This window comes from Phalacrocorax aristotelis, chromosome 1, assembly GCF_949628215.1.
Source record: "Phalacrocorax aristotelis chromosome 1, bGulAri2.1, whole genome shotgun sequence".
Taxonomy (NCBI): Eukaryota; Metazoa; Chordata; class Aves; order Suliformes; family Phalacrocoracidae; genus Phalacrocorax; species Phalacrocorax aristotelis.
The window spans coordinates 153,614,387-153,758,565 of record NC_134276.1 but is presented as its reverse complement, the minus strand read 5'-3'; the positions used below and the strand labels follow the sequence as shown (position 1 = coordinate 153,758,565).

Sequence of the window (144,179 nt, the reverse complement as noted above, 5' to 3'; positions counted from 1 at the left end):
ACAACATTGACTTGTTTATAATTAAACTAGTTTAAGGCAACAGGGAGAGGTTTATCATTGTAATTTTTTTAATATAAATGTTAACTAGAACTTCCTAACAGCTATTTTTCTTATTTTTATAGTTTATATGGTTGGCAGGTACATGATGACATCTGTGTAATATAAACATACAATATCACTTTTATATGATTCAATGTAAACCTTGTACAGTGGCTTATATGTAAATTTTCTAGACAACTTTGAAAGCACATTCTAATTGCTGAGGATCAGTAATAACAGATTGCCAAAGTGGTCTGAATTTAAAAACAGCACAGATTATAGCAATTTATAGTGTACCTGCCACTTGTACCTGTCATGAATAAAAATGTAAGACTTCTGTCACTAGTCTCTCCTGGGACATGCAAAGGTAGTTCTGTGTTAGCTACAGAGGAACATGTTGCAGCAGAGTCAGAGAAGGAAAGTGTTTGGTGTCCTTGTGACCACCTACTCACAGTGTGTGATGTGGTAAATAAACATTGTAGCTCACACAACTGAAACTTTGCAAGGGAAGCCAATGTCTTTTTTTAGTTCTGTTTTGGTTTGTTTTGCTTTTTTGTTTTGTTTTGGTTTGGTTTTTAATTCCAGTACCCAGTTAAAATTTTAAAAGCTTCTATGGATCCTAGAGCCGATTACAAATCCATTGTCCTAAAATTTTGAAGCAAAACAGGTGAATAAGCTTAAAGGATTGTGAATTATTCATGTTTACCCAAACAGCTCTCATAAATACCTATCGTTAAAAAGACATAAGACACCTTGGTTCTTCTGGGTCATACTACCTTTTCCCAGGTACCTCTGTTTGATGACGGAAAGTTCTCTTATGTTCCAGGAATTTTTTTCAACTTCATAATGCTCTAAGGTCTCCTAAGCCTTCCCAACTCTTTCTTTTCTTTCCTAATCTTCTCTTGCTTTGGGATGTACAGCATATTTGAACAGTGCAAGTCAGAATGAGAAGAATCCTTACGGAAGGAGTTAAGTTTTTTGGCAAGAAGGACCTCCCCATGTTTGTGTGAACAAAGATGTCTACTCCTACTTTACAAGGACGGACCTGGCTGCAGCTGGACCTAGTTATTGCAGAGGCTTAGGAAAGAAAGGGCAAAATTTACTGCTGCCACTTCTGAAAACATGTAGAGCACTCTAAAAAGATGTATTGTAGAGATGACAGATACTTCCTCTTTTCTACAACTTTTCCCATTCATGTCTGCAAACACTTCTTGTATCATGGAGTGGCAACACCAGTGTACAGCAAAGAATCAAACTACTGAAGCCCTGATGGAGTCATTCTAGGACTTTATGGAAGACAGCTCAAGCCACTAGCTGGAGAAAATATCAGACCCTTCACATATTAAGGTCATAGTTACTTTTTTACCTGTTTTCACCTAACTGGTGAAAGCTCTTGCAGAAGAATAGAATCTGACTTTCCTCCTCAATCAGATTCTTACTCTTATTAAGTCTGTGTGATGCTAGGAAGTACTTGGGGAATGTGATTTGCTATGCAGATCCAAATACATAGTTGCTTTCTCATTGCAAAGAATAACATTTACTGCCATGAAATAAGTCATGTTTGCAACTCAGGAAAATGCAAAAGAAAATATTTCCAGTGACTTGGACCTTTTTCTTGTGTTATTGGCCTCAATGCCCAGTGATACCAGCTTGTACCAGTGGAGGACAGCATCAGTTTGTGGTGAATATCAGTTATATTTCTATGCAACTGGTACTTCACCATTCTGTTACCCTCTGTGTACATATTTATGCCAGTGAAGATGAGTGCAAAATGTTTTCCAAACTGGTTATATCCTCTCCTGTTCAGTGAAAAGATGACACAGGTTACATACTCATAGTAAATCTAAATCACTGCCTTTAAAGTTAACTTTTGAATTCTTAATTTATTCAAGCTGGCAAGAAATCAATCCTTAATAACTTTTCATTTATTTTTCCCAAACCTCATATTTCTCCTTTTATCTAAATCTCCAGTTTGGCTTCCTGATAAATAGTAAGTAAGTTATGAGAAATAAGTTAAAGCATAATGTTTTTCATGTACAGTATATCTGAAAAAGGTACTCATAATCTCTTGGGTTATATATTTTAGAATCTCAATTTAAATGCAGATTTCTAAGTCCCCAGTTAAGCATCCATGAGGGATGTCTCTGACTTGATTAAAATACCAATAGTGAAAACATTTTGGATTTAACATTTTCTTCCACAGAGTGAACATAGTTAATAAGGAGTCCCAAAGAGGATAAAGTTTAATGGATATTTTTTTTCAGGGAATTTTCAGGTAATGAAGTAATTCTCCAAGTAGGCTTATTTCAATATAACAGAATTCCAATGTACTTACAGAGGAGTTCATACATTTCAGCTAATGCCCAAGTAAATTTTTCCTTTTGTCATTTAAATTTTTATTTACCTGCACCATAACTCTTAACCAACATGAGTTCCTGCTGGAGTTGAAAAGCCCCAAATTGCAATTTGCCATTTTGCACCTTGACTATGTTTCACACAGCCCCGGAGCTAAATAAGGTGTTCATATTGACTAAGTTGAGACCTCTTATTTACCTTGCTAAGTATTAATGCTAGTCTTTAGAGGCTTACTCTACAATCAGTTGGGTATTGTAGCCTCTTTCAGAGCAGGAACCAACTTCAGGAAGCTTAGGCCAGCCAGTCAGGTAACTTAGCTGGATAAGAAGGGTTCCTCTGACGCATAAGACAGGATCTTCTAGGCATGCCTTTGCTGCATTGAATGCATGTATATATTCCAAATGAAATCAAATGACTCACAAAAGGCAAGTAAGTGCTTAACTATTTGCAGATTTGGGGTTTGGGATTGTTAAAAAATCCCCAAAAAATGTTTAATAGGAACTGGAGTTGAATACAGCTTCATTTCAGAAACCTGTATAACAGTTATGAGATCCCAAAGAAAGACTCTACAGCAAGACTGAAAATTTATCGCTGTTAATTCTTGTTTTAGCATTTGTATTACTCTCTAAAATCACCTTGAAATCGAATGCCTTTCATACAGTGGATTGCCTGAGCTGATCTACAGAGTATGGAAAGAAGCCAAGCTAATGCAGATTTTATTTCTTTTTAATCTTTAAGGCCTAATGAAGGGACACACTGAAAATAACAAAAATCGGTCTTTTAGCACATATTTCTCTTGCAGCTGTTATAAGTGGGCTGATGAGAAGCAGAGGGGTTTTGCATGATTACCTGAGCATGTCAGAAGCTATACAGATGTGTCTTGGAATAGGAAGGCTTCCTTCCCTTTCCATTTTTCTGTGCTCAGTCTCAGATTAGCCCACTGAAGGACTGTTGCCATTATACAGTACAGGAACAAGGAGCAGCAGTGATGGACCCAGACCACTGTGCAAAGCCAATTATTCAGACAACATTAATTTGCTCTTGGCCGCAGAGAAATGAATTTAAGGCAAGATAGGAGAAATGACTGCTGACAGACATGGATGCATAACAACACATAAGGAAATATCACTCAGCATGATGATCAAAAGTGAAGGCATGTCAGCAGCCAAACGTTCCTCTAGTCTTCCTGAGGCCAGGGGTATTTCAGTGAAGAAGCTGAGGGAGATAATGAGACACTCTGAGATGCTTAGAAAGAGCTCCTCTTGAATTTGATGTTTGGCTCTACTAGTCCTCTTAACATATTGTGTTTGCTCAGTGCAGGGTTTTGTGGTTTTTTTTTGTTGGATTTGTTGGGGTTTTTTGTATCTTAAGTGGATGTTGTTTAAATGTTATTGGTTTTAGAAAGAATGCAACCCCTCCAACACCGTTACTTTACTTCAAACACAGTTCCAGGGAACTCCAGATCATAGTAATGAATATGGCATGCAGTCTCATCTTAGTCCTTTTGAGAATGAGTCATGTATCCATCCTGGACTCTACCTTGAACGACTCGTCAGCAATGGAAGCCCTTATTGACATTAATCGTAGGATCCCCAGGCCATCCTTCCTCTGTCTCTCACTGTCATTAACTTTATTTCTGCCCATCTGGGGCAGCTCTCTAATACATCTAACCTCTTGCATCTGCAGTAATGGAATAATTTTTTTATTTTTTTAACCCCACTGATGATGATGGTGACCAGTAAAGTCATACATGTCACAGCCCTCAGGGCCACATCCAGCCATCCTATTTCAGTTCATATTTTCCTACTTCTGAAATATTTCTTGATATAGCATGCACTTTTTTCAGAAGTGTTCTGGAATTTGTTTATTTCCTTCTCATACGGTGATTTACTTCTCTGTACAACTGTCAGGCTTATTCTTTCATGTGTCCACGTTATTTAATTGCTAGGCTTGTTAGAAGTATTCTTCCTTGTAATCTCTGGTCCATTTCTCAAAATTGCTTTCAACGTCCAGATTGAACCTGATATTGTTGCAATAGTTTGCCTAAAAAAATAAAAATAATAACCTCTAGCTTTCTCCTACGCATCAGCTCCTGGCACAAAACTAAGAACTAAACTAAAAAAAATTTGTCTTTCTTAACTTCTAACTTTACCTAAACCCCACTCACAAATGTCTCAGAGTTCAGCCTTAGTATTATACTACCTGAGAGTAATATACTGTTACAAGGATGGCTTGTGTGGGAAGCAACATCAGCCTTGTTTAATCATGTTTGCTGTAGTGTGGTCTAGTCCCCAGGAGGTGCCAAGCACATCTAGATTCCACTGAAGTCACCGACAAATGCAGGTGCCCTGCAGTTACTCTGATTTTTAGGATCCGATTCTGCTGTAGCATTAGTGCTTCCTTTCCCTGAGACTGGGAAAAGGATGTTTGCAAATCCTGCCCTAAGATTTCATGCCTACTCAGGTGTTTGCCTGTGATTTTTCATTCCTGTTATTGTTAATTTTTTCTCTCCCTATTTTCCAACTTCATCTGAAACATGTGATGATTTTAATTGAAATCACCAGGTACAGAGGATTTGGATGATTAGAAAGTTTTCATGATGCAGTACCTTAGTCTTCTTCAAAAACAGCAGTTGGGGCTCCATGTAACTATGAAATTGTGAAAAACAAAGGACAAAGGAGGAGTTTAATCACACTGCAAAAAATTATTTTATAGTGCAGCATGTTATGTTTAAACTGTAATAATACAAATGTATAAAAATGAAAATTTTTCTCCCTCAGATGTGTCAATTCTATTAGACTTTCTTTATCAATAATTGTGGGTTGTTTGGGGAGGGAGAAGGGGAATGTTTTTATTCTGAGACTAACAAGAGTCTCCACCTTATTCTTAGCCCAGAAGCTCCATGGGAACCAGTTGACATACACTGTTGTGTGGCTTATGTTTCTGTAGACATAGACACTCAGAAAGAGTAAATCTGACCAGATCATGCTCCGAACTCTTTGAAAGTCCTTTTTGTACTGCTTCAGGGTGGAAGGCTGGATAGTAGAATGAATTCTCCCGATGCTGGGGGGAAAAATTCAGCAATATTGAATCAATACTGCTTACAGGTCTTTCAGCTGAGTGCCACTCATCTTGCTAAATATTTTGAGTGGTCAGCAAGACCATGTAAACAACCATCGCTACTTACAGAAAAGGGAGAAAAATAACTCACAACACCTCAACTCCTTTTTCACATCCAGTCTTCAAATCACTCAATACTTTTGAGCAATTTTTTAAGTTTCATCTCTGCTTTTACGAGACTAAGGGATGATCCTCTTTTCAACTACAAGCATTCAAGCTTTTCTATCTGCCTAAGGTCCACTGAAGTCCTGTTGACTGAAATAAGCTCTACATGGCTTAAAGAATCGGCTGAGAAGGTAGACCTTTCTGCTTTTCTTTATTGTGACTTTCCTCATATTTTCTATTTCTGTAGCACTCAAGTTCTAACACAAACTAGAAGATGTGTATGTCTCTTCTGTGTAGTTTCTGGTATTCCAACGGTACTTTACTCTGTCCTGTCACTTGAGCTACTGAAGCTTGCTGTCAAGAGCAAAGAGGAAACCTATGGCAAACACTGTGTTCCCAGAAGCCTTCTGGATTTTCCAGACAGCCTGCCAAGCACAGCAGCTTGTGTAAACTGACTTTATACTGGATTCTAACTGCAATAAAATCTTCAAGTTTCAAAACTCCCTGGAAAGTAAGACTGTAACACTTCTCTGGAATGCTCCTTTCTAAGACTTAAAACAAAAGCCAAGACCTTCATATAATCACAAAAGCCATCTTCATTTTCAGTAAGTCACAAGCCCATCATTTGACATTGCCTCAGAAAACACTGAAAGTATGGGTCCTAACAGTGCAAAAAAGGGGACCACAAATGTACTAAAGAAATATTTACTTATTAGAAAAACTCCTGGAGTATGGATACCTTTGCTACCTTAATCATACACATTTTTTAATCATTCAGGCTGTAACACAAGATTTTACCTTCTGGTGCCTCTTATATCAGTCGCTCCGTCATTGTGCAATGATTAGGTGACCCAGATGGAATTCAGGAGAGCTAGTATTATTTTGTCCCTGTTACTTGCATGGTCTCTGAGCAACCTATTGACTTTTACATGCAAAAGGATGCAAGCATCTGAATTTGGCATAATTGCTTCTGTTAGTAATTCTTTCCAACATAAGGATTTTTCAAAGCCTCCTCAGCTGCCACCTAAATCAGGAATTATCTAAATTTTTATGCTTTTTACCAGAAAACATCTGAGGTATCTGAAAAGCTTTTTATATTCTAGATGCTTATTGCTTTTCCCTTGGTTTTTGAAGCAGTCAAGTGCCCAAAATCATAGCCGTGCCCAGAGCCCGGCTGCCGGCACACACAAACAGCAGATGGCATTAGGGAGGTATGCTTTCCTTCTCAACAGCCTCCTTTCCCCCTTCCTTGGAATGTAAGGGATTGCTCTGCTGCTCCTAGAAAGGGGTCTGATCTGATATGTAAATAGTCTACATGTTTCAGGCCTGATGGGCTGAAATAGGTGACCTGAGATAGGTCCTTACTGCATTTGAAGATGTTCCAGATGGAAGAGTATTTGAGAATTTGCTGGCATTTGAAAGCAAGCCAATGACCCTGTAGCCTGTGAAGAGATCCTCAAGAGTATCATAGAACCATCATGGTTGGAAAAGATATCTAGAGGTCATCAGGTCCAACTGTCAGCACAGCACCACCATGCCTCCTAAACCATGTCCCAAAGTGCCATGTCTACACATTTTTTGAACACGCCCAGGGATGGTGACTCCACCACCTCTCTGGGCAGCCTGTTCCAATGCCTGACCACTCTTTCAGTAAATAATTTTTCCTAATATCCAACCTAAACCTCTCCTGGTGCCACTCAAGGCCATTTCCTCTCATCCTATCACTAGTGATTTGGGAGAAAAGACCAACACCCACCTCGCTACAACCTCTTTTCAGGTCATTATAAAGAGTGATAAGGTCTCCCCTCAGCCTTCCCTTCTCCAGACTGAACAACCCCAGTTCCCTCAGGCACTCCTCATCAGACTTGTTCTCACCAGTTTTGTTGCCCTTCTCTGGACATGCTCCAGCAACTCAAAGCCCTTCTTGCACTAAGGGGCCCAAAACTGAACACAATATTCAAGGTGTGGCCTCACCAGTGCTGAGTACAGGGGCACGACCACTTCCCTGCTCCTGCTGGCCACACTATTTCTGATACAAGCCAGGATGCTGTTGGCCGCCTTGGCCACCTGGGCACACTGCTGGCTCATGTTCAGCCAGCTGTTGACCAACATCCCAGGTCCTTCTTCGCCAGGCAGCTTTCCAGCCACTCTTCCCGAAGCCTGTAGCTTTGCATGGGGTTGTTGTGACCCAAGTGTAAGACCCAGAACTTGGCCTTGGTAAACCTCAGACAGTTAACCTTGGCTCATTGATCCAGCCTGTCCAGACCCCTCTGCAGAGCCTTCCTACCCTCAAGCAGATCAACTCTCCTGCCCGTTTTGGTGTCATCTGCAAACTTACTGAGGGTGCACCCAGTCCCCTCATCCAGGCAATTGGTAAAGATATTAAACAAGACTGGCCCCAACACTGAGCCCTGGGGAACACGGATTGTGACTGGCTGCCAACTGGGTTTAGCTCCGTTCACCACAATTCTCTGGGCTCAGCCATCCAGCCAGTTTTTTACCCAACAAAGAGCACACCTGTCTAAGCCATGAGCTTCCAGCTTCTCTAGGAGGATGCTGTGGGAGACACTGTCAAAGGCTTTGCTCAAGTCCAGCTAGACAACATCCACAGCCTTTCCCTCATCCCTAGGTGGGTCACCAGGTCATAGAAGGAGATCAGGTTGGTCAGGCAGGACCTGCCTTTTATGAAGCCATGCTGGCTGGGCCTGACCCCCTGGCTGTCCTGCACTTGCCTGGTGAGTGCACTCAAGACAAACCGCTCCATAATCTTCTCCAGTACCGAGGTCAGGCTGACAGGCCTGTAGGTCCTTGGATCCTCCTTCCAGCCCTTCTTGTAGATGGATGTCACATTGGCAAGCCTCCAGTTGCCTGGGACCTCCCCTGTTAACCAGGACTGCTGATGAATGATGGAGAGTGGCTTGGTGAGCTCCACTGCCAGCTCCCTCAGTGCTCTCAGGTGGATCCAATCCAGCCCTATGGACTTGTGAGTGTCCAGGTGGCTCAGCAGGTCATAAACAGCTTCTTCCTGGATTATTGCAGGGTTTATTCTGCTCCCTGTCCCTGCCTTCCAGCTCAGGGGGCTGAATACCCTGGGGACAACTGGTCTGACTATTTAAGACTGAGGTAAAGAAAGCACAAGACAGCTGTGCGAAGTGATCCTGTGAAAGCATTGAGGCATTACTCAGTAGAATGCTAATGTTCTAATAGTCAAAAAGGCAAGCATCATTAAATTGAATTGACTTGGATTTGTTTTGGAATAAAAAAGAAAAATCACTGAAACTACTTGGATGGCTGGGGAGTTTGCCAGGAACTGAGAGGCCTTGGTTTCAGTCCATTTTCCAGTATGTCCCTAATTAAATGAAATATTGTTACATCAAGGACTGTTCCAGAAATGCTAGACCATTTTGACTCACTTCCACAGAGTTGTCCTGTCTTGTTTTCCAAAACCCTGGAGAAGAGATAGGACTTCCATGGGAAGCTGCAGTTTTTCTGCATTGCAACACATGCTATAACTTCGATAATAAGAGTATCTACTTGGAGTGGCTACTATGCATAGAACAGTTGAGGTTGGAAGGGATCTACTGAGATCAGCCAGTCTAACCCCACTGCTCAAGCAGTATCACCTACAGCATGCTGTCTGGGGTCATGTCCAGTCAGATTTTTCATATCTCCACAGGTGAGATTCCACTTCCTTTCTGGGCAGCCTGTTCCAGTGTTTGACCACCCTCATGGTAAAAACACATTTGCTTGTGTTCAGACTGAATTTCCTGATTTTTAATTTGTGTCCATTGTCTCTTGTCCTGTCACCAGGCACTACAGAGAAGAGTCTGGCTGCCTCATCTTCATTCCCTCCCATCCAATATTTATACACACTGATAAGATCCCCCCCTGAACCTTCTCCTCTCCAGGTTATAGCTAGGTTAATGCTGAGCTACTAGGGAAAAATCTGTTTCTGGTTGTGCTTCATTTTCTGTGGGGTCTGGGCACTCCTCTGAATCCTAGAAAAAACTCCTTAAATGTTTGATAAGCAGGCTTAAAGAAAACTACTAGCCTCAGTGGTTTTTCTTAGCCTATGAAACTCTCCAAGCATATTGCTGGCACTTTGAATCTTGTTCTTTGTCAGCTCTTCTTTGAGACAAACCTGCAACTGAAATGCCATATAGAGTCTAATAAACCTCTGAGTGTGTGTATCCTTATTTATATACTCATGATCATCCTAATAGCAAAAGGTACATAATTTCATTTTTTTAAAAATGTAATTATATTTTCTAAGTATTCCATGAACTAAACAAAACCCAAAAGATGTTTGATATAAATATTTTAGCTGTCTCTACATGAGTGAGAAATCAGAAATAGCAAGAAGTGCTGAAAGAAGGATATTCTGTTTTATTTTAAGCATCAATATATACTGGAGCACATATACACAACAGATGGCAGATAGCTAGAAATACAGCAAAGAAAATGTACTGTCAAGTTTGCTGAATTTGTGGCAAAATCTATCACAGTAAACACAGAATTTGATCCCCCAGTGTAGATGGGAATTGGTGTCACCCATACATACAGTGTCATGGTCCACTGGATCGCCTATCGCGTCATCCAGAACCACCAATGTGCTCTCACTGACTTCAGTTAGCTCTGGGAACGAACAATTTTGTTGAGCACACTGGAAGTGAAATAATCACAAAATCATCTGCAATTGGTGAAAGAGAGAACAGGAGAACCTGTTCAAAAAGTAAAAAGGGATTGCAATAGCTTTGTCCATACTGGGCACCTTTGCTACTGGAAAGCTGGAAAAAAGTTCATCAACTATAGTAAACTGACTTCCACTCTCAGTTATTGAATACAATTTTGAAGTAGTTGGACTGGAGCCGTGCTTTTGTTATCCGTGTGTCTGATACCAGAATCTCGCCAATTTTGTTTACAGCTTGCCAGCAATTGTGGTGTCTGTTAGAGGTGCGGTATGGTACTTTTGCTCATTGAGTCAGTAAAATACACGGTTTAATGTTTTTACTCTCCAGGTTTCTTATATGGTCTGAGACACTGAAAATGAGTACTTAGTTGAAGTCAGGGCTATATTTATTCCTCAGCAAAACTGTGATTGAATTCCATTACAATTATAAACTCTGTGCCAGTGTGGGTGTAACTCGTGAGACCTTCATTGTGTTTGAGGGTGTAGTCTCTAGGAACTGACATTGAAAAGGCTAAGTAAGAACAGAGTGAATAGAAGGGCAGGTAACAGGGATAAAAAGGATGACTGAGTGGAACTATATTTTATTTTTTAACCAGCAGGAAAAACTGCAAATGATGCAGCTGTGCTGTGAAGTAAACACAAGCTGGGGAGCAGTAGAGAAGGAAATAAAATGGACATGTATCAAAATATTTTGTTTGCATAAAAAAGAAGCTTTTGTTGTTTTCTCCTGGTGTCAAGCCTTTCATGTAGAACATCTATGTATTTCATTTTCAAACTTTTTTTTGGACTGAAAAACCCCAAATATTCCGACAGCACCAAACCAAAAAAATTACATTACTAGAGTGTATATTTCGGAGGAGGTTCCAATTTAAATGTCAGCAAAACTGACAGCTTTTAAACACATTTCAACAGCAAACAAAGAAGAAAATCAGTTCCAGTATACCCACTAGCTATAGAAGGTAAACACAAAAAAATCCTACCAATCTATAGTTTAGCGTAAGTCTTCATCTGTGAAGGATATTTATTAACACCCAGGTGTTTAGAACAAGAACAAAGAAACTAAAAACATCAGAAGCTTTTCTAGTTTTTGGCAAGGTGAAAAAAGATTATATACAAGTGCTCTCGAGTTTTATGTTTAAATTCTTAAAACTGAGCTGAAAGTGTTGTTACATGTGTTCTCCAAGAGGCAATAATATGATTTGCTGCTCAGTTATGTCTTCCCATTACGCACCCTGCCTGGTAGCTATAGTTCACAAGAGCCTGTAGACTTGTGGAAATACGATCCAGATTTTTGAAGACGTTTCCACATCTAACACTCATGGAATTGGAATGAGGCACCTAAAAGCCTTTGAAATGCATTATGTACCCTTTCACGCATACAGAGCCCAGACTTGCATTATAAGCCAGTGCTCCATTATGGCTAGATTATGTTAAAGTTTTGCCTATGAAAAAGCCTCACATACATCAACATAATCCTATAGCAATCCTCAAAAATGCAAGCATCGAACTTTTTATATGTTAGAAACATCTCATATTGATCTAGATAAGGTGGGAGGAGTGTCAGAGCAACAAGACACCTGCCTCTGCATAGATTTCTCCAAGGATTTGTAGACTAGAATCCAAGGAATTGGATTTCCAACTGTATTGCTTTCCCTTCTTACAAATCCCGCCTGCACAGAAAGTGGAAGATTTGTGTCTTACCTCCTGAAAGCAAGAGCAAAGCTCCCCATCCTTTAAATAGGCTGGCAGGTTTTGTTTTTTCTCTCCAGGACACAGACACAGGCAACCCAGGGCTGTGTGAATGTGGGGCCAGCAGGAAGATCCCCAAAGGTTGATCCTCCTTCCTGTCATTGAGCAACCTTGACCTTTGTAAATGCTAACTAACAGGGAAAACTTTAATAGCAATAATTCAAAGGCTGTTCTGGAATAGGATGATAATTATAAAATTATATAGGTAAATGGAAAAGCACTGCTTTTCCCCTTCTCAGCACCCCCTTCTTAGCCTTCACTCCCTGGCAGCACTCAACACAATGCCTGAAAACCCCTTCAAAACAAAGGATTTCCCAGTAAGATCGTGGCCCAGTGTTAGCAGTGAACATCACCATCAAATAAGTTGTTCATATAGGTAAAAAGTTAGGTTACAGGAGAAATGGAGTTTGGTGTGGCCCCTGGGGCAAAGGGAACCAGTGTAGGTCCCCAGCTGCCAGTGCTGCAGCCAAGGATGGAGCAGTGGCTTCGCTCTTTGCTTGCCAAGATGCTTAATCACTCTTACCAAGGCATGGCTGTCAACAGGAGGTTAAAACCACAGTGAGTCTTTAATATAACAATGAGTAGGTTAACACTCATGTAACACTGTTAAAGAAGGAGAAAGTGCTGTTGTGTTTTTCAATACCCAAGTCTGACTGGTTCGAAGTAAAACTTTGTGGGGAATTGGATTTCAGCCCAGACCTCACAAAGTTCTGGTTATTTTCTTACTTCAGCAGAAGAGAAGGAGGAACCCAGTTTGATGCCATGGTTAACAGCAAACTTGTGGTCTTTGTTTCCTTCCATAGGCTGGCCTATACATGCCATATTCTGTGTATTGCTTCCCTGCACCCACATCCTTTTGGATGATCCTTTACACTCTTACTGCCCTGCCTTTTCTCCCCTTTTTTTTCCATCCCATTTCTTTGCCTCCTATCCCCATCCCTAGGTACCACATGCTAACTGCTCTATTGCTGCCCTCTGATATACACTTGTCTCTTCTCCCGCATGGCCAAGAAACTGTCTGCACTGACTGACTAATACAGGAGTGCTTCACTCACTGCTCCTCATCACAAGAGCTGTCAGAGTGTGAAAAATACATACAAGTCAAATAGGGAGAGCAAGAAAATAATTCAGCTGAATGTCTGTTCTGCTTTTCTTTAGTTATAGCAAAGCATGAATTATTTCAGCCCCTGTTCTCAGCAAGGCCCAGGTGTATGGAAAGGCATGGTATTCTGAAAAAAATCCAGCATTAGGAAAGGATGAGACACATCCATAAGTCATGACTGTAATTAAATCATAGTTCAAGCTGAATCTGTATTCAAGGGCTTTTGTAGAATCTGGGGCTGAGACATAGTGGTGGATGCATTAAATATGTGCTTTGGTATAAACTCTTCATAGAGACAAAATCTTCTTTTCATTAAGTGTAGCTAATTAAAGTACACAGCAGATTTCAAGCTGTAGAGTTTATCTCATTTGCTGCACTGAGGCAAAAACAACCAAAGCCTTGTTGCACTAAGACTGTATGGCAATGTAAAGATCCCAGGTTAGCTGCTGCAACATATTTTCAGACATATTCATAATTTGATGTCTGTGCGTACCTAATAGGGGTCAGGTTTGGAAGGAAATGGGAGTATGTCAGAGTGGAGGACAGGAAAAAGGCATAGTCTGTTTCTCTGTAAGGGGCAGACAGTCAGTATTAAACAAAGGGGAAATCAATTCTGTTACAAAATGGCTTGTGACATTTCCTTTTCCTGTGGGAAATGAAGAAGTGATAAATGGTGTAGTACTGGTAAAAACTGTTTCACGTACTAAACCATATATCATTTCCCCAGAGAATCAGACTTTTCTCTTTTCTCTTAATCTGATGTTACAACAAAAATTTTTTTGGCAACATCTAGAAAGAGAGAATGAGAAAAGCATTGGCAGAAAGTAAGCACAAGGCTCCAAACCCACATATAACCTTTCTCCTACCTTTTCAAATTGTCCCGATATTGGGGACATTTTAAACTTGCTGCTATCAGGATATTAGGATATGGAAATGGGAGGTAAGCAGTAGTAAGACTTCTAACGAATGGTGGCCTAGGACTTTTGGGAAGAGCCTTGCTTTATTGCCCTCTACTGGTGCTCCATTGGCAATAGCTTGAGAAGTGCTCTACAGCAGCAGCTGTGACCTGAGAAAGCTGTGAAGGGAAAGAAGAGCATATGGGGCTTAAAAGGTATTGTTGCCAGCTCCCCATTCTTTCCCACATTCCTTACTGTGCCCAATGGCAACCTACATTTGTCCTTGTGCAATTTGTCCCTTGACTCAGCCCGCAAATATTTCCCCAGTAGCAGAAAAGACTAAGGTGGGGACTGTGTGCAGCCTGGGGAGGTTGTCAAGAACAGGTGGTGAAAAGCTCCAAGGAGATGACCATGCTCTGAAAGTGCTAAAGATGCTCACTTCAGCCCTGCCTTAAATGAAGTAGTGACTGAGGTGTTTAATCCCTCCACCCCAGTGCAGATGTGTAAGATGTGCATAATAAATGCTGCTCGACTTGCTGAGATGTTACACAGCCAAATCCATGATGGAATTTAAAGACCTAAGTTAATGGAGTGAGGGTGTCATAAAAATGTCCCAAACAAATGAATAATTCTGTTTACATTGGAGGAAGAGAGGGAAGGGCTCAAAGTATCCCACCAGGCCACAAACTACAAAAAGTAAAAACTGAATTAGTATTAGGTCCAGTCACTGAATAAGCAATTCTTTTCTTTTTCAGGATTTCCCATGGAAACAAATCTTACTGCAAGTACCAAAATTGATAAAGCCTAGTTTCTTCTGGATTTATGTCTCCTGTTTGGTCGACTTTTTAACTGAATTACAACAACATGTAATTTTATCTCCATATACAACTGGATTATGAAGCTGAGGTAACCCGTTTTCCCTTGCCAACTGTCCTCCAGCAAAGCAGGAGCAAAAGAAACTGTCTCTTTTTTCTACTCAAGCATCTCAAGTATTAGGCTAAAGTAATCTGTTTCCCCTACATTATCTCTCACTACCTGCTTGTATATGAGCAGTAACAGCCAAGGGAATGGAAACTTATCCAGGACAAAGTTACAAGTGTTTATAACTAAATGTTTCTTATCCTCTACTGCCTATTCTTCAGCAAATCTACCAGAACAGAATTGCTTTTGAAACCTCTATATCTGGAAACTGATTGAAATTCCCCACTGGATATGGAAGCTTTTAGAAGGTGGTATCACACCCTGGTAGAGTGATTTCCTAAGCGTTGTTTCCATTGAAATTAGCATAAAAATAGCAAGTGATTACATAAGAAGGCACAAAGTAATAATGCATGTACACAAAGAAAATTAAAAACTTAAATCAGGGGTTTTTTTGCTTTTGAGTCTTTGAAGTCTCTGCGACCTTAATATTTAGTTAACATAATTTTGAATATCTCTTTTTCTCTGTAAATATATTTAGAATATATAATCATATTTTGTTTAAGTATGTATACTCATTATATACTCATATATATACACAAGGCAAGGCAGTCATTTATTTCTTTACACACATGCAGTTATACACCACTGGATTATAGTATTTGATTTTATAATTACTTATGCAGCTGGACTAATCATTCTTGAAAAACTATTAATTCCCAGATATGATCTACACTATTTCTTCAGGAAATACTGCAGTGCAAAAAAAGAGGCTTAAGCTGTACTGCTGTTGCCTGCTTCAGCAGAAGGCCTGTTAATTGCAAACTGGGGATTCCACTATTCATACTTCAATAATTGTCATATCACTGGGAAAGTAAGTAATAAATTGTCTTCGTAAAAGCAGATTAAGTGGCAATTGTTCATCTTTACATATAGAAAAGATATTTGCCTGACATGAAGTAGTGTTATTGCAGTTAAAAGGCCTTCTGCACAAAGCTTATTTTTTTTTAGCCTGTGAAGAAAACACAAGTAGGTGACTATAATGATCAGCATTCATTATTTAAGTGGTTTAGGTGCAAGCTGAACATTTCAGACATTTACAAAAATACAACTGTCTGTGTCCCAAGAATATACAATTATCAGTCTTAACTGAAATTGATGAAAAGGCTCTGATAGGTATTGGACCGGGATGCATGAGCAGGAAAGAGCAGAACTGGGCTTGAAGTTGCATGCAGGTGTCACAATACGCAGCACTGATTTAGAATGTAAAAGCAGAACTGGACAAAAGCAGGATTTTTCACTGCTGAGTAACCTGGACTGTCTTCTTCCCTGCTTAGCTGGCCATTAGCTGACCATTGAAATTATCTGACCATTGAAATGGTCAAACAAAATATTCTTTCCTAATGTTTGAAACAAAAGCCAAGAAAACAAAGTGATAAAATCACAAAACTGTCAGGAGAGCTTACATGTAGATGTCTAAATTTAGGCACTTTTTGCTACTTGTATAACAGTGTAGGTAGAACCCTATGCACCACTGAAGTCCCATTCAAGTTCTTTTTTAACAGCTTCAGTGTCATTAACACACAGAGGCATTTTGCTTAACTTTTCCTCCAGATAAATTTTCTCAGTAGTGTTGTAGGGTGAACTTACTCATTAAGTAGTCAGCAGTCTTCTATCTCTGTGAAATGTTTGTATTCTTTTTGGGGTTCAGGCATAGGAAAGGGGAGAAAGATTAAAAAAATAAACATAATGGACCAAATTTCTACAGGCTACCTACTGAATGCAATGCAGAGTTTGTCCTGATGACTTGTAATTACTTGTAATATTTCCAATAAGAAGGTTAATTCAAAATTTTAGGTTTTATTATAATTTTAGTACATAATAGAAAAAATATTGCGTAAGTCAGAACAGTGCTTACAATTGTAAATGACAACTTTCAAAATCTTATAGTGGATCAGTGAGTATTAAATTATTTTTTTTTATTTATGGTAGACTTGTTCTATTTTTTGATGATGTGCATCCAGATTGATGCTAGAATAAGATTATTTAGCTAAAATAACAAAACTAGTAAATTTTAAGAGCCATTTTCTTCAGTACAATGTAGTTCTGGCTGCACTGCAGGTTTCAGGGACAAACACAAACCTGTAAACCAGACAAGTTCCAAACTGGGAGGATAGGCAGGTATCTCAAAGTCTCTGCCATCTCTCTTTCCACTTGTGCTTCTAAGTGAGAAGCGCTGACAGACTTCTTCAGTACACTTTCTTACAGCTTTTCTCCAGTATAGACATTGGTTATCCAAAGTCACAAGTTTATTTTTAGGCTTCAGTTGAACTCACCTTTTCTATTTAACCAAACATGTGATGGGACTTTGGCTTGTATTTAAAGTAAAACATATGTTTGTTTTGTCCAAATGTATTGTTTAAGAAAGACTATTAAATCCTAGGAAAATGAAAGACCTTTTATTCATTCAACAGACATTAGATTAAGACCCTGGAGACCAGATACAGAGACGTGTTTAGGCATGAAGAGGGGAAGGGAATACAAAAAATATAGCACCCGTAATTTTCACGGGCCTAGGCCTTTAAAGTCTGACTTAATATCTGCTCCAAAACAAAATTCACCGAACTGAATATCTTGAATCGCTGTTAAATCAACATTTCAGGGATATTTGTTATGCGTTTTAAGATTACTTGCACGTAAATCAAAGGTGATAAGGCTGAATGTTAAACTCATTCTTTACCTCATTTTCACAGTTTTTTACTGTTTTCTTCTGAACGTAATGTAAAAGTATATTTAACAAATCAGACACATCCATCTTCCATTATTGTATTTAAAGCTTTTTATTGCAGCTACTAGAATAAAGAGTTAAAATGAGTTTCTGGCTACCCTTTTTCATTACACTTTTATTAGAAATTACCACTGTGTGCACAGTTATTTATACACGTCTGTCTTTCCTGCCATAGAAATTGTACTCAAGAACATATTGTCCCCGAGAAAGAAGAAGAAAAATTCTGCAGATTAATACATGGCAGCATTTCTGATGCTGAAGCTAAAGGGATGCTGCTTAGTTGATTAGGCCACAAAATTGATTTACCTTTAAAGATGTTTCATATTATAGCTCTTTACTTCCAGACTCCCAAACGTGGTTCTTTTGAAAATCAGTCTTCATTGGCAAATGTTTATGACAAGGCAATAACAAATGGGGCAGGGAACAGCTCCAAGGGGTATGCTTACTGCTGTCTTCTCAGAACACCCAAAGGCACTCTTAAGACCTGCTTCGTTGTCTTTGCTGACAGTAAAATTGCAAGCCCAAATCCCTACTGCAGTTGAAAAACATCTTCCAGAGCACACAGGACCCATTTTTAAAGCCATGATAGTTGGTTTAGTGAAGCTTGTGGAAACATAAAATCCTGCCAACCATTCCTGGTCAGGCCACCCACGAAGTAACCATTTGCATGGGAAGGTATTGGAGGCTCCTGGAACCTGTTTTTAAAAATCGGGTAGATTTAGCCAAACAATATATGAGGGCCAATAAGAGCAGAAAAGATATTCAAAGGCATGAGTGACAACTGTATATCTCCTTCCCATTTACTTTCTTTAGAAATTAGGCATGTAAATGACATCTGAGGCTTTGAAAAGCTCCACCTGCTAATTTTAAAGCACAGGATGGTAGCATGTTGTAATAAATTAGAAAGCATGTCATTCTGAACAAAAGACATCTTGGATTGCTAATCTGCTGCAGGTTCATCAAAGAAAAATGTCATTAAAAATGCATTCATTAAGTTAGTGCATGTATTTAATTCGTTTGTGCTGTAAAAGCTGTGGTGGTTTCTGCTGATTTTTTAAAAAATCAGAAATACATTCTCTAAAATCAGAGAAAAAGTATTAGGACAATTCATGTGCATAAAGGGGCATAATTTACAGCTGCTATGTGAGACATCTGGGCATTTTAAAGAGTTGCTACAACAGGCTATTGCATTTTAGGGCACAGCAAAGATTTTCCCCATGATCACAGACTTGCTTACCTTACTTCTTTATCCCCGTAAAGCAGGGGTGACTTATGCTAACCATTGTAAAGTCATCTGTGAGGGTTAGCATATTACATCAACATGTGTTCTCTCTGCATAACCTGATGTGTGCTGGGAGAATTAGAAGACAGCATGATGGATTAGGCCCACCTATTGTAAGAACTGGATTACGTGTGCTCGTGGAAACTTTCAAATGAAGCTAAAATGGCAGTTGGGATTCTGCTTATCTTGACACTTACAAACCTGTACTTCACTTGTTTTAAAAATGAAAGCAGCTGTAAAAGTCGAAGTTCTACACATAGCACTGTTGAAGGCAAATATTAAGCTCAAAGAATAATAGAGTTGAGAGTACAAACTGGAACATGGCTCTTAACTCGAACATGTTGTGCTTAGTTTTCAGATTATACGTCAGGAGAATTAGTGTGACATTACACAGACATGATTTTATTTCTTTAGCTCCATTGAAAGAAGGGAGGATAAGTGTAGTTGCTTTGGGGCCGAATTTTCTAGCAGTTAACTCAAATTGCTGAGGCCATGTTTTTTAAGCCTTGCACAAAAGCATGGTCCTGAAAAGACATGGCGTATGGGCCTTCCCACCTGCTCTTGCATTTCTGCAGCCAGTAAGAAAATGCAGGTTTTGTATGCACCCTGGGAACAACACCTTTCTTTCTGATGGAGTGCTGTATGTTGTTTTGAGATTTGGAAATAATTTGGAAAGGCACTTATAACAAGACAAAGGGCATTATTTTATTGCTGTTTAAAACTTTTGTTTGCCCACATCTTGAGTCCTGTGTGAGGTTCTGGTCCCCAAAACTCAATAAGGATGTACAGAGTTAGTGAAGGTACAGACGAAGGAAGCTAGGATGATTATGGTGATGGAGCAGCTACTTTATAAGACAACACTGAGAAGTCTGGAAGTAATCAGTTTGGAGAAGAACAGGATGATGGAAGATAAGACAAAGGTTTACAAAATAATCAAAGCGGTGGATAAAGTGAATGAAGAACTGTTTATTCACCATACCACAATACAGGAGCTAGAGCATACCTAGCGAAACTGTTAGGATATCAATTTCAAATGCATAAAAGAATGTAATTCTTAACACAGAGGGCAATGAACCTCTGGAATTTATCTTCAAAGGAAGTTGTGGATATAGATAGCTTACCAGCAGGTTCAAAAATGGTTAGACACGGTCATGGACAACAGGTCCATAAGCCGATACCTCTGACAACCCTAGTACCGTAATCCTGGATGTGTGGAGTATAACGGGAATGTACTGAAGAAAGTATCAAGACTAACACAGACTCTCCAAACACCTCCTAGTGCAGCTGTCTGAGACATGACACTGGGCTTGATGAACCATCAGTCTGACTCAGTAGGACATTTCTCATGTCCTTATAGTCTCACATATGGAACTTCTGGGTAATAATATAGAACTACTTATATGCAGTCATAGCATAAATATTGCAGGTTACAGTAGGAATATTGCCCAGGTGATCAGTCACTGTATACTTACAGTGTAGTATCACTGTGCCTTACAGGAACTTACTGACTAAAAACTGATCTGGGGTTTTGGGAATGCGTGCAGAAAAGCTACCAACATATCTAGAGGAAACAGGAGACACACAGCGCACTCTCCAGAGAGAATGTGGCAGGCAGGCTGTTAGCTTCAAGCATCCTAGCTCCAACAGACAGCAATCGCTCTCCTAACAAAGTCAGCAGGCTGCAGATCAAAAGAACTGTAAGATGTTTAAAGCACTTCTGAAGAAGGGAAGGAAGGTCAATTACCAGAATTGCCACCAGGCAGAGTTTGTGGAGGGAGCCTAAGGATATTCAGCCTTCTTGGATCCAGGAAATGCTAAGATTTATGAAAAAGAGCAAGTATACACACACTTAGGTTTTACTGGTTTTGTGACACAATTTTCTTGAAAACATTTTATTCTGAGTAAATATTATATGGCTTTTAGAAAAGAGCTTGATCAATGTACAAGTTATTATTGTTGCCTAAGGTGTACGACGAGTGCCAGGATCTCTGCTTGCTGATAAGCTCCCAGCATGTACTGAGGAGTGAAGGTTAGGTCTGGTCTGAGGGTAGGAGATAAACATGATCCCATGCAGTGAGAAACCAGAGGCAATAGGGTGGGGAAGGTTGTGCCCTTCCTGAATTAAAGGTAGCTAAGGGTGCTTTTCAGCTGGCACTGCTGAAAACAGCCACGCTTCGAATATAAGGACCAATGTGTGCTACTAAGTAATTAACCTTAGCCACAACACTACTATTTAAAGAACTGGCTTGTGCTGGAAATAGCTTCTACCCATGAGGACAGCAGACAACGTAGGTATGACAGCGGACATGGCAAAGGAATAGACACCCATTTTACACACGGAGAAGACAAATATGGGATGATAAAAGACTTGTCTATAATAGCACAGGTGTCTCAGCCAGAACTGGGGACTGAGCCCTAGACTTCTGAATCCTTACTTGAACCCTCAAGCCCAGGACCTCTTTCCTATTAACAGTGATACTGTCATATTAGGCAGGCACATACCCAGCTGGACAAGTTAATACGTTGTGTCAGAATGATGCTATATAATCAATCAGCTGCAAGTGAGCATCTGGCATAATAATGTTCTTGCTTTCCTTTCCTTCTGCTCCTTTTCTTATTTCCCTAGCTGGTGCTTTCTTCCTTTTGTAGAAAAGCTTCATCATTCTATCTCCAAGGATTAGCTGACACAGAAAACTATAACAGGAGCTTGCAAGCTCTATGATGGAGTATTTTTTACACAAAAAGCTTGTAATAAGCTAGCATCTTTCCATGCCTTCCTCAGCTGTCACACGTATGCAGCCCTTTTATGTTACCACAAGAACTGAAAAAATGAGTGAAATAAAAATATCCACTGATGTTCATTCATAGTTTTAATGAAATTTGCTTCAGTAATATTTGCGTCTCTTCTTAGTTTTGTCTTACAGAAGGATTTTAGTCAGCCAGTTTACTAGCATCAATGACTGGGGGCGGGGTGGCAGGGAAGAGAGAGACTGACAGACAGGAAAGATATTTTCAAAGAAGGACAATTAAATATAACCTACCAGGCAGGTGGATAGGATTCCCAGAAACTCAAATCAGCCTTCTCTCAACAATTGTCTCACGCACCCCCCCGGTAATTTTCCTACACACATAATTCCTCTTCATAATTTTTTCATGTTTTCCTCTTATATATACACACCAATATCCACATTTAGTCTATTGAGTTTTAAAAGGTAGGGGATGGAGGAGGAATTTTGGGGGAGAAATCCCAAATATCTAGGTCCCTACTGACTGTCCCCATCACATTCAGAATGAGATAAAGGAGGCAAAAGAGCATCCCAAAGAGTCAGAAAACACAAAAATGTCTGACTTACATGTCCAATTACAACGCAGTCTGTATTTAAAGTGTTTTTGTCAACCACAAGCTTGAAAGAGGAAAATTCAAAAATGCATTCATCAAACTGAAAAAAATGGGTACATGTAAGGAAGCTACAATTTGCTCATGGATATTTCATGATCTAAGAAAGATGCCAAACTCATCAGATAAATTGTTTGCTGTGAATTATTCACTTGGGTCTAAATTGCTACTCTTTCAGGCAAATACAATGGAAACCTATGACTCCTTGTCATCAGATTTGTGCTTCAGGAGCTGCATCACATTCACTGTTCTTAGTAAAAAGGGCTTTGTATGACAGTTAAAAATATAACAGTAAAAAAAAGGTTTTGTTACCTTTTCCTCCTGTTTTAAAATTGCCTCCTCCATATTCATATTATAAATTTACCTTTCACATACAGACCCTGATTCAGCAGAAGATTTCAACTTGCTTGCCTGTACTTAAGCAAAGCTGAAGAAAGATCTTAAAATAATGGAAGAAAGAATATATGGTTAAGGATATGCTTATTTTTCCCTGCTAATTCCCTGCTAAACTGGCACTTTGACATGTTTTCAAGCTGGTCTGAACTTTACATTCCAAGGGCAAATATTTTTCTCAGTTAATCTAAGCACAGCCAACGTCTGACAAAGGCCCCGTTATTGCCGCTGTTTAAACTGCAGCAACTTATCAGTCCACTAGAGCACAGTCCTTTCTCCTTGCATATAAATATCTGGTATTGTGTAGAGAAATGGTCGAGTAGCCTTCAAAGAAATATTGTAGGCAAGCAAAACAAAAGATTAGAGAAAATAATCATTCTACTGGAAAGAAAATGTAGAGAAGCAGTAAAAAAATTATATTAAATGCTACAATACATTCACTTGAAAAACTTAGGTCCAAGATTTGAACCTTCTTCTCAGTTTGGCCCATCCAGAAACAAATGTCTCATTGTCTTCCGTTTAAGAAGTCTGGCTTCCTCTGTTGCTTGTTATATATGAATACACCCACACAAGGCAGGTTTTTTTTCACCTCGCAGCTCACTCTATTATGATGAATAATGAACGTATATTTCATTGCCACATCTTTGCCAATCTCCTTCAGCGTTTTTGAAAAGGGATTATTTAAGTTGCAGCGTGCTTAGAATGGTACTTATATTTTTATTTTGTCCTGCTTCAGTCCTTTGTCTTGGGATGGATAATTCAAACATAAAGCAGGTACCATAAAATAGGCTACAGCGCTATAAATCTGCACAAATAACTGTGATTAATATAAATAGAGGTTTTCACCAGTGATTGTAAAAGGGCTGTTGGTGAAAAGGGGGGAAGAAAAAGAGACACAAGAAACCGTAGTGAAGAATTAATTGTGCTGACAAAAGCTGCAAAATATATATATAAAAATGTTAATTATCTGCATAAAACAAATGGTGGGTCAATGATAAAGAATGACATTTGCAATAGTGAAAAACAGGACAGTCCTTTCTTAACAGGTAGCAAGATCATAGTGTGCCTTTGGCTGAAACAAAAGTACAGAAAGTGCCCAAAACTATTGCTTTTTTGGACTGTTTCCCCAGGTAAGTATCTTACTTCTTCCAGCCTTCTATCTCCCGACAGGGAGTAGGCTGCAGGAGTAACAGTGCTTAGGGAGCAAGAGTGCTCTCATAAATAAATTGATAGGTGCAAACCTCTGCATACATCAAGATGTAACTAGGGTCATATCATGCATATGGAATCTTCTCAGGCTGTTTCATCCCAAGTTCCATGAAGGACTACCATTGATATATGGGCCTTCAGTTCTGGTCATACAGCGTGAGTCTGCAGCTGCTGGAGTCAACGGGAAAGTCCTCACTAGGTAGGGTGAGGAAGAATCCCATGGAGAGACTGTCCTTTAGCTGGCTTGCTCAGTGCTGGTGCTGCAAGAACTTGTCACCTCTAGTGTGAGCCCTCTGTGGTAGCTGGTTCTCTAACAAATATAAATATGGAGACTGAAAAACCTTCACTGAATCACTATAATATCAGGTGCAACAAATTCTGCTCCTGAGGTAATAATCCAGTATAAAGGAACATTTCTTACCTAAATAAAAAGGATTACTATTTTTTAAACCCCTGAAATATAACATGTAATAAGCAAATCTGGACACACGTAAGTTTATCTTTTGTTTGAGAAATTCAGCTCAAGGTAAACCTAAATGTCATGGATCACTTCAAATTTAAGAAATGAATGAATTAGGGTGGTTTCTAAAGGTTTGAAGAAGGGGTTTAAATGAGTGACCTCCACATGGCAGTGAAGAAAGTACCAGACTACTTTAATGATTATCTGCGCAGAGTAAAGTGAAACAGTTCCTGCCTCTCCCATGTCCTCTCGCATATATCCATATAGTGAAAAAGAGAGCTATCAATACCTCAGAGCACAAAAGTATTGCTTCAGAAAGTTACCAAATAACATTTCAGCATAGCATTTAATGGTCATTTAGAGAAGCTACCTTAAAACTAGATAACCTTTAAAATCCATTTATCAAAGTAGTTACATTTCTCATTTCAAGGCAAGCAGCAGATAATAAATATAGATCAAAGGAAGCTAGTTAGTATATAAAACATTGTAATAAATGAAAAATTTATTCACAAAATAGCATTATATATTTTATAGCCTCTTCACAGCTCTTATTTATAAACTGAGCTTTGTTTTCTATGCTGAACTTTAAGAGCTATCATGTCACAGAGATATAACCCTTGGGGGAAAATTCCCCACAAATTAAAGACCTATAGAGACTAGAGACGGTTCCAACCACAGTCCAGAAGTGAGATATGAATCATTTCAGATTCTGAGGACATGTAAAATGAGATCCCAGTTTGGAAGTACAAACAAATGCTTTTGTTAAGCAAATTCACGCTGGAAACCAGGTTCAGTAAATCCCTTCAGCCATTCTGCTGCTGAGCACACACAGACCTTTCAGATTTCTTTTTCTGAGGCACGAGAGAGCGCTGCCTCTTCGCATCAGGCAAGAGGCATGTTTTGCACTTCAGGTCGTGTGGCTGGGAAAAGCCACAGCTCTGGGCTGTGGCTGCAGTTTGTGCTACTTAGCAGGACAGTGTTACATGCCAGGTCCAACGGGTAACCAGCTCCTTGGCAGCAACAGGGTGTCTCTGTTTCTTCTCCATTTTATGACCTTAGCCCATGACCTCATAGGCCTCTCCTTCACAGTTGGCCTTGATAGAGGTATCGGGTTGATATATCAAAGACAAGTCTTGTCCATATGGGAGACATAAGACCTTGCTGTGGGGAAGACTGAAGGAGGAGCCAGGTGAACAAAGCTCATGCTGAGTGGCTGGGACTTGACAGGTGTGTAGATGTACTTATCACAAAATAAACGGTGGTGTCGATAACGCCTCACACCCACCCTGCATGCCAATCCTTTGCAATCCACAAGAAGTGGCAGTGACAACACAAGGTGTTATTTTCATCTTCCCCAGCTAGTTTTAGCAAATCAGGTCCCTTCATGCACAACAGTCCTCTTTTTGAACCTGAGAGCAAATATGTGCTTTTCTAGAGAGTAGAAGTCTGCCTTTTAACAAAAATTTGCCCATTATTGTGGATTTCATAATGTAACTTGTCACTGCTGGCAATTTGATCTCCTTCTATTCCCATGAACGTTCAGTAAGAACTGAAATGTTACCTTGAAATTGTGGAAACTGAAAGAGGGATGTTGCATTCCCTAACAGCTTGGAGATGTTCAACTGCCAAATTTACACACAGCTTATTTGATAACCTAACATTATTTTAATAGACTTTTTAAAATGTCAGATGTCACTTTTTCACTTATTTTTTGAGGATAATTAATGCCTTGGACATGAGTATATTACAGAGGAAATGTTAAATATTCTATCCATTCAAAAGATTATGCCTGAAGTTTTTTAGAGTTTATTTGTAATCCATGGATTGAAATCCTAGCTTCTGATCTGTAAATAACAAATATTAAAACTGTATACAAAACTGCATGAAACTTCTATAGCTTGTCAGATCTAAAGGGCTTAAAGCAAATGCATCATTTCTACAGATGCCAACACTGTCTCCTGCATCTGAAAGGCTCAGTCAGGAAAACATGTTTTAGACAGAGTTTATATAGAAAATATTAATAAAGCAAAGCCAGGCAGCAGGAGAAAATATGCCTTTAGATGTGAAGTAAATGGAAATTTGCCAGGAGAAAAACAGGGAAATAAATTAGAAAACTCTGGGGTTAGTTACTCAGTCTTTGTGCTACTAGCAAAACTCTGCATAAAGCATGTTAATTTGTCTGTGGTCCCTGCAGAGGGATGCAAGTTGGAAAAGAAGGTATGGCACGAAGAGGTTCAGCCTGCTTTTTTCCCGCTTTCTGTAGCAATCCTGACTAAGAAACTGTGGCACATTTAGGAGTCAGTGATCCACATGACGGCTAAGCTGAACAGGCACAAGCCTGTGCTGTGCTTCACATCCAGCACGGCCCTTAGGCCTGCGTTGTGCTGCACAAGTGCCTTGGCTGCAGGATAACCTTGGCCAGATCATTGCAACCAAGGAACCTGCAGGAGACCCCACTTGCCTGGCCTTGCCTTTATCTAGAAGTTCAGCAAGAAGTTCTCATGAGAACATCATGTAGGACCAGAGTTGTTTTCTTGTAAGGAAATTACACATCAGCTCGAATGACCAAAACGGAGACCTTCACTCCACAGACAGGATCTGTTCCATGGTGGAGCACACCATGGGAAAATCTATCCAGGCTCCATCTGATGCTACACAAACTTAGCGTGCCTGAAATCTGAAGGGACATAAGGTTTACTTGGCATCTATATTCTGTTTTATTAAAGCATTTATTTTATTAAGCCATTTTCTGTTTGGTCTTTCCTACTGAGGTCCAGGCAGGACCCTGCACAGTCCCTCTCTCCCCTCACCTCCCCACCTCACCCCAGTGCAGAACAGCTTCTAGCTGAACACTAATATATATAATCTCATTAAATATAATCTCATCAAAAAGGTACAAAATCACTATGCTACACACCCAAAATATCTCCAAGCATTCCTCCCAGTGTTGGCTCCTCCAAAATTAAAACTTTAAGATTACATCAAGGGTGGGTGTATGAGCTAACCACCGCCTCCATCCATTCTGACAGGACTCTCTCTCTTCGAAGAAGGTACAGGCAGTTTACTGACAGGTTAGCAGCACAAACCTTCCATCTGCATTCTATTACACGTGATGCGCTGACATCTCTAAATTAACTCTTTGTGTTTCCTTCAATTGGAATCAATCCATTAAGGCCAGCAGTGAAAAATATATGACTCCCAAATAAAGCGCCCAGTATATTTTAGATATAAAATGAATCATGGGCAGGGAGTAACATGTTTCATTTGAAGTTCACTAGTAAAATAAGGACTCATTTCAAAACATCAGTGCAGATTAAATCCAGTACAATCTACAATACCATCAAGCCTAACGGTTTGGATACCCATCTCTGCTAGCAAGGCTAAAACTGAATTTATACTTTCCCTGTATCTAATTCTTTTTCTCAGAGGAAGTGTGAATGACGGTTTTAATTACAGGTGCCTGTCCATCATCCCAATTCCTCTCAATTTTGCTAAACTTTAGCCACTGGTTAATAATGGTAAAGTGGACAATAATTAGTCTGGTACATCCTAATTTAGAAGTGCTCGACCTTGCAATCTTAATCTACTTTTATTAATGATGATCTTGAGCAGGCAAAGCTTATTTATCTTGGTCAAAACTCTGCACAGATACTCTATGCTTAAACTACATAATTTCCTGATTCAGAAAATCTTGACAGAATATGTTTAAAATTACTAGCTATGAATGTAAATAATATCAAACCCACCAATGGATTACAGAAGTTCCTTACCTTTAATCTCATGATTAGTCATAGAATCACAGAATCACAGAACCACAGAATGGCAGGGGTTGGAAGGGACCTCTGGGGATCATCTTGTCCAACCCCCCTGCTTGAGCAGGGACACCCAGAGCAGGGGGCACAGGAACGCGTCCAGCTGGGTTTTGAATGTCTCCTGGGAAGGAGACTCCACAGCCTCCCTGTTCCACTGCTCTGTCACCCTCACAGGAAAGAAGTTTCTTCTCATATTGAGGTGGAACTTCTGTGTTCCAACTTGTGCACATTGCACAATCCACTAATACTGTTTATTAAATATTTTAAATTCAGATTCTATTCTTGATATTCTGTAATGCTGAGTTGAAATACTAGTTAGTGCTGTTATTTTTATGTCAGATGATCACAGAGTAAAATTCCCCTAACCATAAGCAAATGGAACAGTCACTTGCTGATGGTATTATGGAATATTACACAGGACTTTCAGTTCTGCTCCAAAACTGCAGTTTACTAAGTTAATGCTTCATATACCATAGCTGGTTCATTGACCACACAAGGTACAATAACCGGAAATTAAATTTAAAATTTAATCTATTAAAGCAGTAGTTAGGTACAACAGTGACAGGCTCCAAAGAAAAGAAAAAAAAAATCTGTTTACTGCTACTCAGAGTACATTCCCACACTGTCTCCTATTTGCTCTTGCCACTTGCAGAGAAAACCTTATTTCCCTCTCAGGTGTGCAGACATTGGTGCACTGAGATTTTATATCATTACTCAGTCTGGTGGGTCTTTTAACCAGAAACCCCTTCTCAGATACAGGAAGGCTTCTCCTACCAATTTTAGTATCTGTAATACAGACAGGAAACATTAATATCAGGCAAAAAAAAAAAATCTGTAATGTCAACATTTTGACACAGAAATACTTATGTTAAAATCATTAGCAAGAGAAATTGGCATATGCACTGACATTAAACATTCTAAAGCCACATTCATTTTCTAGGAGAAAAGCTATATATAGCGGATCATTTTTTAGAAGTAAAAGTACATTTAACAGCAAGATTGTCTTTCTATTAGCATAGTAAATGTAGCTAAAAAGATTCTGGATGGAAAACTGCAGCAGCATCTGGGAATTTGGTGGGGTGGATCTGCTGAGATACAAGTCACTGGAACAGTAGTGTGAATACATGCCCATTCGTTTATCAGGTACCTGTTGGTTGTTTCCACATCTGTTCTGGTGATTATGAATTATTAACACTTCATCTATAGTTGGTTATAGCAATTCTTAAGTAATCAGACAGGTATGAAATATTTAAGTGTATAGAATAGGAACATGACTAATGCACAAAGGAAAAACAGGGTTTGGGACATCAGACTGATCTTGCAGCCACTGAAAAAGGATTACAGCATATAGAAATTTGCATGCAGATTCAACACACAGAAACATGTACACACACATACATATTTGCATAACCTACATGTACATGCATGCATATAGGCATGCTTCATAATTACCTGCAAAGAGTCAAGATATCTAACCACAGTGATGTCTTAATTTGATTTTACATGCATTAGAGATAACCTTTGAGTATATAGGCAACAGTGTATGATGAATAGATACAGAACAATGCACTGAAAGTAGGCACATCCTTACATAGATCCAGAAGATGTCATTGCTGCTTTATAATAGCAGGTCAGGATATGTCATGGTTTTAGCTGGTTTATCCATGACAGGATAGCATCTCTTATGTGCCCTGCCTCTTTACCACTGGTAGATCAAGTCCACCTGAATTAATGAAAAACTTATTCATGACCTCAAAGCACTTTATAAAGATGGCTAGGTATTATTTCAACTCACAGATGTGTAGAAGATATGCCTAACCTCTTGCAGCGAGCTTAAAGTCTTTAACCACATGCAACTAATTATGCCGTCTTTCATGCAACAACCCTAACTGAGATCTGGTCCTGAAATCGCATTTAGTTTCTCTTTGCGTTGCGCTCTCTTAAACCTGAGGTAGTCTTAAATCTGTGCTCACCTCTTTCCTGACTGCCAAACGTAAGAAGTGAACTTAGTCACTCCATACGCAGGAGGAGACTCTACTTAAGAAGATAACCACTAGAGGTCAGGCAGGATATAATTCATGGCCAGAAAGAGGTGGGAGATTTTTCTAAGACTGCCGTTAAAAAGAGAAATGAGTGACCAGAGTGACACTTACATAAGAAGATTTAAATATTCTCTACTTTTCATGCCAGAAAGCAAAATTTTTCTCTGGAAAACTGACATATTCAAGGTAGATCACATGCAGTGGTATGAAGGTAATGGTGAGGAAATAGTTTGATTAGATAGAAAACAGGTGTGCAGTTAAATATGGACATTCCACAGAAACAGAAGCTGGTCACAGTAATCATCTCACTCAGCAAGCGTTCAAGTCTACCCAAAGCTTACTTATTTACTGGATCTTCATTTGCTGCCTAAAGCAGTTTTTCCACATCACTTTCGTTATATAAAGGTATGTGTGGGAAGAAGAATATGAAGTAGAAAACCACTATAATCCTCTATTTTTCTTGGCTGAATGAGAAATGCAGTCCCAACCTTGGAATACATGCAGGATATCATACTGAAATATTCAAAATAGTTCAGCAGCTACTTCCCAGAATCACCCACTCAGTTGTCACCGTTTCGGTGAGCTCCTCAGGGACATCTATTCCTTCAGTAGAAATAGATGAGTTAAGCTCAGTGGGTGCACAGATGACCACTTCTTGTCACAAAACCAGTAGCACAGCTCAGTGGGAGAGCCATTCTGCAGCTGCCAGGGCCTCCTTTGCCTCACAGGCTTTTCCTGTCCACAAAAGTGCTACTTCTGATCAAAATGCCTCTCCCATGCAATATACATGTTCATATTCCCTTGCAGTCTATATAGGGCTATAAGCTCAAAGGTTAGGTAACAGTTTATACTTCACAGAGTATGTTTTAGGGAACTTACTCAAATAATCATGTTTCTTTTTCTAGTATATCACTTCATTACCTGGTACACTCATCACCCTGCCTGATTGGCAGCTGAGTGCTCTGAGGGCACTTCTATATATCTTGGAAGCTCATTTTCTTGGAAGCATTTAAAATAATTCCACCAACACTGACAGTAAGGTAGGCTCTGTTATCCAAGAAAAGGCTACAGTGGTTTTTGTTAGCTTACTAACTTGCAAATAGCTATGTTTGATCAGATACCGTACCCAGAGTGAACAGAAGAAATGATCAAAAATTTGGCAACATTTACTAAGCTTCACATCTAACTGTATCTCCTACATTCCTAATTTGGTATAGATCTGTAAATCTATACTGAGACATACCTGTCTCTGATAGCTCTATCAAAACCAGCACATCCACCAGGAATATAATTTTATTCAGGTTAGCCAAAATCTGTATAGGTACTTGCTATATACTGGACTGTGAGATAGCTAAGTATTTAAGTCCTTAGTGGTATTAGGCAAAAAGATATGCAGTAAATTTAGACCTAATTGCCATAATACCAAAGGAAATAAAAAAGGAAGACGTGCATAATATGCATTACTATTTAAATGAGAATCTGCTAATCTTTTAATACTTGTTGATTTCTGATTAAACTTTTACTCCTACAATAGCTGATGTTATCTTTAACAGATAATAGAAAATAAGTCCTGCATCTTCTGTGCAGCTGCTTCAATGTCAGAACTGGCCTCACACAAATTGAGGAAAACTGGGAACTGGAAACCCTTCTGTTCTAGATTCCTATCTGAACAGATAAACAAAAATTAATGTCTAATTGCTACCTGTAATGGTGCAAACTTGTGGCTCATACTGACCTGCCTATTTATAGTAAGCAATGATACTGATTGATACCTATTCTGATCACTATGAATAGGGACTACAGAAGTAAACTGAAAGGTGGTACAAAAGTCTGTTCTGGTTCCTGTGTTTCTATACATTTTATACATGTGACATTGCTGTTTTAATAAGTCTATATCATATGCATAGACAAATACCCATGTACCCTTCAGTTTCCTTAGATTCCTCCAAAAAATAAAAACAGAGAGGGCCAAGCACTCATCAGTTTCCATGGAGAGAAACAAGAAAGTACAAAGACACATGAAAATTCACCTTTTGTCTCTTGTTTTCATTTCCACCTCCACTGCAAAGCCTTGAATTTCACATTGCATAGCAGTTAGAAAATGGAGAGTAACACCTGGTGGATGGAGAGAGAAATAAATATCACAGCTCTGTGCACAGGACAGTACAAGTTTTATTATTAGCATGCACGCAATGTAACCTACAATCACATTTCAAATGGGAATTATGAGAAAACGCTCCAGGTACTCAAACAATGCTATTAGTGATTCTGCAAGTTAGTAAAAACCATATCAGAAACAGAGGACAGATATGGAATGACGCATACACAGTATGTGGTCAGTATGTGTCAATTTATCCAGAGAGGCTGCATTGACACGCCGCTTCTGTATCCCATCCCCTCTGGCAGAAAGAGAGTATGTATCTTCACAACAGTGACAGAGCTCCTGCGCATACTGACTGAATGGGGCGAAGCACAGATAGCAAGCGCCTATGCAAACTCATGGTGGATGAGCACAAAGCTTTATAAATAGATATAGCTGCAAAAAATACTCTGGATATAGGGCTCTCCCTCTCCTTTTCTGTGTTATTTGAGACCTTTCAACCTTATGAATCTGCTACAAAATTAACCAGAGGTGTTTATTAGAACATGCAGTATTAATTAAAAGTACAAATAAACTGTATGTGGCAGAATAAGGAGGGGCTGCGATACAAAGTCTTTTCCATTACCAAGGGTAGTGCAGACACTTTGTAAGGCACTGCATAGCTGGTTCCACTGCTCCAGCAAAGCATCTCTGGGGATGAGAAAGAGCAATGCAGAAGTTTATGTGTATAGGGTACATGGGTAATGGAAGAGTTAGTCTGATAACAGTACTGATGGCTGTATGCTATGTCACTGTACCTATCACCACAAACATTAGCAGCTATGTTTCTGAGGAGTGACATACACAGGACATAAAGACATAATCTGACAGAACACACTGAGCATTACGTAGCTGTCCTGTTGAGACTACTGTAAGGGTCCTGCAGTATTCCCACGCACTATGTCTGAATGCTGCATGTTACAGGTTTGCAAGGGCCTTCAGTAACTGAACTGTTTTCAGCTGGTTTTAGGATGTCATTTATTCCTCCCACGCCCTGCTGAGACCATGGAGAATACTGCAAACATATACGTTGGGAAGATGGAAGGGGCAGCATTGCAACACAACACTGCTCCAGATTGTCCTGTACTGGAGATACTCACCAAATCAAGAGCAAAATGGTTCTTCATCTGTACAACCCATGTAACAAGAAGAGATATGCACCCACTCAAGGAAGCTATTCCCTTTTGCAAAAGAAGGAGAACTTAACCCAAACTGTTATATAAATAGATTATGGTAAGAGCATTATCACAGTTCTGCCTCTGCTAATGTGAAGGGACAGTCCGTGTATTAAATAGCAAAGAGAAAAGAGAAAAATATGGAAAGAAAGAAAGAAAACACTAATGAAAAGGACAAAGCTAAAACCAAAAGTTGTTGCTTTAAACTAAGGAAAATGTTGCTGATTAAAACTGAACACCAAGTCACATTGGTATCTGAAAAACACTGAAAAGTGATCTTAAGCACAGCACTTTTAGTTGATATCTCCTGTACATATTTTTCCAAGAAAGACACAACTGGAGACACAATCGGATTATAAATGATGTAAGAATATGGATAATTATTGTGAGAGAAGAATATTGTTATTAGCATAGAAAACCAAACTTTTTCAGTGCTGTCCCAGGAACAAGTATCCGCAGTGCAGCTAAGGCCTTTCTTACATCTGTTTCCAAACATATTTATTCTTTGACACAGTCTGCAAAAGCAGGATATGTTCCATTTTTGTGATGAAATATGTCTTTCATCAAAGTATCTTAATTCTTTTTTTTGTTTTTTTTTTTTTTTCATTCTGCTCCAAAGACAAGTAGTTACAAACATAATTGATTCCTCACAATTACCTGTCCTGTATCTTGGCCTATGGCTGTCAGGAACAACGCCATCAACCATATATTTATAATAGTTTTTCACTGATGTAGCACCCTTCGTCTGAGATTCTCAAGGCTCTTCACAATTGTAGAAAAGTACGGATGGGAAAATGAAGACATAGGAAGTGATGGTTTGGACAACAGTGTCTCCCTGTGGCACTGTGACTGTTACTGTTATTGCTTGCTGTTTGTTAAACATCACTAGTGAAAACTTCAAAACCCAAGAAAGAAAAAGGAAGTGATTGTCCTTGCCCTTTGGTTCATAAGCAGAGACTCAGTTTATTAAACACATTACAATATACAAAATATTCCTCAAAATGTTAAGAGTGTTTAAGTCAGCACAAGTATATATAACGGGATGAATTTTGCTATGTTATATTGAAGGTCTTCAGTTTATCCTCTGATGCTCACAGGACAATCAGTGTACCAGCAAACAAACTGCATAAATCCTGGTCTAAAATGGTACCTCTCAGGGTGGAACCAAAGGTCCAGATTTTATTATGGTACTGAATGGAACAGTAACATATATGGTTCATCAGTGTTTTCAAACATTCAACCAATAAATTCCCTGTGTACAGTCTGCATGGTTAATCTGGACATTCTAAACTTGAACACTGTGGTTTTGATTAAAGAAGATTTATTCCATACTTTGCAATTGCAAGCTATGTACTTCCTAGAACAATTACAGCTGACAGAAAACACACAGACTATATACACTGTAAAACCTCTGTATAGTACTCAGGCAGTTGCTCTTGCGTCTACTGCTCACAGCTAGGTCCTTAGATACTGTTTCATAAAACATTCCAAGGGCAGAAATACAGCGTATTTCAGCTTTTTTATGTGGGTGATATAAATGCTCATGTTTAAGTTGCATTTCACAACTTCGGATGCTGAACTAAGGTTGTTCATTTTGTGATTTGGGCTGAAAGTGGAGGGTTACAGACAGTGCTTAAAGCACTAAAAAAATGATGATACTGTTCCAAAATGAATGAGATTTGGAAGCCAGCAGCCAATGTCTCACCTAGTTGCAAAATCTTGCCCCTATGAAAAAAGGGGGTCCCAGGAAATTCTCAGCTTAATGATGGTAAGGAAACCCCAACACATGCTAAGTATGCAGCCTGTGAGTGGAAAATTGCAGATCTAACAAGCAAAAGCTCCAGAAGCAGCTTTCTCTGCTGTGCAGAAGCTGAAAGGGTTCAGCAGCATCTTTGTAGGTTTTTCAGACAGAGCTGTTTTGTACTAAAAGCAGACCTATGATTGTTCTCCAAATAAAAAACTGGAGAATGGCACACAGCTGTCTGCTATCTCAAGGCACTGATCCGGGTGGAAATATAAATGGCACCAAAGAAATGTTTAAGTGTAAATTGCTTTATTCTGGCTTACCTTGGAACTTTTAAACATTGTTTTGTTTGTTCTACTTCTGGTATTACCCAATCTCTCCAGTTGTTCATTCACCCAAGGTATAAGTTATACCGATTTACACTCACTTTTCAAACTGTAACCTTCACACGGATGCCTTGTCTGAATTAGGACAAAAATGCATGAGAAGATGCAATTTATATTTTTTTTCTCAATGGCTGTCCTTTCTCAAAAAGGCAGAATTTTGCTATCTGCAATTCTTGCCTATAGAGCCAAGCAATTTCACTTTTCTAACTTTTCCTAAAATCCTAGAATTTCACCTACAGTTTTAGAATTTAGAATAATATCCATGCAGCAGAGCAAGTTCATAATGACTTACTTTCATTTAACTGGAAAACCACATTGGTTTCACTTTTAGCAGTCACTTGTTTATTGCTTTAACAACGAGTACTGTGGGAAAAATGATGTTGCTTATGTTTCCTCTTTGTTAGTATCAGTCCCTAATGCACCCAACCCTCATTTGCTTACTAGCAAAAGATTTCACCTTTGTCAGCACTGCAAAGCCCATACTGTTGTGAAAAAGCAAACTGCAAACTATTCAGACACTTGCACCATCAGCAAAGCTTTGGGCTAAGTTCTCCTGATTGTGATGCTCAGCTATACTGAACAGTCCCTTGCTTTGGAACAGAGGCTGTGTCGCCACTCATGCCAGCACGAGCTCCCCGGTGTTTAACCCATCACTGCAACAGTTCGCTTGAAGGCAATTTCAGCCTTCAAAGGAATAATCGGTACAAGTGATTGATACTTTCTAGTCATCACTTGTGAGGCTGCAGATTGAGTACTGCTTCCAGTTTTGGGCTTCCCAGAGAACAAAAGGCATTGACATACTGGAATGAGTTCATCAGAAGATGACCAAGATGATAACCTGACTTAAGCACGTGACAAATGACAAAAAGCTGAAAGGTATTGGCTTGTTCAGCCCTGAGATGACAAGATTAAGGTGGAGGAAGGGGGATCCTACTGCTCTCTTCAACTACCTCATGAGAATATAGAGAGAAGACAGAGCTAAACTGTTCTTGAAGTGGTAGGTATAGGATAAGAGGTAACAATTATGAAGTTTACAACAGGGAAGTTTTGATTAGATATAAGGATTTTTTGTTTGGTTGGTTTGTGAAAGCAGTCAAACATTGGAACAAGTTGCCAGGAAAAGTTGTGGTTTCATCATACTTTGAGATATTCAGAACTTGACTAGGAAAGGCCCTGAGCAACCTCATCTAGGTTAGCCCTGCTTTGAGCAGGGATTAGATCAGATGACCTCCAGAAGTTCCTTCCAACCTAAATTTTTCTGTGCTCCTATGATTTGATTTCAACTTAGAGAAATAACTGAGATGATCAAGATATAATTTCTTGAACTTCTGTTTCATATGAACAGCTCCTGAAAAGAGAAATAAGGCTATAGAAAAAAAGTTATCTTCTCCTGTGTGAAGGCACAAAGATATTAGTTTGGTTTAGTCATGGAGACAGTAATAATGACTTATACCCATACTCTTGTAAATAAAAGAAGGCACAGTACTTAAATGTGAAACAAACAAAGAAAACTATGAAAACCTACTGGTACCTACAAATGATACTGAAAGAGAAAGGCCTACAGCCAAAAGGAGATTTGTACTCTGTGGTAATAAATAAGCCCAGCCTGGTTATTTGTGGGTCAAACCTCCAAACCATTATTCACCTTCTGGTCTTGCTGAGAGTATTTGTCAACACTGGCACACTCCTTGCTTCAGTTTTCAGAGCCAGCCCCTTGTTTAGCAATTGCTAAACCGACTGCTAGATTGTGTTTACTAAATAGTGTCTGAGGAAAAGGCAGTTCCGCTCCATGGGAAGGTGCATTTCCACAGAATGACGCCCTTCCTCGTTACCAAAGGCTGGCACCCAAGTTACTGCATTACTTTCCAAGGTCCAGCCTCACTGCGGTTCATGAATGGTACCAAAGAACTGGAGCTGCATGTCTGACTTTGCTTCCCCTGCTATTTCAAGTACCACAACGAATACATTCAACCTATGTTGGGTTTCCCTGTCTGCAAGCCTTGCTGGACCTCAGGAAAGAAAAAGTAACTCTTACTTCCTTTTCCTTTCCACTCCCTCTTCCTTCAGACCTTTTGTATCACAGACGGACAAACCAAAGTCTGGTTCTCTATATATATACATACTTACTTTCCAAATATTTACAGAGATTTCCTAAAGGTTAGGAAGAAATTTATTTGCAGTAATGTCAGCAACTACTAAACTGTTTCACCAAAGATTCACACGGCTGAAAGAACTCAGGGAGACAGGAGTCTCTTGTATCCTGTACAACAAGGTTTGAGGTGCATGGACCAAAACCCAAACATTTTTGGCTAAGATGAAGTAAAACTGTTGCTGGATTCAAAAAGTAAGGGGAAGATGTTAGTGTTTCTTCTCTGGTAATCTCCACAGCAGAAAAACTGCAACAAACAGTATAAATATGACCAACAAATAAACACAAAGCTAATCAATAGTCCTATTTTCACCTGTCATTCCTAGATCTTTTGTGTCAGTTCTATAACTATATCTAGTCTGTTATTTGTTAACTTTATTATTTTCTCCTCAATAGAATGTGTTCTATATAATGATATTTTATATTTCTGCTTGCCCATTGTTGTTGAACTAACAGCTGTTGTGTATGAATTGTTTGGCATTACACAAACAGAATGTAGTAGATATGAGATCAAGCACACATTTTTAAATAAAACCTGAAAGGGTACCAGTATGCATTCAAGACTCTTTTCTTGGGTTTTTATGTTGTTCTTTGTTTTTTTTTTAATTTGGATAACTAAATTAACCGGATTGCCTAGTATTCTAGACTATTTGTGTACTGCATTTATGATTTATACAAGCATATGCACTATATAATAGTAATATATAACTGAACACAACAATGAATTATGATTTCTTTGTTGAAACAGATAACAGCAGCAGCATCTTTGCATATAAACTACATTTATATGCAAAAGTACATGGGCAAATATATGAAGATATATGCCCCAAAATAATGATGTTTATATTCCGTGAATGAGATTCAGTTACGGAAGTGAAGCTCTGGTCAGCAGAGCAGGATGAGTCTATGGAACAGTTCAGCAGTTATGCAGTATTCAAAAGAGGGCTTAAACAGTAGGCAGAAAGAATAATTTCATCTCAATGGGAATAACTGGGCTAGGGATGGCACAGCTCGTCAGTCTAGCAGTCTTCCCACACCTTAACTCATTATCACTTCCTGTCTCCTCCAGACATTCAATCCATCTCATGCTTCTTCTCAAATTTTCTGGAGGATGCAGAATAGAAATAAGCAGTTTTTAATCAGAAAATGAAGCACAGATTCATAGAAAACATACAAAGATATGCTACGCTGATGGGGATAATGTTCGTTCTTGCTTGTAATATATTTGGCTTGTAACTCTATTGAAACACAAATGGCACTTTGTTTAGGTGTCTCCTTTATGCTATAACTCTTCTGGAACATGACTCGCATGCTGTGTTGAAACTTCTGTTGATGGGACTAAAATACTATCCTGAAGTAGGGAATGTCATCAAGTAAATGCTTATACTTGAGAAGACAACGTAAACTCTATGGCAAACAGTTATGACTCTCTCTCAGCGATGAACTAATTCTCCAACCAGTGAACTTGCAGCCAGCCCAGAGCTTTGGCTAGTATGGTTGAAGACAGTACAAAGAAGGGATTCTTTCCACAAACGGAAAGTGATTCCACTACTGCTTACAAGACAGATGAGGTAAGTAGAAAGATGTGTAAAAGCAGTTCCTAGTTTAAGGATTATAATCAAACCCTCCAACTTTGGTGAGTCTACCCATTGCTCATCCTGACTAGCTTGATACCACCCCCTTCCCCTTTCCAATCTAGTTTAAAGCCCTGTCAATCAGCACTTCTAGCTCCTGAGCAAAAACCCTTTTCCCCTGCTGAGAAAGTTGTACACCGTCAGATCTCAGCAGACCTGGTGTTGAGTATACCATCCCGTGACCAAAAAAGCCGAAATTCCGCCAATGACACCAGCCTCGGAGCCACGTGTTGATCAGCTGGACCTGCCTGTTCCATTCAGAATTCTTCCCTCCTACCAAGAGAGTCAAGGAAAATACTACCTGAGCACCTGATCCTTCAACCCCAAGGCTCTGAAAAAGGCTCTGAAATCCCTTTTGACAGCCTTTTGGCTTCTCCTTGCTACCTCTTCTCTGCCGACATGGAGAACCAATAGCAGGTAATAGTCTGAGGACCTTACCAGACCAGGGATTCTCCTAGCGACATCCCTTACCCTGGCCTCAGGGAGGCAGCAGACCTCCCTGTGGGCTGGGTCCCGTCAGCATATTGGACTCAGGTCTCTCAGACTTTCTATGTTTAGTACTGCGCTTCTTTTCAAATAACTGTAACTTCATTGTGCATTCAAAAGAAAAAAAATTCTGTTTAAGAAATTCCTTTGCTAAACACGTGTTCACTGCATTTCTTTCACTTTTTTTTTTTTTCCTGGATTAATATGTCTTAAGAACCAAAGCTCTTACACGCACAGACTTTTAGGGATTGGAACTGAACTTGGAAACAGTAAAAGGGAAAGAAAGCGGGCTAAGGCAGTGCATGCACCTTTTAAGGCATATATGACAGCATCCCACAGTTAGAAAACGGTATCAGGTATGGGTTTTTATTTCTGGATGCATGCCCAAGAGATCCAGTATTAGTCACCAAGTAGCCAAAAGCCATTTAGAATTTGGGCCCTGAAAGTAACTGATAAGTGTACCTCTAGAAAAGGCATGTATCGGGTAGAAGGGAAGAAACATCTGACTAAATCATGTACTTTAGGTAACAGAACTTGTAGAGAAAGAGGGACGTGTGAAAATATTTCTGCTTCAGTGATGAGATAGGATCATAAACTCAGGATTATCTAGTTTTCCTAAAAGAAGAAATTGTATTTAGCTTATTTCAAAAAATCCAAATTTGCTTACCTTTTCTGCAGACTGCAAAATTAAGCACTGAAAAATTTGCATTCATGCACGTACTGTGAGCATTTACAAAACAATGCAAGGATGCTTGACAATTTGTCTTTCAGTTTTTTGTTTTCCTTTTCTTTAATGATATTAGGAAATGGAATTAGGAAAGTAGGAAATTTAGGAAATAATTAGGAAAAGGACAAAGTCACGTGTTCCAAAACTTCAGTTTATAAGTGAAATCAGTAATTAATCCAACTTGAACGGGTATAGATTTTTTTCCGTGCAAGTAACATGCTAGCTATTTCAATGGAATACCATTCAATCCCTGACAAGAATCTGCAAAGCCGTACATATTTAACATTTCTGTGGTTCAGGAATACAAAGAAAACACAGAAAAATCACGAGCTGTATGGCACCACCAACTCCCCTCCCTTACCAATTTTCTTTGGCCGCACGGTGGAGTGCCCCCTCCTCCTCATTAATAAGAGCACTGCTGCCCTTAAACAGCATCTGTACATTTTCATACTGTTGCCAGACCGGGTACAGTCACAGCAGAGCAGCCTTAGCTCCAGGGGGGTTCAGGACGATGCTTGCCAGCGGGGGTTAGGCAGAGCGGCTGCCTCTTGGCAGCCAAGCGTGATTCACACACCAGGCTGCACGTTCCATACGCAAAACGCGGTTTCAAAAACCAGATGCAACCACCAAGCGCCAACTGATTAATTGTCTCATATTTCCTTTCATGTCTCCCCGCTCATGTTTTGGAAGCATTATGATAATTATCCACAGCACGTTCAGTGCCTCGGGTTTTGAAGAACAGCTATTTAGCCACTTAGTTCCTCAGTGGGAACGGATGCTTAAACACGTAGTTCCCCAGCCGGTTTGGAGGCAGGAGCCCAGCGCGGCCTTGCTGCGCCCCCGGCAACACCCCGGGCAGAGACCCACCGACCCACCCCCCCGCCCGCGGCGTCCCGTACACAGGGTGAGGTAAGCGTGGGGGGTGCCCGGGGCCGAGTTTCACCGGGCCCCACTCCTCGCCCGCGGCGGGCTCAACGGCCCCACCGGCGACCCGGCGAGACGCTCGGCGCCATGGCAACCCCCGGGCAACCGGGGGCGGGACCGCCGGCGGGGCGAGGCCGCGGGAACTTAGAGCGCATGCGCCGCGCAGCTCCGCGGTATCTGCGGAAACGGAGGGACGCTGACGGTGGGCGCATGCGCGGAGCGGGTTCGGCGGCAGTCGGTGGGCTGCGCATGCGCATAAGCCCCGCGTCCTCCGGCCCCCCCCCCCCCCCCCTCCGCGCGGGTGTTTCGTTGGGGTGGGTAGGGGACCGCGGGGGACGGGGGAGGGGAGCCGAATGGCAACCGGAAGCGGAAGCGCTGTGCGCAAGTAAACCGTTTTTCCCCTCAGTCAGGCGGGTTCTGCTGTGCTTCCCTCTGCACGCGTGCCCGGCCTCGCTCCGCGGCGCCGAGCCTTAGCCGCCCTAACTGCCACCGAGCCGCTGCCCCGCCCAACCGCCCGCCGGCAGCGAGGGAGCGAACGGGAGAGCGGCCGCCAGCCGGGCCAGGGGCTCCCGCCCTCTGCGCCGCCGCCCTCGGCCCGTGGAGGTGCTGCCGGCCCCTCGCCGCCCCGCCCGCCTGTCCGTCCGTCCGCGTCTCTGCTAGGCGGCCGCGATGTCTGACAAGGAATTTATGTGGGCCCTCAAAAATGGAGACTTGGATGAGGTGAAGGACTACGTGGCCAAGGTAGGAGGCGGCCGCGAGGGCCTGGGGTGGGTGAGGCGGCGCTGTGGGCTGAGGAGGGAGGGATGCGCTTGGAGCCTTTGGGACCCCCCGTTCGGGGGTCGGCCGGGGAGGGCTGGAGGGTGGCAGGAGCCGCCACCCGCCCGGGGACAGAGTCTTCGGGAACTTCCCGCAACGGTGAGCGTCCGGGCGATAGGGCGCCCTTCCCCTCCCCGTCGCGGCCCTCCCGTTCTTGTGCGTCTCCCTTCCCTCACCCGGCGCTCCGCTCCCCTCCTGCCCCCCCGCCGGCCCCCGTGTATGCTGCTGAAGTTGTTACATGGCAGTACGTGAAACTTTCTGGGTTGACAGCCAATATCCTAGTCCCGCCTCGCTGATCTTATGTGTATATTCATATGTGTGGCCTCGGTTTGGTTATCCTTCCTCTCTGTGCCTCAGGGCTCGTCCTTAATAGGGTGATGCTAAGCTACCGGGTGTGTTGAGGCTTAATTCATTAACCTTCTGTGAAGCGTTTTGATATCTGGTTAGGGTGAGTGCTAAAAAAAAACTAGTAGATGCCTGTGTAATGGGTGAGAAGTCTTGAGGTACGTTGTATTTGGAGGGTGTCTGCCTTCATTTGCCTTCAGTTGTCAGTGAGGTTTGTGGGAAAAGTGCAGGTATGTAAGGTCAAGATTCTGCTTCGGTGAACCCCTGGTGTTCAGGAATAGTGTCTAGAAACTGTTATATCCGAGCAGAAGTTTATGTGTAATTTAGCTATAATTACTTAGATCTCTGAACAAGTTAATGATTGTCTTTGGGAGCTTGACACATGCTGACATATCTTGCTGTGATGACTTAAGTTCTTCCTATTCCAGTTGTCAACTTTGGTTGAAAGTTACCCGAACTTGTAGCGCTCTTGGCAAAAAGAAATGTGCGCAAGTATTTCCAGCTGCTTAAGAGCAAAGTCCAACAGCTTAGCTTGAATAGTCTTCTCTGATAGTTTCAGCTAAGCTGTTGGACTTTGCATCAAGGCGGCTGTGCACCCACATGCTCTGCTCAGTCTGTAAAGTGTTAGAGGTAGTAACTGGGAATACTGTAGTTATCCCACTTTAGCTGTTTGTTAAGGTTTGTGTACCTATGTCTACGTAATGAAGCTGGATACTACATCGATGTGTCTTATTTCTTCTCAGCTTTGGGAGCCTCCAAAGTGTTTCAGCAGCAGACTTGGGTTCTTGCTACAGCCCTTACAGGAATTCCATATATATCCAGAGAACTCACTGCACACTCGTGATTAATGGATCCTTGCATATCTCTTGCTGAGGCAAAAACTTGGGCAGTAACCATCTTGAGTCAGTTTTTATCTATGAGATCACTGCAGTACTAATTACAAAGTTTTTCTTTTATATTCCCACTTTTTGTGAGTGGCACTGCGCTCATGTAGCAAATTCATTTATGTGATCACTCTTCATCTGCTTCAGCGCAAAGTCAAATGCTTAGTTCCATCTGCTACAGAAAGAGGCTTGAGCCAGCCTGGATGGTGCTATAGTAGAGAGGCTGAAGGGCATCACCTAACTGTACTAATGAGGTAAAGATCCTTAAAAGAGAGATACTGTCAGTGGTTAGATTACTACAGTAAAAGAAGCCTACAATCCTTGAACCAGCTTACATTTTAGATCTGCTTCTAATGTAGAAGGTAAATAAACTACAGGAATTTTCTGCTTATTTGTGACCTAATCTTGTTCATTCTTTCCCCGCACTTGTAAATATGCTTTCTGTCGTCTGCCGTTAAGCATCCTGCTTGCCAGTAACACAAGAAGTCGAATGTTTTCTTCTCAGTCCATTATGTTTTCTTGATGGACTTATGTTTCTGAAGTTTTCTTGGCTACTAAACTCTTAGCCTGGTTTCCTGTGGAACCAGAACTTCTATGAGCAAGTTTAGACTGACCACCTTCCTTCCTAATTGTTAATTTTTTGGCTAATTTTTGGTAAGTTTTACAGCCTACAGGTAGATACTCTTAGGTTTTGTGAAACTAAATGAAGTAGAGGCACGTACCTTTGTGGAAGAAAAGAGTACAAGAATGAGCTTATGTTTTACCGCATGACAGGAAACGTGCACGGAGGCAAGAGAACTCTAAATCCTCCCACTGTAGGAGAAGCCTTAGTTGGAACTTCATTCTTGTTTTCTAAATTAATGAAATATGTGAGGGGAAAACATGCTTTGATAGTTACAGTTCTCAGAAAAGTATCTTTTCCATGCTGCATGTTCTTTTGACTGTCTTATCAGTTAAGTGGCTTCTGCTCCCTGCTGCTTTCCTGTTCTAAGTATGATTTAATGTTCAGGAATTTTACTTAGATAAACTTTGCAGTAGTAGAAGTTTCCTCTCCCTGCAGTGTGGGAGGCAGTCTTATATGTCTTACATTCTGCATCTTCATAAAATTCTTTCTTGTCTGTCTGTCTTAAACTTGATTTCCAACTTCTCATTTGTTTTGTTTCTTGTTCTAGTCTTCTTTCCTCATTAGTTGATTGGAAAAAAAATATACAGCTTTTAACTATAATCTTGCTGTTTTGCTGCCAATTACAATAGAAAGGGTTTGACCCCTGATTTTGTTTCATATCTGAATGGCAGAGCTTGAAATATGAACTAGATGACCCTGGGCACTTTAAAAAAAATAGTAGTATAAATGGATATCATCAGTGAGGCTGTAAGAGTTGAACTTGGATAATCAGTCACGGCTTTTCTTCACTTGTGTGTAATAAGCTGTGGAGATTCTGTCTTTGGAGTTATTAGTATATCTTTTTTTATCTCAAATTTGGTTAGTAGGTACCAAGAGGAAGGTAGCTTAATGGCTCTCAGACTTTAAGTTTCACCTGCTGTTTGAATCAAAGTATAACGTGAAAACCTTTCTTTTTGATGACATGGTTTATCCTCTTTAAGTAGAGAAAGTTTCTGCCACTTAAACAGTTCTTGGGCAAAGAAAGGATACAGAGGCAGAAGGAAGAGCCTCCATTTGCATTTTATATTTCTATGTATTATCCTAAAGTTAACTTCTTCAGAAAGAATCTTTCACAGAAACAGTAGTTCTGAGGGGTGGCAATGAAAGACAAATGCCAATGAGACTGCCTTGTTGCTTAGCAAAATAGATCTTAGCACTGACAGTCTGTGCATTTGAAAGACATTGCTGACATCTACTTGATAAAAATACGAAAGCTTATTTGTATAGTTGGAGTAGTCCTGTAAGACTTATTTCTTTTTTTGTAAGAAACATTAGTCTCTACATTTCTCGACGTCTAATCGTGTCAACTTTTTCTTCATGGTAAATGTTAATTTCTGCTGAAGTACTGCAGTTAGTGTGTTATGCCAGCAGTTAAGTATGGTGCCATCTATTTTTATGATGACTAGATTAAAAAGTAGCTCTTACTGTTTGCTTTTCTTGATGTCTTCCTTTTGAATATAGCCAACATATGTTGGCTTCAGAAGTGTCTTTGCAGGAATTGAAGGGATTGAAGGAATTCTGCACTCTTCCCACATACATCCACTCAAATTTTTAAAATTCCCCAAGAAAGCAGAAGCTTTCATGGGAACAGATGAATCAAATATGCAGTTAAATGGGTGAGGAGGACCCACGCAGATTAGAAATTTGCTTCCCTCAAGGGAGGGAATGGGGGTTAATACGTACTAGTTAGGAGAGCAGGGTATATTAGGCCTGCAGACCTTCCTAACAAGAATCGTGCTTGCTCTTTTTCCTTTTAATCCTTCTTCCCCAGTGGCATGAAATAAGCTGTACAGTTGCTTGAAAAGACTTCTCTATCAACATGTACATGTAATGTTTCCAATCAGCAGTAGATTTCTCAGGCTAAGTAGAAATCCTGTTCAGTCACTAGGCACAAAGTTTTTTGGCAAGATAAACTTGGATTTGTGAGAAAGAGGTTACAATAAACATTTGTTCTAAAGTAACTTAATCTCCCATAGCTTAACTGAGAATTCATCACTTCATGAGCTGCTGTAATCCCCTACATCGTTGCTTCCTAAACGTACTGTTGCTTACAGTTATGTTTGGTAAATCAACTATCCTAACATAATAAGAAGATGGATAGTCAACCAAACTGGAAGCACCAAATTTTTACTGGTGAGAGGACTGTGAGGTTGAAGTGATGGTAAGCTGTGAAAAACAAACAGTTTCAGAAAGTATGTACATGCTGTTCTTGCTAGGTAGGCATTTCTGGTGTGGAGTTTTGTTTTTTAAATAACAAAACAAACCAAATCCCTAGAGGACCTTCCATAACTCAGGTAGAAAACAGGAACTACTAATTCAGCCTTAACAAAATTGTGCTACTACAAACAGTCTTGTAGTTCTTCTGAATATAATGATATTTGAATACACGTCCTGAGAAATGCGGAAAACTTGACTACTGCAAAACTAACTGGAGAGACTAAACCAAAGGCATCGTTTAGAAATATATTTTTAAAAAGAGATTGCAGTCAGGGATCTAGTTAAGGTCTAAGTGTTGTGAAAAAGAAGAGACTTAAACACATCCACGGGAAGAATGATTAGAAAGGAAAAATAAACAGCTTTTTCCTTTTGAGGGGTAACCTCTCTGCTTTTGAGTGTTCATTGAAATGCCTTCCACCCCTTCAGGAACAAACTAAATGAATATGAACACTTGAATGGTAATTACATATGGGTGGATTACTTGAGTTACAGGTTAACCATACCATGGATACATTGAAATTCACTTTGTCTCACTATGTTGAATGCTGAAGTGCACTTCATTATTATGGCTACAGTGATACCTGGATTGGCTCTGGTTTGCAAACCGTTTTCAAGCTCTTACCTGACAGGGAGCCTGAAATCCTTGCTGGGTTACAGTGCAGTGTAAGTATACCTCAGTAGTTTCTCCAGGAGCATATCAGGGCTAGCAATGACCTGGGAACTGCTGGACTGAGCTTATCCCCTTTGGAACCTCTTGGTTATCTCTGTATTTTAACTCCTCAGTGTTCTGCCAATACTTGTACTATGTGGGTTTTTTCTTTATCTTGAGTATTCTAGGCCTTCTGTTGCTTTCCTCTTGATTACTGTTGAGCATGCTGTAGTGTGATCGCTAAAGAGAGTTTTGGTTTACTGTTTAGTTCTACTTAAACTTGTTCAAATTTACAAAATGTAAATAACATGATGAGCTAAACCTTTCTTTTATGAAACAAGACAGTTGCTTGCTACTTTTAGCTTTTAGCAGGTTCCATATTTGTGAGTTACTCTTAACTAAAATGCCATGGATATACTAGAAAAAAACTTTCAGAAGAATGCAGCATGGCAGCTACTTTTTAAGAATGGGTTCAATAAGATGTATGAGGTTGATGAAAAACACCTTTTTGGGATGGTTGATTAATTTCCCCAGTGTGATCTGAAAGAGTCTGAGGAAATGTGGCAAAAAATTGCTCACAAATATTTATAGTTTGTGCATCAGTTCTTTAGTAGTTTATAGGAAGAGGTCGGGTAACAAACCCACCAGTAAATGTGGCATTGTGGTGGAATGTGTGACTCGCTGCCTGAATGAACATCACAGAATTCTCAAATGTGTCCTTTTTGGGAAGGTAACTGATTCTGAAGCCATTTTCATCCGAAATGTAAATGGAGTTAATGATAATACTGATCATGAATCTGGAACTGCTAAATGCAGTAGTATCTTTCTGAGATGTTGATGTTAGGCCTATGATTGGTTTTTTTTTCATTCAGTTGGCTTCTGGGCTCTGCAACTCATGGTGGCTTTAAGAGATTGCCTAAGTATGTGACTCATTTGACTTTTTTAATGCTGAAATAAAACATTAAGTACTTATTTGTTTCTGTTTAGGCTGTTCTTATTATGCTGACTTGTCCTGTGTCTAACTGGTGTTTGCTGCAAAAAGTAGAGTGATCAAAATCAGATTTTACTAAGACATTGAATTTAAATTTTTGTTGCTGGAAGTTTTACTAATGTATTTCATTCCCTAAATCGAAAGCAAATTTTCTCTGCTGTGAAGATACCGTGTTTTGTCTGAGTTTGTGGTCTTTAGCATATGCATTACTAAGTATGATGATACAAAGTTAGGAACAGGTTATGAATAACAGAGGGCTCACTGAGGTGAGGAAAATATTTACTCCTAGTACTGCTCTGTTTCTTCCCACCCTTTCTTATTCTGCCCTCAGTTTTCCCTCTTGTATCAGTTCTGTCTTTATTAAATTCTTGTTTTTCAAGCCTAGCTCTTGCCTTTCAATTCAGTTTGTATTTTAACAGGAGGGCCTATAGGTGATGAGCCAAGCTTTCTAAAAGTCCAAGAGAACAGTTCTGCTGTGGTTTGTATTCTGCCTCCATTTGGAATAATATGTGGAAAGTTGTGTTAGCTGTGAACCTTATGCATTGAATGTTGACTTGGGTACCATGGAGTTGGTGACTCGTGCAGGCCACAAGTAAAAAACTGAATGAATGGATCTCACAGCAGTGTCAAAACACGTAAATAAATAAATACCTAATTTGCACACTTCCAAAGTTGAAGGTTTGTATTAAGTTATTCTGAACTCTTCTTTCTCCCCTAGCAAAAGCCCCACCTTTAATGTTGTATTTACCAGCCAGTGCAATTCTGTAGAAAGGGGCAGTTGTTACTTGTGTAGACAGATCTATTACTGGGACAAAAATATTAGCTGGAATTAATAAGTGCCAACAACTGACCAGTTGATTATACAGTTGTTTTTCGCACAAGCCGCAGTTTCAGCAGTTTTGAACAATTACATGTATTTCTGCTTTAGCTCGTTATGAGGGGGGTAGATACAAATCAGCACAGCTCATATTAAAAAGGCTTAGAGATATTTATTGGATGCTGGATATCCTGTTGGCTCTTTTTATTGCAAATGATGCTAAAGCCTGTGTTGATTGATACCACCAATGGCAAATTCTGCAATCACATGCCAGATATGGGAGGGAAACTATTGTTTCCTCCTAAATTTTTAAGGGACTAGTATCTGTTGTGCTCTCTAGGCAGTGAAGATCTGTAGCTCTCTGACCTGGAAAGCAATCAATATTAATAAGTCATATTGAACAAGCTACAGTTCTTGTCTCAGTTCTCAGTTTGGCTGGAATGTACTTGTGTGTGTTTTGAGAGTGTTTTGGTGGCTTTTTTTTAATAAAGAGGACACAAATAACTTGATGTTATCCTGAAAGCAGTTGAAATCCTGATAAAGAGAATAGGAAGGAGAAAAGAAATATGGTCTTGTAAACTCATAATGCATATGCACATGCATATGGCTTTGATGTAGCTTAAAGGGCTTGGGTTTTAGTGCTTTTTAGCACTTTGCCCATTTTTGTGGTCTCTCTTGGTCTTTTGTATGCAGTGTAATTCTGTAGTTCAGTACAGACATATACTATGCCAATGGTTGTGTTTCTCCAAATAAAGAATTTTTGTAACTTTCTTCCCGCAACAAGAATTAGAGTATGGTCTAGATTTTTGTCTTTGCTTATATATATTTCTGTCTTCATCACCGATTACAGGCCAAAAGGGAAGTGGTGAAGTCATTTTACTTACCCTTCAGCTACACTTTGAAAATCAAATAGAGTAATTGTATGCAGTGGCTAATAAACTGAACAGACCAAAACATCACTACAAAGGTATTCTGGAGATATGCCTGTCATACTTCAGCCAAAGTTCAAAGGATATTCTAAAGTGTCTCTAATTATGGAGTCACTTTATAAAACAGAATTATGCGCTCAAAGTTTCTTATGAGCTAAGATCAAGTCTTGATAATTATTGTTGAATGACTGACACTTTCTTTCTGCAAACTACAGTTATTTACGAACTTGCTTTTTAACACACTTGTGGCCTATAAATTAGTGATTAGTTTTAAGGAGGAAAGATGAGCTGGAAGGCCATTTGAGACAAAAGATAGAGAGCTGTCCATAAACACTTACCATCAACATATCTCTTCTAAACTGGCTTGTTAATGATGCTATGAATGCAAATACCATAGGCAATAAATGTTTAAAAAGGGTTTTTGTTTGTTCAAAAACACTTCCGGTACTTGATTCAGGTAATGCAATTGAGAGCAAGTGTCAAGTCATTATGTAAAAAAAGATGGATCAGGATAGTTCCTGTGAGGTGAAATCTGCATTTCTATGTATGTCCTGTATACAAACTTTGCAGGATCCTTTGTATTCAGGTGAGGCATTTGGGAGAATCTTTATTTCTTGGATCGCTAACTTCCCAATAACTTCAGTAATAGTATTAACTCTTCCTTGACTAAAGGGGTGATTATTTAGCAGGGTTTAAAAAACTTGAATTTGGCCTGTAATAAAGCATTAGTTATCTGTTACTTAAATTAATCTTGGAGATTGAAATTAAATGTATTTACTGTTGAGTTACTAAGTCTGTTTCTTTAATTAGACTATAACATGAAATGCAGTCTTCAGTTCTTGTGACAAGTTAGTAGGCTGTATTTACTAAAACATTTTCAACAGTAATTCCTGGTGTAATCTGGAGGAAATAGTGTAACTTTTGTAGATGGATTATTTAAATGCAATATCAATATTGCTAAGTTTTGATGGAAGATTTACAGTGAAGCTGAATACTCCAAGTGTATATAATTGGTTTACACAGCATTCTGTGGATGTTAATGAGTATGTTTTACAAGTATATGCTGCTTTCTAAGCAGCATTTATCTTATTGATTTAAAAATAGCTTTTCTGATCAAGTTTTTTACTTCCATGTTTTGTTTTTGCATGATTCCAATCATTAACTGCTTCAGCATGTCAACAGAAACCTGCATTAAGGCACAAAACTCTTAGAACTCATTAATACCCACTCTACTCAGCGCTTGTCAGGCGACACCAAGTACTGTGTACAGTTCTGGTCCCCACTGTACAAAAAGGATGTGGACAGGCTGGAAGGGGTCCAGAGAAGGGCCACCAAGATGATCAAAGGACTGGGAAGCCTGCCATATGAGGATAGGCTGGGAGAGCTGGGTTTGTTCAGCCTTGAGAAAAGGAGGCTCAGAGGGGATCTCATCACCATGTACCAGTACTTAAGGGGTAGTTACAAAGAAGTCGGAGACTTCCTTTTTACATGGAGTCACATGGAGTGGACAAGGGGGAATGGACACATATTGCTTTTGGGGAGATTCCGATTGGACACCAGAGGGAAATTTTTCACACTGAGGACAGTCAACCATTGGAATAGTCTCCCCAGGGAAGTGGTTGATTTGGCCACGTTGGACACCTTAGAGTTGTCTGGACTGTGTGCTGTGCCATCTTGTCTAGACTGTGCTCTTCCTAGAAAGGTTGGATTAGATGATCCCTGAGGTCCCTTCCAACCTGTGGTTCTGTGAAGACTGGTTTTGATATTTCATATCTTTTTTTATGCATTGCTGTGAGAAGAAAATGTAAACTCAACGTGCACAGGAAAATAATGCCTGTTAATCTTATATGAAAACCTATTCAGAAGATAAGCTTCATTGCTTTGGGTTTGACAGAACACTTGATCTTGCCTTGGACATATCCTTTGTTTAGATTCTAGAAAAGTCAGTCATGCTATTGATGCTAAGCCCCAATTATAATATTTCAATTCAATATTTTTCAAATTATAGCAGTAATTTTTGGAAGATATCATTATCTTCCTGCTTATCCTCTCATATCTTCATGATGGGGTACAACCTTAACTTTGAGAACTCATAACTGTGGGGAGTTTATTATTGTTAGTTTTTAGATCATGCATAGAAGTCAAAATATCAAGCTGGCATCTGTTGAAACCGAAACCCAATAGCTGGCATCTACTCTTCTCCTAGAAGTAAAACAGTTGCTTCCTGTGCATTCTTTGGGCAAGGAGTACTGAGGATTTTAATGCACATGTTGATGTTGAGGTTCCTACAGTTACTGTAAAAGCTTTAATTCAGAGCTACCAACTAATTGCAGGTTGGATGGTAATGGCTTTTATTCTTTGCTCAGCTGGTTAACTCTTGGAGCAATGATCTAATGATGGAAATAGCCTGAATCCTATTACTGAACATTTGGATTGCTTTTTCCTTGAACTTAAAATTTTCTCTAATACAAACTTAGTGGCACCAAGGAAGTAAAGCATGCTACGGTGTTTTTTATCTGCCCAAACTTGTGTTCAGAATTCCACGAGTAGATGATCTGACATGTTAAGCTTGAGTTATTGTGAAAGTATATGGACAGGTATTTTGTAGATTTTTCAGTTTTGCTAGTGTCAATCTGTTGCCAGTCTGCTGATGGTATAGTACTGAATTACTGAGACCTCATCTGATTTCTGGTTTAAGGATGGTTCATGTCTGCTGTTTAACAAGCATCTGGCACCCACATGAGCTGGAATATTTTCTGCTTAGTAGACCCTTAGAATGGGTATCATCCAAATCAGATCAAAATACAGCAGTGTTAAAACATGGACTTTGGCCAATCACTTCTAGAGGAAAACCCTTTCAGGCCAGTTCAGTGTTGCCTGTGAAAATGGACACTGTGCTGTGTTCAATGGAAACAGTACTTAACACATCTCTTTAGACTGAACATGAGTTTTATGTCCAGTTAAGGAATACAGTCATTACATCTGGCTGTGATTCCTTAAGAATTAGTGGTTTAATGGTTTTATTTTAGATTGTGTCCCATCTCTGATAGACAAGCTGTGGTACTATAACTAATTTCAAATTCTATCAGCTCTTCAAAGCAGAGGTAGCTTAGAAAGTGCATCTGATCATTGGCTGTTTCAGTTCATGATATAGAATATTTAGCACAACAACATTCATCAATTAAAGTAGTACTCTCTGTCCAGAGTTTCTTGATAGACATAATAATACTTCTGTCTGCAACAGCCTATTCTGTCAGAACTAGTTGCAGCCATTACTCTGAGCTGCTGCCTAAGAGGTGAGTGCTTTTGGACAAAACTTTAAACAGACATTTGTAATGGCAAGATAAAGCTGCCAAACTGATCCCTTCATTCCTGTTTCATCGCTTGCTAAAGCAAATAGCAAATAATGCAAATTTCCACTACTTCTCCCTCAAGTCTGAGACAGTTAAATTAAGGGGGGTGGGGAGAAAAACTGTTTTCAGTAATGCACATATGCGATACATCTCTCTGAAAATGGGATTGTAGCACAAGTTTCTAGAAGCTGTAGCTAGGAAACAGTATTCATTACTGTTCTACAGAACAACTCATGTATCAGGTTTATTTGTCTCTAAAAATGCTGATACAACTGAAGCACAGATGGTTCAGTAGTTCAGTTCATTTAGCAGTTGTTTCTGGAACTGTATTCTTTTGACTGACACAAAGGACTCTGGATTGCATTTGATTATGGTGGATAAGCTAGATACTTGTTTACCATTAACAAATAAAACCTGAAAAGTATGCTTGTTAAGTACCTTTCTGTTGACTTAAGCCAAAGTAAGTGTAGGGGTGCTTATAAAAGCTTCTCGGTGTACTTTAAATACCGTATCAAGACAGGCAAAATCCAGCATCAGGTTCATAATTTGTTCTCTTAACCTGTGTAGACCAAGTATTGGTGTTATCATTAGCAGTAGAGACTTCTATCAAAGTGGAGAATTGCAAAGTAGATACACATTTTAAACATACATGGGCATCTACATCCATCTGCTCTGGTTGTAGAACTTGCTGCAAAATGCCAGCTGGAAAGACTCACACTATTGTCAGAACAGATACCTCTTTTTGATAAACCAGTGAGGGTCTTTTAGTGGGAAAGTTATATTGAAATTCTGTGAGTAGCCTTTTTTCCAGCTTTTAAATACCGAAGTTCAGATGGATGTGGCAAGCAAAACTAATAGAGACTAGATGTAGAGCCAGAACAGCAACGAGAACTTGCTACTGATGTCTGCAGCCTCTTCCACAGAGATTTAACTTTCCATATTCAAGAAAGTCCCTTCTCAACACCTTGATTTTGCTTTTTGATCATTGGACATTTTTGTTGTTTCTGCGTCTTTCAGTAAGATGCGATAAGAGGAAGGTGTAAAGATAGCTTGTCCCAAATATTCCCCAAAGCATATAGGGTATAAAGAAGACAGCTGGGAGAAAATTCCTTGTTGCTTCAGGTTATGAAACTTAGAGTACGGGGAATAAAAAATGTGACAGTGTCAAAAAGGCATTATTAAATGTCTCTTACCATGAACCCAAAGATAATCAGTAGAAAGTCTTATCTAATACAGTTGCTCTCAGCTGTTTAAAAACAAAACAAAAAAACCCAAACTTATAGATCTTCTGAAATTCTCTAAGTGGAAAGTAGTTATCCATACAATAAACCTAGGCCATTTGCTTCTGTTCAGCTGTCCTCAGATAACTGTGGTCCACGCAGGCTGCAGTTGGAAAACTACTGGAATGGTCAGAATTTGCTGAACCACTGAGCAACAGGAGCAGTATTCTCTCTATGGCAGGCTGAATGATACAGGATTACATTAATTTATTTAGTGGACTGAAAGTAAGTAATTTTGGAAAATCTAGAGGATTTAAATGAAAACATGGATCCTGCACAGATTTTTTGCAGTTGCCATGGGAAACTGCCTACTTGCAGTTACAGTTAGTTGATTTCTCAGCTTTGGCAGGAGCTTACTGCTGGTTTTTAACTGAAGAAATCTGCTTCAAAGTCATTAACAATTCACAAGTTACAATACTTAATCTTTTTCCTTCCCTTTCTGCTCTTTGGACTTAACCCAGCCTTTGAGTTATTAGTTCACTGTGTTCCACTCTTGCTCTCAAGCTCAGTATTGACCAGGGGCAACAGGGTCTAATTCTGTCTTGCAAATCAGAAGATAGACAAGAAAACTTGAGACTTGATAATCTTGCTGAGCAGAATATATAAAAAACTGTCACCTCTCCTTAGGCCTTCTGCATTGAGTATTTTTTCAATGCATCTGTTTGAGTGGATATGTGGAATTTATCTTTTTTTCATCTTCTCTGCCCAATTCTTAATTCTGCAATCTCTGAAGCATCATGTCAAGAGGTTTTTTCCTCTTACAAGAAAAAAAATGCACAAAAGTTTAAATAATATGCTTCACTGACTTGTGTTACAAGCTGGTCATTTGAATTATTCTTGAATCTAATTAATAAAAATGGACAGGAATGTGAAAAGTGCATGTTTAATGGCAGGCTTTAGACAAGGAGACCATTTTTTTAAGTGCTGAACTAGTGGTCAGTTGTCTTCAGGTTTGTATTAAGACAGCTGATATGAGAGTATGTCTACTGTAGCAATTTAAAACTGAGTCAGTTTCAATAATGGATGCAGATATTTAACCTCTCAGCTCTACCCAGCAGAAACAGCTTCAGGCTAGTGCTCCATTTCAGTTACCATGACAAAATTTCTGGAGAAAAATTGTATAACCAGCTTGGAAGAAGAGATTAATTTATTGTCACTGCTACTCAAAGGTTTTTGAGTAGTGTTAATATTAACACTTGTAAACTAGAAATAAGGGGTTTTTTTAGGAAAAGCTATTAGGCCTGCATTACTGAATTCATTTTAGGGGTGTTTCTATCAGTAATCTCCAAGGACCTATGAAAGTACTAATGTAGATTTTAGTTGGATAGATAAGTTTATATCTTGGCAGGAATTAAAACTAATTTTTCAAAGTCAATGCTGCTTTTTAGACCCTGAGAATGTTTGGGGTGGGGGGGCAGGGAAGGGGGAGAAACTCAGTTGAACTACAGCACCACTTCAAAAATATGGAATGTTGTGGGATTGTTGAACTGAAGGCCTAAAGTAGAGGCCAGATGAATACTTCTATATAGTGAGCCTTCTTGTTAAGAACTGGTGTTCTACAATGCTGTCAGATTTCTTCAACCTATTTTACAGAAATACTTATCTTGGAACAAAAGACACAAATCAAACTGAGTTAAGGTCAGCAGTATGTGAATCAGCTCTTTGGCAGTCATAAGGTGAGAACTAGGGTTATAGAACGGAATACATATGGAACCGCTACAGAGGCAAACTGAGGAGGATGGAAATACTCTATACCAGGTTGTATGAGGTACCTGGGCTGTCTGCACATAAGCCCAAGGAATGTTTCAATAGTGAGAAAGTTTCAATAGTAAGAAAACTGAGGTAGTAGCACTTTTCAGTGGTAAACCTCAGCTTAGTTTTTTGTGCTGGCAAAAGCAAAAAAAATGAGAGCTTTTTTGTGTTTGAACTCATAGCATTCAATTTGAGTTCTTGAGTCTTGAAAGAAAGTTAATTGAAAACCAGGGTATTTGAGGCTCCAGCTTTGTGCTTAAGCAGCTCATTCATAGAAGAAGAATTTTGGTGAGGTGAGCTATAAAATTCTGTTTCTGTGGAGGGTCAGGTTGCCGTTTTTGGTGTTAGTTGAATATAGATGAGATGATACTGCAGGCTGCCTAAAATAAAGATGATTAAGATGCTTCAGGGGCCTTTCTTTGCATTCTGAGGCTTGGTCATGATAGCATGAGAAATGTTGAGAGAGTGCTTTTCAAGGCTATTACTTGGACATACAGCTTATGTCCCTGGTTGTACATTTTGAGGAATCTGTAACCAATACACAGTTACACAGCAGGTGAAAGCAAAATGGTCTACTGGAAGGAATGTAAAACATTGCATGAATGTGCAGGGGTGGAGGTATGACAGCAGAAGTTCAGCTGAAGTTTAAACTAGCAGGGAATCTCAAGGGCAGCAGAAGGGGCTAGTGCATTGATAATGAAAGGAAATCAAAGGAAGAAAGGGGAACGTTCCTAATGAATCTGAGAAAGTAAACATCACACTCATTCAGGAGTGGTGAGGAGAAAGGTGTGGGGAACTGTAAGTAGGTCAGCTTAGTCTCAGTTTCTGGAAAGGCTATGGAGCAAATAATCATCCTCCTTCTCCTCCTCCTAGAACCCATTTGACACTAAGGATAAAGTGAGAGACCAAGTTGAAGTTTGTGGTATGTGGATGGTAAGGTTGGTGGAAAATTGGACGGGCTGTTGGACTCAAAGGGTTGCGATTGGCAACATTGCTTTGAAGTGGTGCCTGGTTACCAGTGACATCTATCAGGGATTGGTATTGGTAGCATTGGTTAATATTTTTATTGGTGACCTAGACAATGGGTTGTCTACCAGTCAGGGCAAAGGATAGAAAGAAGTAAACACATACACCTGCACAAGCTGGGGACTAATTGGCTAGGTAGGAGCTTTGCAGAAGAGGACTTCATGGTCCTGGTGGACATGAAGCTGCAAATGAGTCTGCAGTGTGCCCTCGCATTATTGAAGGCCAGCAGCATACTGGCTTGTATTAGCAAGAAAACAGCCAGCAGGTTGAAAGAAGTTTTTCCTTTCTTACCATTTGTGAGGCTGTCTGAGTACTGTGCCCAATTCTGGGCTTCCTAGTACAAGAAAAGCATTAACGTACTGGAACAAGTTCAGAGTCAAGAGTTTGCGGGCCATCAGGATTGCTGAGGACACACAAGGAGATGCTGTTAGGATTGTGGTGGTTTGGGTTGTTTTGTTTTTTGTTTTTTTTTTTCTTCCTGAAGAAGAGAAGATGAAGGGAAGATCTTATCGTCTTTCTGTACCAAAGGCAGGATATAGGGAAATTTGCTTAGAGGTGCACAGTGAAAGTGTGGGAAGCAACAATTCCAGTTGGAATGTGAGAAATTCCAGTTAGGTAGAAGAGAAAAATACTTCACTATGAGGATGATCAAGCCCTGGGAAGGTCTTGAGAGTAGAGACCTTGTAGAATCCTCTGTCCCCAGGGTGTATGGAACTCAGGTGGGTAGTGTCCTGAGCAGCCTGATGTGATTCAACCTGCTCGAAGCAGATGTTGGACTAGATAACTGCCACAGTTCCCTTTCAGCCTTAAATAGTCTATGATTCCATTAGTCATAGACTTAGAAGCTTGTGGAATTAAACTGTCCATATATTTTTAGATCATTAGTCAGGTCTCAGGAAGCATGGTATTTGATTTTTCCTTCATTACCACCAGCGTTTATGACCTGTGGATTAGTTATGTAAAAACATAAAATTATGTTTTCACTGTGACAGCAAGTAGAATAAGGGCAGAAGTTTTTGTTTGACTTACAATGTTCTTAAGCTCGCAGTTACTTTAGAAACTGTAGAGTGATTGACCTTGAAGAATAAAAGTATGTAGAAGAAACTAGGGTGGTTTTTTTTTTTCAGTTGTTTCTGCTATGTGGTTTTTAAGGACTCTCAATCAAGGTGTTTAGATCTGCAGTGCTAGAGAGGTAACTTTTGGATTAGATGAGCCCTGGAGCTCATATATGACAGCAGTAAACAGTTGAAAAGTCTATGAACACACAACTGAAACACAGGTTAAGCAGTGAACTTTGGTTTAAGTATTTAAAATATAACCATTTTGAGAATGCAAGTAGAATAACAAGGATTGCTAAAAGTATTTTTATCTTCAGAGTACTTATGTTGTTTGGTGTTGGGGGTGTTTTTTGTTGGTTTTTGTTGGCTTTTTTTAAAGTCTTTCCAGAGATGGATGAATCTGGAAAAAATTATACTGGAGAGTGATTGAAGGGGTGTGAGTTGACTCAAACTTTGAAAAAAAGGGAGGACAGTATTAGGGGAAGATTAATACACAATAGTTCCTCTATACCCCCCATATTCTCATTGTGGGAGTGAGAGATTATTAGTTAAATCATGTTTATATGGCTAAACCCTGTTATATGGCTAATTTTTTTCAAGGTGTGGTTTGTCCAGACTTGCTTTCCCTTCAGAGGACTAAGGAATATAATGCCCTTAAGTGATTTCAAAGTTCGGGTTATCTATGTTCCACTTAAAAATAAAACTTACTCTTTCAGGCAATTAGTTAGATGTGAAAACTAAAAATTAGTTATACTGTCTCTAAACTGGAGATACATGGATTTGATGGATGGACCACTCAGTGGATAAGGAATTGGCTGGATGGTTGCACTCAGAGTTGTAGTCAATGGCTTGATGTCCAAGTAGAGACCAGTGATAAGTGGCATTCCTCAGGGATCGGTATTGGAACTGGTGCTGTTTAACATCTTTGTTAGTAACATGAGCAGTGGGATTGAGTGCACCCTTGGTAGGTTTGCCAGTGACACCAAGCTGTGTGGTGCGGTCAACATGCTGGAGGGAAGGGATGCTATCCAGAGGCACCTTGGCAAGCTTGAGAGGTGGGCTCATGCAAACCTCATGAAGTTCACCAAGGACAAGTGCAAGGTCCTGCACATGGGTTGGGGCAAACCCGAGCACAAATACAGGCTGGGCAGAGAATGGATTGAGAGCAGCCCTGAGGAGAAAGACTTGGGCATGCTGGTTGATGAGAAGGTCAACATGACCCAGCAATGTGTGCTTGCAACCCAGGAAGCCAACTGTATCCTGGGCTACATCAGAAGAAACATGGCCAGCAGGCCAAGGGAGGCGATTCCCTTTACTCCACTCTTGTGAGAGCCCACCTGGAGCACAGTGTTCACCTCTGGGGCCCCCAACATAAGAACAACACAGATCTGTTGGAGTGAGTCCAGAGGAGGGCCGCAAAGATGATGAGAGGGCTAGAGAACCTCTCCTGTGAAGACAGGCTGGGAGAGTTGGTTGTTCAGCCTGGAGTAGAGAAGGCTCTGGAGAGACCTTATAGCAGCCTTCCAGTACCTGAAGGGGGCCTACGAGAAAGCTGGAGAGGGGCTTTTTACAAGGGCATGTAGTGATAGGACAAGGGGTAATGGCTTTGACCTGAAACAGGGTACATCTAGATTAGATATTAGGAAGAAATTCTTTACTGTGAGGGTGATGAGGCACTGGAACAGGTTGCCCAGAGAAGTTGTGGATGCCCCATGCCTGGAAGTGTTCAAGGCCAGGTTAGTTGGGGCTTTGAGCAACCTGGTCTGGTGGAAGGTTGGATGGCAGGTGGGTTGGAACTAGGTGATCTATCACAATGTAAGAAAGATGTTACAGTCCAGTAACACCTCCGCCACTGTTATTGGGTGTATCAAAGCTTACCTAGCTATCTGCTAGGAATTTCTTTTTTTTTTTTTATTTTTAAAAGACATCTCATGAAGAAGATGAACATAGAAAGCAGATGCTACACTGAATTTCACCTGTTGGTTTTCAAATGTTTCTTCTTGCATAAAATCCCAGGAGGATTTTTTTTGTTACACCATGCCCTTTAAAGTGAAGATTTTGCTAACATTGCATAAAGGAATATTACACATGATCCTCCTGATATAAAGGCTATGCACTGTGGTGCGACAAAGAAACAAAAAGGTACAATGCCTGAATTTTACTTTTTCATCCGCATGTATTTACCTGTTGCTTGTACACCTGAGGAATATAAATGCTCAAGACCTGAGACACTCCTGCTTTCCATGAGTTGAATTCTTAACAACACCTGCTATAAATCTGTACAAAAAGACTGATTGAAAATACTTCATAGAATCATTAAGGTTGGAAAAGACCTCTAAAATCATCAAGTCTGACTGTCAAACCAACACTGCCATACCTCTTAAACTATGTCCCCAAAACATCTGAACATTCTTCTGATGAATTATCTCAATCTCTTTGTTGAATTTTTAAAAAGAAATACAACCTGTGTGACCAGAGGCCTACAGAGAATATACTGGATATGAAGTCTTTGGATGTAGTATTCACAATATGCAGTAAGATGCTCCAAATATCTTATCCATAAGACTTAAACTCTTCTTTATAGAAAGATAATTTTTTACTATTTGTCTTTCCACTAGACAACAACAATAAAGTTATTGCTATATTTAAAATATAGTTATCTAATACTCTATAGGAATAGCCATCCTTTGTATGCAAAGAGATGGAAGTAGTGCAACAGACTGTACAGTGAGTTCATCTTTCTCCAGGATAATGGAGACAGGAATTACCTGGTAATTCCTGAAACCTGGTAGTGTAGCTCCTGTAGGATGCTTTCCTGCGCTCTAAGGATATCTGACTGCACGGAACCTGATTTCCGTCTTTAAAACTGGAATGAAAGGAGTGCATGAAATGGGGAGATGAAGTTATTTCTGTGTGGCGGGATAAGTACAGATGGGGATATGGAGTTGTTTCTAAATCTGAAAGAGCATTTTAATGCCACCAGTATTACAGATACTGCTCTACTAATACAGTTAACCTATGCAATAGAATTAATGAGGTCAAAATTTTCCATTTCTATTCCTGTAGTAGAACTGCAGTGTAAATTCCAGCTACTTATTTCTGGTGAGTTCAGGTGCCAAGTGGTGAATCAGTTGAAGGAACAGATTCAGCTGGAAAGAAGAAAATGATCAAGTTAATTCTCAGACTGATTAGCTTCCTCATCGGAGTCGTCATTCTGCCACTAATTCTGGTGGGAAAGATCAAACTGTGGCTGGGAGTAGTGATACTGTAACTGCTACACAGGAGAAAGTTGGTGCTAAATTGATGGGTGAGCTGTGAATATGAACGGTGATATGCCAATAGCATGGCAGTAGTGTTCTAGAGCAACATTACTGGCAAACCACAGTGTCCAAGAGAATAGCTGGCTCAGATTCAGTCTTGGTTGGTGTGCTACTGTGAAGTAAGCCTGTGATTGAAGCACATGGAACATGGCACTAGATGAGTTTAGTTTAGCTCATTTGGCTTTAACTGTTGATGCTTTTGAAACTGGCAGTAACTGGGAAAGGAGGGAGTTAGCAGGTGAAGCTAGACCAAGAGAGGCATGGAATACAGTCTGTGTAATAAAGCCTACAGAAAAGGTGAGGGCTGTTCAAGGACAATGTCAGTTTGGTGTGGTTAAATAATCTGCCTGGAAAATAAGGAGCTTTAGAACTTGTAATTTATGACTAGACTTGTTCATTCAACGTTTTCAATGAGCTGATGTCATAATGTGCATTAGGGACAAAGTCTGTGAAATCTGCTTCATTCTTTTAACTAGGACAGCAAAAGAATAAGGAATTAAATTTGGCAGAACTTATTCAAGGTAGCTGTTAAGGTGCAGATCCCTCGAGATTACTCTGAGACATCCAGCAGACTTGACAGGAGGGCAGCTTGGCTGTCAGAGAACTCCTCTGTGAGCTCAGGTACAAAGAGGGGGGACATGAAAAGTGGAACTGGGGATGGATATACAGGAAGAACATAGGCCTTTTCCCAGAGTTTGCAGGGATGGAACTAAAGCCAAAGCTTGACTGGAGTTAAACTGGAAAAGGACGTGAGACATAACCAGGCTTTTTGTGTTTTGGCACACAAAAAAATATTGTCAACAAAAGGTAGAGCAAAGAAAATGTGTGTGATAGAAGGTAGTGGAAGAATTAAGTTCAAGTGTAACTAATTTTGACAGCAGTCACTTAAGACATTAGTCAGAACAGATCTTTTTGTGGATTGAATTGCTCCGTTACAGAAAGTGGGTGATAGCTACATTTGGAGGACGCTATCATGAACCCTACTATTAGTTATTTAAAAAGCAGAGAAAACTCTTGAAAGTATTTAGAACTGAGCTTCAAGTTTTTATTATCCTGCTTTTCAGTGAAAAGTTGAAACCTGGCTATCAACTGAAGCTGAAATTTAAAGTCCTTCAAAATGAATATTCTGCTGTTATCCATGTATGTGAGTTTTTGCAGTAGGACACAAGATCAATGTGTTATAAAAATCTTTCATGCTGTCTTGTTAAGTAATTGGAGATTCACAGAAATGCTTTTCTTTACCTGTAGTCAGATTTTAATAGTAGGGATTAAAGCAGATACAACAGAACCAGCAGTTAGCAGGTTTCATGTGTTGAACTGGTTTTTAATGTTACCGCATAGTTGGTGCTCTAGGTCTTTGATCTGCAAAGAAAATCATTACTGGTGTGGTTTATGCCAGACTGAGCCTTAAATGTCTCACTAAGTAAACTTGGTGTATTCTGGAAGGTCATTAAGGAGGTGATCATGTCTTTGCTTTTGCAAGGGCAAATTCTTCTCTGAGACTTTGCACAAACATTTGCACAGTTGTTAGTGAATTCGTAGGTCCACTCTAGAAAGTGAAAATAATCTTCTTTCAGAAGTGTGGCCTTTGACCGAATGTATATTTTATTTTGAAGTTTATATGATTCTTTGATTCTCACTTAATTACATCTCCTTCAAAGTACCCTCATAACTATTAACCTTGGTGCTCTGTTAGACTCTAGAAGATGGCAAAAGTCCCATAAAACTTCCTGGGAGAATGGTTCTGTTACTTTTTTTTTTTCTAATATACATAAGAATCTGTTCCTGTAGGCATAAAGGAAAAAATCACACTCGTCTTTGGCAGTTCATGTGGCTTCTGACCATATGCCTGTGTGTGTAGTATGGTGTTTTTTTAAAGAAAATCTTTAGCAGCTAGTACAGTCTTTGTTTCAGCCTACCAAAATATTGGTCACTTTGCTGTCTCAGAGGTCAGTATTGTGAATTGTCCCTTGATAGGTTTGCTGATACCCAAGTTCATAACATTCAGTATGATGTCTTTGAACAATATATTGTTCAAAACCACAGTAATTTCAGAAGACTTTACAGAGAGATAACTCGTTTCTGTGAATCTTTGAATTTTTATTTTCAGTGCTGTTTCCTGCTTCAGCCTGTTACAGGGCTTGAGAGACCACTTTTATTTCATTCTGTTGACATAATTAGCCACACCTTCACCAGAGCTGCCTTATTTAGTCATGATGGGCCTCAAATCTTGACTTTATGCTTAGATTTTTCTTCTATTGTATGAAGATATGAATCAGCATTTGGAGCTTGTTGCTATAGCTACAATATGGAATTTCTTAGCTAATGTGAATACTTGAGTTCTCTAGAGTGTTCTCTAGTCATTCATTTGTTAGGTGCCACCATATAGAGATGTGTTTCCTATACAAAATGTGATCTGTCATGGCTGGCCGGTCTGTCAAAACTGAAAACCCAACTGCCCCCATAAGTCAATATCTCTCCCTGGCCTAGCTGAACAGGATACTTCAGGTGGAAGAGAAAGAGAATCCAACTTGGAGTGCTCATCCAGTGAAGACAAAAATCAATACCCACAAGATTGTATATCCTAAGCTTAAAGGAGAACAGGTTGTTTAGATAATCTCTGCCAACATTATGTAGGATTTTAGGTATGTTTCACATCACTGTCTGGCAGAGTGAAAGGTTTATTGTTGCAGCTGTGGTACCTGCTGTCTTTGGCACCAGTGTGCTACCAGTTAGGATCATTGGGTTCGAGCAGTTTTCTGCCTTTCCCATTTTATAGGTGATTTTTATATGCAGTTGGTATCTTTGAGACTTAATTAAGCACATAAATGGCAGCTGGTGTAGATAAAGATTGAAACTTTGTATCTTCAGTTGAAATTCTATTGAAAGTCGGTATTTCCATGCCTAAAGGCACTTTCTCGTTGCGTTAGTGTAACTATAAGGATATTTTTGAGTTTTATAACAGCTTGTCTTTAATCTGAATAATTTGTATGTAGGGGTAAGGTTTAGGGTTTTTTTAGTTGGCCTATAAAATTTTCACTGAAACTGTTTAGTCTTCCAGCATGAAACTCCCTCTGAAAGAATTAATTTATCACTTCCATGGATACAGATAAAGCTCTAGATGAGTGGTGTCCAAACCTTTTTCATCATGCACCTCTATCAGTAAAGAAAAAATTGAGCATGCACCACCAATATCTGCATATTTAGTTATAAATTATATACTTCTACTACTGTACTAAGCTATCACATACATTATAAAACATGCCCAAAGATGGAAGTTAAAGATTACATAAAGATTAATTAAATGCTCTTTTTACAGTGCAAAAAATATTTCTTCTGACACCTCAGTGGATTGTCATGCACACCTCTCCAGGTTTTCACAGCCTGCTTTGGAGACCACTGTTCCTCCTATGGGGAGATGTCCTGGGCAGTATAAACAGAAGATCTAAAGGCCAGAGACTAATTGTCTATGAAGAGTTCTGCAAGATTTGATATGTGTGTTAGAGACTCCATTTAAAGCAGGTGCTTGTGCCAGGGTTTGATCCCTGTCTATGAAATGGCTTGGTTTGTCTTCTCTTTGTACTTCTATATGTCTTGGACCAGGAGTAGGAAAGGCCAAACAAAGTTTTATAACATTCAGTGGTCTGTTTTACAGTGGCTTTTCACACCCATGAAACAACTGGATATTTGACTTTGCTTACTGCAGAGCCTAGGAGTACTTTTTTTTTTTAACTTATTGGATATCTTTGTTCTGTTAGTTTGGACTAAAACATTCTGATGCTGATATATTTTCACAGTACTAGTATTCAAATCCACATAGTCTGTGTTTGGGACATCTTTGCAGACTTTTTGCTAGGTACTCCCCATATAAACAAGCTTTCATTGTCTTAAAGGGAAACTTAGAAAACTTCATAATTGGGTTTTTTGGGTTGGGGTTCTTTTGTTTTTGGTTTTTTTTTTCCTTCTAGAAGTTCATTGTCTGGCAGGAATTTATTCCACAGCCAGCTTAGGAGAGAACAGAGGGATCTGTGGTATATTCTTTTAAAAAGAAAAAAAAAATCCTATAGTGTAAACCAATGAGCCAAATAATATTTATAAGCTTAAGGGAGGGGAGCTTTGTTGGACTGTCCTAATCTTAAGACATGATGATTCTAAATTTCTTTTTGAACGTGAATTTTGTAGTTTTACTGTGTGCTTTCCCAGGAGTTAGCTTCTTTGTCCTTCTCCCTTACCCCCTTATTTACCATGTCTTAGCACATGTCAGACATTACAGGAGTTTTTAGAGCCTCTTTTGGGGTAGTGATTTCATGGATTTTACATGGTTGGCTTCCTAAACTTAAGCATCCCAATCCTTATGTATCTGCAAAAATAATGTATTATTTAAATACCAGCTCTTTTTAAATTGACAGAAAGTGGCAAAGTGTAAATAGTAATACGGGTAGAGCTTAACTTCCAAGATAGGCTATGTATGTGTTTCTTCCTCATACACTTTTCAGACGAGTGTGGCTATTTGTATGCTGTTAGTGTATGGTGATCTGGCTGTTTTTTTTCTTTTAATTGGAACACAGTTGTTAACATATCCCCACCAACCACCAGTTTTGGAACTTCTCTTTTGCTGAATTTCAGTACGTCACAATACTGCTTGCCAGTAAAGTTGTTGCAGACAGAGTTAGACCTTCATTTAGTCATACTGGAATTTTATGTTAAACTATTGTACAGTGTTGACAGTCCACATAGCTAAAGCTGTGGTGGACTTTGTTTAGAAGTAGGATTTGTTACTGTTCTGAAAGTTATAGATAAAAGTGAAGCTATCTTTTTTCTGATGTCTAACATTCTGCAGAAGCCATAGCTATATTTCAGGGTCAGTGACAGCAGTTGCAGAGGGTTTTTTTTAACTCTGCTACTTGCTGCTACTTCTTGCTACTTTGAAGCCAGAACCTTCAATGGTGTGAGAACCAGGTCCTGACTTCTGAGACCACAGAATGTACAGCGTTATATTAAACACTCTTGCGTTGCTTTGACTTTCAGCAGGGTATATTATGAGAAGAATTGAATAGTGTATTGTAGGAGAGGACAATTCTGAGGTTGTCTTGTTATTTGGCCAGCAGTGTAAAACTGATAATATAGAATATCAAATGCAGAACAAGATTGCCTTCTCACAATCTCCTCTTCCGCCCTTAGAAAGGAGGTGATGTCTGGAAGATATATGTCAAGCCCTGTGTTCTGTGAACTTTGTGAGATTTGGGGCAGGAGTGAAGGAACTGCAGGGACTCAGTAGAGAAGTATGAATTGGTGCTGCAGCTGAAATTCTTTTGGTATTTTTTTCTGTGGAGATGCAGGACTTGAGGGATGATGCTAAATTTAGCCACCCCCTAAAATACTAACATTACTTGCACATATGAACAAGAAGTCACTTACCACATAGCTTGGCAGTATTTGGTTTCCAGTAACTTCTCGTCATTACTGAAGTGCAACAAATAAGTTTATTCTTAGTTGCACAACCCAAGGTGAAGAAACAAAGCTGCTTAGGCACTCACTAAATTAAATTTTGTTTACGCCTTAAGAGATGTCTCAGTCCAGTGGTACGAGTGGCATTAGAATAAATCTTCCTGTGTCCTGATTTGGTTAACTGTCTTCAGACTTTTTTTGTGTCATGTAGAATTGGCAGGTGCTATTTATAAAACAGAATGGCAAGTTTCATAATTGGGTTTTAAGTTACAGGTGATCTGTAATCACTTGCTAGTAGTTATGACACTGGCTTATTCCTGTGGATCTGGTTTCTCAGTGTGCAGAACTCCATGTTAGAAGCAGGAAAAGTAACTTAGCCAGATAACTAGCATCCCACCTTGGGGAAAGGAGAAGGAAAATGAGCTAATGTGAGCATTTTTTTACAAGCTCTAATGATTTTTTGATATTTTTTTAATCACATGACTTACCTAGTGCACCTGGGTACACTTGAGATGCAGTGTGGAAGGAGGGACCACGGTTGTCTTACAGCCTTAAATGTGTAGGTGAGGTAAAGGAAATCAAGCAACTTATTTTTCATTTTCCATGGGCAATTAAATATTTGGTTGGGCTGTTCTTCAGCATATTTGAGGGCTCCTCTTCTTGGTGTGTTAGCTCTCAAATTTTCCTTATGTTTACATTTAAGGGTGAAGATGTCAACCGGACTCTTGAAGGTGGGAGGAAGCCTCTTCACTATGCAGCAGACTGTGGACAGCTTGAGATTCTGGAATTTCTGCTGTTGAAAGGAGCTGATATTAATGTATGTACATCAATTTGCAAACAGATGTTAGGATGTTAGGGTCTTCGCCTGTGCCCTCCCCACCTCACACGCACGTAAGGATTGGTGTAAATGCCTATATGGTTACTGGAAGACTTAGATCAAACTAAACAATTTGAGGCATTTAAAAATATTTGAGAGGTGGTCTCCTAGAGGTTAGAAGTTTAAAATTATTTAATGTTTTTATTCTTTCTAGACAAACTAGGAGAAGTGGTTTGTAGTTATAAAAAGTTAAATTTATTTGACAATGATTAGAAAAATAAATCCAGTAATCACATCTAAAGAAAGCTTGGATGAAATACATGCTACATTTGTTGGAAGGGACTTCAGAAGACAGTGCAATGCATCCTTGGCCAGGGCAGGATCAGCTGTGTTTCTATGGGTGTGCTTCTCTCTTCTGGAGACATTCTTACTTGTACAAGCTTAGTCATTTTGCTGTAGCTTGAAATGCATGGCTTTTTGTCATGAAAAGACTTGGCTGGGCTGTATTGGCACTTTAAATGAGTGTAGTTCTCCATAAAGTGAATAATTTAACCATATACCCCGAATACTGTCTGAAAGTTAACATACAACACATCTTAGCTTTAGTCCTTGGTGTCTGGAAAGATGATCTTTTCCTCAGGAGCTCTAACTAGAGAGGAGGAAAAAATAAAAATATTTCAGTTGCTGCATTCCTTATTCTTTCCAGGACTATGGTTTTGAGAGAAGATAGCCCAAACAATGTTTCAGCCAAAAACTGGTTTCTGAAGTTAGTTAGCTGGCTGAGAAATGGGAGAATTAGGAATAATGTTTTTAAATTGGGCAAAATTTGTCAGCTGAAATACCACAATTTCTGTCATTGGCCTAAAAAAATGGACAAACTTTGGGATACCTAAAGTCTTACGGAAGAAATATGTTGTGGGTACCTGCCTGTTCTTTAAACAATTACTTCTCTTTGTAAAAGGTAAAATTCATAAGGAATGCACTTCTGGATAATATTCTTGAATCCTTACATTCACTCTATTATTGACAAAACAAAGTTAAGTGAAATGTTTTAATACCGTGTGAAATTGTGTTTCAAATAACTGTATCTCAATTTACAGGCTCCAGACAAACATAATATCACACCACTCCTATCAGCAGTCTACGAGGGCCATGTTTCCTGTGTGAAATTGCTTCTGTCAAAGGTGAGATAGAGATGTTTAGGAGAAGTTATCCATTAGCAAAGTGTATTACTGTGCAGTTTTTTCAATAAGATTGATGCACAGGATAAGGTCAGAATATCGAACACATGCTGTATATGTTGCTAAACCAGAGAGGGTACTCTGATTACGGAGAAGCTTGAAGGAGAAAGTTCTGGGACTTTTGCAGTGTAGCAAAAGTAATAGTGACCCCTAAGAAGGTAATGTGAGCTCCAGCTAGAGAGCAGTTAACAGCAAATCAGGCAAGAAGGAAAAAAAATGCATTGCTTCAGCAGGCAGGGAGGAGTGGGATTTAGCTTTGGCAGCTGCTTAAGTGTTTCAGGTGATAGAATCTCTGCTGTGAAGTTGCTGTGAGGTGTGGTTTCCCTCTGCTTTTGCCAGGTGACTGAAAAGCCATCTGGATTGGCAGAGTGATGGGAAGTTTAAGTAGGAAGATGAGCGTTCTTTGTTACAGAACTTGTAAATTTTCTCCTGGAGAGAACAGCTTGATCTGATTGTTCTCTCTTTGATTCATATTACAAAGGTGATCTATTTTATGAAGCAGTAGTTCATTCAAGCAATGTTTTGTCTCCATTCATATGTGCTCCTTTTTACACCTCACTTACTTTGAAAAGAGGTTAACAGTGCATTTTCAGTATATGAACCCTCTTAAATCACTTGGCCAAAGGATTTCATGTTGTATAATGTTTTCATATGTCACTTCCACGGTAAAATAGTTCTCCTTAACTACCTTAATACTGCATGAATTTCACTTTTCTTGATGTCTCTGATCGTACCTAATGTTAGTTATGCCTTTCTGTGAAGAAATGCTGTGACTGTTAATTTAGGATAAAAATGGTGCATCCAACTTGCTTAAATTTGTTGTGAGCACTGATCCTTCCATTAGGATCATTATACACAAGTTACAAAAAAGGTATCCTTTATCCCATCTCGTATTTCTTTCTACTTCTGTTTCAGTGTTTTGCATTCTAAATAAGTTACTCAAATAATAAGATGCCTGAAAACTTGAGTTCACACATGAATTGTCTGGCATCTAGTAAGGGTTGTGCATTCGTTGTCTGTCTGCAGTCTGTCAGCAAAGGCATTAAGGGCCTTCCCAAACCAGCTATTTTTCACGTAGCCTGTGAAAATGTATTGATATCTATACTTGGTACAATTTGCATGGAATTGGTTATGCTCAACAGCCATAAAGATGAGGCAATCTTACAAAGGTTTGCAGAGTGTTCTGAGAAAGTGAACTTGGACTAGGAGATGAGTTTAAAAAAAAAAGTTACTGCAACTGCATAATTTGGGAAAGTTTGTATCACTTTCACATTTCTTAATGCAGAGGTAAATATCATACCATAATTTCTTGCTTTCGTTGACACGGGCTAGCTGATGAAATAGTTATAAACTGGAATTTTGCTCATGATATCATTCTGTTTGAGGCAGATCTTATATTAAGAGGTTGTTCTTTCTCTTAATACAGCTATGACCCTTGTTCGAACATCTGTTGTCACGCTTTGTTTATAACAGTCTGATTTCATATATTCTTTGATAGCAGACACCTGGGAGATCAAGTGCAATGTTCCTTCTAGTTACTTTTGGAGTGGGGTGTATCTTGCTACTCCAAATGCAGGACAAATATTAAATGCCTGATGTTAGTGCATGTAAATAGCAGAACTGCAATGGGAAATGATGGATCGATATATTTAAGATTTTTCTTCAAAGCTGTTCTTTGTTTTGTAAATACTACACTTCTACTTACTGCTAAGACGCTTCATTATTTTACATATATCTCCTTTCAGCTGCCTTCATTTTCCCTGTTGGTTGTTCTCATGCATATGTGGCCTCTCTCATAGAATATTCCTTAAGCTGTTGGACTAGAAGTCAACAGCCTCCTTAACGTATTTCTAAACAGGAAAACAAAAATAATTTTTTGTACTTTAACAAGCTTTGAGAACCAATGAACAGTGATGCATGTCTCTTTAGTCTGTTTGCATACCACAAATATTAAAAAGTTAGCAGTTGGATCAAGTTAAAATTATGTAAGGAATAAGAGATTGTTTTTCATGTACTAAGATTAGATTTAGTATAAATAATTCTGTGCTGGATGCAGTTGTTGATTTGGAAATTGAATTGTTTTAAGCTAACATTCTGTACTGCCTTCTACAGTATAGGAATTGGGATGTTCATAAACCTATCATGTGAGACTTGAGCTATTGAGAGGAGGAGGCGTCTTCCAAGAAATGCTTCAGACATTAATCAGATAGAAAATCAGATAGAAAATACAAAAGATGTACATTAATAAAAGTTCTGAATATGAAAAAAGGTAGCTTAGTCAAGGTGACCTCCAGGATTTTTGTAAATTTTGTTACTGTAGAAGATTCATTCGTGTGATGGAAGTAAGCTGGTTACTCTTTCATGTAGTATGGCCGCAGAGCATTCTTTAAACAATCTTACAAGTATTTGGGCATAATTCACTATCAGAGGATAATAACTATATATAAATAGTAGAGACACTGAATCAAGAGTCTAAGCTCTTAAACTGACTAGAATGATTAGAGTGGCCCCTTGATCTTAAGCTGAAGTAGCCTGGGCTGCTGCAAATCTGTGTTTTATGTTGTTGATACTGGTGGTCATGCAGTTGCACAGTGAAACACAGCTAAACTTCTTCGAAGTTCATATTAGAAACAGTTTACACTGAGAGTTTAACTTGAAAAGTACTGGGAGACCTATGCTGGCTGTTACCAGTTCAGTCTCTGCAGAAGTTTTTAATGTACATGTCACATGACTAAATTTTCTGCAGGTGATGCTAATAGTTGAAGCCATTATGCCAACACTTGTCCCTTAAAAAGCAGCAAGTTGTTTTATGGAATTTCCAGTAACTTTCGACAAGTCTTTCCTATGATAAAGCACAGTTTGTTACTCTCTATTCCTCAGAAAGGACTGTTTTGGGGTTCTTAGCTAATGCTTATCACACATGGAAGTTGAATGCTGTGATGACACTGTGTCTAAAATACAAATGACATTTTGGAATAGTGAAGGCTGGTGGTTTATCTGGGATTCACTCGCAGCCCATATACAGCTAAACTGAGAACTGTAGAATCATGTAGGTTGGAAAAGACCCTCAAGATCATAGAATCCAACTATAAACCTAACGTTAATGCTATGGAGTCCACCATTGAAACATGTCCCTAAGTGCCATGTCTACATGGTTTTTTGAACACCTCCAGGGATGATGATTCAACCACTTCCCTGGGCAGCCTGTCCCAATGCTTGACAACCCTTTTGGTGAAGATGGTTTTCCTAGTATCCAAACTAAACCTCCCTTGGTGCAACTTGAGACCATTTCCTCTTGCCCTATCACTCTTTACCAGGGAAAAGAGACTGACACCCACCTTCCTACAACTTTCCTTTCAGGTAGCTGTAGCAAGCAATAAGGTCTCCCCTCAGCCTCTTTTTCTCTAGGCTAAACAACCCCAGTTTCCTTAGCCACTCCTCAGAGGACTTGGGCTCTTGACCCTTCACCAGCATCATTGCAAATGCAGATCAGTGTAAAGCCATCACAGATACTGGAACGTGTCCAAAGAAGAGCAATGTGGAATATTTTAAGGTCATAAAAAAAGGTGAGGATTAGGATTTTTAGACATGTAGTTATGACATCTGGGCTACAAAGCTTTTAATAATCCATTGAAATCTAGCTGATCCACTGCATGTGATGTGTCAAACTTTGTCCTTCATATACATTGCTCTTTTACTGGTAAGCTGGGGGAAAATTTCTGAGGCTAGCATAGGATACTAGGATGACTTGAGATAGTTCCAGTTCTGTTCATTGTCAGCCTTTTCAGCATAAGAGTTCAGAATGGACACTGTAAAGACAAGTTGAAAACCAGTTCTTTCATTGGTCTGGAGGGAAGATGTTCCTTTTCTCCTCAGAAGCTCAGTTATTAATGATAATGCTGACGGACCAATTTGGTTTGTTATAGTAAAGCAAGAATTGTTATTCTAATTATATGCATTTATTGGACACACAGGTAAGACTGTGTTCTCCATTCTTATGGAAAACTTAACTGTTACACTACATTTGGAGTGGCTACAGAAGGAACTAAGCTATAGATGCTGCTATTAGTCCTCAACTACTAGCTCCTTGTCCTTTGTCTTCTGAAAAGCAGTATAAAACCAATTCTAACTTTCAAGTAGTAGCCCTAGCCATTCTTGCTATAGCCCCAACCAGCTAACCAGTTCTTGTTCACTGGGGTTAGCAACGCATCAGAATCAAATGGTTTCACAGCTTCTGAGGAAGCAAGCTTCCTCTGGGAACAGCCCATATGTAAAGTTTTATGTGAACACAGTGGAGGGAGAGAGATGTTTCAAATTCTCAAGAGCCCCCTGAAGCACCAACTAGTTTGACAGTACCGTAGGAGGGTGATACCTTGGACAAGCCATCTGTCTCAGAAGCAGAACTTTCTACTTTATTCTGCAGTATTTGTAGGAATATATTGAGGAAAAGCAGATAAATCAGGTTGGACTACATTTAACTGCAGATTAAATAATATTTTAAAACCTGGAAGGGGTACCTCAAGAGGTTATCTCCAAGTATTTTTAAGAATACCACTGTTGTAGTAAATGACTGACTGACTTGTTCTTGAGGACCTTCCGTCAGCTGACTTCAACGTCTGCTATTCCTTAATATATTCAACTTTCCATCGTGCTGAAGCCCAGGTCTCTGGAATAGAACTGTACATTGTCAAGTCGTATCACCACCATTGTGGAAGCTGTGGCTAGGTTTGATCAGCTTCCAAATAAAGTTACTGTTACTGGGAGAGTTGTGTTGCATTGCATACCCTGTATCTAAATCTTGTGTCTCTCAGGGGCTTGAATGTATATAAAATTAGATAAACAAGCTCCTTTCTAAAAATCCAAAAGATCGTACTAGCAACCTTAACTCTTAACTTGAATAACTTTGGTTTGGGCATTCATAACTTTAGGGAGATATTATTTAACATACTGCTTTCTGAAGAAACAAAGTGAAGTGTGGTGTGTAATCTATAAATGGCCTTTTCATGTTAAAGCAGGTTTTGAGGCTGTAGTTTGACAAGACAAAACACTCAGTGGTATGAGTGTCTACACCAGTCCCCTAAAATGGATTTTGGAATCATTTGGAAATGGGTGAGGAATCTAGCAAGACCTTACAAAAAACGCCTCATCAATAGCCTTGTCAGGATTGATGAGGGTCTGTGGAGATGGGGGGACCTAATTAAGCAGGCATTGCCACTGGGTGCTTTGTAACTTACAGCCAATGTGCAATCACATTTAAATTTGCCCAGCCAGATACTTGAGTTGTCTTCAGAAGCTTAATTTGTGGTGTTCTGCAGCCGTTTTAATCACATAAGAGTGAAGGAGTTCTTGTATATGGTCTTTCTTGCCATATTGTCCCATCAGTGAGACGAGCACGCTGTCTACCAACATTAGTCCCATGTAACAGTTAAGCCCATGCAAAGGTTGGTTAGGTGATGCTGTTCAGTCTTTTAATACTTTTACCTGCATAATGCTCACTGCTTCCTTGTAACGGGCCTGGCATTTACCCTGTTCACTTGTCCCCATCGCAGGTTAATTTTCTGTAGTCTCCTGCTAACAGCGGCCTCCAAATTAAAGTTCTGTTGTGGCTTTAGTTCCTTGTGTGTGTTTATGGAATCAGAGAGACACTGGTGCCAAATCAAGAGACAGAACTGACGTATCTTCAGTTTCACTTCGGCTGCTGCCTTGGGAATTTTTTTCAGTGCTTTTGCAGTGTGACCTACCTGTTCCAGAGGGTGGTCTTCTGGGTTTGATTACAGTTTTTTGTAGTTGTACAGTAGAATCCAGTTTCTGTTTCACTGCTCAACCAGTCTCTGTGGTGTTCCTTTGTAAATGTCAGATGGTGTTTGCTTGTTGCCAGGTACTAAATGCGTGCTCAGCTGTCTCTGTGGCACTGTTTTTGTAGGCGATGGGTGAATTTCAGATGTAATTTGGGAATAAGAGACACGGAACAGATGAGAAGGATGAAGCTCAAGTCCCTTTAGCCCTGTAGTGTCCCTTATACCCACACTTGCTTATACTATTAGTTGCAAAGGCACAAGTGGTATCTTTTTCTCCATTATCATACTTCCTGTTAATTCTTGAAGAACTATGGGGAAAATATTTTTGCAAGCCTGTTTGTCAGCATTGTTTTGAAAGCCTGGCTCAATTTTTATTAGTTTTGATAAGCTAATGAAACATCAGATACAGTAATTTGACAGTAATATTGTAATATTGTCATATCTGAAGGATTAATGCATCCTTACAACTTATTTTCTAAGAAAAAAAATAGTCAACGTTAAGTAGTCCTTCTATAACTTTTGCCACAGCTGTATTAATTTCTTTTTTGTTTCCACGCAAGTCTCTATTCCTTAGCTGTGCAGTGTAAGATCCATGAAAATTTAAATTTTGGCTAGAAGCTTGTGTTGGGAGGCCTCTGATTGAAAGTAACTACCTGATCACAGGAAATCATGTTGTTTGCATGCACAGTTTCATTGTTTGGGAAATATATTTGTAATTAATATATGAATTTTTCTAAGAAAATAAAGCTTCTTATTGCTTCACTTTAGCAATGAAAATAAATACTATAGGCTGGGCAAAATATGAATACCAGTTAGGGTTAATAACAATGGTTTTGGCCTTTGTATGGAAAGTAACATTCAGCTATAATTTTAGGTGGGATGAGACTTTAAGGAGGTGAGAAGTGGAGTGAAATAGGTGCCTGAAAAAGGAGCTGTAGCTGTATGCTCAATGAGATGGGATTTTACTGGTAGAAGTCAAAGTCTAGAATATTACGCCTGCCACAAAAAGAATATATCATGCTGCTACCCCTCTTGTGCATTTTCAGGGGACTGGAACTGATTAATTCTGGCTAAGTTTAGATTTCATAGATCTTATTTCCTGCTTCTTCCCTCCTACCACTTCCCTAAGAACACATGAAATTCTATCTTGCGTCAACCATGGCTCCAAATTATGACATAGTTAACGTTTTCTAAACTACCTGGTGATCCTGTAGCATTTGGCTACATGTTAATACTGGAGTAATATGAAAACGGTAGGAGAGTTCCTTCCTTAATCTTGTGTGTGTTGTAACACTTACTCTAGCTTTTCAAATTGCTGTCTCTTGAGAGGTATTAAGAACTCCCTAAACAAAGTGATTTAGCTCTGAGTTTCTTCTTAAAGCGTGATCTTCTGTGAAAGGCAGGTAATCCCATAAGATTTGTTTTGACCTTGGAAAGTACATACATCAAAAATGGTGAATTAAGTACTGTGAAGAATCATTTGAGGGCATATCCTGATGTGTTTTACAGGAAGTATTTGAAATGTGATTTTAATATTCATTAGTGGTTGTAAACGAGTACTCCAGCAGGTTTAAGTGGTAATTTTGCAGCTTCAGAAAGCAAACAGCTCTTTAATGCTGGTTTTACTCTTTGGTGAAACCCTTGTTCAGTATTGAAGTTGTTAACAATGTTTTAGGTTTAGGTTTTTAGGGTTTTTTTCCAAGTTTTGACCTATTGTAATGGTTGCATGGATTTAACCCCCAACAGTTTGGTTTTATTTAGGTTGTTCTGTTTATGAAGCATAGCAAAAAAACATTTTGTTGAATTATGGTCTTATGATTAAAGTACTTTGAACTTTGTAGCTTCACACATTGTTGTAATTTGTGTTGCTATTCAAGTTCAGACATTTCTTCCAATATGAAAAACAGATATAAAAGAGTTATTTTGTATAAATAAAACAACTTGCATTGTTTGAACCAAAATGAAATAGTTATATGACTTTGCTTTCATAATTACAGTGCATACATAGGATGACTGATAAACACCTAACATGACTTAACAGTTGATACATTACACTCTTCCAAAGGTAGTTTCTCAAAAGATCCGTTATTACACATTTTTTTCTGAAGTTAGTATTTCAGTGAGGACTTCCTGATGTCTTGTTCATATGTTTTAATTTTGGAACAAGCAATGCTCGGTTAGATTTATTACACCATAAGAAATTTAGTTGCAGTTTGAAAAATTCAAAAATCGAGATTACAAATGAGTGAGTGTTTTCAAGCACTGCTGTTGTGCTAATCATAGTGGTCAGCCATAATAAATTACTATCATGATTTTGGCGGACTGGATTCATTAAATGGTTTTCACCATAGCACAGTTGTGGTTAGCTCTGACAGTTCAGGCCTGCCCAATATTGACTAAATCAAAACATTGATGATGAGGTAAATGAAACTTACAGATCAAAACCAAAGGTTTGGTGGCATGCTTAAAATACTCAAAGAACATCACTCCTTCCAAACCTGTAGAGGTTAAAGCTCCAATGTTGTCCTGTAAGGAGCAGAGAGTTGGAGCCAATGATCATTATGGGTCCCTTCCAGCTTGAGATATTCTATGATCCTATGAAATCACACATACATTATAAAACTGTAAAACATATCTAAGGGGCGGGGGGGGGGGAAGTGAGGTTTTACACTTGAAAATTTTCTGTTCATTAGGAAAGACTTTACCTTCCATTTGGGCACAAGATTTTAATGTTTAGATTAACAGACAGCTGCTACATGTGTGCTAGATCAGCTTCCAAAAAACTTAATTAACCTACTGTTACCAGGAGGTAATAATACAGCATCAAATTAATCCTCAAAAATGGAAAGATTCCAATTACTGAAATACACAATGGGTGAACGTAGTTTTTACTACCCTCAGCAAGGGGTGGGTGAATTTACTAAAGTCGAATTAATTCAATCGTAAGGTATTATGGCTACCAGAAGTAGCATAAACCCTCTAGGTCATAGTTGAGATGTGCTTTTCTAATAAATGTGGTTTTTTGTCAGGCTGAAGATCAGAACACTGGATCCTTAAAGCATGTCTTTTGAAGATCTCATTCTGCATATTCCTACAAAACTGCCCATTTTAATAATACTTCCTTTTTGAAATATCAAGCCTAACTTATACAGTACATAGCCTAGAAAAACTTTAGGGAGATCTTAACATTCTTTCAAGCTTTTGAAAATGTGTGGAAAATATCATACTGTAGGCATCCTGAAGAAAAGACCAATGGAGATTTGCAGGGTGATACTTAAAACTGCTCTGTCAGCATCCAAGTTTCAGTTGAAAACATTGTTTTGGTCTGACTTACTGTAATACATGAAAGTAATTAACTTTAGTCTAAAGAGTACTTCCTGTTTAAAGTTCAAAGGTAGGGCTTGTTGTCTTACTACTACACTAATGGTAGGTAATTCTTTATATTAATCTTAAAATATTTTTCCAGGAATTTGAGACATGTTAAAATAGCCATTGTAATTTTAAACAGTGAAGTCCTTAGCAGCATGTTGTGGCTTCAAAGTGAAGCAGAGATGTCATAAGTTCTGTTCATTTTTTCTGCCCTTTCAGTGTTACTAAACATATTAAACAACAAAATAATATTGGAAAATATTAGGGAGGAAATTAATTTTTAGTAACTTTTGACAAAGTCAGAACTGAATTGTCTTCCAAAATACCAGATTTTTATTTTGTGTGTGTTATGTACCAGCCTTCTACAAAACAAAATAACGGAAGGTAATGAGTACTAAGAACTGGACTGAAGCCACGTCAGTCACTGTATTTCAGTTTGCTTGTAGTTTTTTCAGGGATAGCAGATTTAAAGGATAACTATTTGAAAAGCAGAAATACATATATATGTATGTATATTCAAATTGTACCATGCTTTTCTTTAGGAGTTTTAGATTTAATTTTGTAATATAAAAAGGTATTTTTAGTCTAGTGTAGGAGAAACCAATATCATGTTACAACAGACAATTAAACAGCTTTGAATGCTTCTAATGGAGGATGAGGTTTGTCACATAATGTGACAAATCTCATCTGTTCATATTTCAATCTGTTTTGTGTAAAATATCTAATGCAATTTGATCTCTGCTTTCTACTAAAAAAGTGTTATAAGAAATATTCTGTTGAGTTAGGCAATTTAGCACCTTTTTTCTCCTCTGAGAGTGGCAAAAGTGATGCCATTTGGCAAGAACTGTGATTTTGACCCCTTCAGTTCACTTTTTCCCCTCATTCATAGCTGTTGTATTAGGGATTTTAGAGGTACACACATCTCTCCCTGTGAAGAAGTGTTTATAAATTTGTTGGCCGTTAATTGATCCGTATACTTTCTGAACAAGCTGACATCCGCCTCCCTAACTTCATCTGGAAGCTCCTGCTTGCTGTATAAACCAGTCTTTTAGCAGCTTCATTACCTTTCACGTTCACTTTCACATTCACTTTCACAGGGTTTGGTGACAGCTCTGCATTGCCTTTATCTGCTGCCTTCATGTTTGGTTTTTGTTTTATTTCCTGAACTCCAGCTGTACACTAGTAGCTATTGTGCTGCCTTTAGAGCATGTTTAACATTTGTGCTTTGCCCAGTGGCTTGAGAGGGCAAACGTTCTTGATGTTATTACCCTGCCAAAGAAAGAGTATATATATGTATATTTTTGTGTATGTATTTGTCATGGTTTAAGCTGGCAGGCTTAAACACCCCACAGCCATTTACTCACTCCCCCTGCAGTGGGATGGGGGAGAGAATCAGGAGAAAAAAGTAAAATGTGTCAGTTGAGATAAAAATAATTTAATAGGACAGAAAAAGAAGGGAAAATAATAGTAATGATAAAAGAATATACAAAGCAAGTGATGTACAGTGCAGTTGCCCACCACCTGCTGACCGATGCCCAACCAGTTCCTTAGCAGCAGTCCTGCCCCCCCTGCTCCCAGCTAACTCCTCCCAATTTTTTGTTTAGCATGAGGTCATATGGTATGGAATATCCCTTTGGCCAATTGGGGTCAGCTGTTCTGGCTGTGTCCCCCCCCAGCCTCTTGTACACAATCAATGTTATGTTCATCCTGAATCTAAAACACAGTGCTATACTAGCTACTAGGGAGAAAATTATCTCTATCCCAGCTGTGAAACTCAGGACAGTATTTTAAGAGAAGCACATAACACACACATAAAATGTTAATAGCTTTTACTCTGGGGAAGTAGAGAATACTGTGGAATCATTTTATTCTTTTACAGTTTTCATTAAACTTGCTTCCAGGCAGTGTTGTACTTCTGAAAATTGAAGTCTTCTTGACCTGAACCTTATTATTTCCTTCTTGTTCTGTTGAATGCAAGCAGGAATATTTCTGCCTCGCTATGGGCCCATTTTCTTAATTTGTTAACACTGAGTTTATTAATCTGTGTCCTCCTTAGGTAGTCATGACCCTCTTATCCTACATTTGGTGAAGCTGGTTTAGAAACTCAGGTCTTCCAAGTCTGTGAGTTTTCTGAAGTACAAATGTGCATGAAGGGTGAAAAGCAGTCTAAGTCTAAACTAAAAGTTCTCCTTATATTTTAAAGTTACTTCAGTTAACAGTTATATATTTTATATTCTAAATGCTGATACATTGGTAGAGAGTTTTGTAAGTTAAGTCCTTTAAACTGAATCAGGATGAATAGTGGTAAGTCATTTACTGCATAGTTCCCTTTTTCTTCAAGCCTAAGTTCCTTCGGGTTTTCCAAGCTTAACATCAAAGAATAGCTTTGAAGCCCTTTTGATTTCCACATGGACTCTGATCTGAGAGTGCTATCTAAGCAGGAGAAATAATCAACACCTGCGAAAGAAGCTTTTCATCTCCCAGGACAACTAAGATAATAACAGCCGCATACCCGTTAACTCTTAGGGTTTTTTTTAGGGGAAGAATAAATTTTTCACAAGCAGTGGGTTTCAGTGGTTTCAGCCTAAGTGTGTGTTTGCAATGACCAACTAATTATTTCTTGGGAACAGACCAATTCAGCTCACCTTCACACCCAACAGAATGGTGATACTGCAGCATACTGCATACTGTGTGGGCCAAGGATGTTACATAGTGACAGAGGTAAATGTTATGATCGCTTCTGTCGCTGGATTGAATTTAGTGCATATGTGCAAAATGTATGCCTGCATTCTTCTACCTGAAAAGTAGTAGAGAAAGTGAGCTGCCTGGAAGGAATTATTGCAATTTTAAGCATGCCTCTCTGAATTCTTCACTGGAGTTGTCAAGACACTTATTTTCCCAGGCTCTTTCCCTGATAGCAGAAGTCTATCCCCTTGCCCCACAGCTGACTGCCACCAAACCAACCAGTCTGTTCAGCTCATGTCTTGCACTGAGGGTCTCTAGGAGCTGCAGGGAAGATGAATGGCTGCAACAGGATCAGTTTGGCCAGTAGACCACAGGATGAGCACTGCTGCCTTAGAAGCCACTGTAAAGCCATCTTTTTAGAATGGCAGATTGAATATTTAGAAGTAAAGAGAGTAGAGGTTTCAAAGATGGAAATATTCTGTTATGAAAAGTAGTATTGGCAGCAAATGGTAGTAATGTCAGATACAGTTTATTAGATTGTTAGAAACTTTTAAAATGGGAAGTTTAGTGGGCTGACAGTTGTCTTGGGAACAGACATGGTATTATGTATGGAAGTTTAGTAGAGTTTTATGTGTATAATCTTCTATCAGTAAAGAAGCTCTTGAAATTCTAGATCCCTTATGTTCTTAGAAAACTATTGGCTGTCCTTTACTATTAATCTGTGTTCTTCCTTCCTTGTAATGTAATTGAGAAGAGACTTGTACTTACTCAACGGAGAGTTGATATGTAAAACTAAAGATGAACCTCTGCAGTAGATGCTCTTGCCACCCACAGTGTTTTTCCTGTTACTTTATTGAGCAAATACACATTTTAAAGTGAGACTTGCAAATCTTCTCAAGAGGAGGCGTTCTGTAATCTAACTTATTTTCAGGAAACATCTCTTGATCTCTGCAGTCAGCCCTGTGTTTTCTAATAACTTTTATCCCTTTAACTACCCAATTCATAGTTCAGCCTGTTTTTCCCTTTTATATACATGACTACACGGTGCTCAAAACAAATATGACAAGTTAACCTCTCTTTGCTTCTCATTTGCTCTCTCCATGTTTCTGGCACTGAGCCTGCATTTGCACTTACTGTTCTGCAGTTTGTCTGCTTGATGCATTTCTGTTATCCTCTATCCTCCTATTGCCTCCCCATTCTGTTTTGTTGCCTTTTAGGTGTAGGCATAGTTTATTCAAAACAAACTTGATCAGTTTTGGACTTGGAATGATTTGGGCTTTTTTCTATGTAGCAGTAGGGTTTTCTTCAAAATGGGGGAGGGAAGCACAGTCCTAGGTGAATGTAGTCTTTCACGATGTAGAAAGAAAATAGTATGATTTGCTAGTAAGTAAGGTCTTCTAGAGATTACCTGTTTAATTTAGCATGTGAAAAAGCTGCTGAATGATAGATTTCATAAGTGTGTAGTACTGAACTCTTGCATTCATATGAGTAGTTGCTGGAAACAAACAAAAATCTTTGTGTTTCTATCCAAGATTAATTGATAATTTGTTCATCTTGCAACTTGCTGCATGACAAAGGTTATGTGACTTTTTCCTAGTTCTAAAGTAAATTTTGAATTTTAGGTTATCTGTGTGCCGAATAGTTTTGTATATAAATCTTGCCCGTTTGGTTTCTAATTGAAACAATGCACTGCACTAAAACTATGTAATCAGTATAGTTATCCAAGGTAAGTAACTCTGGTGACACATTTAATATTAATACAGCCTGGCTTTATGAATTGACAGTTCTTCTCAATGTCTTTGCAGGGTGCTGATAAGACTGTGAAAGGCCCAGATGGACTAACTGCCTTTGAAGCCACTGACAACCAGGCAATCAAAACTCTTCTTCAGTGACGGATGGACTGATATCTTAAACGTCTCTCCTGTGGCCTCACACTGCTGCCTGTCTGTCACTCTTTGCATCTTCCAGCTTCTTCAGCTAAATACTTTTGGGGGGAGGGAAATACTTTATGAATCAGACTAGTTAGGGGCTTGTATCGAAGATAATCTGTTTGGACAGGGTTGAAAACTATTATGAACAGTATCCCTCTAGGACTTCTTTTCAGTGCACAATCTCTTCCCATTTCTAGTGAAAATGGAAGAAGGAAGACAGACTATGATCTTGAATTTTTGGCTTGTAAACCTCCTAGGTTAGTACTAAGATTTTTTTGAAAGATTCCTTTAGATGGAAATACTGTGCTATGTACCTGAAACTAATTGTGACGGAGACAATAGTCCCATGCTATTAGTGTCTGCCATAATCTGAAGTGTAGTAATGTAGGTGGCTGGGTTGCTTTTCTCTCTCAGTGGGTAGCTTTATTCTTCTGCCTAAAGTTTATGTTGCAGTTTTGAGGACTTTTGATACTAGTTATTGGAGCTGTTCTTTATATTGACTAATTGGATGTCACACTAATGTTTTTCTGATTCTTGAGTAAACCAGGAAAGACCAGTTGAGGCATGGTGGTGTTACACTCCAGAACATCTGTCAAGGTACTTTTGGGTGCTTGAATTTGAGGTTTTTCTTTCCCATGTTTGTTCTAGTCCAGGACAGATGTTTTAAGCAACTGGTTTTGAGAGAGTTCAGAACGTTACTGTAGTTACTTCCAAAATGATTGTAAGATTACATTTCTGTACTCACCATGTCAGCATAAAGTTTATAGACACGTGCGAAAGCTACAGGCTGTTTGGTACGCAAGGATAATCAAGTCAAATGTGGAAAATGAACAGTAATGATTTAGACATTCCTATCAAGTGAATATTGTTGCTAAACTTTTCTGGTAGACTTTTAAAATATATGTAAGCTTTCTAAGTTCAGGTATTAGGAACAGGAAGACGTACAAGTAGAAGTCTTAACTTGCTCTAACTACTGGAGGGATAAAAGAAAACCTTTTTAATTGTGCATATCTTTGAACCGATGTTTTGTTGTTGGCTGAATGAACCTCTTCAATTTCATTAAGGCATGGGGCCCATTGTTAAAGTTCCCAGTGCAAACATACCACATCAATCATTGGCTTTTAGATAAGATTTACTATACCAGTAAGTATGACAGTACTATGACAACCTTGATAATTCATAGGAAGGTATTTAATGATGTTGTAGGGATCCCTGTCACATCCTATGGTCCTCAGGAATGTCTGAGCTTCTGGCTTTCATCTTGAAAATTCTCATTAGACTGCTGATTCACCCAAAACTGAATAACAGGTTTTATAACAGAAAAGTGTGTACCACAAACTGTACATCCTCCTCTTTTTTTGGAGTACAGATTTCAAACTTTCTGACAACGTACACAATACAGAAAACAAATGTATATAATGTCTCATGCTGAATTCTTAAACAAAAGTAGCCAATATTATTTTGATATCACTGTTGAAATTGAGAGGATGTGTAGAAGTAGGCTAGTGACTACCACTCCTATTTAATGGAGACTTAGTTTTACTTGAATCATGTTGCTTATTATGATTGAATGTCTTGGCTATAAAAAGCCTTGCATTTAGACTGTAAAAGGAGAACAGAAACTGACTTACATGTACACATCCCAAAAGAAAAGCAATGGAAAAAACAATCAGCTCTGGCCATAAAATGTACAGTGCAATTACTCTTTGCTTCTTGGAGATGGGTGGCAAGGAAGAGCCAGAAGGGTTGGAAATCGGTGATAAATCAATTGGTGAGCTGCTGATAGAAGAATGAGCATGTTTGAACAGTACTTTTAATGACTAAAGAGAACTCTTTAATCTTATCTCTGATCAGTGCTGGATTGTCATGTCATTGTAATAGTGTGAACACAGACTATAGGTTTAACTCTTTATTCAGCTATGAAAGTAACCATCTTTGGCATAAACTTGCCTCCATATTATGCTATTAAATACTTAGCTATTAAAATACTAGTCTAGAAAACTGCAATCTGTTTTTATGTGGAAAACTTGAATAATCAAGTTTTTTGTGTTGATTAGTGTCAAGTTGTCTGGCCATAGTGTTTTGGGGTTCTTTTCCTCTGTATTCCTTCCTGCCCTTCCTTTCAACTCTCATTTAAGTGAGCATTACCATAGTAAAGAAACATCATCTTTGTACTAACTCTTCTGGTGATTCATTGAGGCAATTTTGCCTCCCTTTTTCTACAACTATGTGGACACCTTATTTTTTCTTACTTCACTTGAGGGGAAAAAAAAATTGCAAACAAACTTCAGTGAGACAAGTGTTGATTTGGCTGTAATATATACCCAAGCTGCCTTTCGAGATAGTTAAAAGATGGCATTTAATGTTTGACTCATAAAGAAGAAATACTTTGCTTTTTGCACTACATAAGAGATGATTGATCATTTTGCCCAGGATTTAAAAAAAAAAAAAGTAATAATAAAAGCTTATGCTTTTGTAATTATCTAGATACTGGGCTTGTTCATTCTTTCCCTTCTTGTTAGCTATATTGTGAAAAAATAAAGGGTGGCTGCCTGTGTTTTTGAGTAGGTCCTAACTAGACGAAAAGACCAAACTGTAAATTATTTTACATTCTATAAACACAATTCAAAAAGTCTGTCAGACTGGAATTACATATACTTGGAAATACACTCTGTTCTTAAACCTCTTCCTTTGAAATTTGTGCTGAATAAGTTATAACCTTAAGTATATTTTGGATTTTGTACCCTCTGCTCCCTTTTTTTAAGGGGGAGCAAATGGGAAAAGGAGTACCATAGTTAAATGAAATTTTATCATTGAATAGAACATTGAATTACTTGTAAAACAGGCTGGTAAGAATGGAGTGTCCTAGGTCAAGCAATTGCAGTGTTGCATGCAAAATTTCAAAATGAACTTGTCTGAATTATATTTTGTAAATGGATAAACAATCATCTTTCTACGCAGTGATGGAAGAAAATTAGTGCTCTGTGCATTTTGATATTTGACTTCCTCTTTTCACCATTGTTAACTGTTTTGACACAGTTGGGTTCATCATTATCATGGTTCATTAGACGTCAGAATGCTAAATGATACTGTATTCTTAAGTTTGTGTTGCAAGAATGAATGGAATAAACTTGAAATGTGCGATATGAGAATGTGGAGTTTTATTTGCCTTTCTAATCCTGTGTCTTATTAATCTGTGGCTACAAGTTTTTATTTGCCTGGAAGGCATCTAAGCTCCAGCTCACAGGTACAGTGATTAAAATCTTCAGATTCTTATAAGGCTTAAATGTGGAACGGAAGCTGCTTTGAGAACTGAATATATTAAGTTGGTTTTGTGTTGTTTTTTTTTTTAATTACATCCATTTAAAAGAGGTTTTGATTAATCCTCTGGTATTACATTCTGCATTTCCTGCTTAAATGGTCATGCATGATGTTGAAGATCTCTTATTCATGTAAAATTCTGAGACAGTTTTGTAGGTAGAGGGATGATCCTCCCATTACCTGTGAAGACTAAAGCAATTTATTCCTTCCTTTATTTAATCAGAGAAACTGAAAGTTATTTACAGAAAGCATAGCTGAAGTAGAAATACAATGTGTAGTCATTATTTTTGTTGTATATTTATGGTGACTTTGTCAGAACTTCCTATTGCTTGTCAGTAGAGATTTAGATCCAATTGCTTGAATTGTTTTATATGACTTATTTTAAAATATACACTTTTTAAGACAAAGTACAGGGAGGTGTTGTGTCAAAGTGGGAAAACTATAAATATGGAAAAGGATTTCAAAAGAAACTTAGTTTGTCTGGTTTTCTCTGCTAAGTTTTGAAAACAGGGACTTCTAATGCAGTATGCGCAACCTTTCAGTCAAATATTGGAAAAGAGGGACATGTTCATTAATACTGAAGCAGTTCAAACTGTGCGGTGGCTAGTGGCAGCTGATATATGCGCTTCAGTTCCTGTGTTCGTCTATTGGTTTTCTGTTTGTTTTTTAATGGGTAGCTTTTCTGTAGGAGTAAATACTAGCTAAGGTTCAGAACACAGATTTCTTTCACTCGAATTTCTCAGTGCCTGGCTAACCAAATTCATCTATACATGTAAACACTTTTCCTAATATTTGTTTGTCTGATCCATGGTACAAATGGATTTCTCAGCTTCCTTCCAAAAGGAAGTCGGCCTGAGAGCCATTTTTTTCAGTTGGATCACTTGATTGTTTTTCTGTTTTGAGAAAAGTATATTCTCAAAGCTCTGCTCAAAATATTTTTGTTCTACTTCTAATCTGACGTCTTGGCACAGCTTTCAACTAAGTTATGCCATAAGTTTACCAGATGCGTTGTTCAGAAAGCTCTGTTTCATGTAGTGCTTTGAAAGGTTTCAAAAGTGTAAGTGCATGCCTGCTTGGGAAGTGAATGAACATTTTTCCTAGGAGCAGTGGTGCTCTCTCCCTGCCTTAGCAGTCAAAACAATGTTTCTAATAATTTTAAACCAAGCAAAGTTGCATTTAGAGACCATTGCTTGCTATTGTGATCTAATGTTAATTTGAAGAGCCTTCTTCTGAACAGGAGAAGTCCTGGAATCTCTTGATTCTTCACTCTTCAGATTGCATTTGGAAAGCACCTATGTGCACATCTCCATTCTCCTGTGTCCTAAATACCTTGCTCTTCAGGAATACTGCAGGCTGCTACAGGATACAGGTTTTTTCTGTACTTTTCAGTGAGTTCCTGTTTTCCACAAATATACCTTCATTTTGCAACACTTCAAAATTATAAATAGAGGCCTTCATTTTCATGCACTGAGGTTCATCTCATGGTCACTAAAGTTGAGAGGCGGGACAGTGCCAACACCACAGGACAGACTGCATGATTCAATTCGTCTATCAAACTTAAAATTCAATAAAGGAAAATTTTTCAGTTGTCTCAAGCTGAGCATAAATTTGAAGCATACAAAATGGAGTCTCAAAAATAATTTCTTGACCTACAATAAATTCAGGTTTGGTACATACATAAAATTATTTACCTTTAAAACATTCCTTCATATGTGTGTCATTGTTTTCATCTAACTGAAAGTAATTCCTCAGTATATTCAGAAGAAACTTCAGTTTGTTCACCAAAGCTTTTGTTTCAAAACAAAAGAAACCATTTTCTGGTTTGGATCAATGTTTAACTATTTTGCCTCAAAAGTGTTTGGAGGTGGGAAGTCTGGCAAAGTGTGTAGCTTTTCATGAAAATGAAATTATACTTCCTCTTTCTTTTTGGAATACACTTTTAATTAATAAATGTAACCTTTTTAAAGAGTGGCATCATATTGTGACAAAAATCCAGCCACTCATTTCTTATTTTCAGTGGAAAACCAATAGATACATTCCAGGTTGACACAAAATGTCTACCCCCTTCCAACTTAACAGTGCAGTCACCAAACCAGATCAGTATTTGCATGTCCTTGTGCAATGATTCAGCTTGGTTTCTGTTGAGAGGGATATCCCTGGGAGGGCTGCATGGTGCCCTAAACTTTCGTAGTGTCTCCTAATCCACTATAGCACAGGGCAGATGTAGTAGTTTAATTAGATCTAAGATAAACAGAGATATCTGAATGGGGTTGTTATTACTTAATTCAGTTTCTGCAGTGCAGAAGAATTCCCAGTATCTATCCCTTGGCATGCAGAGAGTGAGGAGAGCTGCCCTTGTTAAAGACTGTTAAACAGTAATTTGTTACTGTACTGAGCCAGCTATGGCCATCATAACATGGTAGCCTTCTAGAAGAGCAAATGTTAGTTGTCTTTTATAATATTATATATAATATTAAAATTACCAATGCTCTTACATAAAAATGTAATGTTTTAACCTAATATTAGGTTTTGAAAGTCTTTCCCGAAGTGTATTCTTGTTACTTTTATATATTTTATTGGGGGTGGGGGGTGTCTTGCATATGCTTTAGGAAGCTTCCTAAAACAAGAGCGCTTTCTAGGTTTTTTTTTCATTGCCCCTCTGCGTAAAGCGAGCTGTAACTTTACCTTTTACAACAGAAATATATTTTATGTTACTTTTAAATGAAAAATGGAGTCAATGTTTGTGTGTTCTTATCTATTATAAACAACAGTTGTGCTGAAGGATACTTCCCAACTATACTTTCTGACAAATTGCTGTGAAAACCTAGTCCTAAACCTGACACCAATATCTATGTGTGGGCAAATCCTGAACAGTAGACATAAAAAAAATATGGGAGGAAATGTTTGAGTTTGTTAGAGGCATTAGATGAGATACTATTAGAACTGGGATCAATACAGTAGCAACAGATTTGTTTCGTCACCATGCACAAAACCCTCTGTATTTCACTTCTCAATAGGAAAACTTGATTTCCTTCCTTCTTTTTCATGCACTTAGCCTGTAAGCTGATTGAAGGGTTATGTCTCAGGACCTGACACACCTTAAATGTGTTTGTGTGTTTTCCAGCCAGCATCAATAACCTTCTCAAAAATACCGAAAAGCTTATTTAGAGAGAGAGATTAAACATATGGGAAGCACACTAATTCCTAGTGCCAGAGGTTTAAAATGTAAGAACAAAACCCCAAGCTTATAAATTAATGAAATTTCTGAAGATAGCTATATATTAAATATTTACAAAGCCATATTAAACAATAACTTGAAAGAAAAAAGGCCCAGCCTACGGCAATAAAGCTGCATAACTTGTATACTTAAGGCAGTGCTTCTAAGGCTGTTCTCACTATAAACAGCTGGATATATATTGCCCATTCTCTCTTGTCTGGTTTAAAAAAAAAAAAAAAAAATTGGCACTTACTCAGCAGATGGTTGCTTTGGGGAAAAGAGGAGTCCCTTGTTCCCAAATTGCAAAGCTCAGAGGTTGGGTTTTCTGGGTGGGGTTTTTTTGGTTGTTTTTTTTTTTTTACTGTCAGAGGTGAGATTTACAGAGAGGTAGAGTGTGTGAAATGTGCTCTAAATCAGTGTCAAATTTTCTCTAAGCAGTTTCTAAAGATCACATCCTGTCAACTGCATTTGTTCTCCCCATGTCAGAGCTGACCTGTGACACATGCTCCCATTCTCTCATCTTAATCTGCCCTTCCTCAATGTGCAGCTTTCAAAAGCCATACTTTACCGCATCACAGCTTTCCCTTTTTAATAGGTGCCTAGAAAGTAGGCAGACAACTTGTTTGTAGATGTTACTAGAAAATACCCCATCTAAGGCTGTCTGTCCTCTATCACAGGAAAGGAGGAATTAAAATCATGGCAGGAACAACTGAGGAGAAGTTAAATAAAGACTTTTTCCATCTTATTTCCTGGCTATTACTGGCTGTTTTCCACTTTAAATATTACGGTAGTATGCCCTATTTCTTTTTTGTATCAGATGCTTTATCTCCCTACTGCTTTCCTTCACATCAGTTGTACACTGAGTACTTGCAGGATTTGAATAATAGGATTTACTTTCTCCTTGTTTTTCCCTGAAAGCTACTGGAAGACAAAGTGGTTACGAAATACAGTAATATCAGTGGTGCCACAGAGATCACTGGTGCTACCCTGAAATAACGCTGAATGTAACACAAGTGTTTTAACCTGCACATTGAGTTCTTGATGCCCTTCTGACTGCTTCTCTGATGATGCTACAGGGTGGTAGGAAAAGTGTAAATTACTATTGTTTCAATCATTGATACAAAATAATTTTCTTAAAGCTGCAAGGTACTTAATTTACATACTGAACTGTCGATGATTGATACATTGTAATGCTGGCAGAAATAGAAGACATAATGTGTGTTGAGATCCTACTGCTTTTTACAGTGTAGCTGGCCTTGCAACTCCAATTTTCTCGATAGTTGTGATACAGCATAATTCAAAATATACCTGGGGAAATGCATCCCTTCAAGATAGGCTGACTGGTCTGTAGTTCCTCCCGACCTTGGTGATCGTGCCCCTGTACTCAGCACTCGTGAGGCCACACCTCAAATACTGCGTTCAGTTTTGGGCCTCTCAAGAAAGACATTGAGTTGCTGGAGCGTGTCCAGAGAAGGGCAATGAAGCTGGTGAAGGGTCTAGAGAAAAAGTCTGATGAGAAGTGCCTGAGGGAACCGGGGTCATTTGGTCTGGAGAAGAGGAGGCTGAGGGAGACCTTACAGTTCTCTACAATGACCTGAAAGGAGGTTGTAGCGAGGTGAGTGTTGGTCTCTTCTCCCAGGTCACAAGCAATAGAACAAGAGGAAATGGCTTCAAGCTGCATCAGGGGAGGTTTAGATTGGATATTAAGAAAAATTTATTCACTGAAAGAGTGGTCAGGCATTGGAACAGGCTGCCGAGAGAGGTGGTGGAGTCACCATCCCTGGGGGTGTTCAGGAAACATGTAGATGTGGCACTCCAGGGCATGGTTTAGGAGTTGTGGTGTTGGGTTGATGGTTGCACTTGATGATCCTAGAGGTCTTTTCCAACCTTAATGGTTCTGTGATTCTAAGATTAGACATTTTAACAGTAGGATGACTCAGCAACAGACATCTTATTTTTAATTAACTAGAAAAAACAGTAAAATAAAGATCATATTTAATGTAATGCAGAACAGTAAAGAGACAGAGCTGGAAGCCAGAGAGGAGGTGGAGGAGGCTTTGCAGTGTTTTTATAACTTTGGACTAAGAAACAAGCAGGCAAGTGAAGGAATGAAAAAAAATAAAAAAATCCCATGGTGACTGAGTAGTTTTCATAGACCATTTTCTATTTTGAGCTCGCTTCTTCACAATTACCATTGGAGACAAAACACTTTTCAATAACAATTATAAGCCAAGTTCATAAACATCTGAGCTTCAGACTGGGGGCCCGGTGGGCAATAGTTGTTGCAGTGATAAGGCAAAGAAAGGTATTACATTCAGTTTTTGTGTTCAGCAAACCAGCCTGTTTTCCCAAGCGTTTGGTATTTTAATGACTATGATTTGTGACCTATAATGCATAATCCCAATGACTGAAACTTGTTGGCTTTTCTTATCATTAATGTTTGGACTTAATGTTCTGCAACACTTTTGTGTCTTCATGGGGAAGACGTAGTTTATTGCTTTCCTTCTCTGAAATGATAGATGCAACATGCTGTATGATTCTTTTATCGTTATTTTTAAGTTGTTTTTCAGAAATGCCTAGGTGTCTGTTGCTCCTCAGCTGTTTGGACTGAGAACTGTTGCTCTACTGAACTGGAGTTTCGCTATGAAGTAGAGGCCCATGTTAAGGCAGAGCTGCCTGCTGCATGCACAAGCATTTTCATGGCAGAGAGCAGCTGTGACACATTGTGGACTTCCAGCTGCATTTTTCCAACTGGTAGCTGTGAAAACACATCAATAATTCCACGGCCATCTAGGCAGAAAACTGTCAGCTTCTAAAAAGTTTTTGACCAGATTGTTCTTCTCTTCATGTAGTGACAACTTACCAGAGGGAGGAAATAATGATTGGAAAGAGATAACATGATCTTGACGTGTCTAGGGTAAACCTTTTACAGAAAAAAGTGTATCCTACTGGATCCTTTCCCAAGGAAATGTTCAAACCGCTGCCAGGTAGTAGCTCTGTGCACCTACGCTTTGGCCATGTTGTCTCATCCATTTACTGAGGATTTAGAATATTTGTTCCAATGTTCTGTGTTCTGGTGTTAAAAAGCTGATGGCTGAAACCAGCGGCCTAAAACTGCCTTTGTCATTCTTGACAGCAGCTTTATTAAGAAAAGCAGTGATACTTGCTGTGGATGCATGACTGAGAGGGTAGCGAGTTTCTTTTTAAGTTTTATTTAGTGTAAGAGCAGCAGTGATAAAGGGCTAATAGCTAGTAAGGGAGTTGACCTATTGAGGTATTTGACTAAATAAAAATATAAAGCTTGTCTTACGGAGGTTTTGAAATGACAATTTATTTTTTGACTGGTTAATAATAATAAACACTGTCACTTTTTTACATGTTATTGGCAGTTATGGTTTTTTCAGGCTTTCTTTTGTCATAATGAGAAATTCAGTCAGCTTTTTCCTTGTGTTCACAAGTTCGTCTACCTATAATGGTAGATGAATTGACTATTCTGTCTCTCAGTTCTCTGTTTTAAAGCTGAGATGTATGCTTTGTATGCTCTTTGATTAAAATAGAATTAGTCCTTGTAGCCTGGGGAAAACTTCTGTATATGTAAATAGGCAGAGAAACATCTAGCATTGAAGATGATATTTTTTTTAATTACTCTGTTTTCTTTTTAGAGAGAGTGTAACTTATCTTACTCATAGACCACCATGTAATAGGAGGAAGGAATTTCTTTGATCCCTGGACTTTGATACAATTTTGTGATTAAAAATTGATACCTTCATCAGTATATCTTTGGCAGGATTAGTATAACGACATGAACTGATAAATTTTTTTCTGCCAGTTGAATTCTTACATAAGTGGATCACATCAGACATCTTTGTTATCACAACTGATGTATAAAAATTTCTTTTTGAGAACTGAAGAATTCAGAGCAATTTTTTCCAGGTACCTTCTCTGTCATCGGGAGTTAAATGAATGTACTCGGCTTTGAGTGGGAGCTATTAAGCAGGTATGGAAATAGCCATGGGAATCTTCTTCCTCCTTTGTAAAGGTATGACTAGAAGTACTCCTGGAAAATGTGTGTTTTTTTTTAAAAAAAAAAAAAAAAAAAAAAAACAACCCAACCCCAAAAAAACCCAACCAAACAGAATCCCAACCTCCCCCCAAAACCACAAACAAAGAACCAAACAAAAGAAAAAAAACCCAAACAAACCTACAAAACTAAAAAAAAAGAACCACAAACAAAAAACAGCAAAGATGAGCTGTGTTCCTGCTAGAGATAGTTGGGAAATTAATGTCTTGTCCACCAAGCTGAGAACTGCAACATACTCAACTTCTTACCTGTGTTCTGATACAATAGCGTATAGAAGGTCTCGTTGTCTCCATACCTATGCCAGGACTGGTAGCATCTTCAGGTTGGTTTCTTCAAGGTTACGTGACTACACCAGAGAAACACTGAGATTTAGGCCTTAAAGGTTTGGGTATTAGCAGCCTGCTCTGTTTTCCACAGTGTCTTCAGGCAACTGTTTCCACAAGGCATTGTTTCAATGGATAGCCAAACCAAGTGCCTCCAGGAGGCTAGGTCTTCTCAAACTTTGATCTTTTCTATTTCTGTGAGATGTGGTGCTTCCCCTCCTTCACAAATATTAGGAGAAAATATTAGGGAAAGTGTCAAATTATTTAACTGCTTTAATCTGTGGTGTTTAGCTTTTCTAAAGCTAAAGTTGAGTTTTAAATGTTCCTGCAACAAGTTGTTTTTGCAGTAAAGAAACCCAAGCTGATACAACATAGCTGAGTAGTGTATGGGGAGGGGGATAATTTTGTTGATTTTTGGTTCTCCAATGTATAAATAAGCTAGGTCCCCAGAAAATCTGTGCATCCTTCAATTTCATGGTTGCTTAGCAAGTCACTTCTTGAAAGCACTGTTAACCTGTGTAGTACAGCTGCTCAGGATATTGCTAACAAGTTGAAGAATTATGAATTTGCCCTTCTTGCATGCCAAGAAATGGTATTTGGCTGGAAAATAAAACATGATTAAACAGTGGAGCCAATGGCAGGGAGAAATTTTCAACAAAGTGAAGCAGCATGCAGGATCACATGCAATGCTTGTGTCTATGCTGTCAAAGTAGCTGCACTTTGTAGGTGGTGGTTAGACTGAATATCACTTTTTTTCATGACCTGTGACTCTTGTCACTGACAGTAAATGTCCCTCAAGAGCTAAGGATTGTACAGGGACTGCGCTCATTCAGCTGTATTCATTGTACCTGCTAATCAAAGATGAAAAGTGTAGGATTGAATGAAACTGAGTCTTGCCCAGATCAGAGAGAACTGGGAAAACAGAAATAAACATGGTCGTCCTGGCTTGGGGAATGGGTCCAAAGCATTTGTTTGATTATGAATTGATGAATTTTGGAGGAAATGACATTGGAAAGTGACAGCTGCAGAGAAGGTCTTTTAAAGGCACTACATAAGAGGGGCAAAGCAGGAAATTTTGAATGTTATTAGGGAACATAGAAAATTATCAGGCAGCATAAAGAGCGAGCAAAAATAACGCAAAGTATGCATTGCAACAGCACTTGGAAAAAAATACAGAATGGCAACACATGTCCAGTATTCATATCCATGATTCTTACAGCAAAGCCATCTTTATGGCCAGGGCAGCAGAAAGAGTTTTTACCCTAAAGGAAGGGAAAGCGATGACTGTCTGTTGCAATGCATTCACTCATAAACTTCAGGTTTACACACTCGCATAGCTTCTGCTCCAGAGGGCATTAGCTCAGTATAGTAAGACAAGAGTTGAAAAAGATTTGGGTTTTTTTCATGCTGTAATCTGGGAGAGAGGAAAGGAAATAAGTCTAAACTTGAGGATATTAATTAAAGCCTATTTTCAAATGAATAAATTATGCTTTTTCATTTATCTTTCTTTTTTAGTTGCAATTTTAAATACATGAAAGCTGAATAAGTGAATGTTGCAGCTTTGGAGTTCTTCGGCTCAATATTTACTTTCTAAATGGTGCTATTATTTAATTTTGAACTGTAAAACCACTATATTCTGCAGGGTTGAAATAGCATTGTGAAATATAGTGTTGCAAAAAGCACAGGAAAGCAGCTGTAATGTTTATTACTGAAAAAGACAAACACAGCAGCCCTTCTAAAATACAAAAGGGTGTCTAAGTTGGCAATATTAAGCGAACAACAATTACCAAGCACTGCTTTCCACAGCCTTTCTACACTTTCAGGCTCGGTCATTCCCAATGAGGGCAGAGACAGAGTTCCATTTATTTATTTATAGCTGGTTGGAAGTTGTGAAACTTTCTTGTGTTTTGATGTAGACTCCTTATACAGAAATGTTTGAGAACCAGTCACCCAATCCAGTAATCCTTAATACAGAAATAACAAAGATAAATGTGTATTTCAACACAATAAACAAGCACTAAACTCTTTCCATTTTGTAATAAGCAATCCCTATAAAGGTTGGGAAGGACGAATCTATTTGGCCGAAAGTTCACTAATTTGCTGTGACAGATCTTTGGGTTCTCCTGCTAGGGTCTGTCCTTGAAGCAGCTCCCCGTCTTCCAGCCAGCACTTGCCTGTGTGGGTTGGCTGCAAATGACTTCATTTATCACAGCTGTCACCTCTAGGTTTGCTTTAACCACTGTTAAACACCTTTTTAGTATATAATCTTGCAGGCCTTGGTTGATGAACTTCTGTGAACTTCAGCGGAGAAGGAAGAATATTCAAAAAGTAACGTATAGGTGTCTGGTGTAAAGGATCCTTATGCAAGTGGTACGTCATGCAGTGGTGTAAGCTGTCATGGCTTTTACAAGTGTGTTGCTATCATTGCAGCAGTAGTGGGAGAAGTACAGATATCCACAGCTCAGAAAGATGCAGTGGACAGCCAGTAGATTATTGCTGTTCACTGCTTTCCCCTGCTGAGGAGGAGGATATTCCGAATGATTAAGTGTCTGTCTCCAGATTCAGGAGAACTGGTTTCCTTATGTGACAGATTATGTTTGATCATCGGACAAATCATCTATGCTGCAGTTTGATGGAACAGTTAAAGTAGCAAATGCTGCTGAAAAGGCAGATTTTTTTTCCCCTTGTCTTGGGCTAAGCCCCTGCATTAGCGCTAATGCTCACCTGGTCCTGAAGAGAGCTGAAATAGCAGAAAATGTCGCCTGACAGCAATAATAAAAATATGATAAGCCAGAAACAATATTTTAGCTTTTCTAGGGAGAATCAAATTTTTATCTTAACTTGAGCAGTGACAAAAATTGTACATAGTTATCTGTGGATTCATTGCATCTGGCGCATTCCCCAGGCTTGCTAGGTCTTTCCAAAGTTTCTTGTAATCCTCACTGCCCACAAGAATCTAGAATAATCAAGGGGATATAGTCACCTTGCTGTTCACCTTCGCTTTCAGTTCATTAATCCATGGGTTGAATGTCCTCAGTCCAGTCCTAAGGCTGGTCCCTAGGTCACTCTAGTATTAACCTCTGTCGAAAGTGAGAAATAGCTACTTATGTCTAATTCTCCCTCATTCAGGTTTTATACTGTGCCATGACTTTTCCCGATGTTGGCTGCCAGGTTTCTTCAATAGCTGAAGTCTTTGGAAAGTTTAAACATTTTCTGTCTAGAAGCTTCTCTATTTAAAAACAAATGGATACTAGGGGGGTGGGCAATAGAGAAGAAGCAGTATGGGCAATTTATTTTTTCTTTTAGAAAACATAGACCTTTAAAAATCAGTAATTATCTTGTAACATTACTGTCCTTCAGTAAAGTTCAGTAAAGTAGCTCCGGACTCTAACTTCAAAGGAAACAGGATGTAAGCACCCCAAATGCAGAAATAGGCAATTAAAATCCAGCCAGAAGTTCTATTTTTCCCCAAAGTCCTTGTGTGTACTCTATAAACTGCTCTTCACAAGGGTAAATATATGCTTAGGGGAGTAATCGATTCCTTTTCTGAATGAATTAATTGATTCCCTGCCCCTGCTTCTTGTAACAAACAACAAATTACCAGCTACTGTTAAGGCAATTTCAATACACGGCTTCATCTCCATCTAAACCAAGTTTGGACAGGTCGTTAATAATGCAAGCCGAGGAATGGAGTGAACTTGCGTCTGCAATATTTTTCAGAAATCCATTGCAACTGAAACCCAAGGTTTGCCACCAGCCTGACAGTTCAAACAGCCTGTGACAAGCCATCAGACTGTCTTGTATTTCAATTATTTATCATCATTCTGTGAATATACTAGACAGCCCTTTAGAATTTGAACAAACACTTTGAATGATGTGTAATCCTTGCTAGAGTTCATCACCACAATGATAGCATGTGCAAACAGCTGAAAAATATAGTTATCAATGCCTGGTTCATACACACTGTTTTGCATGTGGGAGGTTTTACAGAGGAAGTAGACAATTTGAGACAAAAGTATCATGGTCAAGGACAGAGATAGAAGAAAAATTCACGTCTCCAAATTCTCAGTCTGAAGCTCCACTAGAGCTTGCTGGTACCAAATCTATTTAATGCATTATGCTGGAGTCCTGAAGCCCCAGCCGAAGACTGGCATCTCTTTTCTTCTGTGATACAATGCAGACATGTAAAAAGTCTATGGCAAGCTAGTGTTTCACAGTGTTGCTACTTCAAATAGCTCTGGGAGATCGAAAGTCATGAATTTCAGTAAGGTGGACTCTGAACATTCTTCACACAGAGGAAAGCAGTAAGAATGATCAAAGGCCGAGAAAACAGATGCAATAACAGACCTTCCAAATATATAAAACGCTTGCAAAGAGGAAGGGAAGCCATCTTTTTCTGTGACTGAGGTGGACAGGACAAAATGGGGGAACAACAGTGAGGAGTCTGACATGAAGAAACTGATTCTGAAACTGATTTCTGAGAAAGTCTATGGAGTCTCCATCACTAAATGCCTTTAAAACCAGATATGAGGGAAATTATTTTTTCTCAGAAATTACTCACATAAACCTCTGAGACAAGGTGAGGTCTAGATCACTTTTTCCAAACTCCTCCTAGGCCTGCAATTTTGTGAAGTTTCATCTACTTGACAGGTGTGTATATATATTTAATACAGATAAATATATCTAAAAAAAGGGATTCGAATACATGTCTAACAAAATGCATACAAGGAATACATTTATGCAATTTATACGGATTTAAACATGTTTAGTCATATTGAGAATTAAGAGTTAGGTTGTCTTTCTGGGTGATTTAAAGGATGAGTTTGGATTTGGTGTCCTCTGAAACTGAGTTATTCAGTGTACTTCATAGGGGTTTCCGTCAGATATTGTGCTCATTGAAGGCAACCTCTCTGTACAGCTTATTGAAAAATAATGTTCTTTGGCAAGAAAAACAGCAAAAGCTTGAAATTCTAAAAAGAAAATTATTAAAAAAACTTTTTAAAATTTTTTTCTAAGGGCACATCACCTGCAGCTCTGCATTGATCCAGACACTGACTACTCTGCAGAGTCCTACTGAATCACTACAGCTCAGTCTATGAGAAAGAGATTGCAAGCAACCTGAAAAATATGAAAAAATGGTTCTGAGAGCCATGTTGGATGTCGAACAGTGTCAAAATCATAAAACTGCTCAATCGATCATATTCCAGTTCTGATGCCTTACGTAGGCACAGGCTGCATGTTGGTATGATTAATTCAGTTAAAAGTGTAATACTTTATTTTTCTTTTTATTTGTGTTCACACTAGTTGTATTGGTACTCTGGTGTGAAAACAGCTTATAGCAGTACAGCTTATTTCCATTCCCACTTAGAAATTATGTCTGCCATCACTAGCTCCTTTTCACTAGTTTCGTATTCAACTGCATCCACAGTACTAAGGTTGTGCTTCTGTAATTATACAGGTCTAGATAGGGCTTCTCTCTTTTTAATAGATTTTAGTTTCCTTTATTATGTAGCATTGCTGATTAATGGCCCTTTTCTCCCAGGAAAATAGGATTTATACAAAACAAACTGCTTGCCAACTGGCTTTAAAGATTCCCCCATTCATTTTAGTTAATTGAAATTATGAAAATTCTGCAGCTTCTTAGTCAGAGATATCTCTGCAGAGTACCACTTCTGGTGATGCTTCACAGCTGTATATGACTTCAGCAGATCCAAATAAGTTATATCAAGAAAAGTGTGTTTACAGGCTCCATTAATTTGAAATAACATGGCCTGGGGTATTGTAGTATCCCTTGATAAATACATTTGGGTTGTAATAGAATTTTTCCTCTCTGCTATGAGGCTATTGTTCCCCGACTTCCAGAAAATATCACTTCAGGATTATTTATCTTCTATTATTAGTTTGTGCTTAAGGTATAAATCCAATAATATTATTGTCTTTTTATTTGTAACAAATGATGAACAAATAAAAGGAAAACATCATGGTCTGCATGTAGGGTTTACATTTTTTCAAATGTGAACCAGATGATAATTTTAGCTGCAGGACATGTCTACATTACCAGGACCACTAACGTGCTATACTAGAAAAATTCTGCAAGAGTGCGTACAGCTACAACAGGATAGCTGTCCTTTGTATCAGTCCAGCCATCACCCTGAGGGGAAAAAAAAAAAAAAAACCAACACAAAAACAGCAAAAGATCTGGTATGGCAATATTTACTTCATGAGTGTTGATGGATCACATCCCTCCTGGTTGCAAAGCGGCCTTTGCATCAGCTTGTAGTTTGAAGTTTCTCATGGAGGTTGGACTAGACCTTCTGAGGTTCCTTAGACCATAGGATAATTCACATTATATGTTGCATTTTTCATCCATTTAGAGTTTGAATTCATACATACAGAAAAGACAAAATCCGTAAGATTCTTCCTGATTGTCCTAGTTTTCCTTCGTGTTTTGTATGATGGTATACTTTCCTTTCAGGTCTTCAAGTCAAGTGCAGTCCATAATCAGGTGATTAGAGAACAATCCTGCTGTTACAGCTGACACAGTGGTCCTTTGTAAATGGGCTACAGTGGTGCTAATCATGCTCAGTCAGTCAAACCTGTGCTTCCAGTTTGAATGCAGGTTGTCCATTTTAGAGGTAAAATGACCATTACTTTAAATAGCACTTCGCAACTGTAAGTGGCCAGGACCCCACCTGTAGTCTGCTCTTATAGCTCAGTCATTGAACAGGGCTTTGGCGAACCACAGTGGCTTGACTGACTGAATCACCTGCCTAATTCTGCAGAGCGACCAGAGATTTGTCTAAGGGGTTATACAATATCTTTTCAAAGGTTATGTTCCAAGAGCCATTTAAAAATGCAAGAGGAGGCAAAAGGACAGAGGCAGAAGAGACTTGCAAAAGCATCTATTTTCCATGGTGTGTAGGAAGATGCATGTCGCCATGCTATTTCAGTGTTAGTTATCCGGGTACTCCCAGGAGAAAAGCAAACATACAGTACGCACATTTTGGAGACTAGGGCTGCAAATTATTTGCAGAGGTATTAGTGCTGGGAATTGAACCTGGTAGCACCAGAGGAACTCTAGGCAACATGGGGAGTGAACAGGAGGAACTAGGTGTCTGTGAGTAGCTGCAGAGCTATTATCTCAGTGGATCACAGGGATGTGCTGCAATGGATGGCTACTGGTTTTTTAGGAAGGACAGACCAGCATGGTGAGATGGGCAGTTGCCTTTTATGTGAGAGAGCAGTGGGAGTGCATGCAGCTATACCACAGGGTAGGTGATGAGCTAGTCAAGAGCTTGAGAATCAGAATTGGAGATCAAGATGGGCACAGTTGTGGTGGGTGCCCACTGCAGCCCATCGGATCACGAAGAAGTAGGTGAGGCCTTCTTCAGGCAACTGGAAGAAACCTCATGATCTGATACCCTGGTCCTTATGGGAGACTTCAACCACCCCAGTGTCTGCTGGAGAGACAAGACAGTGGGGTACAAGCAATCCAGGAGGTTTCTGGGTATTTTGTTTCTTAAATAATAAAACAATATAAAACCTGAAGAGCAACCCTGGTTACAAATAAATATCGTATCCTCAGGGGCTCCAATGTGAATGAGCATGCGAACTGTAAAAGTGGATTCCTTGAGCTATTCTTACGTTATTAGGGAGAAACAGATAAGCTGTGAACAGTCAGAAAGGTAATTTCTCCTGTACTTGCAATAAAATTTCAGTTAATTCTCAAGTTTATTGTGTTGCAAGCAAATCCACACCTTTTCTTCTATACTTACCAGGTTTTTATTAAGTTACAAAAGAGAAATATAATTACAGCTCTAGGAATGCCTGGAACCACGATAAAGCTTTGACTCCACAGGACTTTTTACTGTACTTAATTTTAAGCATCTTCTCACCTTGCTTGTCAACGGATAACACATAAAACACTTGTTTCGCAGCATCATCGCTATAGCATGTTCCTTCCTAGAATAGTGATCTTCTGTGTTGTACTTGCCTGTGACAACTATAATCTCTTGATGTGATAAAATGCAGCTTTTTAGTGTATGGTCCGTGCTACATATGGTACGCAGCAAATGATCTGAATCATCTAACTCTCAGTGTCATTTTTATTACAGATTTCTTCATTCTGTGGCTGATAAATGAGATGAGGATCAATGGAGAGACAAGGGAAAAGAGAGGCAAAGAGAAAAATGGGAAACCCAGTTCCCATAACCTGGGAAAAATGGTTATGAGACCCTAGATACATACATACAGTCTTCAGTGAGGTCACAGCATTTTGGCCTTCGACAGCAGGCTTGTAAGTCAGTGGTTGATCTGTGTAAGAGAATGGGTTTTTTCCATTATTGGATTGGTATCTTGAAAAGTTATTTCATCGCTTATTGAACTACTGTTCCATATATCCTCATAAACCTATAGTTAATGCTGTAATATTAAAAGCCTGATGGCTCAAAAGTGGAAGTTCTCTGTTTCAGTTATTGTGAGATATGCCCTTGTCTCTTTTTAGAAAGCCCTTTTAAAAACACACAGAGAAAATCCCAAAGGTACCATAGGTACCTTGTTTACCCCAAGCTACGTTTTCTGCTTCCTGTTAGCCTGGACACATTTAGTTTGCTTTTGCAGGTCGTCTTTGTGGGGGCACTAAAAGACATCAAATAAGACCAAAACAGGCTGAAGAAGGGACCACCTATACCTCAAGGGCAAAAAGCCTACTTGGTTTAGGGGAAGGTAAAGTGTCCTACCTGCTGAAAGGGAGGTTTTCAATATAACTAAGATAAAAGAAATGATTGAGGAGAGAGGGAAGGCAAGAGGAAACCTTAGAATACCTCAAAGCTTTAGGATTTATTGCTTTTAAAAAGATACAATATTGAAAAAGCCATTGCTGTTGCTGCTATTATTTATTTATTATTTCCCCAGGTATTCCGTTAATTGTTTTTATTCCCGTAGTTGAAAGAAGTCTGGATTACTTTCCAAAGTTTCTAAGAGATCTCATACCCATGGCTACTTAAATAAGATAAAAACCCTGACTTTAAGATTTTACTTCATTTCCTCAGCTCTCTTAGCTGTGTGAAAAGCTATGTGGGCTCTATTAAAAACTTATGTTTAAAGCAACTCATATTTTGATCTGGAGAGGAATCTCTATATCTGCACTGCCAGGTATTTGTCTATGCAAGCTGGATCTTGGGTTGTCTTTTCACTACTGCCATGATTTTGAGTAGAGTATCTGACAATGAATAAACATTGTTAGGTTTGGAGACTTCATTTGAGTAAAGTTCCCAAGAGCTGTATCTGAATGTAATCTTCATCTGAATTTACTGAGAGGAGTGTTGCTTGGTAAGCTTTCATTTCCAGGTATTTTTGGCTTGGCTAGAAATAGTGTAGCTTATTTTGTATGTATTTCAGCACTTCTTGTTTCAGTCAATGCTAGAAATAAGCAGTGCAGGAACAAACAGCTATGGCAAAAAAAAACATTATTTAAAAATCAACTAGCTTCATTTTGCTGTCTCCTTGCTTTGCTTTTTGGAATAGTAGATAAAGCTCCTCTTGAGTGCAGCCATTGTTATTAGTTATAATATTCAATGTTTGTGAATGACTTAGAAGCTAGTTTCAATCATTTTAGGTAACCTTACTGTCCCTTTCTATGAGTCAGTCACACCTAGGAACTTCAGGATACATCACAAAAGACTGAAATGGAAGGAGGCAGAACTTTCTAAGGTAAAACCTTAAAATAGTCTTGTTTAGGGCTCCAATAATTCTGCTCCTTTCCCTGCCCAAGTTGCCTAGTCCTGCTCCTTTCTCTGGTCAGATATTGGAGTTTGTGTGAGAGATTGAGAAGGCTACAAAGCTGCTGAGCATCTGAGCCTGTGAAAACTCTTGACTTTTTGAGGAGGGTGCCAGGCAACACTGTTGGCTCCTCCTAATGGCCAAGGCACCAGGGCTGTGGCAAAGGAGTGGGTTGGGCTGAGTGACTCTGGGTGACAGCTCCAAAAGGGATCACATGAAGCCTCCATGCAGGTGTGAAATTAATTATTTAAGTGTAATTACTGAAGTGGCTGAAGGCTAAATATGGATTAGAAACAACACTTGGATATAGCAAACAGGCATGACATTTAGATACTCAATCAGAGCCCCTAAACATAGCATTAAAGAACATCGTTAAAGTACTCAAAAATTAGGGAAGATAAGGATTAAGGTGAACTTGAATTCAGCTTCCTACTGTATTATTTTGTAGTTGTGCCTAAAATAATCAGTTTGGAGTACTTGCAGAACTAACAGCTCTCTAACACAAAGTCCTGTACTAGGTCAGACAACCACAGCTGCATGATCTAGGTCAGGGTTGAGTGGTTTGGTTTTTTTTTTTTTTGCTTTTTATATTTTTTTATCTCATTTTATTTTGCAAGAAACACTTACTTGCAAAGAGGGCTTTAGTTTTCAGAAAGGCCTTTCCTTAAACAGCGTTTTGAGTGACACTATTTATTTCTCTATTGAAGATTTCAGGCAAGCGGAGCGCTTTTCAAAGACACAGACCCTCTGGAAGCATCCCAGCTCTGCAGCAGTTTTTTCTGGTCAGAGGTTGCACGTTTTTCATGGCTCTGTTCGTGACAGCATGTGCCATATCCCAAGTGAATCAGTGATGATAAGAGAAAGAAAAAGGGTGCTTCACTGCACTTTTGCATTTGACGTTTGGAAAGTCCGTGGCTGGGGAGCTCTAGTCATTTCATAGTGACTTATAGACAAGAAAAGTGAATCTCATTAAAGACCTGACCTGCAGATGAATGCAAATCTTGTCCTCTGTTATAAACGACATCTGTGAAATCCAGCTTTGCTTCCTAGCAGGAGAAGGAACACTCCAGCTCGATACTAATTCAGCAGCCCCATCCTGTCCTGTGATTCACAGTGATCAATTGCTTGTTCCTCTTCTGCTGTGGATGTAACACATCTTCTCTGAGCGGGGAAACACTCTAGTCTAATGTGTGGATTTAATTTTCCTGTCATTCTTTCTGCTTTGTAGAATAGGAGTCTGAGCTATGGCAAAGAAATTTAAATTTTTCCAGGAGGCTTTGACTGGGAGGAATGATTGAGAAGTGGACAGCTGTAAAGAGCTCATGACATTAGTTGCTTCATGACCTGATTAAGCTATTCTTTCTGATGTTCTGAGACATGAAAGATTTATTTCCATGTTATCAAGTCAGGGGCTGGGTGCAAGTTGAAAACCCCTTTTTCTTGTGATTCAGAATCTAACTGGTGGTGCTGGAAGATTTTATGCGCTGACTGGTGTTAGTGGGGATTAGATCAACCTGTGACTGCCCGTTCTCCTGCAGGATAGCTGGGTCCTTCCTAACATGGATTTGGGAAATTATGAGTCACATTCACCTGTTACTCTTTCTGGAGAAAGCTTTGGTATTTTTAGAGAATGCCAGACAAGGATTTATCTTCTGTGTAAGAAAAGACTCAGTGATTCGGGTAGATAGGATCATTTAAAGGAAAGAGAAAAATAGAGGTCAGTTAAAAAGCATAGAAAAGCACAGTCTACAGGTTGTCTTTTAAGAAGAGCAGTGAGAGCTAGCTTCTAAACTTAAGTTTCAGTATTACTCAGTAGAGAGTTTGCACAGGCTTGCAGAGGGCAGCTTGACTTTCTGAAAGCCTGTCGAAATTATCTTACGTAGGGGAGCGGCGGCTGTTAAGAGAAGAAAAGTGTCCTCGGCTTGAGAAGCGAAGCATGCAGGTGGGGTTTCCTTTGTGGTCACATATCTTGTTCCCTTGATCTAAAAATAATAAGTGACAGCAGATTTTGTTGTAGTTGCCAACTTATTCTCAAGTTCAGGCAATTTGCTTGTGCTTCAGAAGCGATGGGACACCTTGAACTGGATCACCTGGCATCTGTCTTGCAAACACATTCTCCCTCAGGGCTGGAAAGCTGGGCAGAAACTGAAAGTAAGGGTTAATTAGAAAAGAAAGGATAATTATCCGGGTTTTCCTTTTTTTTTTTTTTTTTTCTTCCTGCTGCAACCTTCACTGACCTAAAGCTACGGTTGGTTCATTTCCCATTCTGCACTGATACCTCTGTGCATCTCAAATGGCTTTGCCTGTTGTCTCCCAGCTTAAATAAAGCCCTGGGGATTCTTCAGCCTTTAAAGAAAAGTACAAAAGCCTTCGCATATTGTGCAATTACCTCTCCCTTTGTTTCCCTAAAACGCGGGTTCAGCACCTCCCTGGCAGGACACCAGAATTAGCATGTCGATATCACAACATTTCTCTGTGGGAGTAATCTTGTGTGTACAGCATCCTGGTCCAAGGTTATACGTTTATAGGTGAAATCACATTAAAATGAGCTGTTTGCACTATTACCATCAGGGGATGTAAATAGCGAGTAGGTTGTTCATTCCTGTCCCGACTGCAGATCCTGTTAAAGGCGTTAAAAAAATTGTGATTTAGGTTGAGAGGTTTTAGCAGAGGTAACCTCATTGCCTCTCCAACATCCTACCCACTGCTGCTGCTCCCCAGAGTTCTTTCGTATAAGACACCCTCTCTGCACCATCAGCATTACCTGGAAACTGATATCCCTCTTCCAGCTTGGCTTTAAGCAGTGGAGCCCTAGCAATGACATCCTCATTTTCCACTAATTCTTCAGCATTTGCATCTTCACTAATGAATGTTTTTCCTGGTGTATATATACTGTATAGGTAGTGAACCCCTTCTGAGAAAAAAAGTGTGTATATATATGTAACTTCAAAGCCACATGTCATTCTGGGAAGTATCCTAGGGCAATGATGTGACATTGGTATAATGGTGTTTTTGAAGATTAAATGTTCTAATTAAAGCCTGTCTCCAGTTCTGAATCAGCTGACTTGTACTAGAAGTCAGAAATGTGTGTCTATTTCTCAGTTTGCAAACTGGAAAAAAAATATTAAGGACACTATTTTTGAAAGCTCTGATCCTGTTTATACATCTACATGTACTGCCAGAGTAGATAACCGTCTTCTGATAAGATGTAGGTGAAACCAAACAACCAGTACAATAGAGACCAGCAACACCCAGAATCTGGTGAAAGAACAGTTTGCACCGAACAGGTCTCCACCTCTAAGCTCTCCATCTCTAACCTCTAAGCCACAACTCTGCAGGGAGATCAGAACAAGCTTGGGAATTCCTACGTTCACAGCATTGCTGCAGAATAAAACCATAGACTAAATGAAAACACCTTACCTTCCATTTCTCTTTGAAGTTGTTAAATTAAATATTATAACAAGACTCTCTCTTAGCAGGACTGTAATTCGCCCCTTCTCAGCTGATGTAGAAGCATTAGCTCTGTCTGTTTCTGGCCTGGCTGGAAATTTGTATGTTCTAGATCTTTTTTTTTTTTTTTTTCCTTTCTTAATGCACTCATTTGATTTTAGAAATCATTTTATCCATCCCTTCAGACCATACATTTCAGAAAAGATTAGCAGTTTTTGTTGCTGATGAACCAACTAAAGGGAGTTTGGGTTGTTAGTGCCTTACTCTGAACAGCATGGTTTGTTCCTTTGTTTGCACAAGAGAATAGTAGGTGGTTGAGTGAGCTTGAAGCTGGATGAGGTTGCATATTTAACCCAGTCATCTATTCTCCTTGTGCTTCAGTTTCCTCATCTGTAAACTGGGAATAATGATACTAACCTCTTCACAGTGCCTTAAAGAAAAGAATTACAGAGAGCTGCTGAGCTCACCAGGACCTGTACAAGAAGTCTGGGCACCTAGGTCGGAGGTCAGCTCTGGGAGCATCACCAAATTACTTTTTGGTACCCCAAATATTTTTCTGGGCCTAGATCTGCATGTCCACAGAAGATCTTAGCACCTCATCCACTTCAGCTGCTGTTGATCTGCTACTCCATTCTTCTTTCTTCCTTCCATGTTAAGAACTTGTGAAGATGAAAGTTCATTTATCCCTAAACATGTGTTCTCCTCTGCTTTGCTATTAACAGCTTCAGAGGATCCTCAGCCTCAGCAACATCCCACTGCTGCAGCTGCTGGACTTGCTGCTGCTGCTGCTAAACGGAACCCAAACATTCAATCCAACATAAGCACTGAAGTCAGTGCAGTAGTTCCTGAGGGCTCTTGCGGAGGCAGGGAGCCCCCGGCTGTTGCTAGACATGGCCCATGAGCAGAATGAGAGCGTGGGTGCCTAAAAGTTTACAGCCTGACCAGGCAAATCAAATCACATGATGAAAGAAGTATGCCAGCGCCCATCTCCAGACAGCAGACGGAGACAGAATCGCAGAATCACACACAGCAAAACAAAGTGATTTGCCAAGGACAGAGCTGGGAGTTATATTGTTGTAACTCCCAGGGGAGAGCTGGGTATCTACAGACAGATCTACGCTCTTTCTGGTTGAACAGATGCTTTGGATTTTGAAGTGGTTTTATTCCTTCCCCCACCCCTCCCTTTTCGTCACTTTACCTCCTTAATTCTTTCTTTCCCTTTCTTCTTTTCAGGCCGCTCTTCATATCTCTATATTTGATTATGTTCTCCAGGGATAACTGCTCTTCCTCACTAAACACCTGCTGCTTTTTTGTGAATAAGTGGAGGACAGAAATGCAGCAAGGCAGAAACAGAGGGAAGCCAGGCCCCAGAGAGCTACAGCCGAGCGCCCGGGGAGGGCTCTGGCAAGTGCATGCCTTCAAAGCCTCCTGGCTTTGCTCTGCTGCTTTCATGCCGCATTTGGTTTTCTCTGTCTCTCTCTCCGGTCAAGCCACCAGGTGAAATCTGTCACCAGCCAACCCTTGTTTACCTCACAGAATTGCTTGCAGGGTGCTGGTGCCAATTCCTCTTTTCTCCAATAATAATAGATTCCCTGTGATACAATCTACCTTAGCTGTGATTTTTGTCTTGCCAGAATAACTTGACACTGCTGGTAGCTGGAAACAAAAGCTACTTGTTCACGTCTTTATGTCTCCTCTCTGTGTCTGCTACTGTTTACAATTCCACCTGCTTTCCCCCGTCTTGCAGTAATCTGATCATTTCGTCAGGTCTCCTGCCTCATGTCCCAGAGGCTACACATTTACAGGGAGAGAAGGGGCCCTGAGTAGAGACATACAGCATGGGGGTTTGGACAATGGTATAGAGTAATTTATCAACAGCAGTATCCCTGCTGGAAACAAGCCATCAGCAATAAGAAAGGCCTGGCACTGAATGGTAATGTCTTTGTGTAGGGCTCATGGTCCTCTGTGTTTGTTCTGAAGTACAAGAAGAAACCTGCTTCCACTGGAAAGCATTTTTGGCATGGCCCTTAGAGGTGTTTGTACAGCCCCACAAAGGGTCTATGTAGCTCCTTCAGCATTTTGGAGCTATTTAGGGCTTCCACCAAAAGGACTCCAGCCTAAAAATATCTCCATGCACAAGAAGGTAGCTGGTGCAGACTTGTTGCATTGTGCAGTATTAGCGCTTGCTCTTGCTGTGGCCAGACAGTCCTTGCTGTTGCAGCACTGAGAACCAGAGCAGTCATGTTTGTGAACCACATATCTGAGCATGCATTTGAATCACAGCTGTAGAAGTTTCCATTTTAGTCACACAAGAAAAACAGAATTTTGTTAAAACTTTGTTCCTGTAAAGGGTGTAGCGGGGAGAAGCCTGCTCCTATCCTTTTGGTAGATGTGCATTTCTGCAGAATGCTGCTGCTGATGAACTGCTATGACTGTTCTCCTGCACCATGCAGTTTCTCTCCCATAGATCCCATATAGCTGTGTCCGAGTACCCCACTCCAATGCAGCGTAAGGTATGTATAGCACAGATGTCCAGAGACCTTTCCTATAAGTTCTGAGTCCTATGTTTAATGGATACATGGGCTTTCCATTCTGTACCACTTGACATTAAAAGTGTTTCCATTGATTCCCCAAATCTGTAATCAACTGGACTTGAGCTGTCTTATAGACTTGTGCTGCTTCAATGGCCAAAACCAGCCTTGTTGACTAGAAGAGAAAACAACAAATTTCTTTTTTTTCATCTTTCAGAGAGAGGTGCGTGGGACTGCAAGCCTTCAAAGCCTATGGTCCATGGTCCAAGAGCTAAAAACAGTCACAAACTTCTCCACCATCTGGATGAAAAATTACAGCTCCTCTTGCTACTGTTTCTTCAGCAGTAAGAAAAATAGTCACTTTTAATAGGGTTTATCCGTTTAAATTTTTCTCTGCCTGTAACAGGAAGAAGCTAAAAAACCACAGTGGGACCACAGACTTAGACTAGCTACCAGATTTACAGTCCTGAAAAATGTTCACATAACTGAGTGATGTATCACTCAAATATGTAAATAAGTTTGCCATGGGGAGCTCTCAGACTCTGCCTCAGAGGAAGAGTTTTGCTTAAATAAGCACAGAACAGCTTTGTTGTTGCAACTTTATGGAGCTTGTCCCTTCAGGCTGCTAGTCCCAAAAGCTGTGCAAGTCCTGGCCAGGCTCGCTGGTGAGCTGGCAATTGCGTTCAGCTACAGACACTACCTTTCTAGCCCTGCCAGCACTCCTCCCCAGCTCTGTCAGAGGCTGCTGCTGCCGCCCTTCGCTAATAATAGAGCACTTGTATTTTTTTCAGGGAAGGGACGTAGGACATCTGGTTTTGCACAGCAAGGGTGATTCTCAAATGCATTTTTCATGGGACTAAATTATAATAATTCAGCTTTTGGCTTGCTTTGAAGTTAGTGCAGTCATGCTATGTAGTTCCTTTTCTTACCAAAATTACAATGCGAGTTGTCCCTTAAAATGGCAATTCCTGCTTCTCTGCAGCAGCCCCCTTCCTGACAGAGAACAGCGGCATTGTTTTGCCATTATTTTCGATATCTCTTCTACCTATCCCTATTTCTTTAAAACAGGGATTTGGAGATCTTCTCTGCAAGCGTCAAGAGCTAAATTCAAGGATGAATTTCAAAATTTTAGATAAATTATTTTCAGAAAAAATTATTTTCAGAAAAAATTATTTTCAGAATATTTTAGAAGCAGATTCAGCTCAAGAGATCCAGGGAACATAGTCAGGAAAAACTAGTCTTGTATGGAACAAAAGGAGGAGGAGGTGGAAGCATAAAAACAGCAGACAAGATAGAAGCAGGGGAGAGGGAAGAGAAACTGGATGAAATCAGGATATAAACGCTTATAATATCTTTATTTTAATGTACAAGAAATACCAAGTCCTAAAATACAACACTCCCATCAATGACCACATTGTTCAGAAGTTTGCCTTTTGGGGCAAAAGGGGTGCGTATGCTCAGTGGCATTATTCCAGCCTTATGCTTGACATAGCTTTCCTTCTACACCCATTTCAAGCAAGTGCTATTACAAGCCACACATAGGCATACACACAAAACAACTAAGAAAATAGAAGTAGCCATTATTTCAGACAATGAAAACAGAGGAAGTTTTGTATGCAGATGGCCTTCTTTGAAATCTGGCTTTCTTTCAACATATCAGCATAGCTATATATCTGAGTAACTGTGACAAAAGCTGAGAATGGATGGATGGCTGTTTTACTGCAGTTTTTGATAGCAATTTTCAGAGATTAGGACTGTTTTGGAAAGTCAAGTTTTAGAGTCTATTTTCAGAAGGTGCTTGAGATTAGATCCTTCAAAGATGATCGAGGTTGAAGGAAAATCACTCATAAAGGAGAACTGAATTTGGTTTCTTATCACATTGTGCTTGTTTAGGGAGGGCTTTTGCAGAGGTTTGTCAGAACCAACTTCACAGCATGTATTTTAACAATGAGAAATGGCTGTGATCAAGAGAATAAACATACTCCTGAGTACAATACCTCTGCACTGGCATAGCAACCTCTTGCATTGCTTGGAAAGAAATGGAATCAGCAGGCAATAAAACAGGCAAGTTGTCTTTGATTGTCCTTACACTAATTACTCACTTTTTACCTTTCTTTTTTTCTTCTAATTTTTTATTCCTCTTTTTGGCTTGCTAGTGTCCTAGGTTTACCTTCTGATCTCAGTCATTAGTCTCCCTGCACCAGTGGGAAGTCGCTTAATTCAGCCAATGTGGTAAATGTTGTGTGGCTGCTTTCACAGAAGAATTATAATGACTGCTGTTAGTATTAATCACTGTATTCTTGAATTAGTTTTGCAATGCACTGTCTGGAAGAAAGGAGAAGAATCATATCCACATGACAAACTGCCATAACTCTATTGACATCCAAAGAGAGGGGCTGCTTAGCTTAGCGCTGACTGCGGTCTCTTATTTCATTTAAGAAAACATTTGTCTTCCTTCTGACATTCATGTCTGCTTTACACTAAATAAAATTATGCTTTTTGTCAAACTTGGGTCACACGCACTGATTCTAATGGTAAATGAGGGAGTGAAACTTTAAAAGATTTATTCCTTAAACACTGCTAAGAAAGGAAAAGTAAGTGTGTCTGTCAGCAGTTATTATCTTTCTTTTGTACTCTTCACTAGTGGTACAGGAACTTCGCCAGGCCTCAATCTTTTGATAATTCAATTGTGTTGTAGCTTCTTATGGTAGATATTTCCAGGAAAGCAAGATCAGTAGGGACAGGCAGCATCTTTTCCTAGCCTTGCTAATATATTTGGAAAAACCAGATGTGCTGTCAGGTTCTGAGATCCTGCAGGTGACCATGCTTAAAAATGTTCTATACCTGCTCTGGTGAATGATGTTAGCTCTGCTCCAAGCCTCATTTTCTCTGGCCATCACAGCTATAACACCACTGCTATTAAAAAACACAGAGGGTGATTCTTTCCCTCAGCTTCCATAGGCCAGAAAAATGATTACTGTATGTCCCTTAAGATGTTGGGAGGGAAGAAGCAATGTTTTCTGTATCAGTGGGCAGCACTTTCTCTGCAGCTGTTGTCTGGTGTTGTCCTTTGATCACTCCAATCCCTCCTGCTTCACAACAGTTGTGATATCTCAGTGCTGAAGCTGGGCACTGAATCGTCCCACTCGCTTCTGGATACGGTCCCCATGCAATCCACCATCAGACCAACAGCTTCTGCTCTGTTTAGACCAACAGTTCAGACACACATTTCATAACCGTCATCTTCTGGATCAGTTTTTACAGACATATAAAATAGCTTTTCTTCCCCCGGCATCCATATGCTGAACTGCCAGATTACACAGATGCCCTGTTTTAAGGTTCTATTTTTCAAAGTCTCATTAAATTAAGAATTAACTGCAGACTGAGAATTAAATCACTTACCTGTCTTAAGCAATGCTATGTTGCTGTGCAAACTGTTTTCTAGGACTTCGACAAGTCATTTTAAGGCTGGGTTTACCCTAAGCAGTGCCTGCTTGTGAATGTGCAAATCCTTGACACAAAATTCACTTTTCTGTTACATGGAACTAAATGCCCAAATGGACTTTCAAAGGAATCTTTGTGCTTAACTTCTGCATCTTTGATCGTATACCTTACGTACTGACGAGAAACAGAAGACAGGAGAGAAGCCAGAGGCCAGAGAAAGGCCCAAGGTCAAACAGAAGATGGGAGCCAGGGCAGACCTGCCCCATCTCAGCTCCGGCCGTGTGCGCCAGGCACAGGTAGTGAGCTGCCTCCCACCTTTATACCTTCTAACAATGATTTACCTTGGCTTCACAAGCTGGCTGCCTGTGCTTCTGCGGGGTGAGGATATTTGAAAATGAGAATACAGGATTGTGTGGTTTTCTCACTGTAAGCTAGAAGAATAAAGTTGGTGCATGGATTTGTGTTTATTAATGATAATTTTTCCTAGATCATGTAATATATTAAACGCACATATTTATACTAATGCACTTTCATAGTTCCCCTTAGACCAGGAAGATGAAGAATGTTTAACAAGTCTGCTAGCTGACTGTGGCTGTTATTTTTCTCTAAGGGTTACCACAGTGAATTGCAATGTTCATTTAAATACCAGCAGCTTCCCATCTAAGACAGGCTGACGTCCTGACTTCTCTGACCTCCCGTTCGCACAGAAATCAATCAATGTATATAGGCCTTGCTATGTTTGCACTTAACCTAGATACAGCTATGCTGCTGGAAGAGAAGTGTGACACAGCTTAAAATGTTTTTGGCTAGTGCTATGCCAAGCTATATCCGCAAGCATATACATATAGCTTCTTGATGTTTTGATCAGTATGGTTATAGCTATTCCAGAGCAAAGAAATGGTACAAAAATCATACACAAGCACAACGTTACCATAGCCAATAGTTGTAATGTGGGCCAAATCTGAATGACTTTAAAACATGTTATTTAACAACAGATGAGCTAGCACATCTGCTAAATGTTTCATTTTTCTTTAGAAAGTAAGCAATCAAAAGTCTCGGTATTGGATATCTTCACATTGCTTGTGCTTCATTAGCTGCCCTGTGTGTGGACCATGTGAGCTTTACAGTCTGTCACAGTAAAAGTAATGCAGGAAGACTTATTCTTAGAAACAAAAGTTTGCGCGACCAGAGGCTTTTTATTTCTTGGGCTTTCTTCAGCTGTTCAAGCTGTTCAAGCTGTTGCAGTTTTTTGCTGTGTTTTCGTGTCCTGAAGAAAAAGACAGTAACATCTGTGGACGATGCATTCTTTTCCTGACCTTGTTTTCATCCCAAGTTGAGGAGCTTTTTGACTGATTGGCCACCGTATTCCATATTTGGATTTAGCACATCAAGTTAGGGCAGAGGCATAGCCCAGATCAAGACTGTCTCCAGGTAGAGTCATCTGTTTTCAGGCTGTAAGATTTTAAAAGTTGAAATGGATTCATCTCTGAGTACTCCTTAGGTGCCGTTTTGTGGTAGCTTTATAAAAGTATGACTCAGAGCATATAATTAATCCCTAAAACATTTCATTCTTTGACAAGCTTTGCAACAAACGGGACTTCACAATAATGGTGAAATCGTTTTATTGCCAAAATGGCAGAACGAGTTCAGCTGTAACTTTTCTGCTGGGGATATAGCAACATGTTTATTTCTGTGCTCAGGAAAAAAAATCCAGTATAGATGGATGTACTCAACTTTAAAGCAAGAAAAGAATTGTGAGATCCAAGAATATCTGTGCATATATATAAAGTTTATTATAGATTTCTGTAGTTAAATTTCTTCATGATTTTTTACACAGGGAGAAGAGCTGGAAGCTCTATTACCTTAATGATTACTTAATGGGAGAAGACTACTGAAGTTCTGGACAGTGTTCACAGAATTACCTACACTGCTTGAAGGTAACTATCCATAATGTTTTTAAGTCTGATTCATTGAATATAAGAATGTCAGTGCAACATCAGAATAAAGATTTATTTAGGTGATTTGCTGTCCAGGGTCAGTAGCAGATGCTTAGAAATGAGCACCAGCTTATGGTTTCATAATACAGCTTAAGCCAAGATAACAGCTTGCTATTGCCAAGAGGGAAAGGTCCTCCTCTTTCTTTCAGCTTCTGCGTCCCCACTCCTGGATTCATAAACCCCAGCTTGCCTATGAATTTCTGGTGCTCATCCAGATGCACAGTAAGCCAATTCACTGAAATGGCAGAAAACGTACTTTAATAATAATAAAAGAAGTGCTTTTGTCATTGGTGAGTTGAGCTGGCTTGTCTTATGATCAGTCAGGGTGCTGAGCCAGACAGGGGGGTCATGCACTTGGGATTAGTGGATATGGGAGGAAAAGGCAGGGAAGGCTGGATAGGAGGAGAAATGAAGGAATGAACTATAGAAGGGGGGGTAAGGGGGAGGGCGGCCTCCCAGTTGTGTCAGCAGTGAGACATTTATTTATTTTTGCCTGTTTGACACCTACTGGAAAATCCAGCTGATCTTCCCAGAGAAGCATTTACAGTGGGTGGAAGAGCTCTTTCCTGAATGGAAATCACTAATTTACAATTTATCATCAAGTCTGTACAGAGTTGTGGGGTTTGGCATTTTTTTTTCCACATGTGCATTACTTTATACTCATTGTCCTTGAATTTCATCAGCCATTTTTTTGCAGAGTCATTTAACATCACGCAATGTGGGCCGCACTAGATCTTAGTCTCCAGAAATTGTTGTATCGTCTGAAAACTTTGTCATGTCACTTTTTAGCCTTTTTCATGTTATTTATTTATATGCTGAAGAATATAGATGCCAGCACTGAACATAAGAGAACCATGACAACTGCCGTTCCATTGTGAAAACTAACTGTATATAGTTCAGTGCTCTCTTTCCTCCTTTTTAAGCAGTTATCGGTCCTTGAGGGAATCTTTCCTTCCAGACTGAGAGGGCTGAAGGGCTTTTGATAAGGAACACTGTTGCCACCTTTTTTGGGAGGTGACAAACTGACCACTTGAGTTTTGATTCTGTCCATCTGATGGATGACTTCCCTGAACAAAAGTCATGTTGAGATACATGTATAATATTTACTATTAATTCTCTTTGTTTCTATCACCACCTCTTATGGAGGTTAGGAATATTTTCTCTGATTTTCACCACAGGTAGGGACCCCTTGTTAAAGATTGGTGCCACACTGCCACCTTTCATTCCTTTAGCACTTCGTCTGTGCTAAGCTATAGATCATGGCACTTCCACAGCTGAGGTGCTTTAAACTCCTGGATAAATATAATCTGTTCTAAGTTATTTTTCACTGTTTGGTTTCTCAATTTGTTCCAAGTGATCCAGTATTGATTTGTTGAGACCGTTCTTTCTGGTGAAGAATGTCTCTATTGTAGGAAATTCATGGACGCTTTTAGGGCCATTAGATACTTCTGAAAATCTCTGATGTTCTTTTGTAGCTTAGCAATACGTTCAATTGCAAACATTAAATAAATAGTCACTGTAGTAGGCAAAAAAACCCCCTGTGACTACCAATAGGCAGCAGATAATTGTGTGCATCTGTGTGTGTGGGATGAATGTCTGAATATCCCAGCTGGAGGAAGACCTTGGAAATGGGGGGGAGATCAATAGAGGCAAATGCCAGAGGATGCCCAGGAACCTTGGCTGGTAACACTGGAGACTGACAACTGCAAGCAGTCACCCAGCAGGAAGCAGCCTGGCCTTCCCTGGCCAGAAGGGATCTCCCATCCAGAGGCGGAAGAGAAGACCTAGGGAAGATAGCGCTGGTGGGACAGCAAGCGAGCATGTGCAATAATCATGAAGGGTAAAAGATGTAACCTCATTTGTTCTTAAATAGAAGCCAGTATCCAGATCCACTATGGGTTGTTATTTGCTCTGTCTTACCCATGACAGGCATTAGTCAGGCCCACTATTTCTTTTTTTTTTCTTTTTCATTTATTCTATGGCAGTAAGTTGAGGCTTCTTTTGTCCTTTATGTTTTGAGTCTTGAAATGCACTTTGATCATGTTTTCAACTGTTGCTTCTCAATTAGTAAAATAAGAAATCTACTATTATTTTGGGGAAAGGTTCTATATTCCCCTATTTACCTGATTCCCATAACTGGAGAATAAATTAGAAGCTTCATTCTCATTCATCTTGCCATAAAAGTTGAAGAACTGTCAATATTGGACAAAGAATACAGCTATATGTGCAATCAGATCTGGTACTATTATTATTTAAGCTGAAAGTGGTTTCCTGGGGTAAAAGTACACTTAACTGATCTTCATTTTAAATTCATTATGTTTTATTCTGTGCAGTTAACTCTCAACTTGTAAGCCAAACTTATGTTTATTCTACTGCAAAACTAATCTTTAGAAAAACAGCACGGCTTTCTCCTGACCTGAAATATCTAACACAATATAGACAGAAGTTTAATATAGTGACCTGTTTTTTTTATTAAGCTTTCACTTTGGGGAATGGTTAAAAGAGATCATTCATGATCTTTTTCAAGTGCTGCCTATTAGATTACCTACTTAATAATCTTTTTTTAAATGCTTCTGAAATTTGGACACCAAATCCTTATTTAGATACACAGCAAGGCTACATGACATAGAAAAGTGATAAACATTTACCAGCTTCTGTTGCCTTTCAGCCTTTTTTCTGTAACTCAAAGCCCTTTTCTTGTACTTTAACAGATAGGCAATCGCTTGTTTTACCCAGCCCTGAAAGCAGAACAGGAACTACTTCATTACTACCTCTAACCAAAGTCAGGTGCTGTCAGTGCTCAGCTATCCAGGTATTCAGCATGCCAATGAAGGTAGGCCAAGTCCTCTAGACAGCTGGCTTCAGGGCAAGGAGTCTTCTACCCCAGAAGGCTTCACTTTGAGGTGCTGCTCCTGAGGCTGATAGTTGCCTGACTTTCTTAGATTAATGGTGAGTACCCAGAGTCACTGGCAGCCTCAGAGCATTAGTTATTTTGTTCTGCTAAAGCTAAACTGGAATGCCACTTTGATTTGTTAGTTAATTATCTGCTTTTTGCTTTTATTTCTTGAAACATTTTTGGGGTTTGGTTCCTACTGACCTACAGAAACTGCCTACTCACTCATTTATCTCTTAGTTTTCTTCCAGTCAGGAACAAAATTAATAGCAGCCAACATCATTGTAACATTATTACAGATATCTCCAAACTTGATGCCAAGCAATATATTAAGATATCGCTGAGGAAATCAGAATTTAATAAGAATAGCATTCTTCAGTTTTATGGATTAAGATATAATAAGAATCAATAGCTGAGAGTTAAATCTAGGCAAGTTCGGACTAGTGGTAACCTACTGATTTTAATAGTGAGAATGATTGGTCATTTAAACAAATTATCTGCTGATTGGAGAGGGTACCCTGCAAACTAAAAGTATTCATATCAAAGTTGCAGAGATTTTTGGAAGGATGTATTTGCTTCAGCCTCAACAAAAACTGTTACAGAGAGAATAATGATAAGGATCAGACTATATTACCACAGTTTTCTCTTTTGGTCTTAAAACTCTATGAATTTTATTTCTTTGACTGGAAATCTTTTCCTTCTGAATTATTTACCAGTTTATATTTTTATCATCTTTCTTCACACCTTCTTCACTAGCATAGTGAAAGAATAAGTAAACAGAAGTTTTTGGCTTTTATTTCTGGAGGGCAGAAAAAATCCACAACTTTCAAGTCACAGTCAGCCTCCCCTCTTCTTTTACCTCCAGTAAGGACAGATATATATTCCTCTCCTTAAGCATGTGCTGAACTCAGATATTCCACATCTCATAGCTGTCTCCGGAGATTACTGTTGTATGCCTAAGTGCACAGTGGAAAGGACTGAGTTTTTATTTTATTGGGTATTTCTTCTGTCTAGCAGGATTGGTAGAAAGGGTAGCAAAGCAAACAAAATTAATATGAACCCTGAGGTGGAAATAACATCATCCAGCAGACTGAACATCTTTGCTGTAATAGTTTTATTCCTCTTCAGCTCTCAGTTGTGGGCAGGGATGCTGAAGGACAAGTAACAGGTCTAGGACTTTTAACATACTCAGACAATTTTACCTCTGTGTCATTACTTTGAACGTATGGCTAGTTCAGTTGCTCACTAAAGGAAATGCTAGTTTCAGTTCAGTTTGTAGCAAAAAGAACATACCCACCTCTCACTGCCAGCTATCACAACTGGTTAGCACCCTTACCTTTGATCTCTCCAAACCCACTCAACTCTTGCTGTTCCATGGAAAGCTTTGTTTCATCCTAAAGAGTGATCTCTATGAGAGTTTACTTGAATGTACAGGGTGCTGCTTCTGTACTTGTTCTGTGAATGGCTTTGGTACTATTAAATGCTTACTTTTCCACTAATTTTATGTTACAGTGGTCAGCTCTTCACCTTCCAGGGGTAAGGCAGCTCCTGGAAAGCAGCACACAGCATGGCAAATAACACCTTGATGCACCAGCTTGGTCCTAGCTCAAGCAAATGAGGTCTAAGTTCCTACCAGGATTCTCTAAAGAATTGTGGTTTTCACTGGTCAGTGTAATTTGATTGACACAAATTAAGGTTATATCCCTAATATGTTATTGTTTCAATCAAGTTTCTCTGGTCAAAATGCAAGCTTTAATCAATAGGTTCACTGTTAAGAATGTGCTGCCTCCCTTATCCTTTTGGCCCAGGAGACTAATCAAAAGATGTGTCACAGTATACTTCCGGTGACAATGAATGTTTTTTTCACATACTGAATAAAAAATGAGGAAGTGTGCATGTGTGCATGTTTTCATGCAGGTGGTTTCTGACAGCCTGGGTCTCTAACCACCTGTTTTCTCTGTTCCCTTCTCATGGCTTTTGCAGCAAATGTGTCATTCTGAAGATTAAGATTTTGATGAGAGAAAATGGGAAGTCCCCAAATCAATGTTTTCCTGCAGGCTGCACGTCTGGCTGGGGAGCGTGAGATCTGCCTATTCAACAACTTAGTGTAAAGGGGTAGAACCCACCAATTTATTTTCCATTGACAGCTGAAAACCTCTAGTTTCTCTCCCTTTCTTGCCTTCCTTGTCTATGCTTCTGATTGCAGGGATCACTGCAAACTAGCTCCAACTGGTTGTGAATGGCTGTGCTGTTAATTACTTTATTGGTTATCACAGATCCCAGCAGATAACATTTTTGCTTGATTTCCCATTTCTTGATGTTTCTCCTTGCCCCTGCAGTGTGAATCACAGAATGGTAGGGGTTAGAAGGGACCTCTGGAGATCATCTTGCCCAACCCCAGCAGAGTTGGACAGGACTGCAGGGTGCACAGGACTACATCCAGGAGGGTTTTGAATGTCTCCAGGGAAGGAGACTCCACAACCTCCCTGGGCAGCCTGTTCCACTGCTCTGTCACCCTCACAGGAAAGAAGTTTCTTCTCATGTTTAAGTGGAACTTCCTGTGTTCCAACTTGTGCCCATTGCCCCTTGGCCTGTCATTGGGCACCACTGAAAAGAGTCCAGTCCCATCCTCTTGACACCCACCCTTCAGATATTTCTAAGTATTGGTAAGATCCTCCCTCAGTCTTTTCTTCTCCAGGCTGAACAAACCCAAGTTTCTCAGCTTGTCCTCATAAGGGAGATGCTCCAGTCCACTGATCATCTTTGTAGCTCTCCACTGGACTTACTCAAGCAGTTTCCTCTCCTTCTTAATCTAGGGAGCCCAGAACTGAACACAGTACTCCAGATGTAGCCACACTAGGGCACAGTAGAGGGGGAAGATAACCTCCCTCAACTTGTTGGCGACCCTCCTTTTTATGCACCCCAGGATACCATTGGCCTTCTTGGCCACAAGGGCACATTGCTGGCTCATGAGCAACCTGTTGTCCACCAGCACTCCCAGGTCCTCCTCAGCAGAGCTGCTTTCCAGCAGGTCAGCCCCCAGCCTGTACTGGTGTATGGAATTGTTTCTCCCCAGGCGCAGGACCTTGCACTTGCTCTTGTTGAATTTCATCAGGTTGCCCTCGGCCCAGCTCTCCAGCCTGTCCAGGTCTTGCTGGATGGCAGCACAGTCTTCTGGTGTATCAGCCACTCCTCCCAGCTTGGTATCGTCAGTGAACTTGCTAAGGGTACACTCTATCCCTTCATCCAGGACATTGATGAATATATTGAATAGAAGCGGACCCAGTACAGACCTCTGGGGAACACCAGACTCTGCCCTGTTGATCACAACCCTCCGAGCTCTGTCATTAAGCCAGTTCTCAATCCACCTCACTGTCCTCTCATCTAACCAACACTTCCTTACCTTGTCTGTGAGGATTTTATGGGAGACAGTGTCAAAAGCCTTGTTGAAGTCAAGGTAAATGACATCCACTGCTCTACCTTCATCTACCCAGCCAGTCACAGCATCATAGAAGGGTATCAGCTTGGTCAAGCATGACCTCCCCTTGTTGAATCCATGTTGACTACTTCTGATAACCATCTTTTCCTCTACGTGCCTAGAGATGACCTCCAGAACAAACTCTTCCATCACCTTTCCAGGGATGGAGTTAAGTTTGACTGGGCTATAGTTTTCCAGGTCCTCCTTCTTGCCCTTTTTGAAGATTGGAGTAGCACTGGCTAAGGTCCAGTCCTCGGGCACCTCTCCTGTCCTCCATGACCTTTCAAAGATGATGGAGAGTGGCTTGCCAAGAACATCCGCCAGCTCCCTCAGTATTCGTGGCTGCATCCCGTCAGGGCCCATGGATTTGTGAAGTTGCAGTTTGCTTAGGTGATCTCTAACCTAACCCTCCTCAACCAAGGGGAAGTCTTCTTTTCTCCAGATTTCCTCTCTCTCTTCTTGGGGCTGGGATGCCTGAGGTCCAGCCTTAGCAGTAAAGACTGAAGCAAAGAAGGCATTCAGTAACTACCCTCTCTGCATCCTGCATCACCAGGGTCCCCACCTCCTTCATCAGCAGGCCCACAGTTTCCCCAGTCTTCCTTTTACTGCTGATGTATTTGAAGAAGCCCTTCTTGTTATCCTTGACATCCCTTCCCAGACTGAGTTCCAAGTGGGCCTTGGCCTTCCTCGTTGCATCTCCGCATACCCTGGCAATGTTCCTATAATCAACAACTTTCCCAATACAAGAGGTGAATGCTTAAAATAAACATGTATTTAATTGCAAAGGAAGGTTTGAAGGGAAAGAAAGTGCACTACTCTTAGGCATGCTTTGGTGCTTCTGTTTGAATTATAGCCTAAAAGAAGGCATTTCTTTACCTATTGCCTCAACAAAGCATCACAGTCAAAGGGTGGGGTCATGGTTTCCCATGGAATTGCCTGTTTATATTGATTACTATCTTCTAGAAAGACAAATTTTTTAGGATTAATTGTTATAAAGTCAAGAATTATAGGCTTGTTACGGGACAAGTTCATGAGTTCTAGGAGGTGCATGGTATAAAAGCAGATAGAAAACAAGATTACAACTTTAAGGCATTCATTCACTTGAATGGATCTGATGAAGTACAGTAATGTCAGGGCTTGCACTAAACGTGCCTTCACTGTGTGGTTAGCCCAAACACCACCTTAATTTTTTCCTCAGTTCTACTATCTACTTAGAAAAATCTTGTTCCAATGAGTCAATACATGCTTTCCAGCAAGGCAGTGGACCAGGGGATGGCTACCTTCTGGGCTCCAGGTGGAAGCTACCCAGGAACCAGTTAGGGAGCAACAAGGACACAACTTTCCAATGCCTTTCCTACAAGTATCCCAGAAAGACAGATAGCTTTTAACCCAATTAATTTTCCAGAATTTTCCAGAAGTGGTAAAAGGCAAATGAAACTAAGTTTCCTGAGAATGAGTGGGTTTTCTTAACAAGACTGTTTAATTACACTGAGAAAGGTGGCGATAAAGCCTCTGGCAAAATTTTTTGCTAAAAATTGTTGCTAGAAGTATAACAAAACATAGAAATAATTTGTCTGGTTTTTGTGGTGTGCCCATTACCAGTGGCTTTTAATAATATATTAGAGTTAGATAAACATCTGTCAATGTTGCAGTAGTACAGTAAATCCTGCCTTGGGGCAGATGAATAAACCAGTTATTAAGACTGAGATCCCTTTCAGCCCTAATTTTCTATGATTGCATCCATCAAGGTACTTGGTGCTGTTCTATGTATCTGAAGCCTTGTTATGTGCCCATGTAACAAGTGGGACAATGGGGAGGTGAATACTGTTTCTGCCGTGCTAGTTGTAGTGGCTGACACTACTTTTACACTGACAAACCCAGTGTAATCCTGCCCCCAGCAATAGGCTAAGCCTGGGCTACCATGTGGAGTGGAAACCCTTGACAACTCCTCAACAGGCAAGGGAGCTGGGAAGGCAAGCATTTTGTGGGACACCTGCAGCAGCAATTTTGCAATATGTTTGTTCTATGGAAGAGAACTGTAAATCTGGGGGAATACATCTGCAGGTGTTGCATCCTGCTGCACTACTTATTTTTCTGGCTGGCAACACAGAAGTGTTCAGAGATTTATGTTTTGAATTCATTTTGAGGGAGCTACCAGAAGGTCCAAGGAAATCTGTTCATTTCCTGTTTAAAAACTCCAGAGTCTGTGGAGTGTAAAACCATTTGAAAGAAAAAAATATCCTTTACATAGTTAGAATAGTAAGTAAATCAGGTTTTCATAGGATGTTATTTTTTTCTTCTGTTTTAAATTTGACTGATTTTGTATTCTCTATACATGTTGGATAGGTGTACTAAAAGCTTCTTAAGCATGTGAAATGTTTTACCTATGTAATTCCTGAGGTGAAGAATGGATAGATGCTCTTAGCAGCTGACAAACAGCATTGCACTTCAGGTTCATTTGTGGTTTTTGTCATCCCAACAAACTGTTTGGCATTTCCTTTAAAATTTGTACTGAAAGACAAACTAAATGCAAGTGTAGCAGTAATGAAGAATTAGGTTTTACTATTACATAAAACTTTGCAAGACAAGGAATCTACAGCTGGATGGGCTCGGACCAGGAATTTCTTCATGTAATTCTTTCAAATGGAGCTTTTTACTGAAAGAAGTGGAATCAAATGAAAATTCATTTTAAAAGTGGTGGGGTTTTTGGTCTTTAAAATAAAATTGCAGGGTCCAAGATGATTTACTACATAAATAATCTGGGTTAGATTTTATTAGTTCCTTACATTTGCATAGGGCTGTTCATCTGGAAGAACTGTATCCTGTGCTGATTTACATCCTATTCACTTTGCATATGTACCACACTTCTAAACTAAGTAGCAGACCAAATGGTTTTTTTACCACTGCAGAAAAGAATTAGGAAGCTAAAGAACTGCCAGGAAAGTAATTATAGGTACCTGAAATCCATCAATGGGAATGTTTTCTTTCACAGTCATGTAGGGTCTCCTTGTGTTCACTGCTTCAGGAGAGGTTAGTCTTCCTTTACTTTGTTTGAGGAGAGGTTAATCTCCTTTAACCCTTGCTGTTTAACACTCAGAATCTAACCCAGTCAGTCTGGGGCTCTAGGTAGCGTATAGAGGACAAGGAATGCATTTGGGAAGTGATGCACCTCAGCTTCCTGGGCTGCTGTCACAGAATGAAGCATGCTCCAGGAGAGCCACTTTTCCCTCCCCATTGATGGTCGTTTGTGACTAATTGAGATCAGGCCACCTAGGCTGAGGTAGTCAAAATGACCCCTATCCTGATTGGTTCACAGGTAAATAAGGCTTGTGTATTTCTGCACTCTTAATTACAACTCTATGTATACTGGAAAGGCTTTATCAGTGTGGTAAGTCAGAGTATATGGAGTTTGGATTGGTCAAAGTATCTCCTAGAAGCTTGTTCCAGAAGAAAACATCAAAGGTTTACTAAAAATGCAGGTATAACTTCCAGTCCCAACGGGCCTATTTTCAAGAGCAAGAAGGCTTTACAGTAAAAAGCTTTCCTCTGTATTTATCTTGGTTTTACTCTAAATGTCCACTACCAGACTCAGACAGAAAAAGGATAGTGAGGTACGTTGTCTGAAGTACTCGCATTTCCTGCTCATGTAGGTGAACCATGCAACAACCACGAACTTCTGTGCTGGCTCCTTTTCTGCCTTCCAGAAACAGTTACTGAAACTGGTCATTTGCTAGAATAGAAAAATGAGGAAATGATTGAGCTTTGAAGTCTCTGTCTGCTTGGCTTCCCTCTTGCTTTGCCGTTCCACTAACTGCACGTGGAGGTCTGTGTAGGAGAGTCCATACCACCCACAAAAGAAAGCAGGGAAGTATATTGATAACATTGCTGAGATAGATAACTTCTCTAGGGACATGAGGACCAGTGGAGGAGAACAGTAGCAAGAAGATGGTGACGGAAAGGGCAGTCATTCTCTCTCTAAATCTTATTTTACTAGGTGCTTTAGCAAATATTGAGCTTTAAATATTAAATATCCCATTGAAACCAATGTGGAATCCTGAAATGGGACCTTTGTCAACAGAGCTATTTATGTAAGAAAAGCTTTCCAAAGTGTGCAAGTGAGTTACTACATGCAGTAAAACAGATGAGCTGGTAGCCTCTGGCTCCCAGAGGGGAATAACTTACAATCACTGCATGAGTCATGGAGACAGGCAGATACAAATACTCTTGTTAGCTCAAAGGAAAAAAAAGTTCTGCTCTCAGAGATCAGCATTCCCATCAGGCCACCACCCTGCCACATCTTGTACACATTCCTAGCTCAAAGCAGATAAATAGGTCATTTGGGAACAAAGGACTCCAAAGAATTATAAAACTGCAGTAAAGGGCATGCATTGTCACATGACTAATTTTTCTCATTACTTTCAAAGATACTGTTCAAAGGTTTGGGTTTAGATTTAAAGATAGTACATATAATTCAAAATAGAAATTCTAAGGTAATGTAATTGCAACATAGTGAAGGGTCGCACATCCTTTCCCAGACAGCTGAGGATGAGAATTGCTTGCTCTTTGTCACTTGTTCTCTGGAAGGAAGCCTTTTTGACTTCTCAGAGTGAAGGCTAAGGTTACCGCCGGTGTGGAGAGCAGAGAGAAGGAACAGGAAAAGACTGATATTCTTCTCTGAATTTGTCTCATTGTTTCCATAATCTGGATATACTTTTGCCCTCCTAAGCTTCCAAAGGCAGAGATGTCTATGATGCAGTACGAGGTTCTTACTTTTTTGTGTTGCCAAAAAAAAATACATTTTAAAAATCTCATTTTAAAGCCTGGGGAAATGTGTTTACTTAGGGTAACATTCATGCAGCTCTCCTGTTACATAGCTGCTATGTAACAATAAATGGATTCATCTATTTGGACATGGCAAATGATAAACAGTGAATCATTCTAGCTGGTTACCTGAGTTATGTATCCATAAACGTTTGAAATATAACGTACTTTATATCAGTTTTACTTCTCTGTGTCCAACAGTACAGACACAGGCAGTGAAAGAGAAGAAAGAAATCAGAAATCAGAAGTTTTTCTGTGATTCCTGTTTGGGTCATGTAACTTGTCCCTAGAGCTGGTCAAACAGACTTTGACTGTCCGCAGAAGTAGCCAGATGCTACTACCTCTGCTCTGTTTGCAGGTTACAAGGAGCATAGGGAAATTCTGCAGGCTAAAATCAGAAATAAGACAACAATAACAATAGTCCCAGCACATACCTTCCAGGTGGCTTTTATGGAAACCAGTACTTCATGAATGTGAATAGCACTCAATATCTTCCCTTCCTTCACCACTGCCTCTTCTGCCCTAGAGAACATTACCACTCTTTTTTTTTCTCTCTTAATAAGAAGGCCTCACATAGCAGCTCTTCTAAGATGAGAGATATGGTAAGTCCATTGACCTTCCCACCATGGTGTCACCAAAGCTGTAGGCTTGTTTGGAAGAAGAGTCTAGCTCAGGTTACTGAAAGATCTGTTTCTTACTTACATTTTGTACATGGTATTCACATGCACACATGTCAAACTGCTTGTGAGATATTGCAGCACTACTTCTAAGACAGGATAAAAGGTCCATAAGAAATACTTTGGAGTTTATTCTCAGAGGTTTGGTCTGGCTACTTTGCAATTGCTGTAATGTACAAATAACTAAAAGGTTATAACAGTAGCTTGAACTAAGAGGTCTTGCTCTTTTTAAGTTTTTCTTTTTCTTTGGTTGTTCACATTTCTAGAACCTACAGACAGAAAATGAGATATCTCCCTCTCAAAAAAAAAACCCAAAAAACTCAAACAAACAAAAACCCAACCAACCAACCAAAAAAAACCCCAAACCCAACCAGAATATTGCTTCTTTTTTTCCCAATTTCTCTTCTTCTGAGACAATGAACTGACTGCAGTCAGTGCCTAACAAAAGTAAGGTACAGTAATATAACAGAAACAGTCTCTTATGCTGTGCAATTTACTATGTAATCCCTTGAGTACCATGCAGAATATCCCAGATACGCTGGCTTGCATTCACACTCTTCCCACATACCATATTTGCCCTAGAGAAGTTGTTCTGAGATACAACTGGTGATGAGAAATGCAAGATGAGCTTGACATTACAGAGTTAATATTGCTGATGTATTTTTTTCCCTCTTTATAAACCTTATTTCTTTAAGGGATCTGCTTGACTTTTTACATTTCTCAAAAATATGTGTGGCACTTTCCTGAAAAAAATAACCAGGGCTTCTGTCCCTGGTAATGGCAAAATAAAATTAAATTCAATAAAGCCTGTACTTCTGGCCATCCTCAGTGAAAGCTTTCTCTATACCATTTTCATGTGCTATTTGTGGAAGGTGGTAGAGAAAAACCGCAGCCTCCTTAAAAATCTTTGACTGTCATTAAATTCCAGGGAGAAGTTTCTCCTTGACTTTCTATGGACAAATAAGCTTCCAATCTCATCAATGTTCATTTGTATTTGCTGAACTGGCTGTAAGGAGAGGTGGATTTTTCAACACTTACCTCAGCCTGAGCTAGGCAGAGGTTACTGTCTCTTTGAAACACCTTCTGACAGACATGAATTCTAATCAGGCACAGATGATTTTTCATTCACTGAAGACTTGAACCAAAAAGCAAGAGGTGACAAAGCTCAATCTTGCTAATCTCCTTTCCTCACTTTGCTAAACTTAATCAGAAATTGCTGACACTGATGTTTCTTTCCTTGACATCAGGCAAAGAACGGTCTTACTGAATTCAACCCTTCCAGCCTCGTGAGGAGACCTACACTTCCAGTAAAGTGTAGGATACAGATAAGGACATGCATTCCCTCTCTAATGACCAAACACAGGTGACCCCATTGACAACATTTGTAAGGTGGACAAAACCCAGCAACTGAAATGCTTAAGTAGAAATAAAGTGATTGCGTGTGTAGATCCTTCCCTGCACCTCAAGGAAAGGAGAAAAAAAACTTTACAGATGAGTACAGAACAAAATTACATTCTGGACATTACGGGACTTTATTTTCTCAGGCACTTTTTCAAGCCTAAATGGAATGTGTGCATTTTTACGAATGTATGAATACAGAATTTGGCCTGGTCAAGTGTGATGTGATGATTCCAGAAGAGCATTGAACACTAACACGTCACGTTTGTGGTATAAAGCCTGGCTGACATGTAACCAGGTACTGCTGGTGATGGAAGAAAACTCTTGTGACACATGGTTTGCAAAATGTTGTAATGTAAGTTTATAATTGGAATTAGTCTGATTTTCTGAAAAAAATAATTAGAATGCCTTATAAAACATGGTATTCTGAGGTTCTCCTTTATTAGTAATATATTCACTCTCAAATAAACATAAAGACATCTCATTACCCTTCTCTGGGAGCCCGGCAGCTACCTAAAAGACCACAAGACCTCATAATTAGGGAGGGAACAAGGGGAGAGAAAGGGCTGAAACATACTTTGAAATATATTTGCAATAAAGAGCAAGCTAAATGTCCCTCAAAGATGGAAATTAAGACACCAGGATACGATCTCACTCCTTAAGGTGGTAACCTGGAGAAATAGTATTTTTGTATGGGAGTTGTATGTGAGTCCAGCACAGCTGCTCTCCCCATCATTCCCCTCCCCAAAAGCTATAAAAGCAAGCTGAATCAGGAGATTAAGGTATATTCTGAGTGTTAGTGGATTTTTTTCTCCTTTAAACGTGTCTTCAGCTTTGTAAACAAGGACAATGAGATTCTGACTTTGTAGTGACAATAAATCCAAGAAAGGCTTGTTGCAGGAAAACAAAAAAAAAAGTTTTTTTGAGAAGCTTAGCATGCTAAGACAGTTTTTTTTTTTTATTCCAGCAATTGGAAAGCATTTCCCATTAAACTCCAACTTGTTCTGGTAGCTGTTGTCAGGAGGATTTCTGGGTCCTGGCAACAAGTACTACTTATAACCTTTCCACCCAGGAGCAATGGAGATAAGGTTACCAATAGCTGCAGCAGTAACCCGTATAGAAGCATCATGTTTCTGTTGGGTCCAGACAGCTTTTGTGGGATTTCATTTCATTGTTTACAGCACAGATACTTATGTGTGGCCTCCTTGTCTAACCTCCCTGTGAGGTCGAGAGGGAGAGAAGAAGAAACTGACTAATGCCCTTAAGCTCAAGGTGACACTTAAGCAGATCAAGACTATTTCCCCCTAAAAATGTCAATTTCTGTCCAGCAAGTATAAAAAGAGTCCAGGTTCACTACCTGGCAGGCATCTAGACCTATGCAAAATTAACCCCACTCTTCATTTCAGCATTGCATAAATTAATAGATCACAGACATAGGAATAACCAGATCACGTCCCCCATATACCCTCAATACGCTTGTGTGGCAAAACACTGGAAATATTATTCTATAGTTCCAGTATTTCTCCACATTTATGCAGAAAGCCCCCATCTGCTGATGCAGCTGTAAAACCGCTTACTGCTGCTGCAGAGGAGGAAGTCAACAGTTGCTGGCTGCTGTATTTGTTTGTGGCAGCAAACCAAATGGAGCACAGACACCCAACAGGCCTTTTTGGCTTGGGTTCAAACTATGAAACAGTCCTATAAACTGGGCTATAGCCAGCTCTTCTTCTCATGTCGGGTATCCAGGGAAGAAACCAGGCCTGCAATTTGTTTTGTCTTACTTATTCTCAACCTCTCTAAGACAGGCATTTTTCTTTCGTCAGTCTCCTTAGCCACCTTTTCTGCCCTGCTAATGTGTTTTTTTCCTCATATAAATATATATATATGTCCTTTCTCAAACACAGTAATCTGAGTATTATTAGCATAGAAATGATACCAAGAAGTATATGCAAAAGTCATTTCCTTTACCCTCTCCTTGCAATTATGGTTTAACTGCTTCAATAAACAACAAAATCATTCCTTGCACACATCATTACCGTTGAAAAGATTAAAATAGTCTGGCTATCAGAAAGAAAGTAAAAACCAACCCACTCACAGAGGAGCAACTTCTGCATGTACCCATCCATCCCAAATTCCAGCACATGGCCCCTCCTTGCTAGGAAATGTCTCAGGATGCTGCTTCCCTCCCTCTGCCCAAGCAGCCCTGGAAGTTCTGAAGAAAGAGGAAGGAAAGGCAAAAAGAGGTAATTTAAAAAACAACAAACAAAAAGCAACAGTGGGAAAGGTCTCTGCAGTTTCTAATCTGATTTCCAGAACATGGGAAGAGGCTGGGAAGGGCCAATACTTTAGTGCCTGAAGCATTTTTTAGTTCAGCTGTCCCTGCGTTATTGCACATAAGAATGCGTTATGATTTGCACAGGGGAGTGCTAGTTTATTATCTCAAAAAATGTGTCGGACAGCTTCATTACACAGACAATAGATTCATTTAGCTGGTGCCTGCCTTTCGTGAGGCAAGTTTTAAGAGCTATCTATTTCTTTGATGAAAATACATTTAGACTGTTTTCTCTAAACACAGGTTTATCTGATAGGTTCTATGTCCTAATTATAACATTTCACTGCACATTAGATTGGACTCAAGGAAGAGCTATTACCCCTGGATTGTTCAGTGCTTGGTACAGTGGGGTCACATTCCTGATTGAGGCCTCACTGCTCTATTATGATGCAAATTATGTTAGAATAAGAATAGGGAAAGTATTTTGCACTGATTATGAAGTTTAAGATATATTATAAGCAATATATGATAGTTTGTATTGTGTCTTATGCAGCTACACAGAGCACAATTGCAATAGTACCTATCTTATGCATAATGCTGTACATGAGGCACACTGTTTTTAATTGAGGCTGCTGTGTCTTTGTGTGTACATCTGCATTGCACTATAAACACTCATTTGCTAAAATAACCCTAGGTATGTCATCCAGAGCTATGTCCTTGGCAATCTCATGTTACTGCTGAAAGCTCTGAGTCTGTTCTGGCAATTTTTGACTTTGCTCTGTGAGTTCCTCAACTTGCAGGGAGGTTGCTAGCTAGCTGGCAAATTAGCTTCAGCAGCACTAACCAGAAAACATAAAGGACTCTTCAGGCCTGCCCATCTGACCTTCGCTGGCCCAAGTCAAAGCCACACAGGCCCCACTTGTTGGAAACTCTCTGCTGTGTCTCACATTCCATCTGCTTCTTTTTTGTCTTTTTTTTTTACAGACAGCAAGGTAATGCAAAGAGAAATTTTCCCTTGACCTCATTTGGATATCAAGGCCAACCCTCATATCCTCAGGGAACAGACAAGTATGTGGGCTGAACATGCTGCTCTATGTAATTTGTCTTCATGAAAACACTTGACTTGTCAAAAGTAAACACTTGCAAGAAACTGTACCCACTATAATTCCATCACTTGACTGGCGCTATTAAGTACATTATTAAAAAATTAAGTTGTCTCCCACTACTGCACACTGCTTTGTTCTTATAACTTGTGTCTTTCTTATGCTGTTGTCCCAGCGTAGCTGTAAAACCTGCAGTATTAGGAAACCCAACTCTTAATGTGTTGGGCTAGGCTAGGCTAGGCTAGGCTAGGCTAGGCTGGAAGAGGAATCACAAGGCTGCTTGAATTATTTTGTAGGTTCTTTTAACCTGGAGGTTTGAGGGCTTCTTCTTCAGTATATGGTAACTTGACACCTTTTTCTATATTTCAAATCATCTTGGGAAATGAAGACAAGCCACAAAGCTCAAGTTGGAAGCTTGGTTACTCTGCTTAACCATCATGACCAGATTTGTTTACTCTCTTGTGATTGCAGAGTCTCATGTTCTGGGTGAGGTTGTGTATGTCAGAAATTATGTGATTTAAATTTTATATCCCAGGGTAAATAGAGATTACTTTAGAGACAATAACTGCACGATGCCATGTTTCCATCACTCTGAAGGTTTAATTATGTCAGACTGGTATGAGAAACAGACACAAGAACTGGATCATTCAGAATTTAAGCTGATTATTCATCACCAAAGTGATGATAAACACCACTGATTATGATAAAAGAGGTTCAATATTTGTGCTTCCAGAGGAGATAAAAATATATTCCAAGAAGCTGCCTCGGGGGGAATGATACACTTTCCCTGAATAATGCTTTGAATAATACTTCTATACAGTTGTTTGGCTTAAAATTGTTTAAATGTCTTACCTTATATGTCTGGATGAAAATCTGTTAACTTCTTCAAATACCGCTTACACTCCCTGTGTCTGAGGAGAACTACAATATTACAGTGATTTGTTTCTCAGTTTTTGGTAATAGCCCACACATTCAGTTCTAAATGAAATGTTCTTCCTTTATTTTTTTTAAATATAAAATGTTCATATTTGAGCACTTCAAAAAGCCAGGCAAGATGCATTTTACATCTTAAGCATGACAGGCACCTGTCATTATTTCTAAGGATTTGCCGATACTTAGTTAATTTCTAAATATTCTTTTAAACTCCCTTCCAATAGTGGAAGCCCCTGGGAAGGGCAAAGTCAGTGGTACACAGTGGCCAGTGAAGGTGAGTTCATAGCAATATCCCCTCATGTGGGAGTGCAGAGTGCTGCTGGTGGAGCTGCTGTGTAATTTGCCGTTGCTTTATTGTCTGAATAGGGTATGTGGTGGGGTGTGATAACACAGTCATTTCAGAAGTAGCTGCAGAGGTGTAAGAAGTGACCCCACCTGTGCTCCTTAGCCTTTCAACACGAAGGTCCCACCTTCTTCACTAAGAAAGCCTGCAAACGTCTCTAATCCAATTTACTGCAAAATTGCCCAGGTTATGACTTGCCCTGATACTACTCTGAAATGGAATAGGAGTCTTTGCATGATCCTTCACAGCATCTCATAATCTCCAGCTTGGTAATGTTTTAAACCATTCCGTCTAGAGCCAGAAAAACTCCATTAGGTGAGACTATACTATATAAAAGAGGTCAAAAGAGCCCATCTGCCAGAGAACTCTGTGCTTGAAAAACTTCACTGTTCCTGCTGTAGCTCTGACAGTTCTACCTTATGCAACCAAATGCCAGTTACATTAAAACTTGTGATAACATTGCAGAAGCTGCCAGAACTCTGAGACGAGCTTTCGTACCAGTAACAATGAATGCTTTCTGCTAGGGAAAAAAGAACAACTCGGCATGGACCACTTCAGAAAGAACAAGCCTTCACTGTGTCTAGCTTGGAGCAATTAAAGGTGCTTATGAGCTGTCTCTGTCCTCACCTGGGAAACATACATCAAAGAAGTTAATACTCCTCTCCTCCTTTTTACTTAGAGTGTCCCTGTTGCTGTTCCATCTAGAAGACATATGGGAGACAGGAGTACAAGTGTACTTACATGGTCTCAAAGGTTACCATAACAAAGCAATGCCTGTTAGAGGGATGACAGAGTTTTGTTATAGAGAAATCTCAATTTATCAACATTTCAGCAACTGATTCACTACTAAATACTTTGTTGTAGTCTTAACCTTCAGCCTCTGCAAGAGCTGAGAAAAGGGCAGGACACATCTGAAGATGATAACTAATCAGCATGCCTAACACCTGGTGTGGGTGCCTATCAGCTAGAAAATTTTCTGCTTGATTCCGTTGACTTTGAGTTCAAGCTTTTAAGCTGCTCCCAAGATCTCATAATTTCTCAGATCCCAGCCGCAATATTTACCTTTAGTCAAAAACACTGCTGTGCTCTGCAATGAAGACTGAGACACACCAGTAACCACAATTAAAAAATATTGCTTCCCTTAGAAGGTCAGGTTGCTTAGACTTGGCGACCTCATGTGTTAATGTAACACTGCTACAAAGCAAAGCTTACATATATCCAGTTACTGGCAGAACAAAATGGGAAATATGTTTTCTTTCTCTCTCTGGCCCTTAAATGGAGAAAAGAAACATGGGCAGGTACAAGCAGCCCCCTGGGAGGCAAACAAAAATCACAGCTGTACCCCAAATCTTCTTAAGAAATAGGTACTGGTGTCCACATGTTGCTTTAAAGTCAACTGCTGCTGCTGTGACAATTGGTGACTGACCAGCAGCCCTGGGTTGCATAGTGCTGGCTTGCAGTTGGCTCAGGACAGTGACTGGAACCATAGTGTCTTAACAAAGATGGCTGTGGTTCTCAGAGTCACTTGGTCTCTCTCCTGTCTTCTTCTGTGCAACACTCGGGACCATCATACTCCATGTTTCTCAGCAGCTTCCTCCGTGTCCCCAGCCCCAGCAATGTGCACCTCCATGAGTGCAACTGTTCTCTCATCCTGTTTTATGTCACCAGATTCCGCCCCTTGAAGGTCCAGCAATGTTGAGTCTGGCTCTCCCCACCTATTTCCTTTTCCCATTGGCCCCACATAAGCATTTTGCTTCTGGGACGTTTGGAACTTCCAGGGTGGAGGCAAGAGTGAGTAAAGGCAAAGGCAAGTTAGAAAAGCTTCTCACCTTCCTTCTATCCAATGCCCAGGATACATCTTGACCAGCTCTTCCTTTACATCTCATGGGTCTACTTGCTGATTTTCCCATATTGATCCACTCATCCAGCCCCCTAATCAGACACTTCCAATCTCTTTAAAGGTAAACTCTGTCAGGAGACTCCTGGCAGATTTCCCTCCACCAATGTTCATAAGATAGGTTTTCCCTGCCTTTCTGCTGTCCCATTCCTCTGGCATGCATCTTCCTTAGGGCAGACTTTGGCCTCTTCAGGGCACTGGATGGGAGAGTCCCTTGGGAGGTAGTCCTGAAGGGCAAAGGAATCCAGGAAAGCTGGGCATTCCTAAAGAAGGAAGTTTTAAAGGTGCAGGAGCAGGCTGTCCCCATGTGCCACAAGACGAACCAGCGGGGAAAACAACAGGCCTGACTGAACAGGGAGCCTTTGCTGGAACTCAGGAAAAAAAAGGAGAGTTTACCACTTCTGGAAGAAGGGGCAGGCAACTCAAGAAGAGTACAGGGATCTTGTTAGATCATACAGAGAGAACACTAGAAAGGCAAAACACAGCTAGAACTCAATCTGGCCACTGTTGTAAGGGATAACAAAAAATGTTTTTACAAATATATTAACAACAAAAGGAGACCTAAGGAGAATCTTCATCCTCTACTGCATGCAGAGGGGAACATTACTACTGAGGATGAGGAGAAGGCTGAGGTGCTAAATGCCTTCTTTGCCTCAGTCTTTAGCAGTCAGACCAGTTATCCCCAGGGTTTTCAGATCCCTGAGCTGGAAGGCAGGGACAGGGAGCAGAATATACCCTGCTATAATCCAGGAAGAAGCTGTTTATGACCTGCTGAGCCACCTGGACAATCATAAGTCCATATAGCCAGACGGGATCCACGCGGGAGCACTGAGGGAGCTGGCGGAGGAGCTTGCCAAGCCACTCTCCGTCATTTATCAGCAGTCCTGGTTAACAGGGGAGGTCCCAGGGAACTGGAGGCTTGCCAGTGTGACACCCATCTACAAGAAGGGCTGGAAGGAGGATCCAAGGACCTACAGGCCTGTCATCCTGGGAGTGGTTCATCTTGGGTGCACTCACCAGGCAAGTGCAGGACAGCCAGGGGGTCAGGCCCAGCCATCATGGCTTCATGAAAGGCAGGTCCTGCCTGACCAACCTGATCTCCTTCTATGACCTGGTGACCCACCTAGGGAAGAGGGAAAGGCTGTGAATGTTGTCTAGCTGGACTTGAGCAAAGCCTTTGACAGCGTCTCCCACAGCATCCTCCTAGAGAAGCTGGAAACTCATGGCTTAGACAGGTGTGCTCTTTGCTGGGTAAAAAACTGGCTGGATGGCTGAGCCCAGAGAATTGTGGTGAACGGAGCTAAACCCAGTTGGCAGCCAGTCACAATCCGTGTTCCCCAGGGCTCAGCGTTGGGGCCAGTCTTGTTTAATATCTTTACCAACTGCCTGGATGAGGGGACTGAGTGCCCCTCATTCTCCTTGAAACTCAGTAAGTTTGCAGATGACACCAAATCGGGCAGGAGTGTTGATCTGCTTGAGGGTAGGAAGGCTCTGCAGAGGGGTCTGGACAGGCTGGATCAATGAGCCAAGGTTAACTGTCTGAGGTTTACCAAGGCCAAGTTCTGGGTCTTACACTTGGGTCACAACAACCCCATGCAAAGCTACAGGCTTGGGTGAGAGTGGCTGGAAAGCTGCCTGGCGAAGAAGGACCTGGGGTGTTGGTCAACAGCTGGCTGAACATGAGCCAGCAGTGTGCCCAGGTGGCCAAGGCGGCCAACAGCATCCTGGCTTGTATCAGGAATAGTGTGGCCAGCAGGCGCAGGGAAGTGATTGTGCCCCTGTACTCAGCACTGATGAGGCCACACCTTGAGTACTGTGTTCAGTTTTGGGCCCCTCACTACAAGAAAGACATTGAGTTGCTGGCATGTGTCCAGAGAAAAGCAACGAAGCTGGTGAAGGGTCTAGAGAAACAGTCTGACAAGGAGTGCCTGAAGGAACTGGGGTTGTTTAGTCTGGTGAAGAGGAGGCTGAGGGGAGACCTTATGGCTCTCTACAGCTACCTGAAAGAAGGTTGTAGCCAGGTGGATGTTGGTCTTTGCTCCAAAGTTACTAGCAATAGGACAAGAGGAAATGGCCTTGAGTGGCACCAGGAGAGGTTTAGATTGGATATTAGGAAAAATTTCTTCACTGAAAGAGTGGTCAGGCATTGGAACAGGCTGCCGAGAGAGGTGGTGGAGTCACCATCCCTGAGGGTGTTGAAAAAGCATGTAGACATAGCACTTTGGGACATGGTTTAAGAGGCATGGTGGTGGGTTGAAGGTTGGACTTGATGATCTTAGAGGTCTCTTCCAACCTTGACGATTCTATGGTCTTGTTGGACACCGCACCTTGCTACAAACTTGAGGTGATAAGGAAAACGATGAAAGCAACATTACAATAATAGAGTATTGAACTCCTTAAAACAGTTTGACACGAAAAGGCCTCCCATTGTATAACTATCTCACAAGATAAATTCTGCAGAAATCCACTCAAGCTGCATCCCAGCAAAACAACCCAGAGCAGCGCAGCACAGGCTGTAGTGGAGAGCATTGCTGCATGCACACGGCTGTCTATGGATTTCTCTGCAGCTGCTTGCTCCAGCAGTCTATGGTTTTGTTTGCTTCAGGGTAGGATGACCGGAGAGATTGCTGGACTGAAATATGTGACTGAGATATCAATTACCTTATGTAGCATATCCTGATTACACTTCTTGAAGGAGCAGGCATTGTACATAACAGCAAGATATTGCTCTGGTGTGAAAATACACTCATGGTCTTTACCCTTTGTAGAAGAGGGAGCTTCCTTAACCAGGCTTGGAAATGATAACTGCAACAAGGCAGTCCTCTTTCTCCTTCCCAAAAGTAAGTAAGAATGAAGGAGTTGTGATTGTGTATCTTTCCCTTCAAATTTAAGCATATTTTCTGAAATTGCTGTAATGAGTTGGGTATGCTTGGCTGTGTCTGCTAATTGTTTTCAATTCTACTGCCTTCAAATAACAGTGCATTGGTCTGTGGCTAAGCTGTGTACACCTTTGTTAGGATGCTTACTAGATCTGCAGCAGAATTCATACCTACGTCAGCCTATTCACAATTTTCTCTGTGTTTCTCAGTGTTGCTACTTTCATCTTTAGTTAACATTGGTACAGTAGTGATTGCTGCAGTTCAAAGTCCTATATACGTGTCAGTCAATCTGTCACTCATTTTTTAGACAGGACAGTAGCAGAGGTTAGAATCAAATTATTTTTAATGCTCACTAACAGAGCCAGACTGGATCATGTCTCCTTTTGGAAGGGGAAGCATAAAGGTTATACAGTGAAACACTCTAGAAACAGAGAGAAAAAGTCTTCTTTTGCCTTTGTAGCCCTGATTGTGTGATTTCTTCTTTCTTGCCAGCAGATTCATAACCTAAGTAGATACCCACAAATCTCAGCTCTGTGGCATGGGAACCTCTTCTGCTACACCAGCTGAGATCTCACTGAAGCTATTCATTCTCATTTGTGGCTTTGTAGGGAGGCATCACTCTTAGACAGTCAGAAATCCTTATCTTTGTGAATAACAACACCTCAAATAACTCACATTTGATTTTCCCACTGTTAGTTTGCTGCAGGACCTTAGCCCGACTTCTGCCTATGCTTGTACTCCATTTGCGGTTCAGTAGTTCGTCTCCACCAGTACAGAGCTGTGTTTTACAGTCATGCCAGGCTGAAAAGCTTTGAGTAATCATTTCACAGCACTTTTAAATAATTTCAAATCATGTCAAAGGACGAAAAATAATTTCAAATCATGTCAGACTTTTTTAGGGCTTGCTTTCTGCAAGTAGTCTACCTAGCAAATTTTCCCGTAGCAATATTTCTAGTCTCAAAGCATTTTATGCATTTTACCTTATTTTCAGCAGGGACAAAAAGATATAATTTTCCTATGAAATTTTTAATGTGTTTACTGATATAAAATAAAACCTTTGTAATCACAGTTCTGTCTGCAGGTGCCATTTGAGTTCGTAGACAAATGTTGATACTTGGTAGGGGAAGATATAGTTTATACTAGCCTATTAATTTCTGTGATAATTACACAATGACGCGTCTTCACCTCAACATTTATCTCATGTTACTTCCCACAGTCCTGATAAGATGGTTGTCTGGGTTTATTCTTCTCTTTCCTCCTGGAAAGTCGACCTTATTATTTTCCTTCTAGAGTTGTCTAAGTCCATGGAGTAGGTCAACAGCAAAGCTGGAGGTTTTTCTCCTTGATTTTTTTCTGGAGTATCCACCAGATTTGCTCAAAGCATACCAAAACAGGCAGCTCCTCCTTTAAAGAGACTTAATATAATCTGCAGGTTTTGTTACCTAAATTAACATTAATGAGCAAATATGTATATGGACCAAGCACCCAGAAGCACCTAGCAGGATGTGGTGCGTTTTCATTATCTGCTGTGACAATAAGTAAGAGGTGAAATTCAGTTGCCTACACATATGTGTTTATTGCCATTTGAGACTTCATAGGATGCCCCACTTGGCCTCCAGTGACGTCTCCGTACAGGCTTAGGTTTGTTTGTGGTTCCATGCCATACCTGCCACCCCTGGGAAGATGTCTCCAGTACCCTAGGACATCAACAGTGTCCAGATTTGCAATAAGCTTTCTTGGAAGTAGATCAGGAACTGCCAAAAAAATCCATGCTTTCCAAAATCATGCAACAAGTTGTATATGCTAGAGAGTGATCAAGCCATTGCTTGGTAGTAGATGGCCTCCCTGATTCCCGAAACCACAGTGACTGCTGTTTTATGCAGTGCTCCCAATCACTGTGCTTGCTTCCCTCCCTCTCCCCCTTGTATTTGCTTTTCTGGCTCTCTTTCCTGAAGGCTGCTGACTCCAAAACAGCAAATGCCTTATGTGCAGGAGCAGCATGCTTACTTCAGGGAAACTGTTTCCATGCTGGAAGTAATGACTCTACTTGATGATTTTGCTAGATCGAGGCCAAAATACTCAATACCTTTGAGATTGGTGTTGTCCTTGTGTAATCCATGTGGGTGCTGATTAAATCAATTAAATGAATTCTACTGCAATTATACCAAAAAATCAAATCTCTGATTTTGCACAAAGAAAGGTGGGAGATGAACAAATACAGAATAAGCATACAAAGTAATGAATTTGTCTTGGGACTAATTACTCAGTTTTAAGTATATAATTGAAAATTCTGTCTTTCAATTTCAGGTTATACATCTCCAAGAAGTGTAACTGCTGCCTTTCAACACCACAAAGCCAGATGAACCCTGTTTTCCTTCCTATCCTATTACTCAGCAAAGGGCTAGTCATAACTGCCCAAAATATATGTGAATTTATAACATAAGGCCTTCACTATGCCTTGCCAACCATCTCTCTTCCTGAATTATTTAGTTATTTCCTTTTCTGCCTTCCTTCTTCCAGCATGCTGATTTCAAGTGACAGTATCTAGGACTACCCATCCATGTAAAATGGAAAACCCTTCAAGCTCTTCTCTCATTTTCCTTAAGTGAATGAGAAAATGCAAAATTATCAAATTTAAAACAATTATCGAAAGCAAAAACCCTCACCAAGACAAACCAAAAAACCCAGACCCAAACACGGCTAATTATCTCTTGCTAACAGCACCATTATTAATCTTTGACCATATTGGCAGAGGAAAGCAAGTGGTACAAACTCTCATCAAGGAAACAGAACCGGAAAAGTACCGCCCTGGAGGTCAAACCTTGACTGTTCAAGAAGGGTGTCAGAGGCAAACTGCACTAGCTAGTCTCTTTGCTCTAGTGTGTGCTCTGCAAGAGAGCACAGGGCTCAACTTCAGTTCCATTTCAAAGCAAACAAATTATTATTTCTCTAGAATTTAAAAGAATTTCCTTTTCCAGAGGGAATATCACCACGTATTTGATTCTGATATGTAACTTTGTGTGCTCAAAATTTTAAAATCACCATGAAAGAGAAATCTGGAGGTTTTTACTATTGCTAGTCATGAAACATAAAGGTGTTCATTGCTGTTTTATTCTTAGACGCAGAACGGACCTGAGTGTCAGGAATGAGAAAGTTGCAGGCAGGACATTGATATATTTTGATATCCTACCTTGGAGCAGCAGAGAGATAAATTGCTGCATTATCCTGGATATTTCTAATATAAAAAAGCATAAAGAGCAACAATTTCAAAGCCCAGAGCAACTTTACCTTCTTCTGCAAATGAGATAGTTCTCCATTTCATAAGTTTTCCATCACAGTTTCTGAAATATTGCTGGATTTTTCCCACTGGGACAGTAAAAGACTGGATTAGCATCTGGGCTGTGGTCTAGATTATTGCATTAGGGAAGTTACAATGTAAAGTATTTGCTGCTACAACAAAACTTTTTTTTTTTTCAATGTAGTTGGCTTGGTTCTAGAAAGAAAACTTGAAAAAAACAGATGGAATATATTATCAAATGAAAACTTAATTTAACTTCACTATCATTCTAGTTATAGCAGCTTTCAGACTGAACAGCCGATGGGAACAATAAGAAGCTATATGGCAATGCATATTCCTCAGCCGGTAGAGGGAAACAGAAATCAGAAATGTGTGCTTTTTAAAGGTAAAATCCACAGAGAGAAGTATTAGCATTTACATTATTCCAGTGCCCTTTAGCTGAGATCCAAATTTATCTTACTAAATTATCATATTTAGGCAATCTATTCTCTCTGCAAGTCCAAAAGTTCTGTTCCGTACACCCAATACAACATTGTTTAGCTATTAATGTTTGTGACAATGTCAAAAAGTGATGACATGGTTGTTATTTGACACAGTTTTAGTCTTCTTCCTCTCAAAGTTGGAGTCACACTGGAAATATCAGGATGGCACTTGGTTGTGGTCTGTTTCACTCAGCTTCCAGTTGCAAAATAACAAACTTCGTGTAAGGTCAGCTTTAAGCAACTCAACTCAGCACAACTGGCTTTTGCAAAAATTTCTTGAAGGTACATATCAACACATCTTTCTTCCAGATAAATATAGCATTAATAATAATTAACAACCATTAGTGATGTACCATAGTACTCTAAATGCAGAACCACATTTCAGTGCTCCAATGAGATTTGATCTGCTTCTGAGGTGCTGCTGTAACAGTGTGGACCTGGAGCTCTTCCCCTGGGACAGGAGTTCCTGTGCTGCCAAGTAACTACCCATCCACTACATCCATTTGTCTTTTGCAAAGCATTGCCCAAATGTGCCTACAAATAATTTGTCTGAATGAATGGTGTCTGCGCTTGAAAACTCAGATAAAATGAGGTTATCCAGTGAGGTCTTCCTAGTTGTAAAATGAAGTCATTAATTCAGTCACCACATTAGATGAGGTTTTGCATTCCCTGAAATCAGGTTTCACACTCCCTTCTGCCTCGGAAGTTAGCATTTAATTTAGTACTCTGGATGCTCTACCAAGTTGACAATGTCAATGCATCATTCATGCTTCATTAGCTTCCCTTGAGACTGCCTTATTTCCTCAGCTTGGCAGAGTCTAGTTACTTCATTAAATACCTTTCAGTGGTCAAAACTAGATCTAAGCATAGACCTAACTCTCCACTCTGCAAACTGGCCTGAGGTCAAGGAGCTGATCACTCGTCTTTGTGTTTAAGCATTTTGTCTCTAAAACCCTACCACAAAGAGATTTCCTTCTTATATTGTTATTAAAAACAACAAGGTGGTCTGGAGGTTGGCATCCCCTACCTGCAGGGAAGTTACCAGGTCCAATGACATAAGTACAATTGATGGCTGCAAGAATTGAAGCCCCTGCTTCATTCACCATGTGGGTGAAACCCTAACTCTATATTTGACATCCTTGAGGGCAGATTTTACTCCTTTCACTCCACTTCTCCTCCTGAACTCACTGGCTTATTTAGCCCATTGTTTTCTCCTCACACTTGAGCCAGCACCAGTGATTCATCAGGAGAGACCCTAGCCCAGCTCTGCTTCCCTGGCGCTGGTGGGAACCAGCCCGGCAAGCTGATGCAGCCTCTCAGGTGAGTGGAGGGGCTGCCTCTCGCAGTCACCTTAGATGGCCAAGTGTTCACTGGACAGGCAGGCTGGTAACCAGGGAAAAAATGCTATAGAAGAATGTGCTTCTTCACAACTACAAGTGCTGCGTACTGCAGAGGCCAGCCTTGCTGCTGGCCCTCCTATAATGTCATCTGTGTCCTACACAGTCGTTCTTTCCTTGGGCTTGGGTAGGTACAGAAGGAAATCAAAAAGGAGAGTGAAGTGCAGCAACATGGGGAAATGATAAAGAGTAGCAGTGTGTGCAGAGCTTGAGTCCAGGGGTGACAGGAGTACAGGGGCTTTCAGTGTGCCTGACAGGTTCCCCATGCAAGAAAATGAAATCTATCTCTATTTTTGCTCACCCTGAAAATAATAACCTTGCTCAGGAGGAAGGTCATTGCTTGTGCTTGAGAGACAGGAGGCATGATGTTACAATTCCATTCATTCTTGTATCTCGCCATTACTTGGATACCTTTAAATCCCACGTAATTAGAATGAAGAAGAGCAGGAAGGAAAGACTGTTTAAGGCAGCTTAAAAAAAAAAAACAACGCAGCAACCTCTCTTAAATTCAGATACTTTGAAGGAAAGTTAAACATGGCATTGTATCTTCTCCACAGCCACCCTTCTCCTCCAGAGCTTGCTGGGGAAAATCATGTAGTAGCAGGAAGGTAACTACTGACCTACGTGACCTTGCCACAAATGCAAAGCAGGAGGTCATAAACTGTTTCATTGATGACTGTATTAAAAGTTTTATCCCTCTATTTATTTCGATTTTATTATTCAGATTAAAAAAAAAAAAAGATGGCTGGCCATAGCTTCACATGCTCTTTTCTCTGGTTTCCATAACACGTCACTGCTTATTGATATGCTTCTCTTGCCTATGTCTAAAAAAAGGGTGGGATAGAAACACTAGGTGAAGGATAAAAGTATTCCTGAAATGATACGTGCAAGTGTCAAAAGCATCTTCCAAATGTCCTTTTTTAAAAAACTGATAGGCAAAATAACTTTTAAATGGACCTTCTTCAACCCCACCTCACTCCATCTTGCCAATGAAAACTGGAAAAAAGGAAGAAGTAGTTTGAGATCTATGAAGAAGACCAAAACAGAAGACC

The 144,179-nt window shown here is 39.7% G+C and overlaps 1 protein-coding gene and 1 long non-coding RNA gene across 2 annotated transcripts; both read left to right on the top strand.

The window, feature by feature from the left end:
• The first annotated feature begins 42,058 nt into the window (after nt 1-42,058).
• Nucleotides 42,059-86,264, top strand: MTPN (myotrophin). The gene is made up of 4 exons (XM_075116802.1): nt 42,059-42,463; nt 67,975-68,088; nt 69,189-69,272; nt 82,987-86,264. The coding sequence occupies exons 1-4, from the start codon at nt 42,392-42,394 to the stop codon at nt 83,071-83,073; spliced, it is 357 nt and encodes a 118-aa protein (XP_074972903.1). The 5' UTR covers nt 42,059-42,391; the 3' UTR covers nt 83,074-86,264.
• A 25,340-nt stretch (nt 86,265-111,604) lies between these two features.
• Nucleotides 111,605-132,101, top strand: LOC142062485 (uncharacterized). Its single transcript, XR_012663056.1, has 3 exons — nt 111,605-113,555; nt 115,097-115,196; nt 131,780-132,101. It is a non-coding gene; the product is annotated as an uncharacterized LOC142062485 (long non-coding RNA).
• The last annotated feature ends 12,078 nt before the right edge of the window (nt 132,102-144,179 follow it).

Bases quoted from the DNA above. Each gene is read 5' to 3' on its own strand.
- MTPN (XM_075116802.1), top strand. From the start codon at position 42,392: ATGTCTGACAAGGAATTTATGTGGGCCCTCAAAAATGGAGACTTGGAT. The intron at 68,089-69,188 runs GTATGTACATCA...CTCAATTTACAG, and splicing joins TGAAAGGAGCTGATATTAAT to GCTCCAGACAAACATAATAT. The intron at 69,273-82,986 runs GTGAGATAGAGA...ATGTCTTTGCAG, and splicing joins TGAAATTGCTTCTGTCAAAG to GGTGCTGATAAGACTGTGAA.